We start from the raw sequence: 144,179 nt of genomic DNA, 5'->3' as shown, positions 1-144,179 counted from the left end.
GAGGTGTACTGAGCGGTGTAAGTCATGTGTAAAGTAGTGTAATGAGCGGTGTAAGTCATGTGTAAAGTAGTGTAATGAGCGGTGTAAGTCATGTGTAAAGTAGTGTAATGAGCGGTGTAAGTCATGTGTAAAAAGCCAGGGGGGGGACTCACAGTCTCGGGACATGCCCACCATCAGACACTTCTTGAAGCGGCACTGCTGGCAGCGGTTCCTGTTGATCCGCATGATGGGGCAACTCTCGTCCTTAAGGCACTTCTTATACTGGATGTTCTGCTGGATGCTGCGCCTGAAGAAGCCCTGTGTGTGTCGGCAAAGACAAACAGCGTCACACACACTGCAAAGTGGGAGAAGGGGGAGGGAACGAAGTGCGTGCATGGAGGGTGATACTGATATTTTGAGCCATTATATGAATGGCACCAATTTTATGTTTACACTTCCTGTGACAGTACAGTACTAGTGACCAGGTAAACCAGACGGTGTTTTGAACAGGAAGTCATAACACATCTGGGTCAAGTGGGCGGGGCTACATAAGGTGAATAGTGGGATACTAAAACTGAAACCTAGAATAATGGAATTAATTTACAGTAGGTGGATGGGCAGGAGGTTGAGTAAAACAAGGAGGAGGCTACACTGCCCTATATCCAATTTCACATTAACACAAACTAAAATATACCAGTCTAACCCTGCCCTGTGTGTGTGTGTGTGTGTGTGTGTGTGTGTGTGTGTGTGTGTGTGTGCACGCGTGCGCGCTCTTAGGGGTGCTGTGATTTGTTTGTCACTGAACACTGCTCCCCGCGGTTAACTAGGCCACGCAGCGACATGACGTATGCGGGGGCAGTGGATATAAATACGGGGCGGGTGAACTACTTTTCAGAGAGGCTCCGCTCACAGATGGCTGCGCCGGCGGTGACCCCGTTGGTCTGGCGCCCCCCGGTGTCCCGGCACTCTGCACCGCTCACCCCCTCCCAAGACATGCACACACCTCCGCCTCTCTCACCTTGCAGCCCTCGCAGGCGTGGACGCCGTAGTGGAAGCCGGAGGCCACGTCGCCGCACACTTTGCACAGGAGCACCAGGCCGTTGATCTCTGGAATTGATATTAATACAACAACAAACAAAAAAGAAACAACAAAAAGCAAAGAAGGAAATCAGTCCAGTGAGACCAAAGAAAGCAGGACACTTATGTAAGCTGCGAATTCACACACTACTATAAGGCAGACAACTGCCCGTAGACACAAAAATAATTTTATATCCAGAAAAAGCAGTTTCCTCTCATCTTAAAAACATGTTAAGGGAGTCTTACTTGTGATGCCACATTTGGAGGCGGAGGAGGCGCGTGGTCCGGGGAGGCTCTGGCCCGTTTGGCGGCGGCTCGGCGAGGACCCGTGGGGCGGGGACGACTGGTAGCTGCCGTTGGAGGAGTCGCTGTGGCAGAACTCCGGGCTGGAGGATGAGCTGATGTAGGCTATTACGCCCCCTGGTGCACAAGCAGGGAAGAGCAAGAAGATTATTATGGTGCATAATATTGCATATAACCTTGGCAAGATCCTTGTTTTTGGGGGTGTTTTTTTGGTCCCCATTTTTGCGCGACGCGCTTATTGCTGTGGTGTTTCTGCACTGCACTTCACCTGTCCAACAGAACTGTCACATCTTTCTCCTTGGATTTTCTGTTGATGCATTTTGAGCTCCTCTTTTCTTTGTCTGTCCAGCCATTGGGGACTATCACTGCTCATAACTACCCAGCTCTTCTGCTATTTATTCCAAACAAAGTATGATCATCATCGTCGTCACCAATTACGGAGCAGCATGCTGGGCGGGCGGCTGACATAAATAGGACAGGTGGTTATAGGAAAGCCACAGTTTCCTGCCACAGAGGCTCTCAGCCAGGAAAAGCCGAGGAGACAGGCTGCTGCCACTGAGACGTTTTTTCCCACTATAGGCTGATTTCTTCCTCTCCTGTCCTCAATGGTTAGATAACAACTATTACATAATCATAATGCCAGCTTCACATGGGTGTGTGTTAGGGATGCACCGATCCATATTTTTTCACTTCCGATCCCATTCCGATGCCTGAATTTGGATATCTGCCGATACCGATATTATGCCGATACTAATATTTTTCTTGACTATACAGTAGAAGCAAAGATTTGGCCAATTAAAGATTTTTTTTATATACCTTGCAAAAAGCAGACAAAATTAAGAAAATATACAAGGCAAAGAAGGATACTATTATACATGGGCAAATTACGGCCAGCAAACACATTAATGAGTTTATGGCCTCAATCGCCTGTTCAAGTATTCTTCAATACAGCAATAACAGCATGATGTTCATTTTGTAAATTATGGTCCCATTTCGAGTAAAGTAGACAATAAAAAGACTGTTTTGGGGCGTAATTGACTGGTCGCTGGTCCGTGATTACGCAGCTCGCTGATCACGGACCGATAGCAGGCCACGCCCTTCTCGTACAAATTTACGTCACTTCTCTGGCAAATAAGAAAAATGAAAATGCAAAGGCTGAGGCTGAGGCAAAAAAAACAATGAGTGACGTCACAGTAGATAGGTCCATATATTGATAATGATACGGTCCATGTTCTGACAAATTTTTACCACAATTGACAAACTAATGAGAAAACATTCGGGGGGCATGGTGGTGCAGTGGTAAGCGCTGTCGCCTCACAGCTAGAAGGTCCTGGGTTCGATTCACACCTGGGACGCTGTGACCTCGGAAGGAATGCGTGCCCGTCCGCATGTCCTTGAGTGCCCAAAAGGGGTCGTCAAAAGGGCCTTTCTGTGTAGAGTTTGCATGTTCTCTCCGTGCCCCCTGGGGGTTTCCTTCATATAGGAACCCCACACCAAAACATGCAATATCCTGGTTGCTGATGTGGTGCCTCCTCTGGTCGTTAGGGGGGGGTAGGGGAATAAAATAAAATAAACATTCATTGGAAATGTATCAACATTTTCCTTATTAATAATAGCAGCAGAATTCAGGAAGTGTGGGGGGAAATGTTAGACTCATGGCCCACAGAGGTACACTAAAAACAATACAGAGAAACAATTCAGATTGTGGGTGACTGATGTTCTCTAGTATTTATCATACTTTCAAGTAGGAATGACTTGCTTTCCCATGGGACTTTTTTTTTTATATCTTTTATTTTAGACAAAGAGAATCAGGGAAGCAGTTCAGACAGTATCATTCCAAGACAGTGATACAGAAACTTCTGTAGTCCCAGTACTCCCCTAATATTCAATTTTTTTAACAAGACAACCAGAACAAAACAACAAAAACAACAATCAACACATCCTAAAAGCGAGGGGAAAAAAAAAAAAAAGGTCCTTTCTGTCAAAAAAGATTCTTTCTTTTTCCCCCAGCCCTAAGATCATTTCTAACTGCTTAGATTCATATTGTACAATCACATTCATACAGCAAAGATAATATAATGTCTACAACCAAGTCCATGTTAGTTTATAATAGATTCCTTTTTACAACACTTGATGTCATAAATCACTGATAAACCCAGACAGAAAAAATCAAAGATGCGCAAACATGAGGTTTTCTTTTCAACTGAACTGAAATGAAACAGGGCAGGTCCCATGTGGTCGCCCCAAAGGCCCCAAAATTAACTGTCTCCCTGCATAAGAGCGAGGAGATCGTCTGGCAGGTGATTAGTCAAAGGATTCCATATCCTGTTAAAAATCTTTAGGTCACCCTTGGCCCTAGCACAAAGTCTCTCCATTGATAAAACCTTAAATATTTGTTGGTACCACTGGGTGACTGTAGGGGGCTTGTCCATAATCCAGTTGAAAAGAATACACTTTTTGGCCAAGAAAACAAGCTTTTGGAAGAGCAGTAGATTAGGAGCCATAAGTGGCATGTTCTTATCAGGCAGATTAAGCAGGAACAAACCAGGTGTTTTTTCGATTCTGGTTACAAAGATCAAATTTAATTATTTTGTCACTAATGACCAGAAGTTGCAAATGGTGGGACATTGCCACATACAATGCATGTACTACCAATCTCTGTTTTGCACTTGGTACAAAAAGGGGATCTATCAGGATCAAATTTGTTAAGAATGTGCGGTGTTCTGTGCTGTCTATGTAAGATTTTGTATTGGGTTTCCTTAAATTTATTACAGACAAATGTTTTATGACAAGCAGAAATGCACTCAGCCCAGTCATCTGTTTCATACTTAATCCCCAGATCTCTCTCCCATACTTTCCCATGGGACTTGAACGCGCAATGAATAACTATTTTATTTTTTATTTTCTTTGTAAAAACACGACCCAACGTGGAGCAGGGCAGCAGCAGCCAGCATGATTTTCCGGGAGAAGTGGGTCAGCTCTTGCTGCTGTGAGATGCTCTCACGTGTCTCCGCGGCAAGACCGCACACTGGCTAGCGATGACAAATTATGCAATGCCGACGTCACGGCGCCTCTCTGCCAATCAGCGGCGACGCAAGGGCAGCGTAAACACAGGCGCACATGGCTAGGCTGGCCCTGTCCATGTGAGCATGTGAGACGAGTCGACTGCAGTGCTGCTCCAGCCAACTGTTTCGGTGACAACAACAGCCCCAGGCTCCTAACCCAGTTAAAAAAAAAAACCTCGCTACGTTTGTATATCCTATACAATGCAGAATATAAAACAAATGCAGCTAAATAATTCAATGACAAGTCATGATAGTTTAACATCTTTTCACAAAACGTTAAATTGCATTGAATCCAAAGGGCAGGATTGGACTTCATTGCGATTATCCTACAGTAATACATTGCAGCAAGCTATGTGTAAAATTAAATCCGTGTTAAAGCACCCTTACCAGCTTTTGTAGACTCCATTCCTGTGACTGTAGGGGTTTCCTCCTCCTCCGCTGCCTTAGTGCCGAAGCCGTTTTTCTGTTTTACTATCTGTCTCTCTCAAACGGACAAAATGCTGCCTGATGAATCAGACAGACAGTCTTCAGTTAAGGTATCAAGTCGTGTCTCCGCCGAATATTTACCCAAAAAAATGCTGTCTGCTGCGGAGGAGCCTCCAACTGGGCAGATTTTGAATGCAGCTAGAACATAGAAGTATCCGTTGTTGCAGCCAGGTCAAGATATCCCACAATCCCGTGCGCCCGCCCCACTGCGCTGAAAAAAGGGAGATGGGAGGGGCTGGCTTGTACAAAGGAGGCCTATTGTTATTTTTATTTTACCTCAAATCTACCGAGAAATAGACAATTTAGTCACTGAATATCCATTCTCATTCATGGAAAGAGTTCATTTACAAAAACGAAAAAGCCATTTTTAAAATGGATAAACAACACGTCCTGTTTGATAGGTAGGCTACACACACAAAATATTTAGGCTGTGAAAATGATTATGTGAAAACCATTGTGAAAACGCTGTGTGTGTGTGTGTGTGTGTGTGTGTACACATAAATATATAGGCTAATACAAAATTACACATGGAGATATATGTTTTTGCAAATTAATGTAAGATTATAGCCTATAAACACGTAAATTATAGCCTAAACCAGGGGTCTCAAACATAAGGCCCAGGGGCCAGAACTGGCCCGCCCAAGCGTCAAATCCGGCCCACAGGATGACTTCGCAAAGTATGAAAATTGCACAGAGAAAGTCCTTCAATGTGATACAGTTGTGAAGACTAATGCTGCATTCACGTGCTCCTCGGAAGCCCGTACTTACCACTTGTGCAGTGGTAATTACAACATGACAAGCATTCAAGTGCTCTTGGTCGGAAAGAGCAAAAATAATGGATGCCAGAAGTAAGGTTGTTTACTCATGGCTGTTGTTTTCTTACCAAAAGCAAGTAGTGGGTCATTATGGTAGCTACAGTACATCGGCCATAATGTGCAACTACTAAAAATAAATAATAGCTACTATGAACAGAATAACGATATCACTTTTTACAGTCAATTGGTGACACAGACTCCATATATTCATATTCTCAAATACACTACTGCCGCATGCGCTGGGACGCGTCATCAGTGATGTTATCTGGGGTCGTAAGGTGTTTCGGGTCTGTCAACATCATACACCCTCGCCCAGTAGACCCAGCCGAGGCCAATTAAGACCCTGACTCGCGTCCCAGAAGCCGCTCACGGATCAGCCTTCCTACTCTGTCTGCAACGTTGCCCGCGGGAGGGGTAAGCGAGAACGCCCAATCCGCTGCAATAGAGCTAGTGCTACGCCGCAGTATTGGCCCTTCGGTGCATGGAGGATGTAGGCTCTGTGGGTTACTCCCGGCCGTGCTCCTCCTTCGTCTCACCAGACCCTCCCGTGGCAAAGGCAATCCAGAGGCTGAGAGGATGCCTCAAGGACGCCTCAAGAGGGCCTGTGCGCTGCACGTCATTTACCTGCGTCGAGCACCTCGCTCTAGCCTGAAGGACCCCAGGCCGCGCCGATCTTTGCGCAGATTTTCAGGAGACGCTGCATGAAATAGGCCACGCCCATCACGGGGGAAAGCTCTCAGTTCACTTCCACACACCAGCGTCATTTTCCTTGAATTAAACATAGCTAAAAGCTGTTGTGTGGTGGGCTGCGCAGACAACAAATGTAAACAATTGCCAATTAAAGTTTTTTTGTACTCCCGAGCAAAACAAGGAAGCCATTGAGAATTGGCGAGAAGAAAAATGTGGATCTAGTTGTCAGTAAAGTAAGTTGGAGTGTTCATGTTCTGTATATACAATCTTTGTGTGCAACACGCGACCATGCACGCCACATAGGAGAACGTCAGGATTGGGAGGGAAGGTTTCTGTTTTCCCCCGTTTTGGGCGTGGTTTCTGAATGATGATGCGGTCCGCAGTGTCTCTATACTTTCTGATATTGTTGTAGTCCCGAAACCTCACGTAACGCCACAACTGGGAAACTTGGGTATCATCTAAATTTCCCAAATTCCCACTCGTAAATATGACATTTGAGGGCCGCTATATGTGCTCGCAACTCATAAATACGGTAAAAATGAATATATACGAGGAGCACATGAATGCAGCATAAATGGTGCCAGGCAGTCTCTGTTTGTTTGTCTGTCCCACTGTGATTGTCCCACTGTGATGTCAGAAATCCCACTGTGATATCATCAAAATCCCACTGTGACATCATCAGTGATGTCATAAATCCCACTGTGACATCATCAGTGATGTCATAAATCTGACATCCTCAGTGATGCTGGTCTCATTGGCCACACAGCAGCCGATCTGCGGGCAAGGCCGCGCAGCGGGCGAGTTGCGAATGCGAGCTGCAGGGCCAGCTCGGCGAGCTGTAGGACGGGCGAGGCCGTGTAGCAGGCGAGCCTAGGAATCGAGCGCGCCCTAGTATCCCTAGTATCTGAAAAGTAAACAGTTTTGCAGTCATTCATTTAGTTTGAAAGTTATTGAGAGTTGAATTGAGTTAAGTTGTGGATCAGTGATTGTGCATGAATGACACCACTGACATCAGTGAATGACATTTAATTTTTCTTGAAATAGACCCTAATTTGGCATAAGATATTGATACCGTATATTAATACTGTGACATTATTCAATTTTGTGCAAGGGCAGGCATGTGTGTTCCACCTACGTACATGTGGATTAATACTCATGTTCAGTAACTTGACTCAGACTCATCATTGGTGACTTGTACTTGGACTCGGACTTGAACACTGGGGACTTGAGACTCGACTTGAACTCGAGATAGTGACTTAACTACAACACTGCCTATACCAAACTTAACCAGTTCACAGATTTCAGAAAAACCAGCAGACTGCTTTTCGTTCTCGAAAATGGTGGTCACTTCCTCCAGTAGAACAGCGAGATGCCTGCTTTCAGTGCAGCTGAGCTAGATGTCGAAATAACGCTTATTGAATTGAAAGGTAGTGGAGGAAAAAGGTGCAAAAGCCTGTAGACGACTACTAGTTTTGCAGTGCCTGTGTTTCAAGCAACCACGTGAGCCACTTCCATCCTCCCTAGCTCTACACTGGTCTGGTGTCAATGTAACCCACTGACATACTTTCATCAGGCAATGTGAACAAAGACAATTTACACCCATTCCATAAAGAATGTAACAGAAACGTATGGGCCTGTGGGTGTCAGCTGTATGATAAGGTATGGCACTTTCCAGACTTTGGTCTGAGTGGGTCCAGCAGATATGTTGTAGTTTTTGTCATTGTAATGGAAAGCAAATAATAAGACAAAACTGACCAAAATGTATTTCAATCAATCAAGCAATCAATCAATCAATCAATCAATCAATCAATCAATCAATCAATTTTATATTTATATAGCACCAAATCATAACAAGAGTTATATCAAGAGGCTCTACAAATAGAGCAGGTAGCCTATAAGACCAGGCTCTTTATTTTAGACCCAACAATTGAAACCATTCTCATGTGCAGGCACTGGCAATCTTACTGCACTGGCAAGGTCATGTGGCAAGACATATCTGGATTTATATTAATATTTTGAAGATGAGATTGCTATAATACAATGGAATCAGGGTCAAATATGTTGTTGTATTCTTTCCTAAAAATATGTTTGCAAGAGGAAATGGGAATAATGCAGCACTAAAAAGCAATAGCAAAGTCAGCTGATGACATACTGACATTTTCATACTGAATATATTGGTATTGCCAAATTCCCCACAAATCTAATTGAACTTTATGTGTTCCTTTATTCAGTATGAATTTAAATCAGTGTTTCTTGTTATAGTTTGATGTTTTTAACTGAATTTAAATTACGTCTATTGTAGCGTCACCAGTTGTGTTCCAGAAACCGTGTTCTAAATCAAGCTCTATCACCACCTAGCAGTAATCTGCAGGAAATCGTGACACCCCAGCCTGGAGACACTTTTGTCTGTGACCTAATTTAGAAGCACAAAACAAGATAGATTCCAAAGGTAAAGGAAATAGTGGAGCAGAAAACAACTACATGCCATTCGATACTCCCTCCTCATGTATCAAATGATGATAGCTGCTATTTTCAGCAAGTAATTCCAGACGTTCATAATGACTGAGAATGGGGCAAAAGCCTGAATGCAAGTGGTGAATAGATAAGGGGTTAGGTTAGGTGACGTCAGAGAATACTCACACCTGGTCAGTCGCACCGTGTGTGCTACTGAACACAGGAAATGTTGTCAAATAAAATGTCACTTAAACTCCTTAAAAGTTGACATTACTGAGCCAAATAATATGTCACTTAAACTCCTTAAAAGTTGACATTACTGAGCCAAATAAAATGTCACTTAAACTCCTTAAAAGTTGACATTACTGAGCCAAATAAAATGTCACTTAAACTCCTTAAAAGTTGACATTACTGAGCCAAATAAAATGTCACTTAAACTCCTTAAAAGTTGACATTACTGAGCCAAATAAAATGTCACTTACTCCTTAAAAGTTGACATTACTGAGCCAAATAAAATGTCACTTAAACTCCTTAAAAGTTGACATTACTGAGCCAAATAATATGTCACTTAAACTCCTTAAAAGTTGACATTACTGAGCCAAATAAAATGTCACTTAAACTCCTTAAAAGTTGACATTACTGAGCCAAATAAAATGTCACTTAAACTCCTTAAAAGTTGACATTACTGAGCCAAATAAAATGTCACTTAAACTCCTTAAAAGTTGACATTACTGAGCCAAATAAAATGTCACTTAAACTCCTTAAAAGTTGACATTACTGAGCCAAATAAAATGTCACTTACTCCTTAAAAGTTGACATTACTGAGCCAAATAATATGTCACTTACTCCTTAAAAGTTGACATTACTGAGCCAAATAAAATGTCACTAAACTCCTTAAAAGTTGACATTACTGAGGCAATTGGTATCCAGTTGTTACTGTTTAAATACAGCCAACTCACGGCAGTTCGTTTTGGCAGTCACAAAACTGTAATAATAGCATTTGCATACTTGAGCTTGAATATGTTCTGAAGACAAGGAGTGTAATATTGATCAATTCTACAATAAATATGATTACAGGCCAAACTGTGTGATACCCATCATATCAGAGATGGATGACACTGACTGGGCCATAATATGGTTATTTTCAATAAAAGACCAATGTCACCATGAGACATCAGCAAAATCTGTAATGGAAGAACAGTGATTGGATGATCAGTCACTCATAGGTGCTTAACAAATAGAGCAAGCAGAAGACCAGGCTCTTTATATTTTAGACCCAACAATTGAAACAATTCTCACACACACTGGCTATTTTACTGCACAGGTCATTTATGGCAATTGAAACCATTTCCCAACAGAGCATGCCCATAGTGATGGTGGCAAGGAAAGACCCCTTTAACGGGGGAGAAGCCTTGCTTGAGCAGACCTGGCTCTTGGTGGGCAGTCTGTCATGAGCGGTTGGGTTGAGAGAGAATTTGTCTCTTGCGAGATAACATGACTATCTGGCCATGGACAGTATTGAAGTAGGATACATGCCTTGCCACTGCCAGGCAAGTGGGTCGGGTGCTAAAGCAGAGCAGATGTCTGCCATCCTCTCCCATCTGATAGCACACTTGGCAAACATCCTACTGGGTTAAAATGACATGGAAAAGCTCCACTCCTACTCTGTCACAAAGCGGCAGGGTCAAGAGTCCCAGGGCAACTCTCCGTCCTGGCTCCTATTTCCTTGGCTACCACCCTGAAACCTTTCAGGAGCGAGCAGTCCCACGCTGTGCTAGCCCCTTCTCCCTTTTCCTTTTGGGGGTGGGGGAGTTAGTGGTGCAGGTCAAGGGTGACTGCTGCCCCCGGACTAATGTGTGCAGAGACAATAGAGCTCTATGGGGGTAATGTGAGTAAGTGCTATAAATGACCGCTGCAGTTCAGCCCTTCCATGTTCTCAGTCACCTCACGTGGTGGATGGACCCTTTCCTTTAGGGAAACACTTCATTTAAGAATTCACATTTGTTATTTGACCTTACAGACTGACCTGGCAGAACATCTTCTCTCTTTAGAATGCACACAAATACAACACCCTCCCATTGCAGCAGTGATGTCTCATTTGTTTGCAGTAATTATAGCCTACTAATATTTCAAAATGTATTGCAATGATTTATCGATGTCAAAATGCTTCACATAGCACCTTTAAACGTGATGCACAGGACAGTTTCAACACTACATGTATGGAAGAACAGTATGGAAAAAACACACGTAGACGAGAGGTTTTCAAAGTGGGAGGCGGGCCTCCACAGGGAAGGCCAAATAGTTTCAGGGGAGGCTCAGTGAATGGCAGTGAAAAAATGTGACATTAGTTATCAAAAGGAGATCACAAACAATAGCCTAAATGTGTGTGTGATTTGGTTAAAGAGATAGTTCAGTAGTTTGGGGGATTTTTACTGTTTTTCCCACTTTATCAGGGTCACAAACAGACCTTCAGACCATTGACTTATAGTCTGAAGCTATCTTGTCTCAATTGTTGAGGTCAAATAATTGTTAGGTGCAAATAACAATCCTGATCCTGGGCCCTTCTTGAACTAACATCTTAAAAAAATAAAAAATAAAAAAATACTAATGCTACAAACATGTTACTTATTCCTTCTCAAACTACTTCCTACATGGTGCTAGTCTATCAAAATATCTTAGCTTTTATTGATTGTGTTGCATAGTGGTTTTCTGTACTGTTGACAAATTGTGATATATATGTCGCTTTGGACAAAAGCGTCTGCTAAATGACGTAATGTAATGTAAATGTAATGATCCAGGAATCTAGCGAAACTATGGTAAGAAAGTAAACTGGAGCGGCTTTGTAGCTATGTTTTGTATGTATTCACAGAATTGACATGAAACAATGTACAACAAAGTGCATACTGCATAGTGCCTTTTTAACACACACTGAATGCAACTTGTGCACGACTCCACGTCTGAAGACATCACTGATGACATCAGTCACTGATCATGTCATCAGTGACATCATCACTGAACTATAGCCTTGTGTGTGTAGTTCACTGATGATGTCATCACAGTGGGACAGACAGAGAAAGACAGAGCTCCCATTTACATGCTGATAAATAAATAAATATAGATAGATGTGAAATGTCTCATTTTCTGAGGTTTGCTTTCCTTTTGCAGGTCTAACCCAATTCTAATCTCACTTGTTTGATTTATGAGCTAGTCAATTTGGGAAGTCATTCCGTCCATCACAGGCCTACTTCTAAATGTTGACCCCCAGTAAAAGGATCTTGAATGCCTGTACACATAGAACCTCCTGTGGTACCAGTTCACTGAGCCAACACCAGCCCAGCCCCCCCCCCCCCCCCCCCGTGACACAAATACAAGTCTGAAATTCTTCAGACCCAAACACTTCTTACGTTACACCTTTCCCAGACTGAACATGACCGCTTCCCAAATGACTAGGATAACCTAGAAATGGACACCACTGGTCTCACACCATAAGGATCACTAATGGGCATTGTCACTTGGCAGTGGCTCGTAGCAGTTACACCAAATGACAAACACAAAGGCTCTTCAAAGTGCTTGCTGTTTGTCCAAATGTCATATTTGTTAATAACCCAAATTACTTCAGTGTTGATGTGTAATTTATCAATATAAACAGGTGGTCTATGGGAAGCACTTAAACTCAAGTGAACATTTTGAGATCACACACATTACCTATGCATGAACGTCCTGGATTCACTTCTAGCGTCACTTGATCCAGGTTCCTCCCACACCTTCTTAAAGATCCAATTCAAGGACTTTCCAGTCACATTCAATTCCCACAAATGCAAGGAAGGACCCAACATGAAACGCAGCTCAAGGTTCATTACGGTTACACCGAGAACTTTTATGAAGCAGGTTTAACAGAAGCTCAATTGAAGAGGCTTGAATGTGTGAACACTTCTCAACAGTGAACTACAATTTCTATGCTTGCACAATATAGCCTATATTAATTCACTGAGACACAACTTGATACACATTGCTACACTGTCACAACATGCCATATAACGATTCATTAAAGTAGTGCATCAGTATACTAAAACATGACTGCTCAAATGTAAAATATTTGCCTTCAAAAACCAATATTGGTGGAACGCATAACAAATTCTGTTCAGACTGCTCGCAATTTGTGTCATGTCTAGTGCTGTTACCGTAGTAATAGTAATGACTGAATATGACAGATGACAGACAAGAGGTTGCCACCATAAAATGACTTTTATTTGTTTAAATGTACAAACAAGTGTGACGCCCCCTAGCGGTAGCGGTGCAGCTGCAGGGTGTTGCGTCGCCTCCAGGCAGCACGGCGGGAGCCTCCGGTGGTCAGGTGGAACTTGTGGCCCTTGCCCAGCCCACGGCTCTTCTTTCCTGCAGACGTCAGGCCACGCATCTCTCTGTGCTTGTGCACAGCCTTTGTGATCCATTGGGTGTCTGGGTTGCGTCTGATGGCCTTGTGGAAGATGTCGACCAGAATCACCTCGAAGAACTTGAAGGTGGAGTCCTCGCCCACCCAGTAAGAGTTCAGCACCCGCAGGCCTCCGCAGTGACGGCCAGCACGCTCCTAAAAAGAAAGCAAAAAGCAAAGTTCAGCCTCGGCATACAGGTACATTATCAGGGTATAGACGGTTTTATCTTGACAATAAAAAAAATCTAAATTGAACCTCAGCTCACTTCCTGTTGCAGTGTTTGCTATGGACAGGAAAATGGGAAAAAAGCAAAGCAGAGGAGGACTGACAATTCTGTGAAAACAGTCTATAGTCCATAGCAAACACTGCAACAGGAAGTGAGCTGGGGTTCAATTTAGAATGTTTTTGTTGTCGAGATAAAACCGTCTATATGCAGCAATCCTGAGGTTAAATTCAAGACTTTTTCAAGACCCTTCCAATAAATTTCAAGACCCCATCGCCACTTCGAGCTGTGACCGATTACATCAGCGACACACCTTTAACTAACACTTACTATACATTTTGATTTTGAGATTGCAAAACTAAACGATGTTAGTTTGTCATAACTTCTATGCACTGTATCAATACAACAGAATTCAGATAGGCCGGGAAGGAATCAAGCTCAAGAGAATAAATTGAGTGACTAACCCAAAGGCAAGGTTTATTTAAACTTAAAAAAATATATAAAGTATATTTATAACAATAACATGCTTGCTCACTCACTCACACATGCACACAACAGTGTTTCCCTGAGGATCAATCTAGTGCACTCTGAGAGCTACCCCCAGGTATTTTCACATGATCAAATCTGGCCAACATTCAAAAAGGTTTGGACACCTTGGCCATATACAGTCTCATATCACAATATTGATATAAAATCGATATATTGCCCACCCGTAATATTAAGTGCCAGAATCAACCTCCCAATGATGCAATTTGCAGAAAAACATTAGATTTAATTGATTATCAATCACTGCTTTCAACGTCTTTCTGATATAAATGTTTTATTTTTACAACCTGATCACCCTATTAACACATTGACTGCCAGCCGTTTTTTTTTTTGCTGTAGGTAGCTTTTGCCAAGCCGTTTTTTTGAGGATTCTGGCCCATTTTACAAGAGCCGAGGATTCTTTTCTGCTTGGAGTTTGTCAACACAAAGTTCACAAAAGTACTAATAGAATGTGTGCTTTCTCTGTCTAAAAGAGTTAGTTTGTAGAGTTAGTAGTTACCGTAAATTCCGGACTATAAGCCTAAGCTTTTTCCCCGTTTTTTGGCCCTGCGGCTTATATAACGGTGCGGCTTATCTATGGATTTTTTCAGAAAAAAAAATAAAAAAAAAATACAAATAAAATCTCTCTTTTTTAGCACTCTTTCTAACTATAAATCCACTTCTGTTTTAATTTCCTCTCTTGCCCTCTTTTCACCACACCGCGGACACTGTGTGCACTGTAAAAATAAACAAAGGTGGTGTTGTGTTATGTTGTTTTGTTGAAATGTTACGGTAATACGGTAAATGGGAGCTTCCTCAAACAGCCATCTCTTTCCCGACAATCCCCTCTGTGCGTGACCCCTTACATATGGTAATTACGGTAAGCAAACGGCCACTCGGCCAACAACTCCCTCCCCCGACTACCAGGAGAAAATCACAAACTTCGGCGAATTCACACAAAGGAAGATCAAGGAATATTCCATCGAACCGGAGCAGATCATAAATATGGATGAAGTGCCTTTGACGTTCGACCTGCCACTCACTCGGACTGTTAACAAGAAAGGTGAATCGTCGATCACATTGAGAACCACTGGGCACGAGAGAACGAATTTCACTTGTGTTCTGGCCTGCTCTGCATCTGGAGTAAAGCTGCCGCCAATGGTGATTTTTAAGCGGATTACGATGCCGAAAGAGAAAATTCCCAGTGGGATATGCCTCAGAGTCAACAAGAAAGGGTGGATGATGGAAAGTGTCATGAAGGAGTGGCTGGCTGAGTGCTACGTCAAGCGCCCTGGAGGATTCTTTCACCAAAAAAAAGCTTTGCTCGTTCTCGACAGCATGAGGGCTCATATAACAGATTCCGTGAAAGCAGCCATCAAGACCACAAACTCCATTCGGGTTCCGAAAGGCTGGACTGCTGCGTGATGATGACGCCGGCACAGCTGGGCGCCTTCAGAGGCTGTTCAATTCCGACACCGACAGTGACGAAGAGGAGTTCCTTGGTTTTGAGAGTGACAGCGAAGGAGAGAGGAGAGTGGTTGACGAAGCCACCCTGAACCTGTTCGTTTCCGACACTGAAGTTGAGGACTTTGCTGGTTTCAGTACGGAGGAAGAAGAGGAAGACGAGGATTAGTGACTTGACTTTGACTCTGACTCTGTTTTTGACGCTGCACCTTCACCTAAAAGATGAAGACAAGGATTACGGTACCTGGTTTGATTGTTGACAGCACCTTTTGTTGAAATGTTAATAAATGGGAGCTTCCCCAAACAGCCATCTCTTTCCCGACATTCCTCTCTGTGCACGAACCCTTACATATGGTAATTAAACATCAAAACACCCGCGGCTTATAGTCCGGTGCGGCTTATATATGTAAAAAACAGTCAATTTTGCTGGTGCGGCTTATATACCGGTGCGCCTTATAGTCCGGAATTTACGGTATGTAGATATTAGCCGTTGAGTACAGCATGGTTTTAGCGTCTGAGAGTGAAAGCTGAGATAATCGCAGTTTTGTGAAATTCAATCAAACAGGCAGAACAGTCACTTTAACCATTTATTTTTGGCATCAGTGAGAGATCAGACATCCAAACAATATAGTTCCGAACGCCCTCTCCTTCAACTCCTCCCTCCGTAGGCGTGTCTAGTGGCTTTCAGCCTGCGTTTGTCACAAGCGAGTGTTCTGCTGCTGCAGCGAGTTTGAGCAGCCTCCCTCCCTGGCAGCGAGTTTGAGCAGCCTCCCTCCCTGGCAGCGAGTGTGGATAGGTCTCACTCGTCTCTTGGGTTTGAGAGCCCCGATGAAGCCCCGTGCGACTCTAGGCTTTATGCTGCCCACCCAAACCATTTCTGGAACCCCCCACCGCAGCAGCGCGAAAGCGTCCCCGCCTACAGTATGAGAATGAGGCTCGTTCGTTTCTGACTGTAAAATCGCCAAGCCATTTCCTTGAGAATGGAGGAAGCAGCCGCGGGAGGCGGCTGCTTTTGGTTGACTTCTCTCTGTCGGGAGAGGACCGTCGCCACCTAGCTGGTCGGTAAAATAGATTATACACATTCAATACTTCCAATATCTCCATAGGAGACGCGGGGGGCATTGATCCACGTAGCACCGTCAAAAAAAAAAAATCGACGTATTAATACGTCAGTGGCAGTCAACGTGTTAAATAAACAGCGTCATGACTCAATAATGCTACTTGGCAGAGGGTCGCTCGTACTGAACACGTCCTCGTCAAACTGACGGTGAAAAATGTTTGCCGTCACAAAATAAAAATCATTTGACGACTTATTTGAGGGAGTGTAATTATGTTATCGATCCCATTTGCTACCTGTTGCTCTTTGAAGTCGCGATGTTTGTGGCGTTTGGTCAGCGCCCTTCGCTAGTTCGCCTCCGCACTTTTAAACATTGTTTACAGACGGGCTATGTAGTGTCCATCCCTATCAGCAACGTAACGTAAGCAAAATAACGCCATATTTCGCTCTCTAGACCGGACAAGCCCGCATGCGCTCACAGCAGCCATGTTTGTTGTGTTGAAGCAAGCACTGAATGAGTGAAGGAGGGGGGGGGGGGGGGGACGCCCACGACACACCCACATGGACACACTGTCACATGCATGTAACGTTACATTATTTATATTAAAAGCACGCAAATTATTTTTAACTCAGCGTAAATGAACGTCATTAAAACACATCTATTCACATCGAAAAAATAACACATTTCAAGGGTCTTGATTTTCCCTAAATTGAATTCCCAACTTTCAAGACTTTTCAAGACCCCGCGGATACCCTGAGTATACAATTGAACAATTCCTATCTGGGGTGGGCACTGTCAAAAGTGCAATGAATAAAACAATCAATCAATCAACCTATCAACTCTGAAAAACATTGTAGACCAGAGCAACATGTTCTCAAATGCCAACTAACAAGGCTCAGTTTTAAAGCCGCATTACAAACTTTGTAAGTTGGTGCCTCCAACTGGTAGCGAGAGGTAACTGCAAGAAACATTTGAACTTCAGTAGCCGGAAAAAAAGACATCTTATGTCCAGCTTTCTCTGGACAGAGCCATCGATCGCTCAGTAATGTTTATGAGAAACAGATTTCACTCAAACTTCAATGTTCCATTTCTGTGAGCCGCCTTAACCATACAGCAAAATCTCCTTTGGATAAACAGCGCAAATATACAGTATCCAAAAGGCTCATGTTTGATGACTTGGGACTTCCGTTATGTTTTTCAAGGGCACTTGTACAGACCATTAATGTTTCTGTGCGATTTCATTTCAGCTACATTGTTGGGATTGTTTGGAAGAGAAAACACCAAATTGGTGAGTAAACAAGTAAAAGTTGAATGGTTTTTAGGGCTGTCACTTTTTCCAAAAATGTAATTGAGACGCAATTCGTTCAATTATATTCGAACCCAGGACCTTCTAGCTGTGAGGCGACAGCGCTACCACTGCGTCCACCGTTCAATTATATTCTAAGTTAATTGACCGCCCCCACGATTAATTTCGAATTTACGAAGTCGCTGCTATACTGTTTAGCTGCGTTGCTGCAATACTGTTTAGCTGTGTCGCTGCAATGCACTTAATTTGCAACTGAGAACAGCTGAGCTCTGCATGAGATGCTGACACTAGTGGGCTTGAATACTAGAGCACAGAGGCAGGCGTCTGAATCTGTAGGCTATCACTACCAATATTGAAAGGTGCAAGACAAATAACATTAACATTACAGATCCTCTTCAGCCGGAAGCAGAACTCACCATTGAAAATAAAATATATATAAAAAACATTACAGAGCCTGACCCACAACATGTGTATTGAGTTCAACTAGCTGGCAGAAAGTGGACAGAATTACTGACAGTTAACATAAGATGTGGGCGGGGCTGTTTTTGAACCTCAACCTAACATTAAGGAGTGATACAGACAGCAGCCCATGTAATGGAGCGACTTCATGGAAACAAGCGAGTTGAATTCCCAGTTGAAGACTTGTAAAGTTACTCACATTGGGTTGAAAACAGGAAAGAATGTGTCGTTTCTTCTTTCCCTTAATATTTTCACTACACAACCGACTCCTGCTCCAATTGCTTCTACTGCTTATCTGAACTGGACATAAGGTGCGCTTGTTTAACGCAACCCGCGCAACCCCAGTGTGTCGCGGTTGAGTGGAGTTAATTCGAACAGGTAATAGCTTGAATGTTATTCCTCCTCTGCCTGTCTTGAATAGTGGAAATGCAACAAGGAGATGATGTATATTCGAGAGATAACTTTTGTGGGGACAAATAAATTGTCAGATACGACTTGTAAAATCGCCTTTTCCAGCGTTTAACCTTACTGCGACCATTTATTGCCAGCCGACATTTTGGTACATCGCAAACGGCTCACAGGTATCATCCACAGCTGCTACCCTGTTCATGCACGCCATGATCCTTTCCCATATTTCATACTGTTTCACTAGCTGGTCTCAAGCCAACTCTACAACTTTGAAACCAATTGAGTCTCTTTTTAAAAAAGCACTTAAAATATTGGATAGAAAGCCCAACAGCTACCACCACTGCAACATTGTAAAGAAATTTAATCTTTTTAATTTTGATAGTTTTAAACATTTTTCAGATGCCTGTCTACTTTTTAAAATCTTACACGAACTTGCTCCTCCCCCACTCTCTGAGTTCATAACTCAAGGACAGAGCAACGGCAGAGCAACAAGGGCGGCATCCAGAGGAGACTGTGTCGTCCCATTTAGACGGTCCACGTTTGGACAATCAGTCTTCTCTGTCAGAGCCGCCCACTATTGGAACAGTCTCCCCACTGATATTAGAGAGAGCTCCAATATTTCCATTTTTAAATACAGATTGAAGGGGTGGCTCAAATCAAACCAAATCTGCACACACATTTAACAATTTAATCTTATATACACATACTAACTCACACTCGCTTTTCTTAGTTTTCAATTTTTACTTGCATTGTTTTATTGTATTTGTTTTAATTGTTGTGTTAATTGTTTCCATGTACTGTCCTGTTAGTCTTGTTTGGTATTGTAATGTGACATTATGGGTTGTTATGTTTTTACGGAGTGTCTGTCTTGTGCTGTCTTGCAATGTTGTATGTTTTAGCTCATCCTATACTGCTTTGTTTACTTTTTATATGAACCCTTGACCCTAGTTCTTTTACCATCATGCTCAGGGACTACAGATGAAAATTAGCTCTCTTGCTAACTCTGGTATATTTACATGGATGTGCAAACTGACATGTTGATTAATGTACACTGTCCCTGGTAAATAAATGCTTAAATAAAATAAAATAAACTATTTGGCACATCGCAACCCCACCTTTTTACCTAATTGATCAAATCTGTTATGCTTTTCGCACCTCTGTCGCCTTAAAAGACATGACAATCAAGGTTGTTGGGAAAGCAGCTATTATGACCGAACTGCTATTCACCAAGGTAGAAATAGAAAGATCACGTCATTGATTTAATTCAGTGGTTTTTAATGCTGGTCCTCAGAATCCGGAGTCCTGCTGGTCTACTCAGAGACTGAGTTACACCTGGGATGCCAGGTCAATTTAACTAGCTGGTAGTATAGAAAACCACCAGTACTCTGGGTCCTGACGACCACGATCGAGAACCACCAGATAGTGGTGGCCGACTGGTCTGCAGCTTTATTTCACCGTAGTGAAGTCCAAGTGGATATGCCTCAAATGACTTGTAAAACCAGGAGATTAGAGAGAAAAACACTAGAGTAAATTAATTTGACTATTTGCATCTGCCCTAAAACAAATCCATCATTGATCCATCTCTACATTGAACAGGTAACACATGGACAGATCAGTTTCAGCAACATTGTAGCATTTAGAATTTTACACAATCTTTTAGAAGAGATCAGAAGGGGCACAAACTCCAACAAATTGTTGATTTGCGCAACAGGCACTGGCCAATAGGGGTGTGGGGAATCGATACATAGTAGCATAGTATTTGCAATATTTTGTGTGGCAATATATCGTATCGCACAAATGCTAAGTTTCGTGATATTTTATTATACAAATTGTCAGGTCCCATTTTGCTGCAATAAAAATGACTGAAGTGAGATGAACAGACTGGAAGCTTTATTTCATTAGATAAAACAGATTTTGACAATTTTTTCCTTTGGGGACATAATTTGCTGTTGAAAAAAGGTAATAAATAACAATATATCGCAATACTCAATATAACGCAACACTAGCATATCGCAATACTATCTGTGACTTAAGTATCATGATAATATATTGTGGGGCATCTGGTGATTCCCACCCCTACTGCCCAAGTCCCACCAATTGAAACCAAGTCAACCTAGCAGAGATCCAACAAGTGTCTTCTGGCCTGCAACAGTGAAGGTGAACGTACCTCAGCGGTGGACTGCAGACTGCGGGCAAACTTGATCTGGTTGACACCGTGGTGCACTGGCTTGCCATAGGTAGCACCCTTGGGCACGGGGCGTTTACGGCCTCCACGGCGCACACGGATACGGTAGATGACGTAGCCTGTGATCAAACACAAATGCCAAGTTAAGTCAAGGATTGTATACTAGTGTTCAACTGATGTGGGTATTCCAAAACTGTTGATGCTGACATTTCTGGATTGAAATTGCAAAAAACGTTCTAGTATTCAGTGTTTCCAAATATTGAGTTCTTTTCAGGGTGGAAATCCAGATTGAAACCGTATTTCAACCATCATGGAACGCAAGCTCTCCACTGAAACCCAGTGTAACAACATAAATGCATACTTGTGGAGTGATGAAGAATGTGGCATTAGAATCTGTTCATGTTAGTATTAATCCATTACAGGCAATTGATTGTGTGGCAATAGTGAATATGTAATAAAACAAACAATGGCATTGGCATTGGCCATTTTCCGATTTCTCATAAAATGCCAATACCAGCCCCAAAACATAACCACCATCTTTATCTTAACCGTATTGTGCCATGCACATCTGTAACGGTGGCCAGCAGGTAGCGCTGTGCAGTGAGTAAACATCTCTCCGAGACCTCAAGCGATAGATGCTAGAGCCCATGAGGCGTCCGTCTCGCCGGTGAAGCTCCCCGTCAGGTGAAAAGTAGCGGCTGGCAACTGCGCATGCGTCAGAGGAAGCATGGTGCTAGTCTCGGCTCTCCCCAGATCGGCTGAGGGTGGAGCAGCAGGGGGGGAAATTGGCCAAGTACAATTGGGGAAAAAAAAGAAAAAAAAAAGAAAACAATGCAGGCAAGGGGCATGGTAGTGCAGTGGCAGCGCGGTCGCCTCACATCAAGAAGGTCCTGGGTTCGATTCCCACCCGGGAAGCTGTGGTGCAGGGGGCATGGTCCCCTTAAGTCCCCAGTCCTATGATGCCCAGGTAGGTTATCTCGTAAAAGGGCCTGTGCGGAGTTTGCATGTTCTTCCCGTGCTCCCCTGGGGTTTCCTCCCCACAGATGAACCCCCAATAAGAAGATGGTCCTCGGCCGCTGTCGCAGTGTTGCTGCCCACCGGGGAAAAAGCGTGTCTTGTCTGGGTCAAAATGAGCAGAGATATATTTCACCGGCCACCGTCGGCATGTGTCTGTGTGTGGCTGGCTGGCCACCCGCATGCGTGTTGACAAGTGTAGTGTGACAAAGACAGGTTTGTCCATCCCGGTTGTTCTGTTCTAAACAACATTTAGACAGTCAGAAATAATTGTAGTCGAGGCCCCACTTCCCCCCCACAACACTCACCCTGCTTGGCCTTGTAGCCCAGTCTCCGAGCCTTGTCGGGTCTGGTGGGCCTCGGAGCGCGGTGGAGGTTGGACAACTGGCGGTACTGCCAGCAACGGACACGGAGCAGGAAGCGCATCACGTCGGACTGCTTCTTGCGCCATAACTCCTGCATCCACTTATATGCTCCCATCTTGACTTATCTGAGGAAAAGGACAAACATCCAGCATAGCTTGTAAGCCACCATATCTTGGATACACAGCTTTAAAATGTCAAGCACCAAGATGTACCTTTCCAGACCTTTAACAGAGCATGTCAGCTCTGCAGGTTAAACTACTGGCCGCATGCAGCTATCATTCACTGCGAAATTTGGAAGCGCATTGAGATAACTCTTGTTATGATTTGGTCCTATATAAATAAAATGTTGATTGAAGTCTTGTTATGGCAGCCAACTGCTTGGATAGTAATTAGTGGCAGTGTTTTTCAATCATGTGCCACCTGACCCAAGAGTCTACAGGTATTTCCAACATGACAGCAACTGATTTGATGCATTTACTCCACCTCTGAAGGAGTGCTATTATTTTTGACATAATCTGCACATTCTCGCAATGGCACATGAACGAGAACCTGCATAAGCAGTGACTCCTCACTTGTTTGGAAGTAACGGAAATAGGAAATAGGAGCGAACGGTAGTAGGTATGCTAGCGTTAGCTTAGCTTCATTAGCCGAGTCGCCCGTACACTAGCCTAGCGAGCGACATGCATTAACGCAGAAATACCATAGACAAAATTGTATGCAAAGGAGCAAAATGTCAATTATCTGATAATGAGTGTTGCAAATTCCGAGACGTTTACACGTTGACTCGTGTCCTGACCAGCAGCATCAATGGCTACCGGACCGACAACCCCTCAGCACCCGTTAAATTGGAGCTTTAATCACCATTTCAAACACTAGAAATCAAAAAATAATTGCAGCGTATCAACCGTCACTATGTCCCTAAACATCGTATTGGCTCTCACAGACAGATGAAGGCGCATTACAACAGATTTTTATGGATTGTGATTTGTACAAAAGCATAGAAAAACTTGCTTACATGATGGCGTACCAGCCGGAAAGAGAGAGAAAATTACCCAGCATGCCTTATGGAAACGGCAGTGACGCATTTCGTGTGGCGTGCGCACATGGGAAATGTAGTTCGTTTCCCGCGGGTTGGTTAAAGTTATGGTTATGGAGCGGTAGATAGATGGGCACCATAGATTCCTGTAATTCCTGGGAATTCCTGTAAACAATTCCAGTAATAGAGTTACAGACAGAATGGTTATGGAGGGGTAGATAGATGGGCACCAGATAAATTCCCTTTCATTTTTCATACATTTTAGCTTTGATACAAATAATTTACAAGTCGCGCGCAACACACGCACACGCACACGCACACGCACACGCACACGCACACGCACACGCACACACACACACACACACACACACACACACACACACACACACACACACACACACACACACACACACACACACACACACACCTATGATCCTGTGAACATATAGGTCTACTGTAGGCCTACATAATATATTATTTCATATAGGCTATGTATCTAAAATGGACACTTTACACCACACTTATTGTAGTTGTTAATGAACATTTTTGTAAATGTTTAAATGTACCCATGCATGGCCTTGTTTGTTTGAACTTGTGCATACCCTTTTCTGTATGTGAGTACTTTGAGAATAATGCAAACTGGAGTCAAATTCCTTGTATGTACATACTTGGCCAATAAAGCTGATTCTGATGGCAGAAAGAATTCCAGTTCTGGTTCCAAGTCAAATTATATAACACGAACAACACAACCCTCTGCTGCCATCAAGTGATTATAAGTATGGACTTTTATTTTCATTGAGTATTATGAGAATTCAGATCAAGTAAACTCAACAAACTGTATTTTACAAATGTCAAATAGGCCAAAATGTGGTGAATGGTATTTGTGCATTAGGCATTGAAATACAATTTTAAACAACTGAAAGAACCTATTGCTTCAGCAGACACTTTGCAACCAGTTTTTGAAACTCTGAAGTATTATATTGTTTAATTGAAAATTATTTCACTGTTCTATTCTCATGTTGAGGCAGATCATTGAAATTAATTTGAGCACACACAGCAGATAAGATAAGATGAGATAAGACTAGAAGACTGAAATCCACGGGCCATGAGAATGTGTACTAGGACATATCTTTCACACCATGCATACTGCACGCAGTCTTCTGAGTCGGACTAGTGTGATGGTTTTTGACTGTTGTATTATTTGTTTATTTTTGCTTTTTTTTGTTTTTGTTGTTTGTTTCTTGTATTAGGATATTTTTTCCTTGCAATCCTTTGTTGTTTATTTGATGGCAAGTAAGGACAATGTCCAAAATGTCTGATCATGATGATCTTCTTATTTTAATTGTAAGAAAAGGGGGGGCTTTATATAAGCGTTTGCTTCTGCCCCAAACCTTTGGTTATGACCTAAGTGTATGCTTGGTGGTGGTGGTGGTGACCAATAAATTTTTTCATTCATTCATTCATTCATTCATTCATTCATTCATTCATTCATTCATTCATTCATTCATTCATTCATGTGGCCAAAAAGATAATGTGTGTATGTGTGAATTTGGGTGACATTTTAGTCAGAGCTTTTTTGGGCATATACAGATTTCTACACCTAAATAGAGTTTTATATATTTGGCCCCAGGTGTGGTAAACTGGTGTTGCTGGGTAAACTGGTGTTGCTGAAAGGAACTAAGGCAGTCTGTGAGAGAGAGCGATGAGAAACACATCAGAGGAGAGGCCCACTGACCACACGGCAAGCCAGAAGGGACAAAATATCCCACCTGAATGGGTATTACCTCTTTACACATGTCAGTTAGAGCAGCCTCTTTACACACTTCAGTTAGAGCAGCTACAGTAGACTCCTCTCACCATATTATCTCTTTACACACTTCAGTTAGAGCAGCTACAGTAGACTCATCTCTCCATATTATCTCTTTACACACTTCAGTTAGAGAGCAGCTACAGTAGACTCATCTCTCCATATGATCTCTTTACACACTTCAGTTAGAGAGCAGCTACAGTAGACTCCTCTCCCCATATTATCTCTTTACACACTTCAGTTAGAGAGCAGTTACAATAGACTGCTCTCCCCATATTACCTCTATACACACTTCAGTTAGAGAGCAGTTACAATAGACTCCTCTCCCCATATTACGTCTTTACACATGTCAGTTAGAGCAGCTACAGTAGACTCCTCTCCCCATATTATCTCTTTACACACTTCAGTTAGAGAGCAGCTACGGTATTATCCTCTCACCATATTACCTTGTTAGAGCAGCTACAATAGACTGCTCTCCCCATATTACCTCTATACACACTTCAGTTATAGCAGCTACAGTAGACTCCTCTCCCCATATTACCTCTATACACACTTCAGTTATAGCAGCTACAGTAGACTCCTCTCCCCACATTACCTCTATACACACTTCAGTTAGAGCAGCAACAGTTTTACTACATTTTGCATTAACAGAAAGGTTGAAATTTTATGAAAAGCTGGTTACAATAATCACTAAAGGTCTTTTATACATTCTCATCCCTTTTTAGATGTAATACCATAGTTACAGCTTGTCAGTGAACGTATAGGAACAGGCTGACAGCAGAGAGGTGAGATGTTTCTGTCCACTGGTTTGGTCACACGTTCAGTGATGCCATTCAGGTATTTTGCCAATCCCCACTCTCCATGTCTGTCAGTCAATCATTTATAGGATCTGTGTGTACGCCGTACGGTAACACCTGTAGGGAGGCATTTCCCAAATGTTGACTGTTATTTCCTTGGATCAGTATGTCACTGCTGTGTATTTCTTTGGAGCAGCCTCTATGAGCCAGTTTACCAGTCAGGTTAAATACATTACATTTGAACAAGAACACTTCTCTCACTTCAGGGACTGAACAAACACTCAGGTAGTGAAGGAGGAACAAGATGCTTATTCTGCTGAGCTACTGTGCTTCTGAGTTGACACAAGCCTGAACTCAGCATCTTATTTCAAGGGTTCACACACCATTGACAACAATAACACAGGGTCAAACTAGCGAACGTACAGTACGTAACCTACATTCATCAGCTTAGAATTGTTTTTGTTGCACAATGTGAACATGACCAGCATCTGGCTTGAACCCTCCTGGTACACCATATAGCCCCCACCATTATTTCACTGACCTATACACAGGGTTCCCACACATTTCAAAATTCAATACTTTTCCAGACTCAAATTTCCAGACTCCATGGTCATTTTCCACCTGTCACTGAGGGACTGACTGATGAAGTTCCACCATTGGCCGGCCGACGGCCATTGCTCTTCTCATATCTGCCCAATGCAAATTCAGAAATAATAAAGATTGGGATGGGCAATATATCGAGATTATATCGATATCGTTCATGATATGAGACTAGATGTCTTATATTTTGGATATTGTAATTTCGTGATATGGCATAAGTGTTGTCTTTTTCTGGTTTTAAAGGCTGTATTACAGTAAAGTGATGTAATGTGAACTTACCAGACTGTTCTAGCTGTTATTTAATTTGCCTTTACCCATTTAGTCATTATATCCACATTACTGATGTAAAAAAAAACTGTAAATAATTAGTCAAAGCACCAATAGTCAGGGAAGGAAACCTTGTCTTTGCATTTTATTTTGATCACAGTCTTGTTTTAATAAAAGTGCTCATGACATCTCACATGTGGCTTTGACTTAAAATTGATCATTTAGCCCACTTTGTGGAAGATACAGATATATATCATGTATATATACACATATATATATATATATATCATGTATCACCATTCAGCCTACAAATATGAGATATGATTTTTGGTCCATATCACCCAGACCTATTCAAATGTATTTTGAATGCCTGCTGTGGAAATTGTGTTTATTGCATAACAACATAACTTATTTCAAAATAAATAATTCACAGCTGGAATTCTTGGAATGTCAATAGGCATTTTTCCTATATAATTTTTTCAACTGCAATCTGTCTGAGTGCAAGCTGCATGATCATAATTATTTCCCCATAAGGGTCCTGAGCTGCTGTGCCATTACCCACACATGACCTCTAGAGAGCGCAATTGGGCAGACAATGAAAGCGCTACATCCACTAAATGCCAAAGGACTCTACGAATAGGACTGACATGTGAAATGAGCCGGTGGACTTTAAGCCAAAGACAAAAATGTAGCAAAGTGCTAGAAAAGAATTGGAAACTCATGTTGCATCACATCATGTCTGCTGCTGCTGCTTTAAGAAACCCAGTGTATGAAATGTCGGAGTTCATAAATAGGCTTTAACAGTAAAAACAGCCCAAATCTTTTCCACAATATCAGCAAATCCATTTCATGGGTTTCACCAAATCAAAGCCTGTCCTACCGGAGCAATGTGTGAAAAGGAAATGAGAAGATGACTTTGGAACAAATCGACAAGTGGCCAATCAGAAGACAATTGGGCTAGTTTCATGTTCATCTGGTCCTCAAGATCTTATGATTGTCTGTTTAGTGGATGTTGAGTTATTTTGTCTTCCACCAAGGACCACAATGCTATAACTAACAGTTTCCATGTTGTGTACTTCTCCATTTCCCCAAAATCAAGTCAAATATGGCGCAGTGTTCTTCATAACCATGTCAAAGTGGCAGCTTTAGACATGATGAATATGACGATTTTAATATCAGGGCTTACGGAGGCATTCGTCTTTATGCACTCATTTACCAACACCTCTAAACATGACTTCCTCCACCCTGCTGATTTGTGTTAAGCAAAGATCATGAATGAAATTCACATTTGTTGGGAGAAAAAACTGTTCAGAGAATGAGAACTCAGCTTATCTGTATGGAGCATGCAGCTCACATTTCCCTACTAATAATGTAAATATGTGTGTAAATATCAGCATGTATGATCCAGGGACAAGGAGAGGCATGCAACATTGGGGTGAGATGTCAGTCAATGCACAGATGGAAAACATGCCTGTGCATTTGATCAAAAGCATCCTCAACAGACCTGTGTATGGTGTTATGCCTAGCTATGCATGTGTAAATATCAACACTCTCAGCAAAAGACATATCAAATTGTCACAGCAGTGCGAGTTGAATGAGAAAATTCACGTCTTTTTATTTATTTATTTTTTATTTACCATTGCCTTGACCCAAAAAGCGCCTTGTATCATGCATGAGGAGGGGAATGAATAAATCCACAGCAAACGTCTTACGAAGATTTAATGTACATTTATTCTTAACACGTGGAACATATAGTATAAAGATTTCATACTGAATAAATGATATTCATTAAGCCAAAAAAGGAAGAAAAAAAAAGAGGAATTTACATCAAGTTTTTAGCTACATCGTCTGAAATACAAATATGCAGAATCCGCATCACTGGAAAAAAACAAAACAAAAAAAAAATCAAAAAAAATCAAATGGTTTCTTCATCAAGGTCTAGTTGTCATTTCTGAAGGAGCTCAAATGGAACCGCAGACACGATTTTTGTTATATTCTCTACACCCGGACCGGAGACGATCTGAAAGTCAAAACTGTGGAGAGGGGAGGGGAAGTTGCGTTGGGACAGCAGCGAAACACCCCTGGGGTAGCGCGATACGAGCAGGGTGAGGTGCCGAAAAATAACAGAGAGGGGATGGGCGGGTGGGGTCAAGTAATTACATGGCGTACTTGATGCAGGGGGCAATCTGATCTGGTAATTCATCAAAGATTAAAAATGGTGAAGAGCAACAGAAGGTGAGAAAGAGAGAGAGAGAGAGAGAAGTGTAATGTACAACATCATATATACACTGCAGCTTGGACTGCATCTAGAGTTGAGGACCAGTCCTAAAAGAGGTGACTTTTTTCATATAAGGGTCAAGTCATACAATCAAGGGACAAAGAGAAGAGGTCGGGGTGTTGTAGGTTCACGATACTTTGGGGGGAAAGCCGTTTTCTCTCTCGACATTAACTAAAATTGTTTTTAAAAACTACAGTTTGCTGCCAAGCCAGCGTATCTCAGTGTGAAACAGTATTATTACAGTATGTTTACAGTTTTTAAGGTGTACAGTACAGAAAAAAGTCCTACAATCTACTGCACAGGCCTCCCATGACAGATGTCTGTTCACAGCCAATAATGTGGTTCCTGTGGGGCTGAGTATATAGTATCCAAGTTACAGCAATTATACCACACCAGAGTCCATGAGTCTATTTAGCCTCCAAACATGAACCAGAATATTGTTTTGTCCGTGCCCTCTGCCACCTGCCGACCCCCCAAGGGAGAAAGCGGGCACATATCACCCAAACTCACTGTAAACGAGACAGCAACTTTGGTTACAGTTTTCTGTTTTTATTTTTTCTGAAGATTTTTCTTTTCATTAAAAAACAAGTCATTTTTCCCGCAGGGCAGCACACTCTCTCCTATGCCTGGGTCCCAATCTGCTCTTCTTGCCAGTATCTTTCTCGTCCCAATTTTTTTTTTAATCCACAGCTACTTCATGATATTCCTTCCTTTAGTGAGAAGCAGGGGGGTAGAAAGACAGTGGAATCCGAGGTGATTTTGCATAAATTAAAAAAAAAGGACAGTCAGTTTTGCTCTTAGTTCTCTTCACTCACACGCAACAGACACACAAAAAACAAAAAAAGGGGGAGGGGGAACGGAAAGAGGTGGAGCTGAAACCCCCCACAGCTGTCATGACTGGCCAATCAGAAACAGTACGTCACAGATCACATTGGACACCAGAGAGTTCATAAGTGGGGACACCGAGATGTCCAGTAACCGCGACTCGTACAAAGTGAACTCTGAGTGGTTTTCCTCCACCTTGGCCAGGGCGTGGAGGGCCCGCGCCGCCCGCCGCATCATGTCCACACTGGTGGGCTCAAAGTGGGCGGCGCCCTGCATGTGCAGCAGGGAGCTCTGGCTCTGCTGATACTGCGTGGCCGCTAAGCTGTCTTCCAGGAAGCCCAGCAGGTTCCCTACACTGCCTTTCTGCACCGCTATGGCCCGCGCTGCCAGGCTGTCGCCCTGGGCCAAGTTGGCCAGTAAGACAACCGACATTTCCCGGCAGACGGCCACCTTACGCTCGCCGACCAGGCGCACCAGCGAGCCGTAGAGCTTCTCCAGGCGGCTGAACGGCGGCGTTGCCAGAATGAGGTCGACGTTGTTGTCCTGGATGCTGAGCTTGCTGAGGGTCTCGAGGACCAGTCTCTGGGGGGAAAGTGAGCTGTGGGGCCCCAGCGTTGGGAAGGGGTCCAGGGCCTCTGCCGAGGGGCAGACGGCCCAATGGAGCAGCCCATCCAGCAGCGGTAGGCATATACTCTCCGGGTAGATAGAAAGGTCCAGCTGGCCTGAGATGTTCGCCAGAGTGACCAGGCAGTTCTCCCTTAACACCTCCAGGCAGTCCCACCACCACTCGTCCCTCTCACAGCTCACGCCCTCGTCCTCCTCTTCCTCCTTCTCGTAGGTGACCGGCGCCTGTTTGCGTTCGGGGTGCCTGTGGTGCAGCAGCACCAGGCGGCCCAGCAGCAGCAGGAGGCCTGGGTGTTTGGACATCTCCTGGTCGTTGCCGGGGATGAAGGAGAGGCTGCGCACGATGTTGGAGACGCAGATGCAGCGGCGAGCCAGCGAGTCCTGCCAGTCCGACAGCGTGCTGAGCGGCGTCTCGTCCTTGCTGTGGGGCTCATCCTCCAGGATCTTGATGTTGCGTCGGCTCTGCTGCTCCGGGTTGATGCTGAACAGGTACTTGCCGTTCTCCTTCTGCTCCTCGGCGCCGCCGCGGACCACTTCCTCCGTGACCGACCCCGGGCGGGCAGACAGCACGTCGTCAATGGTGGCGGTGACCGGAGCGCTAACAGGAAGAAGAGGAGGAGGAGGGGTCTTCTCCGCGGGAGACTTCTGAGGTTCAGAAGACTGGGGCTGTTGCGCCGGAGGCTTATTTTCCCCATTGGCCTTGGTGTTCTCTGTGTTTTCCGTCACCGTCTGAAGCACTTGGACCTTGTTGTGGCTCGCGGTGGCTGCTGCCGTTCGTTTCCGCAGCTTGAGAAGGTCCAGCCGACTCTCGAAGTGGGTCTGGATGTGTTCGGTAGTGTCACCGCCGCCAATACTCCAGTGTATCAGGCCGCTGTCGAAGGTCTGCCGCCGCCTGCGGTTGGAGGCGCGGTTCGCCAGGAAGGGATTTTTCTTCCGCACCACCTTGATGGGGAGTTTATCAAACTTGCTGGCCTGCTTGGGCTTCTCCACGGGGACGCCGGGGTCCTGGTCTGACCCCGAGGCGGAGGCGCTGGCTTCCTTGGAGGAGGACTCCCCTTCCCTCTCCTCGTCCTCCTCCTCTGAAGTCTTCTCTGTCTGGGAGCTCTCCTCCTCCTGCTTCACCTGGACGAGCGTGGAGGGCTCCGGGTCAGCCTTCTCCTCATCTTCTTCCTCCTCATCCTCTTCCTCTTCGTCCGTGTCCATGTCCTCTATCTCGCCGGTTGGGATTTCGTCGTCAGAGCTGTCCTCGGCGGCGTTGGGGTCTATGAGGGTGCGCTGGCCGGGGTCTCCCACTTCGTACTCCTTCAGGATGCCAAAGATCTCGATGAGGCAACGTCTGAAGTATTCCACCACCAATTCCAGAAATCCAGGCAGCTGAGAAACCATAAAAAAGGGTCATTACCAAAACGATCCCATAAATAAATCAACATGCACGAGGCTTCTTGGATTAGTCACTATATTAATGCTTTACATGTATTTTTAATGGGTGTGGGTTTATGGAACTTACCTGGCAAAGGTTAAAGGTAGAAATGCTGTTGTCGTCATACAGTAGAATGTTAATGGTGTCCAAGGCCCAAGTGCTTTCAGCTAGTAGGCCTGACTTTAGCGACATCATCACTCTCCAAGCCTCAGGAGTGCCTGTGAAAAGACGCACATAGAATGAACATGGATGACTAAGCTTCTTTATCATGATCAGTTATTTCATTTGTAAACAATTAGTGGCGCACAAATGGCATCTTCTTCTTCATCTGATTTGGCATCGATCCAAATAATTGTACTTTGAACCACAAACAACGCTGTCGGATATCAGATTGTAAAACCTTTCCGGCAGGAGGAAAAATGTCTCATGGCATGTGAAAACGCAGATATTTGTCAAGTTCATAAACACAGCATCTACTGTTTAGAAAAGGAACCTCGGCTATACAGTCAAAATGTCATTATTTTATTAGGCTTAACCTATGACAGTCTTCTGTTAACATATTGTGAATAAGCTTTTTTTTTGGGTCTTTCAATATCTTTTTCTTTATCTTCATCCTCTAGCTTATGTTGTGTAGCCTATTAGTAGCACTATGATCAATATTCATATCATCTGATCTACTTTAAGTACTTAGTATGTACCAATGTCTTTCATGGTGAGCCGCTTGCGGGGCTTCAGGTGGGGTTGGCTGGCCTCCACAGAGCCAGGTGGGAAGGCCATGTCCCGCCTGATCAGGGGTGGCTGCACAGGGGCCTGGCCGATGTGTGAGGCGGGCACCGGGGGTCCGGCTTTCTGCATCTTGATGCCCGGTGGCATGTAGGGGGACTTGCTGGGCGACGTCCTGCTCTCCATGGGCCGGGGCATGGGTGCCGGGCTCGACACCTGGGGAATGTGGTTCTGGGTGGTCTGGTAGTTGGACGGCAGGGGTCTGGACATAGGCGGTCCAGAGCCTCCGGGCCCATACGGGGGCTGCCGCTGGTTGACGTGTCCGGGCCACTGACCCTCGTGGTTCATGCGCTGGTCTGCCGGCATTATCTCCTCGGAGCGGTTCATGCCGTGGTAACCGGGGCCCTGGCCTGGAACAGGAGGTCCCTGTCGGTTGGGATAGTTGGGGTAGCCCATCTCATTACGGCCCTGCCACATGGGGCCCTGGGGGCCGTCGGGACCTGAAGGCATGGGGCTTCCCATCATCTGGGGAGGCATTGGGGACTGGGAGTTGGGCCCTCCAGACGACGGTCCTCGCTCCCGGCCGAAGGGAAAGGGGAACTGGTTCTGTGGACCCGGTGGTCTGCGGTCCCCTCCAGGGTAGGCGTTGTACTGGTTGTACATGTCTTGTTGGCCCTGAGGCCCTGAGGGCTGGGGTCCTGGCTGCTGCTGACCACTGTAGGCGACGTTGTACATTTCTCCCTCATGACGCTTGGCAGGAGGGCCATAGCCTCCATCCACAGGCCGCTTGTAGTTCTGTCAGCAGACGATACAATATTATCAATAACAATAGCTTACCTTATAATAATTATAGGAATTCAAAGCATGAACCTGTTAATCATATAGCAGGCACAGATAGTAATATTTATGAAATGTATCTTAAATCAATGGAACATTTACAAGGGCAATCAAGCTGCAGGTGGGAACACAGCGAGCAACGAACAAAATGTTCTTACCGGTTGTTGCTGTGGATACATTCCTGGCTGCTGATTTGGGTATGGGCCACCAGGGGGAGCTCCTTGGCCAGGGTACTGATTAGGATAGGTCTCATGCCTGCAAACCACAACAAAAAAGATTTCAGATTCCTTTTCTTTTTCCTATTTCAACAAGGCAAATGTTGATAACCCTCTCACTTAATATTGCAATATACATTAAAACCATCGTCTGTTTCCTTCGGTCATAATAAGAGCCAATCATAGCCTTGTGTGGTCTAAGGTGAACAGTACTGACCGCTGCTGCTGTGGAGGGCGGCTGGGCGAATACATCCCTGTGTCGGCTCCAGAAGGCATCAGGTTGGGCTGAGGAGTTCCTGGTCCCATGCTGCCTTCAGGGCCCATGCCTGGCTCTTGTCTGCAAACACAACAAACAATACTCATCAGTTGACGTTGTTACAGACAAATGTGTCTCGGATGTTAATCACAACTTGCCTCTATGATTCAAACTAAATGCTCAAATCGGTATCCTAATTGGTAAAGAACACGGGATCCAGGGACTAGAGATGAAAACCTGTTTCCAAGGGCACTACCACCACAAAAGTACAGCCACAGTACCGTTGCGGCAATCGTTAGATTTACTTCTACTTGCACCAGTAAGAGTCCAAAAAGATATCAAATGAAAGCTGAGAATCCACAGATTCCAATATTAGTCGGATCACTCGACGACCAAAACTCATGGAACTAGCAGCCAAAGAAAAACACCTACTGCTGCTACTGTGGTGGCAATAGCGCCCCTGGAAACAGGCAACATCTGTAGCCGTCTTGGCTAATTCTGGCATATTTCTTTGACTGTGCATTGTCCCTGTTAAATAAACCAAACCAAACCAAACAGCGTGAGGTGGAGGGCTTACCTGCGGTCGTATCCCGGTCCATATGGGTATTGTTGCCTCTGGCCCATCTGCATGTTGCCCATAGGGCCGGGTGGGCCTCGGTTATACTGTTCTCCCATCCCACTGTTAGGACCTGGACCTGGGCTCATGAACTGCTCTCCAGCTGAGAAACAACATGGACACCATATTGTTAGATTCAGCTCAAACTGCATTTTCATGGATGAGCTGGCGGGTGGATAGGACCCTCACCTTTCCTCATGCCACCGAAGGGGTCCTTGTTGGGCTCGTAGGGGCCCATCCGGCCCATCATCTCCGGCCCGCCCATCCCAGGCTGGTAGCCCTGAGAGTTGGGAGTCATGGCGTTCCTTCTGGAAAACGCCGGATCTCCGCCGTCGGCAAAGGGATCCTGCAGATTCACGCTACTCCTAGACGAGGGCAGGAGGCTCATTAGTAAAATATATGCATAGCTTTTGTTCCATATTCTCATCTTTTTCTCATTTGCTTTACATTCGGGGTCCTTTCACAGTCTCAATTTCTAAATTCTAGAATATTTACAGACCCTCATTTCTTGATTTCAAGAGATTAGACTTCAATATGATTTGCTGACAAGTTGTTTTGCCCTTACTAAAGAAGCTGTATCACTCTGTAGATGAAGATTATTCTTCACATCAAGATATATCAAAATATGTGAGTAGATAGGGGTCTTAAAGCACATAAAATGTGTAGTATATCATATATCAAGACAGTATAATTTTTTCCATACCTTTCCAAAACTGAGCATGGATATCTTGGATATTACCAAATTAGTTTTACATAATATTTCAAGACTTACCAGACCTGTGTGGGAACACTGTAGATTACATTTGATATTGGTCATTTTGAATTTTCTATATCAATGTTTCAAATCTTCGGTATATTTTCATATTGTGCAATGTGCTATATTTACCTACCTTCCATTGGCTTTCAGTCTCTCATAAAGTTCTGCTGCTGTTATTTTGCAAACCACAATAAAAGGTTTTGAGTTTTGCTATCTTCTTGATTACGTTCTATTTTTTGTATTCTATTATTTGTCGCTGCAATTCCCCACGGGGGATCGTTTGAGTTTGATGTTATCACCATCATTAGGTCACCATTACAAGAAACCCGAGCGTGCAGGAAGTGAGGCTGTGGCGCCCGACTCGTACCTGACGCTGGGCATCGGGGGCATCTGGGTGTGCGGGGTGGACGCCGGGGTCGGGGGCTTCAGGTCTCCCCCCTCTGCCATGGAACTACTGGTGGACTGGGGGGTCTGGGGGCCTTGGAGAGATCCGGAGCCCGCTGTGGAACAAGAGCACACACAGACACACATCTGAGTACAGCAACCAAGACAGGGAAAGCAAGGACCAAATCCGCCAGCTTGTAATATTCAAAGATTTCCAAGAATTCAAAGAATCCAGCGCCTGAGGATAGGATCCAAGGAAAGGGGGGGGGGGGGTTGATAGTTGATATGGAGCGGATAGCCTTGTGGTTGGATAGGCTGAGCGCTGCTGGGGGGGGGGCTCTCTGGAACACATGCAGCTTTTTTTTGGCAATCCTAAATCCCATTAAGAAATTCCTGAGGGCTGCGCGGAGGAGCGCCGTTTGTGTCAGAGCTGACTGGCTTTTGAACACGGTGCAGCCCAGCGAGAGTGTTGAATCCTTCAGCTCATCACAGCATGCCAACAGCCCCCCACACGTCACCCCCCACCCACCGGCTCTCGGAGTCACCAGGAAACAATGATCTAAGAACCCTGACTCTGACAGATTACATACCGCCTTGGCCTATAGAGAGAGGGGAGGGAGAGGAGAGAGAGCGAGAGCTGTACATGTGACTGAGTGATGGCTTGTGTTGTGAAGTGTGTGTGTGCGCGAGCGGCATCTCATCCTTAACCTCAGCTCAGGACTTCTCACTATTAGCACGCCAGTCTGATGACTCACAGGTTCCCATTCATTAAACTGGCGCACACGCATGCACACACACACACAGACACACACACACAGGGGTCACTGGCAGGTCACATTTATTCACATTTCCTCACATCACACACCCTCTCTCTCACACACTAACCAACTCGCCACCAAACCCCCCTCCCCCCGGGCAGGGATTTCCCACTACAACAGATGAAGAGAGGAAGGGGGGGGGGTGGGGGGATGGATTTTGTGAGGGCGGGGAAAAAATAGCATGTTGAAGAGAGGGAGAGCGAGACAGAAAGCGTGTGATTTTTACACACATACACAGACACAAGCTTCCCCCCATTCATCATTTCTGGCTCGACACTAGTCTCCAGGGAGTGTTGCCTTGCCTCAGTAGCCCAAGGCCAGGCACCAGGCTCTGACGGCCAGGCACCAGGCTCTGACGGCCAGGCACCAGGCAGCCAGGACCAGGCTCTGACGGCCAGGCACCAGGCAGGCAGGCAGGACCAGGCTCTGACAGCCAGGCACCAGGCAGGACCAGGCTCTGACGGCCAGGCACCAGACAGGCAGGACCAGGCTCTGACGGCCGGGGCATCGCTCTCGCCAGATCACCCCCCCCTCCCCCCCCCCTGCACTCACTCTTCCTTCATGCTAGAGGGCTGATGCCAGCTGACAAGCTCCCTGATGTCTCCTGTAGCCCCCCCTCACTTATGCTGACTCAGTGCCCCGTGTCTGACAGCCTGGGTCTCGCCCAACCAAAGCAGCACGTGGCTGGTCCTGGCAGCTCTGGATATGACTGAGAGGAATTCCTCCAAAACAAACAGCTTCCAGGCAACAACGCAGTCCCAAGTATACACCCACCCTCCCTCCCTCCCTCCCTCCCTCCCTCCCTCCCTCCCTCTATCCATCCGCCCCTCACCTCTGCTATGACACACTGCCAGTTTACACACACACTGCGCGGACAGTGTTTCATAGAGTTTTTGCCCGTGAACCTAGAAGAAAACATTGTAAGTTCATTCAGAGGATTGTCATGCTGGGGGCGTCGGCAGTCTGCGCCTGAAGACCAATGTGGAGTCGAGGAAGGACGAGTCGATCGGCGCGTCCTGTGCAAATGCCAGGGAGTATTCCCCCGGAGACGCGCTCGTGAAACTGTCCAGAGGACGCGCCGCACTTCGGTGACTTACTGCTACGCCGCCGTCGTTTAACAGCTCCTCTGCCACAAGCCAAAACAGCCATGATTTATAGGGGATGGCAGCCCGTACAGGAGATGACAAACGATGGTGTAAGATCGCCTTTTAACATCGCAATTAATAGGATATAATAAAATACACTCGTTTCTAGGCAGATGATGTGAGGCAAGGAGAGCGAGGAGGATGTGATGAATTGCACAGAAACCGCACTACACCCAAGGGACAGAAGGAAAAATGAAATAAACTTTCACTCATTCGATTTGAGTGTAATTCGATGTGTAACTCAGTTTTGGACAGGAGGGGGTGGGGTGGGGGTGATGTGATGTGAGGAGAGGCAGGAGGACTCCGGCGCTCACCTGGGCTGGGAGGCTGGACCTTGGGCTGGGTCTTTTTGGTGTCCGTGTTGAAAAAGTCCGGGGGCGGGTCCTCGCCACGCTCAATCTTGCACTCGAAGGCGTACAAACACTGGATGTACTGTTTCTTCAGCGAACTGGCTGCGCTGCTCGACGTGCCCACGTTCAGGTTGGTGGCCAGCTCCCTCCACTTCTTGTTCTTATTCACCTGGTGGGCGGAAACAAGGAGGAGGAGGCTCACAAAGCCGCACACAGCAAACCTCACAACAATCGCAACGGTATCTGTTCTGATCTGAAGTAACACAGAACAGCAGCCAGCGGGCGAGTCGTGCACAAGCACAAACAAAATCGGACGCAATCCGGCCATACCTGGGTAAGGCCGCCGATCTCTTTGACAGACACGTAGAGTCTGAAGAGGTCGAGGGGCTTGCGGCCCACGGCGGGCAGGTTGTTCATGCCCATGGCTTTCTCCTCGGTGAAGGCCAGGAATCGGTCCACCCACATCTTCCTCTCGGGCTCGGGGCCGAGCTCATACAGGCGCGTGATCTTCTCGTTGGTGATGGTGGAAGAGCTCGACTTCTGCAGGGAGGGAGAGAGGACATTTTGAGATGGGATCGGACAATACCGGACTGATGCAAGACTGAAATTTGATCCTATGGATTTTGAACTAAAAAGATAGAAAATGTCGATATACGTACTTTTACCTTCTTGGGGGGATCAGGCTTAGGAGTCCCCTCCACCTTGTTGTTCATCTTCTGGGCAGGGCTCATTTTGTCCATGCCAAACTCCGGACTGGGAGCCATTCCTGGGCCTTAAGAGGTGATAAGAGGAGGGTATCAAATAGAAAACACATTACCAATCTATAAAACTATTTTATGGACAAAAAGGTCTAAATCCACAGCGGTAGCATAACAGACTGAGCAGGACTGGAATGTGGCGGTCACTCACCGGGGGTGTTGTTGGCCATGTTGCCTCCCATAGGGTACGGCCCGGGCCCAGGCCCAGGGCCTGCCTGGTTCATCATACCCTGCATGCTGTTCATGGCCGGGCCGTACGGAGAGCCTGCTCCCATCATGCCTTGGGACATGTTAGGGTAGCCGGGTGGCCTAGAGAAGGGAGGGGTAGTTTAATAACTCTTGATACCACTAGCCGACAGACACGGTGCATTATGTCACAGCATGTCATGAAATGACATGAAATGAACAGAACATTTAAGAGTCTTGGGTCCTTTTCATGCATTCCTGTTCTTTGATGTCTTTATATTGTTATACAAAGCTCTGCTCTCCCTTGTCATGCGTTTACTGAGTTGAGCTTATTCTGAAGGAATCGTTTGACTACCTATGGTTCCAGCGTTTGCCAAGGCCACCTGAGTGTTTCTCTGTAGGCTGAGATGGCTTCCTGACGGGGGAAGGATGTGACTCACTGATCTCAGAGGCCATATCCGTCTATCTCTCTCGCTCCATTTTTCTCTCTCTGTCTCTCTTATTGGTAGATGTTCCGGTCTACTCCCATCTACTCTGCGGCTTGTTCAGGCACCAACATACACCACAGCCTGGCTTGCCCGTGGGAGCAACCAATCATTTTTCAGGGTCACACACTCATACAAGCACATATAAGTGTGCACACGCACACACACACACACACACGCACACGTTTTTCCACTTGATGAAAAGAGAAGTCGCCAGACTCAAGAGTCTTAATGCTAGTCTCCATACAACAGTGCTGGTGAATGACCCTCGATAGTCAACTGCTCCCTGGTGTCTCACCGAGACACTGCAGCAGCCAGCAGCTGCAGCCAACCCACCTGTTGTGTATGGAGTTGGAGGGTCCGTGGTGCATGGGGGGGCCACCTTCCTTCCTGTTCATGCCTGGGGGAGGACACATCCCGGACGCCACCTGAGGCGGCATGCCGGCCATGTTGGGGCCCATCCCGGGACCGTAGGGCCGAGCGCCCATCTGCCCCGGGCCCATTCTGTTGGGAGGCATGGCTCCGTATGGAGCCCCGCCGGCCTGGCCGGGGATGGGGTTCATGGAGCCGGCCATGCCGGGACCTCCGGGGTAGTTGGCGTTGGGCATCCCGCTGTAGCCGGGCTGTCTGGGGTAACCTGGAAGGGTCGGAGATAGAGAAACGTTTAGACTGGTATGTTTGGTACACCGGGCTGCATCACACCAGCCTACTGTGGGCCTCCAGGATCAGGGAGTCTTTATTGATCAAATGTGCTTCAGTCTAAAACAGAGAAATGTTTGGAGGAACATCTAGTCATTTCTGCCTGACTCAGACAAGAGTTTCAGCAGTCCAGCTCTAAATGTATCTCAGTGCTGCCTGTTCTGACAAGCAGCCTGATGACGCAGGCTTTATCTGGCCCTCGCTGTTGGCTGATATGACTAATAGCACAACTTCTTCAAAGCCCACAGAAACCATCTGAGCCTTCAAAGTGAAGTCGTACAATTTCATGAATGTACATAGTGAGAAGAAGCTTCAAAGCCTCTCTGAATCTAGAGTACCTAAGAACATCTGTGATGGTTACAGGACGACAACTGTAAACTCGTTCAAAAGCTATTTTTAGCAGATCAATCAAACCAGCGTGCTGTGAAGGAGCCCGGCGCTCCGCTCTACAATCCCCTGTGTTCTAAAGCAGCGCAGAGGGCCGGTTATACCACCGCCACCCGCCCCCCCCCCGGCAGCAGAGGGCCCGTTATACCACCGCCACATATCACCGCCACCCGCCCCCCCCCCGGCAGCACTCACCTTGTGGGCCATACTGGGCCCCCTGAGGCCCGGCGTAGTTTCCCATGGAGTTGTTCTGAGGATACGGCCCCATCCCAGCATGCATCTGGCCTCCCGAAGACTGGCGTGGAGATAAGGCGGAGCCAGGTTGACCAGGGGACCCGTAAGGAGGCATCTGAGGGTTACGCATGTACACTGGAGAGCCGGGGAGGATTGCATGGGCGGAGGGGACGGGAGGGGACGGGAGGAGAGAACGTCATGAATCATTAGACGCACACTTCTTCATTTATCAAACACCTCATGCGCATCACTTCTCTAAAATCCTCTGCACTTGCTTAACAGAAAGGACTAAAATCGCGCAATATAGACAGTTTCACCGGAATTCTGTTGCTAGGGAACAGTTTGGAACTTAGCTTATTTCCTGTCAGTTATTGTATTAGCAGACACCGCAGCAGGAAGTAGGCTAAGGCTCATTTAGAATGTTTATGTTGTCAAGCTGAAACGGCCTATAAGAGAGAAGAACCTAGCTCTTTACTCCCTCACAAAAACACAGCAGTATCCGTGTCTTAGGTTACCCTCATCTGACCTGGCAAGTTGACTAAGGACAGTCTTGTTAGACTTTAAGAGGAGTGAGAGTGAGGATGACACAGCGACATGGTATGCACCTTAACGACTGCTGCTCCACCAGGACGCCCCAACACAGTCTTGTTTAAAGCCACAGCCTGGGGGAGTGTTAGCAGGGGAGGGATGCATGCAAACAAACAAGAAGACAGAAACACACCCCTGCACTGTTGTCCACTGAGTGACCGCACTGGAGCAGATGAGGAGCTAAGCACTGAGCTCAACAGTGATTTGCCCACGTCTCGTTCACAAACCCCTGAAGCTACGTGCCTCTGTGTGTGTGTGTGTGTGTGTGTGTGTCTGTGTGTGTGTGTGTGTGTGTCTGTGTGTCTGTGTGTGTGTGTGTGTGTGTGCGTGCGTGCTCACCTCTGTCCTGGCCCATGGCTGACTGGTTCATGGAAGAGTGTATGATGCCGTCTGACTGGACGCTGGGCGGCCGGGGGGGCATCTGATTGCCTGCAGGACATGGGTAACAGCATGACTCAGAAACTTGATTTAGAGCCTTTATGAGTCACATTTCCTCTGGACATACGGTGCCTACATCCACAGGGGACAACTAACAACATCCAACCAGCGCACATTCTGCACATTCTGCTTTCTTTACATTCCAATCCTTATATACCGGTATTGCACATACAGTCGTATATTCACAGTCAGAAATTGGCAATCAGCAAACATCAAATGCTAGTGTTTGGTGGATAAATAAGAGTCACCTGCTACACTGGCTGGCAATCGCTTGCCTGTTCTCAAACTTTGTCCCTGCTGGCCACCGTAAACTCAATCTGACTGTGAGCCAATCAAATCAAAGCCAAAAGCAATGGCTCTGTATCAGACAGACTCCTGAGTGGCTGCTTGTTACAATGGTCTGCACAAAGTGACTCCGCTGCCAGGATGGTTTAACCTGACGCTGCCAGATGGATGGAGATCCCATGATCTCGTGCGAAATCGAGCTGCCTTGCAAGGTTGCGGGTGGTTAACTGAAACTTAACATCATTCCTATGCGGTGAGTCACTTAATGATTAATTACAAATCCAATCCATTGTATAAGTGAACAACCATGTTTTAAAATAAGATTATGCTTTTATTATTATTATTATTATTATTATAACACCTGATTCTATACACAAAACCACACTGAAAGCGGGTTGGGTGACGTTTTTGTCTATGAAAAATGGATTGGATTGGCTGGCAAATATTAGTCGTAGGAGGTAGAGTTTTAGTTTACCACCCATTGGCAAGTTAATTTTGGACACTGTATGTTGATATTTCACAATATTTCGACATGCTATCATACATATTCCGCATGCATTATTTTCTTTGTCAGTAAGTTCTGCTGCTGTTATTTTGCATACCCTTATGTTTTTTTATCCTCCTTTGCTATTTTCTTGTTTATATTCCATTTTTCTTTGCTGTAAAGTTTCATCTCGTGATCATACCGAATGATGTAAGTAACCAACGTTTTGTCTTTGGAAAGTCATCTTTGCTTTTCCTCTGTAAGACTGCATCTGACTCTCGGGTTGCTTCATGAATAAATTTAAGACCACCAGTGCCTGTGTCCCCTGGGCACCTGCAGGTTTTAAAACGCTACATTTAAGAGTCACAAAGACCTTTTCCGTTCTACCTGCTTAAATGCTCCTTGAATTTAAGACCAATTTAAAAAACAAAATAACAAAACAACCCTGGCAAAGCAGCCTAATTCTGATTCAACCTACATAATGAAAGTTGTGAAATTATGAATGGGAAGAATGAGAAAAGGGACAAAGGAAATTAATTGTTAAGGGACATGAAGTACAATTGTGCTTAGTAAAGCAGGTAAGATACACATTGCACTACTCACCCTGTTCGGTATTAATCTAAGAGTGCACATGCAGCACAAAGCAACCAGTTATTACACAGGGGACAAAGCCGACATCTCAAATTATATTTGAACACTTTTACAGAGCCTAAACGTAGCCATTTTCACACCGCGGATACCCTGCTCGTCAGTTCTCCATCTTTACCTGGCACAGCAGCTGGCGATAGGGGGCCGCTGCGGGAGGGGGTGACGCTAGCGGGGGAACCCACGGGGGACGGCGAGGGTCCCCCGCGTATGCCCGGCAGGTGGGGCGAGGTGTGGGGCGAGAAGGGCGACTGGGCGGGGTTGCTCTGCTCGCCCTGGCTGCTGGACACCCCCGAGGTGCTGACGCCTGGGCTCAGCGCGCCCTCCGTACCCGTCGGCAGGTCGTCGATGGAGCCCGACAGGTCCTGGGACAGGAGGAGGAAAGATGGGTTAATGATACGGTTAACGGAGTGGATGAGACATGTGGTTCACGAGTCAATACGACGCCCGATACGATGTAACAAATGACAGGTTCAATGACAACCAAGTCTGACTGTGCAGAATGTTTATGTCACAGATCTTTCTAGTGATGGCACTGGCTCGCTACAATGTAAACAATTAAAAAAAAATCTGTTACAAAATGCAAATAATATAATTTCAGTGGAGTTCATGAAATTGTGATGAACAAGTTGTGTCATTTGAGACTTCTACATGCAGCTAATGTCCCAAATTATTTTTACCACGTGCGCAGCCAGTCAGGCATTCAGTCAGGAATGGATAACGGTGATGTCATCAGTGATGATGTCATCAGTGATGTCATCAGTCCCAAACTTGGGCTGTTGAAAGAATGTAGTTTCCTCAAATCGGCTTGAACGGTGATGTCGTCATCAGTGATGTCAACAGTCATGATGTCATCAGTGCTAAACTTGGGCTGTTGAAAGATGCCTCGAATGGGCTTGACTTGCATGAGGTCGCCTGGTTGTTGCTACATGACGCACGTGGTCCTGGGCCGAAGCTGCCCTTGTTCTGTTCCCTGATACATACGGTCAGATTTTTGTTTGACAATATATTCCATTTTGATATATTCCTAAGTCATTCCTCCTTATGAATAAGAAGAAGAACTGAAGCGGCAACATTTGATGAAATTTCCTCTGCATAAATTCACATTTCTTGCCTTTCCGACAGGCAATTTTATTCACTTCTACTCAGCCGGCGGAAACGCGCTCAATTCTTAACTCTTAATTCTTAACCTTAATTCGCTTTAATGATTCACAGCAACAAAAGCTTTGAGATGTTATCAACCCCCTGTGAGCGTTTCAGGAAGATGGGATTACAAGGGAGGAACAGGGAAGTTGGGGAGAAAACTGATACACCATGTCAAAGTGTGTGTGTGTGTGTGTGTGTGTGTGTGTGTGTGTGTGTGTGTGTGTGTGTGTGTGTGTGTGTGTGTGTGTGTGTGTGTGTGTGAGAGCGGGCTTGAAAGACAGGCGTTCTTTGGCGGGTAATGTAAAACATGAACGAGCTGGAAAAGAAAGAGGCTGTACGTGGAGGAGTGCGGGCATCATAACCAGGCTTTTCTGGACATGAAGGCGTTTGTGTCTGGGCAGGAAGTGAAGTGTGTTATGTCAAAGTTAAAGTCCAAACAGGCGTTACAGCGACCTCGGCCTTCATCGGGGGGTGTCTGTGTCATTCTCCTCATGCAGGAGTGCCAGCCTCACCATTCACATGGACTGCAATATTCAGATATTAAACCCTATATATTTTTTTTTTATTCTTTTTTTTTTTTTTTTATATAGGACAGTAGGCAGACAGGAAATGTGGGGAGAGAGAGAGAGAGGGGATCACATGCGGCAAGGGACCGCAGGTCGGATTGGAACCCGGGTCGGCTGCCTTCGTGGTATGCGTGCTACCAGGTGAGCTACCAGGACGCACCGATATTAACCCTATTAAGACAAGATTCTGAATGAGACACTGCCATGATTACCATAACCAGAATCACGCCATAATCGTGAGCAATAATCAAATTAAAACATGTGGAGTATTATCTTAGTCCCATCATTGAAGTGCATTGTAGACATGTAAACTCCTTAATCGCACTATGAGGTCCTATCAGAGTTTTCACAGCATTCAAACCGCTTGGCGACGCATACTCTCGCTCCCAGCGAGTGTTGCACAACTTGTTTACAGAAGAAAAGATGATGGCTGGTTAAAAGAAAAAAGTCCCGACATCTTGTCCCTAACACGGAGGAACCGTAGGGACGCCATGTGGGCGTGCATCTTCAGTCATCAATGGGACTATGCTCTAGTAGTCTGTAACATGTCAACGGGAATATGAATGAAATATTCTATAAGCAACTCATGTAAACACCTTCATCAGAATATTGTCTTATTTAGAATAAGGTCAATAGTCTTGACTATTGCCGTTTAAACATAGTCACACTCTCGGCTACAGCGGCTTTCACAGTACCGCTTCCGTAATACTGTGTGATCTCTCTTGGCGAGGAGGGCTCCGCCCGTGTGGGTTGCGGTGAGAAATGTGTGTGTGTGTGTGTGTGTGTGTGTGTAGTGTGTGTGTAGTGTGTGTGTGTGTGTGTGTGTAGTGTGTCTGTCATTAGAAACAAGTCTTCTGTGGAGGCAGTTGAAATGATTGGTGATGGGCACACAGTAGCCGGTGCCATGTGGTGTTGTTATTGAGCCTCGCTGGCCGCGACACACAGACAGGCAGGAGGGCGGGCGGGGAGGTAGGAAGGCGATGATTGCATGTGGGAAGGTGGATGTTTACACACCGGCCGGGCCACTCACTCACGTGGATCCCATGTGCTGCTCAGAAATGCAAGCTCATCTGCCAGTCACATCGCAGGAGGAGGAGGAGGGAAAAATGGGAGGGAGGAGGAGGAGAAGGGGAAAAAAAAAAACACTCATTGGAAGGTGGCCAACTATTCCCATAGAAATCTCACACTCGCAGGCTGGCTGCAGCCCCGAAGCCGGCGGTTTTGCACTTGAAACGGCGCCCGTTGCTATTTTTGGGATGTGACCTGATGGAGGAACCCCAGAGGGAGCGACAGGAGGAGAACGCTGATTCAGACGCCGACGCCCCCCCCCCCCCCCCCCACACACACACCTCCCCCCATCCGCCCCCGCCCTGCTCCCTCTGCCCTCCCCCCTCTCTCTCTCTCTCTCTGACTGCACAGAGCCCAGCCTGTCTGACCCGCACAGGAGATGTGGCAGCTACAGAACCCATGTGCTGTGTGAGCACGCGGAACCAGCCCGAGGAGAAGCATGGGGGTGGGGGGTGTGTGTGTGTATGGGCCTTACACACGCACTCTTTGGGTGCCTATTACCAAAATTAATGCTCAGAAATGTGAAGAAGCCAGTTGGCGGCTGGGGAGACGGGGCGGCGCTGATCAAACGGCATTCCTCTGCTTAAGAGACCGTGGCGGGATCCTTCTCCAGCGGGCATCAGCTGACCTCCACCCCCCCCGCCTCCATTCAGACATCACAAGACCCCAGTCATCTGACGCGGGGCTCGACCGCCACGGCAGGCCTCCACCCACACACACACACACACACACACACACAGCTGCCCCCCAGACCCTACCCCCTCCACCCCCACACCACTGTCCCAGACCGCAGGGCCAAAGGTCGGGGGGTCGATCCCTGGAGTTACGCCGGGGAGTCTCCCCTCAGCAGGAGGTCAGCGAGGTGACGGCCGCACAAGATACACACACACACACACGTCCATATGTGTGCGGGCCCGAGACGCTCAAAACAAGGTGGGATTCATGTGATATAAAGCAGCAGTTCTCAAAGTGGGGTTGGGGGGGGGGGGGGGGGGGGGGGGTTCCTTGAGGGGGGTTCTGAGCAGAATGAAGGACCTAGAAATGATTACGGTTCTCCAGAATCTAAGAATCTATAGGTTTCCCTCTGACCGCTATTTTCTGCCCAACAGTGTAGAAACTACACTACAGTGACCGAATTCAACACTAAATCAACAATGAAAATCTAAATCAACAACAAAAATCTATCGGGATTCCCTGGGACTAAATCTGGTCAGACGGGAGGGAGTATGTGGTCCAAATGCACGTAAGCGATCCATGAAATCATGCCCAAAAAAATTACCCAAGAATAAAAAACAAAACAAAAGATATTGCAAAATGTGCAAAAACATGTTTAATAAGCATCCGCATCCACGCTCCGCCACACGCCATGTATGCAGGGCGAGCTCTTTAACATTCTGTAAATATCTGACAACTGACAGCTCTGATCCCTCAGCCCGGATAGGCAGAAGCGGTGTGTGTGTACGTTCACACACACACACACACACACACACATGAGCACACACACACATGCGCACACACACGCGAGCTGCTGCCTACTCCCACTCTGCAGTCATTGATTTTCCCCGGCTCGATACTGCACAGCACCAGCCTCTTCGGTTCTGCTGACTGCACAAGCCGGACAGCGAGAGCAGAGAGGGAGGGCTGGAGGAGAGAGGAGGGCTGGAGGAGAGAGGAGGGCTGGAGGAGAGAGGGAGGGCTGGAGGAGAGAGGAGGGCTGGAGGAGAGAGGAGGGCTGGAGGAGAGAGGAGAGAGGAGGGCTGGAGGAGAGAGGAGGGCTGGAGGAGAGAGGGAGGGCTGGAGGAGAGAGGAGGGCTGGAGGAGAGAGGAGGGCTGGAGGAGAGAGGGAGGGATGGAGGAGAGAGGAGGGCTGGAGGAGAGAGGAGAGGAGGGCTGGAGGAGCGAGGAGGGCTGGAGGAGAGAGGAGGGCTGGAGGAGCGAGGAGGGCTGGAGGAGAGAGGGAGGGCTGGAGGAGAGAGGAGGGCTGGAGGAGAGAGGAGGGCTGGAGGAGAGAGGGAGGGCTGGAGGAGAGAGGAGAGAGGAGGGCTGGAGGAGCGAGGAGGGCTGGAGGAGAGAGGGAGGGCTGGAGGAGAGAGGGAGGGCTGGAGGAGAGAGGAGGGCTGGAGGAGAGAGGAGAGAGGAGGGCTGGAGGAGAGAGGAGAGAGGAGGGCTGGAGGAGAGAGGGAGGGCTGGAGGAGAGGGGAGGGCTAGAGGAGAGAGGAGGGCTAGAGGAGAGAGGGAGGATTGGAGGAGAGGAGGGCTGGAGGAGAGAGGAGGGGCGGAGGAGAGAGGAGAGAGGAGGGCTGGAGGAGAGAGGAGAGAGGAGGGCTGGAGGAGAGAGGAGAGAGGAGGGCTGGAGGAGAGAGGAGGGCTGGAGGAGAGAGGAGAGAGGAGGGCTGGAGGAGAGAGGAGAGAGGAGGGCTGGAGGAGAGAGGAGGGCTAGAGGAGAGAGGAGGGCTAGAGGAGAGAGGAGGGCTAGAGGAGAGAGGAGAGAGGAGGGCTGGAGGAGAGAGGAGAGAGGAGGGCTGGAGGAGAGAGGAGAGAGGAGGGCTGGAGGAGAGAGGAGGGCTAGAGGAGAGAGGAGGGCTAGAGGAGAGAGGGAGGGCTGGAGGAGAGAGGGAAGGCTGGAGGAGAGGGGAGGGCTAGAGGAGAGAGGAGGGCTAGAGGAGAGAGGAGAGAGGAGGGCTGGAGGAGAGAGGAGAGAGGAGGGCTGGAGGAGAGAGGAGGGCTAGAGGAGAGAGGGAGGACTGGAGGAGAGGAGGGCTGGAGGAGAGAGGAGGGGCGGAGGAGAGAGGAGAGAGGAGGGCTGGAGGAGAGAGGAGAGAGGAGGGCTGGAGGAGAGAGGAGGGGTGGGGGTTTAAATACTGAAGCTGCTGTGGCGCTGCTATTCAATGCACTAAGCACTTATTACAGAAGGCAAATGATAGAGGGGACGCGGATCAGAGGAAAGAGAGGGGGTTGCTGAGGGACGTTGGTGTGGCTAAGTTGGAGTGTGTGTGTGTGTGGGGAGAGGTGGGCGGGAGTGTACGAGCGAGCAGCATGCTAGATGGGTGGAGAGGTTGTAGCACTTATTGTCTTAATAAGGAATATAACGGTTGGTACTCCTGTCCCCACGCGAGAGAGGAAGGGGGAAAGCCGGGCGAGCCATGTTGTGGAGAGATGGAGAGAGAGAGAGAGAGAGGGAGAGAGTGCTGCAGCTCTTTTCTGTGGAGCTCCAAGCTTCCCCTCCACGGCAGCCATTTTGTGTTTGCCAGCACTGCCTAACATGGAACTTCAGAGCTGAGAACTGCAACTCAAAAGCAGTGTTTCTGAGGGTCGAGTGAGAAGAAAAAGACAAATAAGCATAAGCAACACATGCGGCCGAATACGAATCGCAAAATGAAGTCAAATAAAGAAATACTTGTGATGTGCAATTACTGTGTGTGTGTGTGTGTGTGTCTGTGAATGTAGAAAATGACAGCAGTCTTGATTGTTCCCACGATTCCCATATTCCTGCACTGCTCTTCTGAGTGTGGCGATGCTGCTCGTCTCTCTGAGTCATCTCCTCTCCTCTCAGCCGCTCTAATGTATTCCATTTGCAGATTACTTCACTGAATCAATCAAGCCCGACCAGAGCCATTAGTCTGCCAAGCCACGCCCCCCTGCTTCTGCCAAGCCACGCCCCCCTGCTTCCCTTTTCCCCCCCGTCCTGAGAAACAGAAAGTGGAAGCGAAGGCAGCGTATCGGCCCTGAGATAATGAAACCTATCTGGAATGTGTGACCCTGGCCAGTAGTGTAACTAGATCTGCTGCTGGTGGTGGTGGTGAAGGGGGGAGGGAGGGGGCGGGGGGGGTACAGAGTTCATCCCTCAGTCACACACTCTTCCTGACCCACACACATGCACATACACACACACACACACACACACACACACACACACACACACACACACACACACACACACACACACACACACACACACTCACACTCTCTCTCTCTCTGTCATTCTCAGCCTCAGGCTCCCTCGCTCGCCCACTGCTTGGCTGGCAGGCTTCCTGTTCTCAGGCCTCCACATGCTAAACACAATATACAAAAAAAAAAAAAAGATGAGGGGAAAAAAGAAAAAGAAGAAAAAAATGCTCTCTCACTCCAGAAACGCGTAGTGGAGCACATGCTCGCACGCCCCTCTGTGGAAAGGGAAAGAGCTGATTCTCAACATGGGGGCCGGGGGGACCACCAGGGGTCGTTGAGGAAAGGGTCCCCCAGCAAAGTGATAAGTGTTCAATTAATTTCATTGAGAAGAAGTGAACACAACTGCAGCATGTATGTAGAAGTATGACTGTTTTGATCATAGTTTCACCGTCATCTCTCTACCTACAATACAGACACGTCGTGGAAATTCTCGACAAAATCCAATCATAAAAATATCCTCATATTTGGCCCCGAGAGAGAAAATCTCCTCAAATGGGGGTCCGTGGCCCTAAAGTGGACTAAATCAGGGGTTTCGTGATATGAAAAAGGTTGAGTGTCACTGTGCTGGAGGAAGAGAGAGAGAGAGAGAGAGAGAGAGAGAGAGAGATAGAGAGAGAGAGGGAGAGAGAGAGAGAGAGAGAGAGAGAGTCAGGAGGGAGAATGGGGAGATTAGGGAGGAAAGAAAGCTGGCTGTATCTCCGGGGCTGCCATGGTTACCGTGATCCACGTGGGCTGACACATTAGAGCTGATGACGACACCCCCCACCCCCCTCCCCTCCCCTCCGTCACCACTATCTCTCTCTCTCTCTCTGTCTGTCTCTAGGTCTCTCTCCCTCTCCTCCCCCCCCCCGGCCTGCCTGTGTGCCTGGCAGGGTCACGGTGCAGTCAGCTACTACAAAAGAAGAGGCCCGTCATTGTCACAGGAAGCGCAGACACACCAAAGCCGTGATCCGCCACCACTTTAATTACACACGCAGGCTCCAGGCCTTCACACTGAGGAGGCCTGGGAGACACACACACACACACGCCACACACACACACACACACACACACACACGCCAAACACACACACACACACACACACACACACACACACACACACACCCCGAACACACATGCTGGACAAATACAGACAGCAAAAACCTTGAAGTGCTGTGTCCTCTGTCCCCGGTGTTTGTGTTTACCACCTGGCTGAGGCGCGGCACATTTTACCTCTCGTTTGGGGGCAAAGTGGGCTTTTTGATATTCAAACGGGGTCATGGGAAAAGTCGTCTCGTCCCTTTTACGCTTAAGATCAAGTGCATTTTCTGCACACGTTTTCAAGATGGCTTCTGTCGTTTCCTCCTCGCAGCTCATCCTCTGAGGGCGCCATCTTGACCCGGCCGGTAACCCGGGAGCACATGACCTCCTGGCCGCCATCAGAGCCGCCGTCAGATCTCAGGTGAAAGAACATTTTGGGCCGCCCGGGTTCCAATCCGTCAAGCGCATCATCATGGCAGCGTCTCCCATCACTCAGGGCTGCAGTACCACAGGATGACAGCAGGGATGTCCGCCGTTAGCTGGACAGGGAGGTGTAGCAGGCCATAGGGCTGTTGCTGACGCCCTGGTCAGAGGTCCACGCAGCGTCCAGGGCCCGGGCTGGGCTTCTGGGTCTGTGCAGAAGGCCTGGAGAGAGGCAGGCTCCAGAGCCAGCTCCAGGTTTGCAGGGCTGAGCTCAACCATAAGGGGGCACTCCCATCCCACTATGGAAGAAGAAGTGGAGAAAGGAGAAGCATGGCAGGCCCCTGCCTCATCCAGCAGCAGCAGCCATTACAGGGCTTCACACACACACACACACAGCACAGGACTGAGGAGAAACTCTCTATACACTGCTGTAGCACCCCATAGGTGCACTGTGCATCTCCCACCCAGTCCACGCCGCGCTACAGACGCCAGGTGGCTCAGAACGCGCTCGGTGGTTGAAATGAACGCACGGGCGTTGTTGTTGTTGTTGTTATTCCACCTGAGCGAGACGAAGGTAAACTCGGCACATAGGATCAGATCCGACGACAGCGTTGCATTAAGGGCAAAACGCCCCGAGCTTGGGAGCACCCTGGTGGGGTTGGGTATCTTGTCTGAAGTGTCGCTGCTATAGAAACCATGTGTGCTCCCTCAACAGGCTAGCTCCCTCCTCGCCAGCCCCCGCTCCCCAGAGACCGCCATTACACTGTTACTTTATCACCGCCGGCCACATGGGACGGCTAATAACACGGACAAGAGTAGCAGAAGGAAAGAGTGAAGCAGCAGAATTAGAAATTGCTAAGGGGGAAAAAATACACTACGTTTTCCCACTGAGCAGGTCTTAACATTCCGGCTTAATACAGGGCTGCTGTTGAGAAAACATTAAGGCCAACTATGAAGCCTCATCAATAAATAGGTATTCCTTTTATAAACATTCCCCATATGCCTAATTGAGCCTCTCAGTAGGGATGAAAAAAAAGTGCACACACACACACACACACACACACACACACTGCAGCAGCCTGTGTGTAGCTAATACAGAGTAGATGGAGGGAGGTGGTGGTGAGGTCTGATTGCTGTGAATAATGGGGCGATGGTGTGTGTGTGGGGGGGCCTTTTGTAGCGATCACAATAGTAGCGGGGAGTCCCAGGGCAGCGCACAGATGCCCAAGTGAGGCAGGCAGCTGCCCAGCCCGAGGTGAGGGGTGCTGGGATACGGAGGACCGAGGGGGCTGGGTGGAGGGGGCGCTGGGTGGGGAGGCTCCAGACCCCTACAGCCAGTCTGCCTGCTTTCCAGAGCAGCAACGCCCCTCCCCTACTGACACACACACACACACACACACACACACACAGCAAAGCCCTATCTAGAGGGCGCTGCCAAAGCAACTGACACCACCACTCAATTAACTGGGGAGATGTGGAAAAAAACAGAATATTATAAAGGTTATTTGATAGAGAGGGAGTTAATTTCATTGCGAGGCTGGTTTCTTCCACCCAGGCTCAGCAGTGAGAGCAGGGGAAAGCAGAGGACAGACAGTGCTGCAGTCAGCCTCAGTCTTTGTGCTGCAAAACTAGCTCAGCCCAGCAGAAATGGAGGCAGAGGGGAGGGGCAGGGGAGTGAGTGTGTGTGTGTGTGTGTGCGCGCGAGTGTGCGAGAGCGAGTGTGAGCGAGTGTGAGCGGAGCGCAGAGAGCGCAGAGAAGGGAGAGGGAGTGTGCATGCGCCTGTGTGCTCACAAGAGCAAAACAGGGCTCGGGTGTGTGCAGCCCTAAAAACAATTCACCGGAGCAAACGCAAAACAACACACGTTGTCAGCAGACTGAATTCTCTCAAGTACAATAATTAAAAATCACATAAGAGGGAAAAAAGGGGGAGACAGAGAGGGAGCGGGGGAGAGAGACAGAAGGGAGAGAGGACAAGAGTGGGGAGGGTGGGTGAGAGCAAGAGCGAGGCGCCCTGGAATCTGAATAAGACACGTCCACACAGGAAGCAAGGGCCCCAGAATAGCAACAGGAAACTGGCCCCGGACTCTGAATACTGCAGCGACAGAGCCTCGCAAAACAAGGCTGAGCTGCACAGCGTTACGAAAGCTGATTTACTGAGAGGAGAGAGAGAGAGAGAACGAGGGAGGGAGGGAACACGAGGAGGAGGAGGAGGAGGGGGGGAGGAGGGCGCGCGCAGGCGAGGGAAAGAGAAAACGAGAATTTAGATAGAAAGAGGAAGGAGAGAGAGAGAGAGGCAGAGAGAGTCAAACCAAAAAAGAACTCGAGAGAGAGAGAGAGGAGGAGAGAAAAGCAGCGAAAAAAGACAGTATAATATTGAGAAGAGAGCGAGAAAACGAGAGAAGGCATAGGAGGGGGGTTGGGCTGGGTAGGAGAGAAAAAGTGGGCCGGCCTTGTCAGGCTGATTGCTCCAGAGCTATGTCGCAAAAACAAGCTTAGCTGCAGCAGAGAGAGAGCGGTGCTGGGCTGGGCAGGGGAGAGGGATTGGTGGACTCTGTCTTGGTGGAGCCTGGAAGATCCCTTGGCACCACATCAGGAGTCTTGGCCCATAAAGGTCATAGGGGAGGCGGGGTGGGAGGGGTTGGGGTCTGTCGGGGGACATGTGGGTGGTCCCTGGGCTTTGCAGGCACACTGTTAAAGACTGAATACGTTCAAGGGTGGGGCCATGACAGTCAGTGATGTATTGGTAAATAACGCTGGTGGGTAACCTTCCACCTCCAGTCGGTGATCAACATGAGGAAAACTACTTCCGATACGCGCAAGAACTCTCTGCTATTTGCAGAAAGGCAGAACTTATGCTTTCGTTGCCCATCTTCATAGCACTTGTATCATTTCAAAACTACTTGCCAATTAATATGAATTAAGGTCATGACAATTGACACTGCCAATCAAAAGTTGAGCACACCTAATTGAATGTACTGTTTTTCATCGTCTTAAAGCCGTTTTGATCTAAAGGCTGCAGTTAAAATCTGCTTTTTATGCAACTATATAAATAGTGAAGTTGATCCTATGTATGCATTTATTTAACGCCTTTCCATCAAGGCAAATGGCAGCTACTTGCAAGAAGCTAAAATATAAGATACTTTTCATTTGTTTCACACTTTTTTGGTCACTGCATAATTCTATTTGTGTTATTTTCATAGTTTTGATGTGTACTATTATTCTAAAACGTGACAAATAGTAAAAATCAAGGAAGAATGCATGTCAAAAACATTTGAGGTGGGTTTACCCTCCACACACTACATGCAATTCTAAACGCACATCCACAACACACAGCAAGTGGACAATGTGAACTTGTGGCTCCTGTACACTCTGAAGCTCCTCCAGGAGAGGCACCTGTTCTGTTGGGTGGGGAGGGAGGGAGGGAGGGGAGGGAGGAAGAGAGGGAGGGAGGGAGGGAGGAAGAGAGGGAGGGAGGGAGGGAGGGAGGGAGGGGAGGAAGAGAGGGAGGAAGAGAGGGAGGTAGAGAGGGAAGAAGAGAGGGAGGGAGGGGAGGGGAGGAAGAGAGGGAGGAAGGGAGGGGAGGGAGGAAGAGAGGGAGGGAGGGAGGGGAGGAAGAGAGGGAGGGAGGAAGAGAGGGAAGAAGAGAGGGAGGAAGAGAGGGAGGGAGGAAGAGAGGGAGGAAGAGAGGGAGGGAGGGGAGGGGACAGAGAGGGCAGCGGGACGGAAAAACAAACGAGGAGCTGGAGCGAGCGAGTGTGACCAACATGTGACCTTCCCCTCAAGTCCACGGCACATTCAGACACATCAGAGAGAGGAGAGATGGAGGGGGGCGAGGGCGTATGGAATCAAAACCAGTGGGCAGGCCTGAGTGGGATTAGCCTCACAGTGGAGAAAGGGGGTACAAAAGACCTGGGAGAGGGGCAAGGAGGAGATTAAAAAAAGGGGAGGGGGGGGGAAGGTGGCGGTGGGTCTACTAGTCATTCTTATTTCCCACGGGGTGACCCAGAGAGGAAGTGTCACTTCCGGGAGAATAGGAAAGCCTCTGACAGTGACAATACACACTCGGGAGCCCCCCTCCTGTTCTGCTGGAGCCACCAGCTAAATGACAACCATGTGGACCTCCTGACATTAGCTCCCTCCCAGCTTAGCGCTCCTCGCGGGTCCGATAAGAATGCACATGAAGAAGAAAAAAGATGGCTATTTTGCCTTTTATTTCTCGCTCGAGGCTAAAATCAATGTCGGCTCTCTCGTTTTTTTTTGTGTTTTTTTTTTTGGGCAGTAGCGCTGTGTAGGTGAGCGATGGCGTGCTGTCAGTGTGTGTGGTGTGGAGCTTGGTGGAGGAGGAAGAGGATGGCGGCTGGCTGGCGTCATTAGCGATGCCAGCGATGCCAGCGTGCCCCTTTCTCATACTACAAGTGGTTGGAAACTAAAGTGAGATGGACGCATGCCGCATTTTAATTCCACGTCCAGGATTAGCACACAGCACTGACTATGTTCATTTGTCAGAGTTTGGCTCGGTGTTTTTTAATAAGCAGCTCCTGGGAAGAATTTTTCCAAAATATGTGCCTCTGCCTCCGTGTTATTCAGCCCAAAAAATAAATTAATAGCATTGAAAATTAATTCGCTCGTTAACACAAGCGCAAGGCATTTTGCCTAGTGGGCTACTTGTTACTGATAACAATCAACAGCGCAAGTGACACATTTGAGACAGAAAAGGGAAAAGCGTATTAAAAATGCCTTCCATCTCTCTCCTTAGTTCTTATTCCATTTCTTTCCCTCACACTGGCATGACTGTTCTCTTCTCACAAGAATATGTAGAGATTGCTAACACCTTGTCCTTTGTACTCCTCGTTTTTTGGTTGCTTGTAGTGTTGGTGAATTTCAGCTCACTCTATTGCTGCACTCATTGTAAATCGCTCTGGATGAGGAGGACATCGACTAACTGCCTCAAATGTAAAAAAATAATGATTCCAGTGAAGACCACAACAGTTACAGGGAACAGACAGCGTGCGGAGCACTTATCAGTTAAAGCATGTGTGTGTGTGTGTGTGTGTGTGTGTGTGTGTGTCCTGGAGCCTGGGCGAAAACAAACCAGGAACCAGCTCAACCTGCTCAGCTAGTTCCACTCTCGCTGGCTGTTTTTTCACCCCCGCCTCCCTCCTCTGATCCACAGCCCTGTTCTAACTGACTGTTGCTTTCCTACCTGCTCCTTCCAGCAGGCGCCTAAGCCTCCTGTACTGCTCCTCTGTATTCCCACGTCAACGGCGAGCTAACAGACGCTGGGTTTTTTAGCACCTGGCTCAAACAGACCCATCTGTGCCACGGATGAGGTGATGTCTGGCTGGCTCTCTGCAAACGCTACTAAAGTAGCTAAATGGCACTTAGCCTCAACAGCTATCGGGTTGGGATTCAAACCAGTTCCGTGGCAGATTAAAACAAATGCGTCTGTTAGGTCTGTACAAATCACTACCTACCGCTGCATACAAAGCTAACACCTCTTTAGCATCGACTCAAGACCTCTGCCTCTAGATCTGATGCTCCGTTAACCAAACTCCATGCATGTATGTGTACTTTCATTTGGAAAACCCACTTCATTAATACCATAATGCAGGTTGAATTCTGGCCACAGACTAGCCTGCCTAATAACTCGAGGTGAATGGATACTAGTTTTTCAGAATCGATACAAGTACTTGTACTTGTATTGATTCTGAAAAACGACTCAATTTCCTTGTCACAACCACCTAGCATTGCCCTATTATGAAACAATTACAGGAGTAAGTGCATCAATTTATTCATTTGATTCAGATTATGCACTTAGAATTGCATCACATTCTGCTTTCAGATGAAAAATAAATGATAACTGGGCATGAATTATACCATGGCCCAACAGCCAGTGCCGTGGACGTACTGCCCCTTCTACCCACACGGTGTGTCATCATGGCAAAAATGTGGTCCAGGAGACACCTATTGTAGTGGGAACTACCACAGAAGCTGTTTTTGAGTACTTTACCAGGTGTTCATACTGTGGGTGGACAGATTTGATTAGCGTGATTATTTTGTTGAGGAAAAATGACTGAATAAAGGATTTTAATAATAACCTTTGGTTTTGGCCACTGTGCCCTACATTTTGGCCACAGTGGCCAAACAATTTGCATTTATGAAAGGCCAGAGTGGCCTTGCCCTAAAAATGGCTTAATTCCAGGCCTGTGGTAATATAATTGAGAAAATACGCTACCTAACATACGGAGTCGTGATGATATAGTTGTTTCTTTGTTTTTTTTTTTTTTACTCTCTGGTCAGTTTATGGATCAACTCAAAAACATCTTATTGAGAATAAGTGAACACACCAGGGTTTAGGCCTAATGTGATAGAACAGCATTGAACCTGCACAGCCAAGTCTCCCCTTCTAACTTCACACACAGAGCAGCACTTCAGCAGTTTCCCTCCAGCCGGAAAAAGTTTTATATTGCACCAAAGCGCTTGTCATTCAAGTATGGATATCATGACAGCTGCATCTGCCAATCTGAGTGGCAGCGCTCGGGAACGTGGATCAATGTCAATCCCGCTGCTACAGATATTATTGGTGGGCCTCTGGCTACATCCACATTAACACGGTTTCGGCATTTTAAAAAGGAAAGCGATCTCTGTCCACACAAGCGCTTCAGCTGCAGCCCAGAAAAAAAGAATCTACGTCCATATTAATGCGCCTGAAACGACACGTATCACATGACCCTTCACATACGCTGGACATGCGGGTGCCGGTGTCAACAGGAAGCAGATTGCCCAAGGGCAACCGGGTAGTGTAGCGGTAGATTCCCTGCCTACCAACACGAGGGTCGCAGGTTCGTATCCACGTGTCACCTCCGGCTTGGTCGGGCGTCTATACAGGCACGACTGTCTGTGACTGGGGGTGGGAAGCCGGATTGGGGGTATGTGTCCCGGTCGCTGCACTAGCGCCTCCTCTGGTCGGTCGGGGCGCCTGGGCGGGATGGAAGGGAACTGGTGGGAATAGCGTGAACCTTCCACGTGCTACGGCCTACCGGTGAAGCTTGCCCTGTCAGGTGAAAAGAAGCGGCTGGCAACTGCGCATGTGTCGGAGGAAGCATGGTGCTAGTCTCGGCTCTCCCCAGATCGGCAGAGGGTGGAGCAGCGACCGGGGCAGCCAATAGGGCAGCATGAGGATAAATTGGCCAAGTATAATTGTGGAGAAAATGGGGGAAATCCGAAGGGGGAAAAAACACACAAAAAAGGAAGCAGATTGCCCAACCACTCAGTTGAATGTAAGCTAAATGGCTAAATCTCAGTCCGAGCTTGTTTTAAGTCAGTCTTTTTCTTGTCTTTCTCGTTTATCTTTATGGAATATATTGATGCCGAATAGAAAAGACTACTGTCTTACATATGACAACTTTTATCTTGTGTTTCTAGATTTATGTGTTTGTTTTACAGACACGTAAGGAATTGTTAATACATCATAATTCTTAAAGGGAGTTTGGCGCACACAGCACAGGCAGCTTCAGTTTAATTCAGACTTCTAATGTGTATATATATATATTTTTTTATCACATTTTTATTGTTTTAAAATTTTCAACATAATAAAGAAAAACACAAATAAACAGTAACACACACATCTACAAAACAAATCTCTACATTCACATACACAGATTCACTCAGAACATATCCCCCCTCCCCACCCACCCACCCACCCACAAACCCACAGAAATAACAGCTCACAGTACTACTGTATATGGGTCCTTCAACATGTGCAGAACTCAACTATCACACGACCCATTTTGAACGGATCATATCGACACAGGCAGCATCAACAAGCGAGCAGTCCCCACCACAAAGCACAGGAGAGACAAACGCATCTTAGCTATCATGGCGACTTAACTAATGTATATATTTTCTAACATTTGATCACCACTGCAGAAACACGAGGTAACTGCTAAGTATGATATGGTTGTGTTGACTTTGACAGCTGTTAGTTATTGGTTTGATTACTGAGGATTCATAATGGTTTAATAATGTGTTTGTAATAACAGTAAATTAATGGTTGCCCTTTGTGTGTGTGTGTGTGTGTGTGTGTGTGTGTGTGTGTGTGTGTGTGCGTGTGTGTGTGTTTTTAACTACTTTCCTCGAAACATGATGTGTTTAGCATTAGGTAAACTTGATCGTTTTCCAAAGAAGTCCGTTTCCGTCCATCGACACTATCACGCAACCGCTGAGTTTTAGAACTGATACAGGCAGTAGGGTTGTGCGATGTCATCAAAATACCCATCGTGATTGTTTTACAGTGAAACGTCGTTTTGGACGATGGCATCGTCATTGACGGGTGGGGGTGGGGGTTGGGGGAATAATTAATTATTTATTAAGTCGCTGCTTTGCTGTAATGCCATTTGGCTAGCCGCTGCAATGCGTTCACGTTAACAACAGGACAGCTGAGCCTGAGCTCTACATGATACCAGCGGGCTTGAATTAGTCCATGGGCCAAGGCAAAAATCGGTACCACCTGAGGTGACCGCACGATTTTGTTATTTTTGTCTTCCTACATGTCTCTAGTTTATATTTTGGTATGATAACCCTGCCGATTTGGTAGCTTAAGGATAGTTATCACTCTGTAAACAAACCTACCCCCATATAAATGACAAAACCCTGATTTCTGTGTATTAGTCCAGATGATATGTGAAAATGATGTTCCCTTTTTCGTAAAAGCATGAAACTTGGTACGCTTATAGTTTGGGGCCCTGTACAGTTTCAGAAATTGAGCCATCGCAAAAATGCCTTGTGGCGGCCATTTTAATTCTGCCATAAGCAAATTATGTAGTTTGCATCATATCTCCTGAACCACACATGATAACACAGAAAAGGAGATGTATATCCCAACGTTTTCATGGTCAAGGATTACAATGATACCATATAGAACATCATAAACTGTTAAAGTGACTAATCAATGGTGAATTTGATGACGTTGTGAGAAGGAAATGACAGTATCTGATAACCGATGCTATAACTTCAAAGCCATGAACATTCTCTGGCTAAGATGTTTTGATGAGTGATTTGACTTATTATAGACCTTTTGTTAAAATCGAGCCCAGGTCCCTCCTAAAGATCCTGGGATTTTCCTTGCCAGATGGCCAAATCCAAGATGGCCACTAGCGCCATGTTAAAAAATTGACTTTTGACCCAGAGTACATAGAATAATGTATGAAGACACTTTTCGGTGTAAGTCAACCACGAGGAATCCGATTCTGACATCAGTTTGACATTATGGCATAGTTTTGACCCAGAATTCCAAGATGGCTGCCATCCAGTATTGTGGAAATGTAACTTTTGAATGGGAAGGTATACTGTGCGTTTGGGGTTTACCACAAGGAAGGAGATTAACAATGGTGGATGTTTTGGGAGTCATTTCAGAATTATGTTCACTGAAAAGATGTTAATGTCAACACCCATTTTACCTTGGTACTGCTGTACCAACTACCCCCAGGATTTCTTGCATTAAAATATTTAATGAATGTAGATAACTAAAATAAGCTATTTTCATTAGCTGTAGCTATAGATTCTGAATCATCAGATTCCGCTCATCATCTTTAGCCAAGTATGCTGTGTCATACCGGTCGATCACACAGATGATATGTCAACATCACCATGGCGGGCAAGGATGATGGATGACACCTTGTGGACATAGTCCGACCACTTGTATGGGGTGCCATCTTGTGTCTGCCGATCCAATTGCTGATGGATTTGCCATCCTCTCTAGATCATGCCCATGTCAACGAGAGTCATGTAGGGTTAATGCAGCCCTACAGATTGGAGATAGAGCTTCTAGATGCGCTTGCTCTTCTGCGTCTTCCTGTATGTGATGTTGGAGTTGAATAAGGCCACACATTCATCAAAAACACAATGTTCCAGCAACTCGTGGAGGTTTACAAGTTGACCACAACCAGGTCAATCACTGCCTTGGAGCGCTCCACTCCATCTCAGCAGCTCCTACCTTGAGTTCCTCCCCGGGTAGTCTCGCATGCCAGACTCCCTCCCTACAATGGCAGAGTCTGGCTGCTAATACCTCCACCCTGGTATAGGGGAAAAAGACTCCGTTCACCTTTACAACTATCCACCAAAAGTATCAAGCAGGCCTGCTTTATTGCACAATCCAGATCCAACCGTTTTCAGCATGTACTGTAGCAACGAGCTAGCATTGTGATGCTGTTGTTTCACAGTGGCACAGGCATTTGAGATAGACAGATTCGACACGGAGGGAGTGGAAACGAAATCCATAAATGGTCGCCACCAGTCATTCAGAGCGGGTTGGAGCATGCATGCAGGGAGGAGGGTGGAAGATGATTGTGATGCTGCAGACGCAAAGTGCAGCTGTGTGTAAATTCAGCTGGAGCAGGACCCTGGCCATTCACACCAGACGCACTGCTTTGCTCCGCGCCGGTGACAACTTGTACTGACTTCCTATCAGGTCACACAACCACTCGCGGGTCTCACATAAAAATAGATCAGACGCTGAAACAATCTCTGCATGGGGCGAGCCGGCCGCATCACGGCTGGTCTGACTGAACGGTCTAATGTGCTAACAAGTGCGCCAAAATGAAACTGGCTGCGCTTCCAGATGCTTCGTCACTTCAGCGTCTGTTGTGTTTGCACCTTTTTGCATCCATTTTGAGCCATGCATGAGTTCAACTCCTTCCCGTTTGACCTGGCCTCCCCAACCCTCCGCACCCTACAGTCTGCCTGCCTCTGATGAACTCATTGCAGACTTAAAATCAGCCCATGCTGCAGGAGAGGAGAAGTTGACCAGATTCTTGCAAGTCCTGGGGGCCCTATCTTCGCAAAAGCGGTACGCCGCGCGCAATGCAAATTGGGGGCGTGCACAAGCGCATGTCTGTTCTAATTTTATTGGACATAGGCATGCCACAATCAGGCGTTTCTGCGCAGAATACGGGGCTGCACCTCTTACGCGCTAAAAGAAAGCACCTCTTACCGCTGCGCTTGAGCGCACCATAATCTCTATGCTGTGCAGCGCAGCACAGAGTAAAATTCCTTTTGGATATGTCATTACACACGGACGTGCCACGCCAGGACATCAAATTCTGCTGCTAAAATTGGATATTAGCAGATAATTCAGTGAGGCAATCAACTATAACTCACTGAGAAACTTTTATCAGATCACAAAGAGGGAAATTATTGAGAAAATTGAGAAAACTTGTTGGACAATGGACATAGGCTATTCACCTTCACCTATCCCATAGTCTTGCTGGCCAGCCTCCCCTCCCACGCAGGTCTCCATAGTGGGATTGCGATGGGCGGCGCTTAGCGGCAGTGCCCTTGGAAAATAGTTTCCAACAATCCAACTTGCCCTTTTCAGCGTGTAGCAACAAGCTAGCGTGTAGGTTTCTGCCGTTGGCTTGCTAGCTAGTTAGCGTTGTTGTTTTCACTGAGGCGGCAGGGCACTATTTACAGCGACATACAGGGAGGAGGGAGCGGAAGCTGCTCTGATTGACATGGTCGGAGCCAATGACAGAGTTTGTAATAAGCCGGGAGCAGACATCCGGCAGCCACTGAAACAGTCGCTCCAATGGGGAGCAGCTGTAGAGCAGGGGAGGGCTTCTCCCAGTTGCCTGTTTCCGTGGTGCCAGACTCCTCTCCCGGTAGGGAGGGGAGGCTGGCCAGCGAGACTAACATAATTATGAAATTACCCTCAAAACACAATAATTGTCATTACTAAACCATGTTTGGTAGGCATGAATTTGCAATTAAAATAGCTATAATTCAACATTGTTAATCTCCGTCCTTACTCTAAAAATGGTAAACCCCAAACACCACATACGTATATGTTGCCATTCAAAAGTTAAGTTTTCACGCTACTGGATGGCAGCCATCTTGGAATTCTGGGTCAAAATTATGTCAGAATGTTAAACTGATGTCAGAATCAGATTCTTTGTGGTTGACTTACACCGAAAAGTGTCTTCATACATTATTCTAGGTGCTCTGGTTCAAAAGTAAATTTTTCAAGATTGTACCAGTGGCCATCTTGGATTTGGCCGTCTGGCAGAAAGTCGCAGGATGTTTGGGAGGGGCCTGGGGGCTATTTTAACAAAAGGCCCATAGAAGTAACCCTAACCCAAATTACTCATCAAAAAATGTTAGCCAGAGAGTGGTCATGGAATTGAGGTTATAGCGTCAGTTATCAGAAACTGTGATTTCCTTCTCACGTCATTAAATTCACCATTGATTAGTTACTTTAACAGTTTATGATGTTCTATATGGTATCATTGTAATCCTTGACCATGAAAGCATAGGGATAGACATCACCTTTTCTGTGTTATCATGTGTGGTTCAAGAGATATGATGCAAACTACATAATTCACTTATGGCGGAATTAAAATGGCCACCACGAAGCATTTTTGTGATGGCTTAATTTCTGAAGATTTACGGGGCCCCAAACTATATGCGTACAAAGTTTCATGCTTTTATGAAAAAGTGAACATGATTTTCACATATCATCTGGACTAATACACAGAAATCAGGGTTTTGTCATTTACATGGAGAAGGTTTTTTACAGAGTGATAACTATCAATAAGCTACCAGATTGGCAGGGTTATCATACCAAAATATAAACTAGAGACATGTAGGAAGACAAAAATACAAAAATTGCGCGGTCCCCTTAGGTGGTACCGATTTCACCATTGGCCCATGGACTAATTGCATTGTATCCTTCTCAAAACACCACTGAATTCACCAAAACACCACTGAATTCACCATTAACTATTCATGTGAACAGTTTATGATGTTGTATAGGGTGTCATTGTAATCCCTGACCATGAAAACATAGGGGTAGACATCACATTTTCTGTGTTCTCATGTGTGGTTCAGAGATATGATGAAATCAGGGTTTTGTCGTTTTTTGGGGGTAGGTTTGTTTACAGAGTGATAACTATCCTTAAGCTACCAAATCGGAAGGGTTATCATACCAAAATATAAACTAGAGACATGTAGGAAGACAAAAATAACAAAATCGTGCGGTCACCTCAGGTGGTACCGATATGTCAAAATTTCAGCCTTGGCCCATGGACTAAATAGGCTATTAGCCTCTGCTCTGTGCTACAGCACAGAGCCAGGCGACTGAAGTGGGCAGTGGCTGTCACTACTAGCAATTTGAACGGCGCAAAACAAATAACGTTAACGTTACAGATCCTCACCAACAACGTGTGTGTGTTGAATTTAACTAGCTGGCAGAAAACTGACTGAATTACTGGCTGATATAACGTTAGATTCGCGTGGGCTTTTGAACCTAATGTAATGAGAGAGAGTTTAGGAGAAATGGCTAGAGAAACGCAGCTGCTGTATCTATGGAGCGACTCCAACTTTCACTTTGGAAACAGGCGAGTTAAATTCACAGTTGAAGACGTGTACTCACTTTGGGTTGAAAACAGGAAAGAACGTAAACTTTCTTCTTTGTCTTAAAAAGTTTTCACAACAACACAGCCGACTTCTCACGCGCGGACGACGCCCCGGCGACATTAAACAAGCGCACCCAGTTCAGAGAAGCAGTGGAGCGGAGGAGGGGGAGGCTTCCCTGAACTGAACTGGGTGCACTTGTTTAATGCCGCCGGCGCGTCCCCCGCGCATCACAGTAAGTGGACTTGGCCTCTTTTATTATTAAAACGGCACAATTTTAATTGGAACAGATAATTAATTACGATGATCCGATGTAGAAGGCTCAGAGGTCGATGGGGGGTCGGCCCATCACGATGGTCGATGCCATCGTCCATCGTGCCAACCCTATTCAGCAGCATATCGGTTCTGATCCAGTTTCGGGGGTCGGAAATGTCGGCGCAGTGTGGAAAAAGCGCCGCCAAGCGTAAATTCAGCTCGAGCAGGAGGCTGGCCGTTCACACCAGACGCGCTTTGCTTTGCTGCGGGCCGGTCCCAACTTTTACCGACTTCCTGCCCGGCTTGACACAAACGCTCACGGCTCGCGCAAAAAAACTGACCAGACGGCAAAACTGGTGTTGCAAGGTGCGCAGGAAAGACTTCCAGGCGCTTTGCGGCTATTGACAGCGCTTCAGCATCTGGTGTGTTTGCAGCGTTAGTGTGGACGCAGCCTCCACTTCCAACACCTGTAGGAGCCAACTTCTAATGATGACCTCAGCAGCACAAGAGTCACCGGGTTATAACTCTGCGCTGGTGTCTCCTGGGGTGTGTGTGTGTGTGTGTGTGTGTGTGTGTGTATGTGTGTGTGTGTGGTGGTGAGAAAACATTTACAGTTGGCACGTCTAATCTGCATACAGTGTCATGTGCGCTCCACGGGGGAGCAGAGGGAAGAAGGAGAGGAGGAGGAGAAGGAGGGGGGGGGGGGGGGGGGAGAGAGAGCTCATCCAGATCGTCTCCAGATTAATGGCCCTCGCGGCCAATCGCACGGCGCCAACAAGGAATCCCCGAGAAGAGGGAAAAAATAAAAAAATAAATAAAAATAGCCCGGCATGCCCTCCCTCCTCGGCCAATCGGTGAGAGTATAAATAAATAAGAAAAATAAATAAAAGAGGAGGGAAACACATCCTGAGGGCATCCCCTACTGACGGCTCTGCCTCTCAGCCCTCCCTCCCTCTCAGCGTCTCCCACTCGTGCGCATCACTCACACTATTTGAAGTCATTTGCTTGCACACACACACACCCCCCCCCCCCCCCCCGAACCACCCCCAGTCCTCTAACTCCTCTCTCTCTCTCTCTCTCTCTCTCTTTCATTCTCTCTCATTAATGATCTCATTTCTCACTCTCCTTCCCCGAGGCCTGGAATGAGGTTAGCTCCACAGCCTGACCTATAAACACTGCCATGGAAACGGCAACATGTTCCAGCAAGACACCTTTTTAACAGGAAGGATGCGGAGGGAAGGCGAGGGAGAAGGTAGGGGGGGGGGGGGCTTCTTTATCGTTGCCAGAGGACTCTCAAGAGGGGACATTTATTCCTCTGTTGCCAATCCAATTCCTGACAGACCCGCCCCCCCCCTCCCCACTGCCTGTTACAGAAGGTAATGAAAGGAGGTAAATATGGGACTTTTGGAGCCACGGTGCGATCATCACATGGCTACAACACACCTGGATCATGCTGCATGAGCTGTATGGACACATTTGATTGACATTTGATGTTTTTTGGGGGAGAGCTGTAAAAAGATGGCCCCAATAACTAATCGTTTGGATTGGAAGAAGGCTGGAAGTACGGTGGTTAACTCGCTCTGTGTTTGGTAGTCCTACAATTTTCAAATGTTTCATTTTGCGGTGAAGTATTCCTTTAATGTCTCGACTGGAATGGAGAACTTGTGGTCAGAAGGCAAGGAGGAAAACGAACGCCGTTGTCCACCGGGTTATAGTGGCAGGTTCATCGAAAAAATTCAGCTGACAACATCACTGTTTTACCAGACAAATATATTTTTAGAATACAATAACCACTATCAAAAAAAAACCCACCAGCATTTGACCTGTGATAATCAAATATGGTGGTGGTAATTACTCTTCACAACAAATATCACAATACATGAAATGACAGTGGCTCTAGAACTATGTAAAATATGTAGCAGAGTGCACTTTCGGACTGAACGCTTTTGTTTCTCTCTTAAAGCAGCTACGAAGAACGGTCATTTTGTGTTGATTGTAGCGGCCCCTGTGGACAAAAGCGGTATGGTTCGCCCGGAACACTATGGCTCCTCCCCGCTGTCTCCACCTGGGCTGTCTTGAGCCACAGCAGGCCGTGCTTGGGCCTCTCTAAGTCAGCGAGCCTCCCCCGGCTGTTTTATTTACTGCATAAGGTTGACGTCACTGCTTCACACGGACGTGTACACGTGACGGACGCAGTGCCCAGTCAGCGCACAGGCATTTAGAACAACTACACAGAAATCGCCCATCTCCTCGCTGATGTAGGTAAGATGTGAGGCATCAGTATTAAATTTAGAATGTTTCATAACCAGTCAAAAGTTCCTCGTAGCTGCTTTAACCTTAACTTGCTGTGAAGACCTGGAAATGATCAAATTAATTTTCACCTAATTTGCAGAAATGCCAGGGCTGCAAAGGAACCCCAGAGGGTAATGTGCGATTCATGCATATCATAGCACTTATCATCTGTGTTGCACTGCTGCTACACTGGTCTCGACTGACTGCATTACAGCACTGCGTTCAGTCTGCAGACTGACTGCATTACAGCACTGCGTTCAGTCTGCAGACTGACTGCATTACAGCACTGCGTTCAGTCTGCATTACAGCACTGCGTTCAGTCTGCATTACAGCACTGCGTTCAGTCTGCATTACAGCACTGCGTTCAGTCTGCATTACAGCACTGCGTTCAGTCTGCATTACAGCACTGCGTTCAGTCTGCATTACAGCACTGCGTTCAGTCTGCATTACAGCACTGCGTTCAGTCTGCAACGGCTGCGGGTGAATTTCAGCTCGGAAAAGTTATTCCTGCGCCCTGGGATAGTTTGTTGTCTTTAGCATAGTTTCACCGCTCTCTCCCACAGCTCGACACAGGAGAGAAGGGTTCATTCTACCTGTTGAATGGATTATATTGTCCTGATGTACAGTGAAATAGAAAAGGCAGAAGTGCGATGGCACGTAGGAGGATTTTCTGAGGTAGGTGCACATTTCCTGATGCAATACTATATAATAAAGCACATCTGGGTGTCAAAGTTGAGACAAACATATGGGTCTACGTGTGAGGGAGTCTCCCATTCATCACCGGAGAGAAAGCTAAGAGCATTCATTCAATACTCTCTTTATTTTCTGGTGTCTGACTCTTGGCTGTGAGAGTGTGATGCCAGTCCCCAAACACTGGACTGCCCTTAGAATAAAGGCTGGGAAAGCAACACTAACCCACAGCCAAATGCACAGAAACTTTGGCTGTAGTGTGAACGTTAAGATTCTCTACTCTTGCAGGCTTTTTTTGGCAGGTAACCAACCATTGTCTGGAGGTTATAAAATTCGAATTAGCAGGTCAAATGGAGAAAGTGGTGGGTGACCTTTGGAAAAATGAGCCATGGTAGCCAGTGGACTAAAAACATTCCCTCCCCGGCACGAGACGAGTAAGCATGAGTGAGCTGTTAAATGAAAAGGAGGTGGAGGCTCACCGGCAGACTGGATGGCCGGCCCTGCATGCTGTCCTCTTGGCTGCTCTTGTTGGAAGCCATGGGCTGGTTGGAAGGAGGAGCGCTGGACTGGGAGCTAAAGGAATCCTGGGAGAGCTCCTGATCATAGGAGGAGGAGGGAGATTAAACAATGGTTGACTATTCATGTGAAAAATGCCAAGATCAAGGTTCTGATTATAGCTGGATTTTGGTTACTTCCAAAAAAAATCATCTATTCGGCTCTTAGCAGCAATGCAGTTTCTCACCAACTGGGTATGGACTATACCAATTCAACCACTGATAGTATACATACAGTAGATAGAGAGGTAGGTGTGTGTGTGTGTGTGTGTGTGTGTGTGTGTGTGTGTGTGTGTGTGTGTGTGTGTGTGTGGGGGGGGTGTTATTACCTGCGGAGGAGGTGGAAACCTCTGATATGGTGACTGTTGCTGTTGCAGAGGGGGTGTTTGAGAGTAAGGTGATGGCTGGCCCTGCTGGCCATGACCTGGAGGCTGCTGAGCCTGAGGAGGGGGACCTCCTGGTTGCTGTTGTTGTTGTTGCTGCTGTTGTTGTTGCTGCTGTTCTCGTTGTTGTTGCTGTTGTTGTTGTTCTCGTTGTTGTTGTTGTTGTTGTTGTTGTTGCTGCTGTTGCTGCTGCTGTTCTCGTTCTCGTTGTTGTTGTTGTTGTTGTTGTTGCTGCTGCTGCGAGGGCCCTTGCTGCTGCTGCGGCTGTGGTGGCTGTTGCTGCGGTGGCTGCCCTGGCCCTGTGGGTTGTGGGTAGCCAGGCTGGCCCTGGGGGCCTTGCTGGCTCTGTGGACTGGGACCCCGCTGCTGCTGCTGCTGCTGGGGAGAGATGTAGGGCGGCTGAACTGGCTGGGGTTGTGGGGACTGGCTATAGGGAGGCTGACCTTGAGGGGGACCGTGGGGGCTTGGGGATTGCGAGTAAGGGGCCCCCGGCTGCCCGTGTTGGCCAGGAGGCTGCGAAGGGTGGCCCTGCTGGGGGTAGGGAGCTCCGGAGCCCCCCTGGGGCTGGCCGGAGTACGGCGGCTGCTGCTGCTGCTGCTGCGGCTGGCCGGGGTGAGGCGGGGGGCCGTGCTGACCGTAGTAGCCCTGGCTCTGCTGGCCGTAGCCACCGGGCCCCTGCTGTCCATAGGCGGTCATCTAGACATGGAGGTCGGAGCAGCAGTTAGTATCAAAAGCGTGCATAAAAAAGTGGAAGGCCACTCACTATAAGAACTCAGATACTGTATGTAACCCAGGACAATTGAATCAGTAGCTGTGAACATGAACAGCAGACTTCCATAGCTCAAAAGAAGAGAAGTAAGATTTGACTGTAGGTGTGCTGTCTGGAGCTGCTCTGTGGATGATTATGATTAGAGCTTTTAGACCAGAATGACCAATCTGAACCAAAAATAAGCCCGTATCCCCAGTCACCCTCTCTGATATTTTTAGACTCCATTCTCAGCGGAGTTCTCCTCAGAACATCTCTTCATCTTATTCACAGATTAAAAGGGCAAGACAACGCTTCTCTCTCATCTCTGGCGATAAAGTGAGAGAGCAGCGAGCGTTTATTGCCACAAAACCGATCTGTCCATTTGCATAGGAAAAACATCCGAGTGTCGCGCGTCAGTGGTGTATAGCCCTTTTAAAAAATCACAGCCACCAAAAATCAAAGTCGAGCGTTGAATCCATCCCCGTGAACTTTCAGCGCGAGGCTTTTCATATTCCGCCCGATCCTGCACGCAAAAGCCTATGAATGAATACAGCGTTTTTTTTTCTCCGTTTCATTACCCTCAAGGAGCATGAAAGGAGAAGGCGCCGTGACCTTGTTGGGAAGCACAGCAATAAGAAAAAGAAGAGGGGGGGGGGGGGGGGACGACAAAAGACACATGTGTTGTTGTGGTGGTGGTGGGGGGGGGGGGGGGGCACTTCACTACTCAAGGATTCAAAGAAAATAAGACATGGTGCTGAATTGCCACACATTAAAACAACATGAAGTGGCCGTATTGTATCAGTGTGACAAAGGGAGGGAAGCCGCTTGCTTCTCTGCGGGGCACTTATGGAGTCCACAGTCAGACACCAGGCAGGCCGCGATGAGATAATCACAGCGCACAATGGGCACGAGACCACAGACGGCGGGCCTGGAAGAAAAGGGCTTCACTCTACAGGATTCCCTGCGTGCAACACTGCTCTGTAAAGATGGACCGCCTCGCCAAGGCAGTTCAAGCAGGGTCTGATTCCTAGCTGTGAGTTAAAGAGCAAGCTAGTAACCTGCTGATGGTGATAAAAGATATATGCTGCGTTCACACTGTGGCGGTAATATGGTGGATTTAAAAAAAAAAAAAAGTTGTTGTTGTTTTCAGTCGGTGAATGTGCTTACCGCGCCTGAAAAGACAACGTGAATTTTCCCCAAATTTTGCCTCCTAGCATGGCAGTGAAGACAAACAGGATGCTGAAAAATCCAGCTAAATGAATGGTGCAAACCATGTGTTTCTCCACCTGCTCTTCGTTCGTATCTCTTCTACCATGGGAGTGAATAGTGACTGAATGAGTAAGAGCTCTCTTCTTCTGTCCGTTTCGGCGTCCGGGAGAAAAGCGCGCCAGATTTAGTTTTGGCTGGGTAACTCCAATTCCCTTTGTGGTTTCCTTCTCATTTACAGGGGGATTAATGTAATACTTTATGCAAAATATATCCTATCAGACATTCTGAAGTAAACTCAAGTATTGAAAATGAACATTGACAAGATGCTAATTAAAGATTTTTCTGCACTAATTGGCATGGAATGGTTGGACCTTTTGTTTATTGAAATCGCCATGGCAACCACAAGCCAGTTTTTGTTACAGTTGACTGGCATCCCACCGTGCTGACCTACATGGCCCTTTCTTTTAGGTGACAGGGTGAATGCAGCAATAGAGAGGTTGTGCAATGTTGGAATCTCCAGGCAGGGAAGCGATGGAAGTCCTACTGACCTGCTGTCCATACTGCATGCCGCCCATAGTGCCGGGGGTGCGGCCCTGCATCGCCATGGGATACCTCTGGGGGCCTGGTGGTCCGTAGGCCTGCCCTGGGTACGAGCCTGCCTGCTGGGGCCCGGGCCCTGGGGGAGGCCCTTGCTGCTGCTGGGAGTAGGGGTTGGCGGCTACGTACGGCTGGCCACGCATCTTCCCTATCCCTACCTGGTCCATTGGGCTGGGAGGCTGGAGGGGAGACAGAGAGGAGTTAGGAACCATCGACATCTCGACGACGGCTTCACCATAGAGCGACTTGCGTAGCTCAACCCTGAAAGCACCCAAAGCATGGCTTTCTCAACTACACTCACGTGACGCTAACGAAAAATGTACTTAATTTTCAGTTCATCCACGAACTTCAGTCTTTTACATCTTCATGCCGGCAAGTTTCATCGTAAGCCTCCGTGTTCAGCTCTCTGGAAGACGACCCGTGTTACTACTACACCACTACTAAAGATGAACCGGAATTATGAGCGTCTTCACGTGCAGTGTCTCTTGTGCGAGCATCATCTTAACACAGTCAGACTCAGAGTATAATCAAACAAATATAGAACAAAAATCCGGAGGGGGGGGGGGCGACGACACTGGATTTACTTTCCCACTAGAAAGGGAAAAAATTGGCCATGAATGAATGAATGAGCCCACTATATCCGCCAGGAGCGTTTCCCTGCCCAGGAGATCATTGTGCCAGTGGGTGGATACTGTTACGCCGGAGACGTCGGGGAGGGTTTCTATGAAAATAAGCTCAAGGAAGTGGAAGTGTCTGCGGTGGCTGGAGCAGGGCCCACCCCTCAGCTGGAGCTGCGTCAGGGTGCTGGTGTGTGTGTGTGTGTGTGGGGAGGGGGAGGGGGGGGGGGGCTGACCTTGGCCCAGCCTGGACTCTCGGGGAGATCCACATGGCCCGGGCAGGCCGTGTCACTCTGCCAGACAGCCTCTCTGGCTGCAGACGCGGGGAGGAAAGCCGAGAGGAGAGGAGGAAGAGGGGGGGGGGGGACAGGTTCATAATGAGGTAGCCTTGGCTGTCAACAGCTGGAGCCAAGGTCATAAAGACACGGTCACTGAGTGTGTCTATGTGTGGGCGTGTGAGCGCACACGCAAGAGGTGAGCTTGGTGGATTCCCCCCAAGAACAACACTATATATATATATATATATATATACAGTATATATATACAGTATATATATATATATATACATATATATGGCATGAACCATGAGCGACTGCCCCGTCACACAGCACAGTGATGGGTATCCGTCTAGGTGGCGTGGTGGTCCGGTGCCATCCGCTCGTCACAGCGCTGGCAGTCGTCCCGTGGAGCCATGTGAAAGCGCAAAGCGAGCCACAATAGCGGGTTTGAAAGTAGCAACACCTCCTGGCCTGCTGACCCCGGGCAGCAGACACAAAGCTTTCATTGCTTCCCACGGTTATTAATCTGTGTGTGTGCGCATGTTTTTTTTTTCCTCCCCCAAAAAACCTCTCTTCCTTGGTTAAGGGAGACAACCACCGGGGCTATTTATAGCCAGCGAGACGGAGAGGGCAGTCTGCCGAAAATGTAACAGGTCCCAGCTGCACTGCTGTTTGAACCTGGGCCAACCCTTGCTCTTCCTGGGCTTTAATAAAGCAGCAGGCTTTGGCACTCCATGAATGACAGCGCTGCAATGAGAGAGGAGGGGTGGGGGGGGAGGGTGAGGGACACCACAGCAGGAGGGTGTGTGTGTGTGTAGTGGGGGGGGGGGGGGGGGTCTGGCTCCACAGGCTTTCAGGGCGGTCAACCGACATGATCCAAGATAACACATTCCGCTCCAGGTTTTCCCTCTAGCCTCCCCCAGGCCACACTCTCCTGAGCTCCTCCAGGTTCATGGACAGTATTTGTGTTGTGTTGTGTTGTGTGTGTGTGTGTGTAAGTGTGTGTGTGGGGGGGGTGTTACTATATTCCCTGGGGTCATTACGGACTGCACCGCAGGGGGAAGAGGTAACAGGCCCCAGTAGGCACTCTCCTGTGACCTCTAATGCACTTTTAACCCCCGGTCTGCATGAGCGAGACGATACCTCCGCCTGGCTGCCCCACCACCCCACCCCCCTCTCTCTGCCCCGTCACGTCACGATAGGTTTCCCAAAACACACACACAGGCTGTGCTCAGCCTGGAAAGTAAGTCAAGGCCACTCTATTTGTCCGATAATGGCGAGCGGGGGGGAAAAACTCACAAACATAAAGTGGAACAGTTTGAGTTGAGCGGAGGATCCTTCCAGTGAGGTAAAGTGGATGGAAATATCCTATAGCTCTTTCCTAATGAGCTGGTTAAGCAGTTAGATGGAGCCTCCTGTGTCATCCATAAAGTGTGCCACGGAGGCCTGAATCACCCACTTACGTCCTCCAATCCACATGAAAAATGACTATTCTGCTAACAAACTACAAAACAGCCACGCAAAAAAAGTAGAATCTATTTCTCATTAAGACAAAATCTCCCGGCGATGACTGGCCATAAAACAACCGAGGTTTTTTCTCTCTCTCCACCCACCGGCTTTGGTCAATATATTTGCCGGCAGTGAAAACTTTTCTATACCTGCTATAATGTGCCTCCCATACATTAAGAGGGCTGAGATGGCTTAGGCCCACCTCAGCAGAGAGAGAGACAGAAGCCGCTTTCACACCGGCCTTGAAAGCCGTAAAATGGGATCCGCGCCTCCGATGTGAAAGTTCTGAAAGCGGGTTGGTGGGTAATTGTTGTACGCCTTTCATTCCGCCAGTGGACCTAGTCACAGCGCCGGGTTACCCTGCAACCCGCCTCCACCTGAAAGCGTAGGAGCGGCAAGCCGGAACGGTGCGAATGGCCAGCTCATTCATAAAAGAAAATACAGGGGAAAGCACCTCATGCAGCAAGAACGGCATAAGTGAAAGTAAAAAAAATGCGGCCAGGAGGAATGCTCCGTGCCTAGTAAGTAGGTTAGGCTTTATGCTCAAACGATGTTGACATTAGTAGGTAAAATTAACGGATATAATAATAAGCTTCAGAGGACTATAGCCGTCTGTGGCGAGTTGGTCCGAGGATATTCCCTCTGGAAACCAGCTCCAGAACTGCAATCTGTCTAGCTAGCCAGTTGTGCATTCCCTTACAAAAACTACTAACGTTAGTCATGTGCATTTATAGCCTATACTATTCTCCCGAGGACGAGTAATGTTATGCAGACTGCAGCTGTTTGATATGCAGGCGTCGTCTTTCAGAACGGACGCTAATTAGGCTACTTCATGGGAATAATTTGCTTTACAAAAAACTGGAACCAAAAGATAAGAATTAGCCTTGTACCTAATAGGATACATGATGGTGCATCTGTGATCCATAAAGTCGATCAGATGAATATTGAAAGCCTTGTTACCATGCTGCATGTGGACAACACTTTCGTGTTTTATCGCTGATCTTTAACGACCGCAGCTGCACGTCGTACATCGGCGATGTTTGGTAGTTGAATGAATTCATTCATCATACAGTAGCCTAGGCTACACTAACCTATGAAAATATTCATTTGGGCTAGGAGGAGCTGGGTGGAAATGCCTCCGCTCGCCTTTCAATCCGGGAGCGGTGGCTGTCACCTGAAAGCACACGCCAGGACGGGAATGTGGCGGTGCTGCTTGGCTGTGTGTGAAAGCAATTTCTGTGGCGAGGCTGCCGGTTTTGCGGGCCTTTTGAACTGCAGTTTTGCGCGATCTGTGTGTGAAAGTGGCTAGAGAGAGAGGGGGGGGGGGGGGGGGGGGGAGGGCTGACTGGAAGGTACAGCTTGACTACAATCAGGATTATCACCTCCCCGTGCCACGTGGAGAATCAGTGTTGACATTCTCAAAATAACCACTCCTCTCTCTTTCTCTGGCAGGATTAAGGCCAGAAGCGGCATTCTAAAGATACCAAATATTGTCAACCTGCCAGGTGATCAGATAGCAGAGACAACTGTGCATACAAGGCTTAGAGCAATTGTGTGTGTTTTTTTCTTTAACAGCAAATACTGATATTTCTAGATTGAAGCTGCTAATAAGCTGATATCATTATATTATATTTTCATGGCCCAAACAAATCAACTACATTCCAAGATTTCAGTGTTTCCCTGCAAGATGTATTCTTGTCAGCACTGGCGTAAGGGTCGGCGGTGCAGTGCACCGGGGCCCAGAGCTGTCAAGGGCCCGTGAAGAGCGAGTCTCGCTTTGGGGAGACGTAACGTACTTACGCTTTCTGCTGCAGTCCAACTCCAAATAAACTTCCATGCTGTATTATGCAGTCAGCACTTGCCTTCATGTAGCTTATTAGGCTAACAAATGCTATAGCTTTAAGTTTAGTTTACTGGATTCAGTGGATTGGCGTAATCATATGGGAAAATACGAACGCGTTCTCTTTCCAACGTGTCTTCAGTGGAGTCTCCTGTGAGGTTCTGGTGACATCATTGACCATATATGGAGTTGGAGCAAGAGAGGAGGAATATCCCTTCACGTAGCCCTGTTGTTTACCCTTCGGGGCTCCTGACGCACAATAGACGGCTAACAATCTGCCTAAGGAAAAAAATAATGAGTGAGTCCATATTTTCTATAACTATAATTGTTAGGTAGGGCCCAGAGCAAATATTTGCACCGGGGCCCATGGCAATGACGTTACGCCACTGCTTGTCAGTGTGGAAAATCCTCTGAAGCAGTATTTAGACTCAAGAGCATGGTGGGACATTAAAACTCTTCATTAAAAGCCAGACTAATGACAATCCTTTAAGGTGGGCTAGCAGCTCCTTAACTTTTGTTGAAGGTTTTACAGACTGACACAGATGAAGCTGTTAAGGAAAACACTTCCACGTCACCACACTGGAATGATGTGAGCAGCCTCCATCAAAATGGATGTGGACCACCTTCACTGATTTTCAATAGAAGACCCATATCAGCTCCATATTATTGGTCTAACTCTGGCAGGGGCCACGCTCAGCAAAAGCTTCCAAATCCACGTGGCCCACAGCCAATCAGGAATCTCCAAAATCATGTGGCCCCCAGCCAATCAGGAATCAAAACCACGTGGTCCTCCACAGCCAATCAGGAATCTCCAAAACCACATGGTCCACAGCCAATCAGGAATCTCTGGGAATCCCTGAATGTTAAGCGACCTCAATAGGTCTTCTTTTTTACTCCTCGAGCTCATTCGATTAAAAGCAGATTTATGCTTATGAGAAATCGCCAGCGCCGACTGAGCCGAGGGGTGCGCCGTAGCTGGCCGACCTATCGCCGCAGCTCGGCGGAGGGGACGTGCAGCTCCTCGAAAATGCGACTCCGCGGCGTCGACGCGGACATGACGTGACCAGCACGAGCCACGCACATATCCACTGACATACTTGTTGTGAGAGGGGAAGACGGGGAAGACCGACAATGTTTACAATACAATACAATACAAAAGTACAGGGAGTGCCACTCGAGGAAATGCCATTTCCTCATTTAACAGTGCTTGTCCCTCATCTAGCAAAGCCTTCTGCAGGCGCACCGGAATGAGTTTTGAAATGGAGGGACAATAAAATACACAAAATATTCCCCAAAACATCCCCACCCCTCCCTCAGTCAAAAACGTCAATTTCACCGACATGATTGCAAGTTCTTGGTAAACAACACGATAGCGTCATATGTAATGGACATGAGTGTACCACAAGCCAATAGTGTTGCACGGTCTACCGGTTCCTACCGTCTACCGCGGTGCCTGAACGTCACGGTGCCTACTATACCAACTGCTTTAAATGACGCTACTATCGTGAGACACGTTACTACCGTGAGACACTATACTACCGTGGAATGACGGTGCCAGCAGCAGCAATGCTTTACCTCAAAACAAATTAATTGGTTTCTGGCTGCATTCATAATAATAGAAGTTAGGTATAGCTGTGCCAAGGCCTGCCAGGAAGTTGGGCTGGGGTGCCTTCAGAGTAAAAGCATAAATTGTGTCACTTATGAGAGAAAAGTTTTTTTTTTAGCTGTGCAGTGCAACAAATGATTAGAGAAGTATAACAGTATAAAAGTACAATAGTATAAACACAGCACACACTGTCCAGACTTAAATCCATCTATCTATCTGTGTTATTGTAAAATATCTGCTTATATGTGTGTGTGTGTGTGTGTGTGTGTGTGTGTGTGTGTGTCTGTGTGTGAAATATACAGATTTCTCCGTGGTATCGTGATACTACCCGGTATCGTGATACTTTGACTGGTATAGTATCGCAGGGTAAAATCTTGGTATGGTGACAACAACACTACAAGCCACCTAGTGTTTCGGAGGTGTACCGCAGCCAAAGCGACGTGTTACGTTCGAGTATGTACAGTCTCGCTGTCGCCGCTAGTCGGTCGGGCAAGGCTCCAAGTCAAGGCGGCGCGGAACCCCTGTCAGCGGCTTAAGTGAACACATCTGTGGGCTAAAGAGTGGAAGCTAGCTGTGGTCAGTCCACTGCTCGGGTCTCCATTGATTTGTTTATAAACACTTTACTCACATTGCTAATGCTAATGTTGCTCACATCCCTCACAAACCATTACATTTCCTCCAAGGGCTGAGGTGTGTGTGTGTGTGTGTGTGTGTGTGCGTGCGTGCGTGTGTGTGTGTGTGTGTGTGTTGACCACACAAATCAGTCCCTGCTGTATCTTGTATACAGAGGTCACGGTTTGCTACAGAAGGCACTGTTCCTTACCTTTGGGATACAATAAGCGGATCTTCCTAGGATGGGTGACGTCAGGGCCCGAGCAAAGACCTTGGCCGTCTGAATTTATTTTCCCCCACAACGTTTAACACTCTTATCACCGGTCTTGGTATTTTTATCCTAAGCTATAAAACTTAAATGTAGTAATCGATTCAGCGTTAGCCGTGCAACACCTGCATAAAACTGTCGAGGGAGGGGATAAACAAAGCTACACGTAGCCGTTTCTTACTCCGTCTAAATTGAGAATGTGTTATATGGAAAAGAAATGCGTTTGCCAAGGAGAAACATTACACCAACAGAGATTCATTCGGTGATCGCACGTTGGTGACATCCTTAACCGAGGGGCTGAAGTAGCGCTGTACAATTACAGGTTTGGAATCCATTCTTCAAGGTCTAGGAGAGAAACTGATTCGTCTCTGGTGTATCAAAGGAAGAGGGGGATGTGGTGATGGGGGAGATTTAGCCAAATATAGGGCAAGATAGACACAGTGGAAAGATGATAAGGTATGCGACTCTCCTGAGTGCGTCAGTTCATCAGAAATGGCGAGAGAGGGACGTGGGTACAATTGGCTACGATCAGGGGCTCAATTAGTCTTTGCTGGCACGTGGGTCTATATGAATTGGCATCGAAAACGTGTAAGGTGACACATTTCTGTAAACATTTGATATATTATTCATTATTGGGGCCAGTGGCCACCAAAATTATTCTTTATTCCCTTTGTTTTCAAGCCCTGCTTGGCAGCCAAAACATTGTGATTAATTTTGGACACTGCTTATTACAGAAGCCACGGCCCAAGCTGCTTAATAAAAAGACCAACAGTCAGGTATGTTCCCCAACAGAGGAATAATTACAAAGAGTTACAATTAAGGTAAACTGGTGGTCAAATTAAAATTTGTTCATTTCACCATTTTTTAATACGTATTGTATTGTAATACGAAAATTAATCTTTTTGGAAAATCCACGACTCTACAGAATTTGTTGTACTTTGATCTATTCTCCAGAAATCTAATGGAGACGTTTTGGAAAATAAACGGCAGCGTTCTACAGTGTACATGACTGAAGCGGTCTGTATGGATGAGGTTTAGGGAGATTACTTGATGCACACAAACCAACAGGCAGTGTGCTTTTCACACAAGCAGAGAAACTTGTCAATAGCGAGCAGAGCACCACTAGGTCCTAATCTTTGTAACTAACTAATGTACAATGATGTGCGCAATGTTGTTACTGTACAAGATCCCCATGTAAAAATCAATGGACTGCGTAGCATAGTTGAATGATTTGCTTTCAGCTGCCTGTAAAAAATTTAATTTGAGCCAGCTTTTAGCCCCATCACTCTTTGAACATCTTTTCATTTCTCAGCTATTAATGGCAGCCAGGTGAAAAGGCTTCGCGCGACACTCTCTGACTGTTGTTCCAAAAATGACTACGGTCGTTTCCTGCAGCTCAATGACACTAAGCTTTGACTGATATGGGTTTTTAATTAAAGATTGATAGCGATATTTTCAGTTTGAAAATCGCTATGGATATTTTGTGCCTACTAAATTTGAAATACTGGATTATATCTGATCTTTAATAAAAGGTCAATATCATACCATATATAACGTAGGTCTAACCCTAGTCAACACAGCTTCAAAATGAATGGCGTATGTATGGCAACACGGTCCCAGACACCCACGCTGGATGGTGGTTGAACGCACAATGCTGCTGTCTCTCTTTTCCTGCCTAGTCATCTAATCAATTGCTGGAGGAAACTCCTCCCCTGGCCTGTTTTTTTTTCTTCTTCTCTTCCTTTAAAAAAATAAATAAATAACTGCAATTAGCACATGGCTAATCTGCATAGAGGAAAGCCAGAGCACTCTTGGCAGAGGAGGTTGCACTGGGTATATTGTCTCATGACTGGGCCGCTGGCGGAAGGAAGCGTGGTGGTGGGGACTGATGCAGGGTGGGGTGTGTGATATGTAACTCGTATTCAAAACGGTGTGCGCGAGAGAGACAAGGGGACAGGGACAGAGACGCAGAGACAGGGACAGGGGAGAGAGAAACAAGGACAGGAGAGAGAGGAACAGGGACAGGTTGGGGTGTGTGATATGTAACTAGTATTCAAAACGGTGTGTGCGAGAGAGACGTGGGGACAGGGACAGGGGAGAGAGACGCGGGGACAGGGAGAAAGACGCGGGGACAGGGACAGAGACGCGGGGACAGGGAAGAGAGACGCAGAGACAGGGACAGGGGAGAGAGAAACAAGGACAGGAGAGAGAGGAACAGGGACAGGTTGGGGTGTGTGATATGTAACTAGTATTCAAAACGGTGTGTGCGAGAGAGACGTGGGGACAGGGACAGGGGAGAGAGACACAGGGACAGGGCAGAGAGACGCAGGGACAGGGGAGAGAGACGTGGGCACGGGGACAGGGTGGAGAGTGTGTTATATGTAACTAGTATTCAAAACGGTGTGTGCGAGAGAGACGCGGGGACAGGGACAGGGGAGAGAGACGCGGGGACAGGGACAGGGGGAGGGAGGAGGGGGTTGGAGCTGTGCCTGATAGCGGAGATGGAGCCTACTGGGCCGAGGGGAGCAGATGGACTGGGGGGACAGACGATAAACAACTGCTGCTAATTTAATCGGCCACACGGCCACATGGCCTCGGCGAGGCACACACACCATTGTTCTGCAGTAAAGCCCTTCAGCGCGCACGCCGGCGCTCACACACACACGCCGGCCTCATATGGCGGTGGAGTCGCATTCATCACATGTCAAACAGGGGGCAGGTACCATCTAACTTCACTCTTACTTTTGCCATTTACTAACCTTCATCGGGCTGGGCCTGGCCATGGACCCAAAAAGAGGAACATATCTCGCTATTTTTAGGCTGAATAGCGATACACGATATATATATATATATATATATATATATCTGTATTTTCTATGAAGTGGGCAAAATGTTCAGTTGTAAGTCAGAAGCCACATGTGAGATGTCAAGACTACTTGATACCTCAATATCGATATTGGGCCAATATTGTAGAGATGAGTATTGGTGCTTTCACAAAATATGTACAGATTTTTGGTAAATAATCATCGTTAAAGTCTGTGGATATAATTATAAGTGGTGGGTAAAGGCAAATAATAGAACAGAACAGTCTAGTAAGTCCAGAAAATGACATCTCTTTACTGTAATGCAGCCATTAAAACCAGGAAAACACTTATAACATATCACGATTCACGATATTACGATATCCAAAATCTAAGACCATGTCTACAGTACTCTCATATCACAATATATGGATGTAATACCGATATATTGCCCACTGCCCAGGCATGATAAACCTCTGTTTAACTTATCGTGCGCTCTTTGCTTCACATTCACAGTTAACACGCATTCAAACTGGGAGCTGCCCAGTACAGTCAGCCACAGTCTCCTACCAATGAGCAGCTCCACTGCAGCACATAGTAGTTGTGGAGGGGAGGAGAGTGTGTTCCTCATTCCCCTTTTTCACTCACAATTTCCATACGGGAATTCATATAGGGATGCACCGATTGCAAAATTCTGGGACAACAATACCGATGTTTAAAATAACAATTTGGCCGATAGCCGATATATTTTTCATAACTGTGCACCTTTATTAAAGACATTTTCACAAATGTTTGAAACTTTCTTCAATCCCCCTGTGTTGTCATCACAGAGTATGAGTATTCCCCTTCTCCATAAAGAATGACCATCAAAACACGCTGCTTCAAACACGCGGGCCACAGGCAGGCAGCGTGCTTTCAGCACAACCACAGGCAATGAAAACAATCTTGGCAGCCCAAATTTCTTCTCCAAATGGCCTTTTAGGTTCAAACAAAAACAAAAACAAAAACAACATTATTTGTTACCATATTATAATTTAGGTAAAGTGTGGCTAATTGGTTGGAACGAGGAGCCGGGGAAAGATCCATGCAGGTAAGTGCTAAAATAAACAAGAAGCTGGGGGGGGGGGGGGGGGGATTGAAAAGTAATGTTCTCAATTATGCAATTAGTCTGCCTTCCCACCATATCAGCCTTAGAGGTTCCGATATGTAGGTGACCGCTGCATGACTGCAAAGAAGCAAGGAGGGTGTATGAGAGGAGAGGAGGGGGGCTGGCCTGCTGGTGCCATCATCCAGAGGAGAGGAGGGGTATGAGAGGAGAGGAGGGGGGCTGGCCTGCTGGTGCCATCATCCAGAGGAGAGGAGGGGTATGAGAGGAGAGGAGGGGGGCTGGCCTGCTGGTGCCATCATCCAGAGGAGAGGAGGGGTATGAGAGGAGAGGAGGGGGGCTGGCCTGCTGGTGCCATCATCCAGAGGAGAGGAGGGGTATGAGAGGAGAGGAGGGGGGCTGGCCTGCTGGTGCCATCATCCAGACCGAGGAGATGCAACAGCACCCTACTCACCCCAGATGTTCACCCAGCTGTTCCACAGAATTCAAAAGATTTACAGGGAGGAGAGGAAGAGGGCGACTCACACGCACAGATGACAAACTCAGCTTTCGCGTCTCGAGAGAAAGATGAAAACAAAGTATTCTGGGGCTATTTGAGGTTACAGCAAAACAACAACAACAACGACGAGAATTAAAAAAATGGCTACTTTCCACCACTGTGAGGTGAGGGTTGGTGTGAGCAGAGTGAAGGAAAGAAGGAAAAGCCCCCCGTCACTGAAACACTTAAAACAGCTACTGGTGCTGTACATTGCATTTCTGTATCCATGTTGTTATTTGGAGTATTTGTCTTATTGCTCTGGATAACTGGCCAGTGGCCAAACAGACGATGATGTGACGTTATGTTGAGATAGTTCCTGCGCAGCTACAATGGCGTATGATAGCAGAAAATGTTTCAGCCATCTTGTTTTAGCCATCAGATAAATATCAGGTTTTAGCGTCCGCAGCTCCTCAGAATCAAAGAGTATTTCTAGAGCTGCCGTTTTGCACTGATGAGAAATCCATCGAAGAAGAGGCAGAGAGACCAATCCCCTCCGTCCACAGTGGTCTCAATAGACCAGAATGCAATATGCAGATTGAGCAAAAGGCATTGTGGGAAACATAGGAAATCACCAACTGAAGTTGACAGGGCAGGTGGATGCAAAGGTTAATGACAACACTTCCTCACAGAGTAACTCTTTGAATGCATGGCTTTGCTGTCGCTCCGGATCCAAGTTTAGGGGAGCCTGGTGACCAAAGTAAAAAAAATAGGCCAAGACAAAACACCGGCAGTTCAGTGAAAAATATATTTTGTATAGAAAAAAATAGAAAAAACAGTTTTTTCTTCAAAGAACACGCATGAGTGAGGCGGTACTATTGGCATGGCAAACAGCTCACGGGGTACATATGACAAAAAAGGTTGTGAACCACTGCTGTTAAGTGACAACGTCTATGTTGTTTTCAGTGCTGTGTGTTTGTTCCTCTCTCCTCAGTGGAATGCCTCTGGAGAAAACAAAATGTTGTCGATTCCTAGGCTCCCCCGCTGTGCGGCCTCGCCCACACTGCAGGCATACACAGCTCGCCCGCTGCGCGGCCTTGCCCGCAGCTCGGCTGCCACATGGCCTCGCCTGCTCTATTGGCATGCGCAGCGCACAATTGCCCAACTTGGCATCACTGCTTGAGTGACCATCACTGATGATGTCATAGACATTGTGACATCATCAGGGACATCATTACTGACCAAAATCATCACAAATCTCACAATGTGGGACCCAGAATGCAGACAGACAGAAAGACAGTCAGACGCCACTTTGGCAATCTTACGAATGATGATGATGATAACAGATTAAAATGCAACTTTATGAGAGAGCTATCTCAGTCATTCAAAAAGCTATACATAGGGGAGAGTTTCTAGTTGGATGGAAAATCAAAAAAATGAAAATATCAGATGTTTACCATGTGAAGGGTTTTTGCAGGCCCAGGCCTTAATATCTGGTGGGGGGGGTTTGTCCAAAATGTTGCCCTATGAAATCTGTTATAGCTTTTTTAAGTTCTCAATTCGGCGATTCCCTCTGTGATTGTGTTATCACAGAAACTACAGGAGCCTACCTTAATGCTGCCATCAGTCTGTCGCTGGGCCACGCTGTGCCCCCGTGGAGATTTGCCGCCGGGCCTAACAACTTCTATTGGGGAAACCCTGAAATGCTGCCTGCAACTGACTTGAAGACCAATTTAAAAACCAATTTGATGTTGGCACACAGCACACATGAGTGGACAGTTCCCAGTGAATACCCATGCAGCTTTGAAACGCACAATGCTAGCCGGTTCCCAGCAGCCTCCTCCTGGCTGACCCACTGTTCTCCACAGTGACAACAATGTGCTGTGAGGCGGAGCAGAGCAGCTTGCCGTGGCCGTCCGGGCCGCTGCACGACTGGACTGCCAGTGTGATGTTGGGGTCAGAGATACAAGAGACTGAACATCATTCTCTGACTGATGGCTGTCAACATGTCGGGCCAAACGGATTTTTCCAGGTGACAGCCACAGATTCCCGGGACTGAGGCGAGGCAGATGTTTTGACAGGTTGCGAGCAGGGGGTGGGTACAGTGTCTCTAATGCTGTATTCACATCGTGGTGATGTGCACAGTCAACAGAAAACCAGATGTTGTTCAACATTTTCAATAGTAGGACAATGCTAAATTCAACCGGCACTGCCGTTAAGCGTTGCCTAACGCACATACAGATGCAACAAAAGTTGAAGTCACCCAATTTTTACCTTCTACCACTGCGGTGAAGACAAACCAAATGCTGAAAAGTCTGGAAAGTCTCTAGCTTTCTTCTTCTAACGGACCATGTTGGAGTCGGGAAAAACATTTCCGGACGAAGACGACATACTGTCAAATTGTGGTTTGGCCGAGCGAATGGCCTGCCTCCCATGCTTCACTTCTTACTCGTTTACATGGGGTGTCATGTTTAATCATTTCTACAAGATGTAACCCAGTCGACATTCTGAAATGATATGAAATATTGAACAGTCAGAATGTGCGTGGAATGGTTGAACCTCGTTTATTAAAATCCCCTTGGCAAAGAGAAAGCACCTCATCACCACGTCCCACCACCACCACACCACGGCCTTGTTTTAAGTGTAGCGTGAGAGTGGCAGCTTTAGGAACCCCGCTCAGATCACATGAGCACTACACTAGGGCTTAGGAAGAAAGCGTTGTCTGGGATAAGCGACTTGATGCGTAACGGGCCGGCGACTCCTCCGCCGGTGTCGGCGGCCAGTTATGTCACGTTGCCGGGTGCTCGGCTTGCACCGCCGAGAAGGGATGCTTATTCAAGCTGACCACTGGCACCCTGGACGACCCATTAGGAGAAGTGTGTCAGTCACTACCATGCCAAAAATACCCTGGCTACTGAATGAGAGAAGCCACTTAGGGACCTGGCTGGGTCAGCGCCTGCCTCATGGCTACAGTCACAGCTCTGACACCGAGTCACCGACGTCACACACACACACACCTCCAAACACACTTGGTCAGGGGGGGGGAAATGCTTAGTCATAAAATGAATAGTCTACTGAGAATGGTTCATTTAAAATGGAATATTAAGTTCAGTGCTGACCATAGCAAAGCACTGCACTCCTCAGCTTCCAAAGAGACCTTTTTTTGGAATAGAGTTTTGTTTTTAGGTTGTAGTCATGACTGATTCCAGCCTCTAAGTGCTTTGGTCCTTGGTTAAAAAACAAATTGAGTGATGGACTGAATTGGACTGGTAAAACCGTTGGGACTGTTAAGTTGCACTGTCTCCATTGAGAAAACAGTTGCACTCGGGTGCAGCCATGCAAATCTTCAGGTCAACGGGAGGACCTAGCCAACAGTGGTTACTGCTTTTTCAAAAGCCATATCACCACACCTCTATGTATAACAGTATATAACAATGTCCAAGATTAACACCAAGTACCAAATACCAGCTAATTTGTCTTTGGCGAAAAAAATGGTGTCACCTACCATACAGGCCAGAAACCTCTTGAAATAACAGGCTATATATTCTTTAGAGATGCTGCGATCCGATCATGTGATCGGATATCGGCGCGATATCAGCCAAAAAACATGGATCGGATCGGATCGGATTCCAGCGAAAATGACCGATCCAAGGCTCCGATATAAGCACTCCATTCCATGACTCCGCTCCAGGATTTCTATCCAGCATGCAGCAGCAGCAGCAGTAGCAGCACAGAGGCCGCGTTGAGCCTAGGATGGCCAGGGCCAAAACGTCAGACACACCCGTCCTTAACCTATGTGCGATTAGAAATCACGCGTCCGCACCAGTTTGACAGTTTCAAATTATAACAAAACAACCACTATTGCAATTTGCAATACATGTCCCACAAGGTTTCTGAGATTAGGGGAAAGTCTGAGCTGGCGTTACGCTAAACCAAACGTGGGGATGAGGCAGCGGATTTGTTTTGGCGTTAACGTTTGTTGTGATGATGGCTAACGTTAGCTAGCTGGTTAGGCTATCTAGTTGCAGGGCAGCGCTCCACAAGCTTGTTGTGACCAAAACCCCCGCATTTAAAGCATTTCATACTCCCAGAGCTGGCGTAAACCATAGAGAACCTCATGCATTAGCCTACTCAAAATGAAACGTCCAGGGTTTGTATCTCCAAAATCAACTAACGCTAAACGTTACATGCAAGCTAACGTAGCTAGCTGCGGAGCACTCATGATCTATAAGGAAAACGAATGCGCATAGCCTACATAATTGTCAACATCACATACATGTATTTTCTTTAATCTAGACTACAGGCATCATTTTTCAGTCAAAAGTGAAACGACACAGATATGATGGCGTATAGTGAGGCTTTCCATGCCTCACTATAGAACTGGCCCCATGCAAAATTCAGACCGCTTATATGTTGCCGTCATGCCAAGAGTCTAAATGTAATTTTTTATGTTTTATCTGCAGACTAAGCAGCTAGGCTTTCGGTTCTATAAAAGCCATTATTTTTTGTATTGACTATTGAGTGATACACTTTACAAAAAAAAATATTATATCACAATAGTGATGTCAGATTTGCTTAGGTCAGAGCTATGGAATATTAAATCATCCATCTCGCCCAGCCCTAATTTGATTGTTATGTTTTAGTTTTACATCAAATGAATTAGATGAACTAAATCGTTTACATACTATATTACCAAAGCACACACATACATACCTAACCCTAAAAATGTTTGTTGCCTGCTAGCTATCAGACAGCATAGAGAGACTTAAATATGTGCTGTATCGGTATCGGATCGAAATCGGTATCGAATCGGGTATCGAAATTTGATCGGAATCGGATCGGTTTTGAGCTAAAATATCGAAATCGGATCGGAATTGAAAAATCTCGATCGCAGCATCTCTAATATTCTTTGGTCTTTGCCAGGTCTCAAACTTTGTCCCTGCTGCACACCGTACTCTCTCTCTGTCCGCGAACCAATCAAAATCCAAGGAAACAATGGCTCTGTATGAAAAAGGCTGCTGATTGGCTGCCTGTTACATAGAGTGGTAGCGTCACTCTTACCAATTATTAGGAATGTAGAAATTATTATTTGGTAGGTCAAAGTATTTACGGTACTTTGTTTACCAGCCCTTGACAGGTGAGCTGAAAAATACTTCGTAATGAGGTTATAATATGATGAGTAGCTCCAAGTAGAAAAGATTAGAAAAAGATCACTCAGTGATGTTAGTGGTCTTGCAATGTGTACTGGTAACGGTATTGCATTATTTGAGGCCCCCATGCTGTTATTTCTGTTGCGGTCTAGAATCAAAACTGAGGCTGGTATTTAATTCACGATCTGTGTCTTGTTTACTTCCCTGGTTTGGAAAGATTAGTTTAGTCTGCTCAGACTCAGACTTCCTCGCCAAGCCTTGCTCTGGATGCACTCCACAACTTTGGATTTATTGGCCTTAAAAGGAGGCTGGCGCGGTGCCAGACACGTTAGGCAAAACAGAGAGCAATGATTTCACTGGAGGGCACGATCCACAACAACACACGTCATGATTGAGTTCCACATACAAAAGAAAGCCAAGTCCTCGTGTGCCTACGTCCACTTTTTATTTCCACCTCATGTGAACCATCGTCTTTTTTTCCCCCCTCTTTGCAGAGAGCAAAGGTGAGCGCGCTGTGTAAGAGCTGGGATGCAGCATCAGTCTCTACCTTCCACCATCAACAACTGCACCCATTTAAAGGTTAACTGCTTTCCTCCATAAAACACACAGCATACGTCATGTAAATGAAGTCTGTAGCCTCACACAGGCGCAGAGAGGGATATTACTATGCTAATCTGGAGCATTTTAAAAAGGTAAATGTCAAAAGAAATGAATGTACCCTTACAGTGCGGCACACCCCAATACAATAGCCCAAGTTTGACATTTGTCCATGGGGGAACTTGTTTTTACCCCATGTATTTTCAATGTGCAAAACTGTCTGCTTGTGTTATTACAATAACACACACATTCATATTCAACAGCAGGGCAGGAATCAAACTCAAAACATACGTCACTCTACGTATCAGTCTGAACTCCAAGCCGTCGACATGGATTTCAGTGGGTGGGAGTTGACAAACAACTTCTTTGGCCAATCAGTGTCTCCAAATTCAATCCAAATCCACTCGGAAGAACGGCGAAAACGTCCGAGAAACTCTGCTGGTGCATGCTCCTGTTCTTGTTTAAATGTTGTTGTTATTGAGTCTAATTCTGCAATAACTGCACTTATGGCTGTGTCTTCTCTTAACGTTAACACTCGTTCCATTATAGGCAGTGGCTGTGAATTGATACCAGAAATTATTACTCCAGGGGACAAATAGGACACACATCTTTATGTTGGATATATCAAATATGAATATAAAATACAAGAAGCCCTCAAATCCAATATAAAGAGGTGTGTCCTGTCCTATTTGTCCCATGTAGTAATTATTACAAACACAAAACACACAAACACACAAGAAAATTCCATGACTTGCATGATTTGACTAATTCCATGACTTTTCCAGGACTGGAAAACGGGATTTTGAAATTCCATGACGTTTCCAGGTTTTCCATGAACGTGGGAACATGGTGAAAAAAGGTCGCCGTTGCTAAAGAAAGACGGATGGCTGGTGGCACGTAGAGTATGGGCAGGTCAGACAGGCTCCTGAGGCGGCAGGGATAACCCCCAACCCCCCTTACTACCACCAAGTAACTGAGTGGCGCACTTTATACACAAATACACACAGCTGTCAGGGGCAGACGAAGATCATTCACAAAACACCCCCCCCCCCCCCCCCACCCTCCTTCCCCTGGGTATCACTGACACCGTTTCTCCCCCATACACATAGACCATCCAGTCACACACGCGCGCACACACAGACACACACACAGACACGTCACGCACGCACACGCGCACAGCGCCGGGAGGCAGCATGCTGTCCGTGTGGCCTGTGGAGAATCATTACTCAGCAGTGCAGACTAAACGAGCCCAGAGTGAACTTCCTCTCTGAATGCACGGTCCATCTCTCCTCCACGACTCAGCGAGACAGACAGCCTCCACACAGCAGCTGGAATGTATTCCTTATGTTTTGTTTTCACCTGCTCGGAGCATAAGACACGTGGTGTTGGCAGCATCAGGACCGTTCAGAGAGTGTGGGCTCAGTTGCCAATCATAGAACAACAGTGGAATAATCGATTTAAAAAAAAAAGTCAAAATTATCTGATTACAGCTTCTTAAATGTGATATTTACTCCTCTGACAGTAAACTGAATATCTATGGGTTGAGGACAAAACAAGACATTTGAGAACGTCATCTTGGGCTTTGGGAAACACTGATCGTCATTTTTCACCATTTTCTAACATAGACCGTCTTTTGAGTAAATTGAGTAATCAAGACAATAATTAAGGTCAACAATTAGGTCTCCATTAACCCAATGTCTACTGATGTGCTCAAGTTTTCCCTTCTTAATCATTTCAAATCTGACAGAACAGACATTGGATGATGGAACAAATATTTAAATCTCCAGAGCCTGGGACCTGCTGCCACAACAAGATAGATCCCCAGTGTAACATCATCACAGAAATCTGACACACGGCGCATCTCCAGCGCGCTAAACGAGAGGGCAGCGGCCTGTGTAATGCTTTAATTAGTTTTACTTTTGAATCACAACACAGCGCCGGGCAAGAAACTTGCTCTGTTAACTGGGAAATATATTCCATCTTCATCACTTGTGAGAGTTTGTGACACAATAATGCCTTGGTGAAAGTGTTGATTTGTTAAGCTACAGTGCAACCTGCGCTGGGGCTCGCCTCGTTATGTATGGCAGTGGCAGAGCTCGTGTCGTGCATCTATTAGCAACAGTCAATTAAACAACACCCGAGGTTTCTGTTATGTTTTCAAACGGCAAAAATATAAATAAAAAAGTGTCTTCTGATTATGGCTTCATTCAAACTCAATTTGGAAAGAGTCGGCTCTCCGATGGCTTTGTAGCAGTGGGAAACACGTGGCATTATACACCGAAAACAACCCCACTATAATCCACTTGTTTGTGCCAAAGCCACGATGAAATCCCATAAGGGCACTGAGGTGCCCTTGAGCAAGGCCCTGCACCCCAACCGCTCCAGCGGAGCTGCTCAGTGGCCAGCAAGATCAGACTGTGGTTGTACTGTGGTCAGCTTCCAGGTATCAGTGATCAACTGCCACTCAATTAACCCATTCATTAATCTTAGCAGGTGACCCAGGTCAGGTGAATGCTGCCATAAAAATGACCTATATCATCATGAACAGCAATATGCACCAATTAAAAGTGTGCTGCTGTTAATGGGGTTAGGGTTGAAATTGAAGCATTTGACAAAACTCTGCAGAAACACCAGCCATCAGCACTCAGCATGGCTCTTGTGCAGTGGAAATAGGCTGAAGCCTGCGAACTGACGCTCTCTTAGCTGAACTTTGGTCAACTGGCTGCCACATCAGAAACTTCAAACACACAGTCAGACACGTGTGTGTGCTTGCGCGCGCACACACACACACACACACACACACACACACACACAGAAACATACGTTCTCTTACTAAACAGCGTGTACACATCTCACTGCCTTACTGCAACGCGTCCGGCCTGTGCGTCTATTTCAAACAGTTCATGTTTTAATGTTACTGACCTAAAATGATCCTCCGGCACTGGAAATTGCTCTGTTGTTTAGTCTTTCTGTCCCTTTGCCCTGAGTGAGGTCCTGTCCTCCATTGTGCCGTCATCTGTGTTAGTCATCAATATTCAACCGGCGCCACTGTGTCACCAAGACAAACTCCTGTACATTTACTTTCTTTAACTGCAAAATAAAGCCATTCTGATTCTTCCCAATTCAGTCACACTGAGATTTTTAAGCTGCCCTTCGCCACCTCCACAAATATAATTTATACCACTTCAGTATTCTCCGCTACCAAAATGTCCAATTAACACAACTTTCCCAGACACTCCTCCTCCTCCTCCTCCTCCTCCTCCACTTCTTCCCCTAGAGGAAGACTGAGCCAGGGCCCCTTGAGCAAGGAGCTGCTTATTAGCTCATTGAAAAGTGCATCACTCCACATGAAAAAGCTGCATCGCTGGCAATCTAGTGACCAAAGAGTGTCAAGGTGTTGTTAGGCTAGATGCTCTTTTTACTCCAGTGAAAGAGAGGATATGCCGACGGGTGCGAGAGAATATTAACACAAAACAAAAGCTTAGCTCCAAAATACTCTGATCAGGTGACATTTGTTCACTAGTCTTAAACATGTGTAATAGCACTTTAATGGCAAATAGACTTTGTGATAGCTTAATATGGGTGGAAAAAAACAGCAAGTGGATACACTGTGTGTGAAACTTGCATTTGAAATACATCAAATAAATAAGATACTTGGCTTTGGGACAATTGTAAATGCAATGCTGTCACTACTAGCATAGCCTCTCACCTACTATCACTACAGCCATAAATTCAAGAAAAGTGACAGTAGTACATTCATGTTTTCTTAAAAGTATAGATGCTACTGCAAAGACAATAGCCGCTAGGCTGGGCGATAATTCAATATTATCGTTTATCGTCTTTCAGTGGGATCATATCTCACTAATATAATAAGGCCGGTGGTTCTGCACAATTGCTGTGGAGCAGGTGAGCGCGCGAAGCATGCGAGGCATGCTAGAAATGAGCATGCGATATTTCTACTCATGATAATATGAAGATATTTTGCATGTCACACACATTTCTGCAGCCTAAATTGATGATGACAAGCAACTTTGACTAAAAAACACAATAAAAGTCATAAAATGAGGTATGGTAGGAATACTATTCGAATATCTCACCGCCCTATAATTGGAGAGCGGGATGGCAGCATGGCATGGCGCACAACTGCTCAACCGTAGGCCAGTTGAGCAGGCGAGGCCGTGTAGCAGCCGAGCTGCGGGCGAGGCTGCGCAGCAGCCGAGCTGTGTATGCGAGCCCGCGTAGAGGGCGAGGCCGGGCGAGATGCGTCACCCGTGAGACGTCGAGGGAAAACCAACGAGGTACGGGAGAAATGAGCGATGAAGAGGAGGCAGCGAAGGCAGACGAGGCACGGCAGGCTAGAAAGGAGCACGCTCTGTTTCTAGCGTGTTTTGTTTGAAATCACACCTAACATTACCATTTGCTTGAATGAGATAAACATTAATTTGATTATTTTATGTGATTTTGCATACATTAACCATATCGTGATATATTATTGATAAGAGAAAAATCCTTATGATTAGCATGATATTGATTACAACTATAATATCGTCCAGTCCTACTGCCGCTTGTTACTCTCTCCAAGTCCACATCTCAACTATTGAAGTTTTGGGCTTCACTCTGTCCACCACACAACCAAAAAAGGACAGAGATGAGAGCGGTGCAAAGAAAGTATCACTACATCTCGAGACACTTGTTCAATCTTCGTGTTCTTGGGACTCGTCCATATTCACAAGCACTGACAGCTGTGATTCTCAGAGAAGGCGACAGAAAATGCCCCAACATTTCCGAGCTAATTTCTTTAGAGATGAAATGATGGTATAAAAAACTAAATGTATACAATTAAAAACATCTTAAATATGTGTCAATGTCGTTGAAAATATGTCATAAAATGAGAAGGTAAGTCACTACTGTATTATAGATGTGGCCATGTCAGAAGTCTCCATAATAAACGAGGCTGAAAACAGGACACTGATGAGAGAACAGCATCTACTCCCCACTCATTAACTGGGTTTCCATCCAAATGTATCGCATAATTCAAGCGAATTTTGTGAAAATCCGCAAAATAAAATGCAAATTTATGCATGTTTCCATTCAGTTTTGTTTAGCGAGTTTTGGGAGTCGGCAGGTTGAGCAGTCGGTGGCGCTTCTCGTCAGGAGGAGGCGTAACATGCCTGTGTGCCTCTAAGAGATCTCTATCAGCGGAGACCTGCTTTGATTGAGTCATCACCGTCATCGTCATCGTCGTAAAGTCGCCTTCAAAGCATGATGTTAGATTATAACGAACTAGTTGTGTGGCTTAGCCTTCCCAAATATTGAGGGTCGTTTTTTAGAATTTAATACATAGAATTGGGAACGTTACATTCAATTTCATTCAGACTGCCTGGCGCTAATCGCCACCATTTCCCCCCGGAGTAGCATAAAGCGGAAGTGAAGTCACATCTGGTAGTCATCGTTAATTCGCAAAATCTGTTTCCATTGCAAAAGTTCGCATCTTCCTACTGTCGATACGCTGATAAATCCACCCCCTCCAGCGTAAAAACATTTATGCGATATTTCGACCTTTATTCGAATTTCTGGTGTTTCCATTCAAGTTTATATTCGCATTTTGGGTAAATGCGAATATCCAGAGGTGGATGGAAACCCAGTTATTGAGATGTAGCAGATTCACCCCATCTGCCCAAATTAGGGTACTGCTCTCGAGTTTGGTCCCTTCTCAAACTACGGGAAGTGACAGAGCGACTCAGGGTTCCTACACGTTTTTGAGTACAATTCAAACACTTTAAGTACTTTCAGAGCACTGAGAGCAGATGGTCGCCAATGTCGAATCTATCTCCAGTCCACTCCACTGTCTGCTCTGTATCCAGTCCACTCCACTGTCTGCTCTGTATCCAGTCCACTCCACTGTCTGCTCTGTATCCAGTCCACTCCACTGTCTGCTCTGTATCCAGTCCACTCCACTGTCTGCTCTGTATCCAGTCCACTCCACTGTCTGCTCTGTATCCAGTCCACTCCACTGTCTGCTCTGTCTTGTGTGAGACGCCAGGAGACAATAAACATGACCATGGAATCATTTCATTTGAAGTATTGAAAGATTTTTCCTTTACATGAGTGATTGTGTACATGAAATGCCAGATTATGTTGAAAATCAAGCACTTTTAAAAGGGTAATATTGATGGAATGGAAGTCTTCATCAGGGGGCTCAGGGATTTTATTGTTACTTTCTCTTTATTGTGTTTACATGTTTGTCATATACCGTATATGCAGGCACATTGGAAAAACTCAAAATAAAATATTCAAAAAAAGGAAATCAAGCACTTTTCAAGAAGTATATTCAAATTCAAGCATATTCCAGACCCCTGAAAAGTGTTTTGGCAAATTTGGCAAAAAGAACTTGCAACTCTGAACAAACAGACAGACAGACAGCTTTCCAATTATAGTATTAAGATTCCTAACCTTGAAAACATGTCAAATCAAGACTATTTTCCGAAGTGTCAAGACATTGTACGAACCCTGTCGAATACTAATGCCCAATGTCCACCAAGTGCGGTAGGGGTCCGGCATGGAAGCCGTGGGTGTGCCAGCACAGACTCATGCACACGTGAATCAGCACAGCAATGTCTGCCAGCACCGGGTGCTGATGAGTTGCAGTAACGGCACGGAGGCCGTACAGAACACGCACAGAAGGTCTCTGCCGCTTCATTCTTTTTCTGTATCTGATCTATTTTTGCCGGATCCACTTGCGTCAGAATGCACTTTGATTTGCAGGTGATGGATGCAACTCAATCAAGTGCATGCGGTGTACTAACTAGGGATGTCAACAGTCGCTTAACCACCGAGGATAGTTTTGAGCGGTTACGCTAGTCAGTCTATACGCCAATTTGCATACAGTGCGTCAGCAAAGCGTCTCATCATCTCACTCCCAGCCAGTCAGCCCCTCCCTCCACACTCTGAAAGCTGGACGCTCGCACTTTCATTTCGGTCTGCATACAACTCCAGAGACACGTTTTCTTAGCGACTTTTTAGACCCCTCTGGCGACTTTCTCAAAAGAGACTGGCGACGTTTTCTGGCCATGGGATTAGCAATGTCAATGTGATGAATCCGGTTGAATCCCAAAACACACCCATTTTCAGTAGGTAAGCCAAAGACGATAGCTAACGTTAAGTTAGCGTAGATGCTAGACAATATTGTGACTCTAAAACTCCACAACGTTGTTCCGGAAGTGCCCGCAACTGTCATGGCGGCGACTGCTGCCGCTACTTCCGCTCTGGACCAGACAACAAGTTGAACAAAGAGGGAACAGACACAGCAAACAGCGCTGCTGTCTACGTGCTGCAGTGGAAGAAGGAGGGACAGTAGAAATGAGTGATGAGGAGGAGGACGATGAAGAGGCACGGCAGGCTAGAAAGGCCAAACTGCCAGAAAGCAGAACAGTTCTGGAGTTTAAATGTTTAAAGGAAGAATACAACTAATGCCTAACTAACATCTTTTCCATCTGTCCAAATTAGGTTAATGGAGGAGGAAGGGGGGGTAAATGAATGGGGGGGGGGAACAGTGCACAAGCCTAATCAACTTGTTTTCTGTAAACCTGGACACATTTCAGTGCCTGCGTGTTTTAATAAAAAATGTTGACATTTGGCACTAGTGTATCAACAATGTATCGCAAGAGGAAATATCGCGATGTATCAATATTTCGATTAGGACTGGGAATCGCCGCTGATTTTCCGATTCGATACCAATATTTCTGATACAATACCAATTTTGCTTGGATATGAAAGATTCTCAAAGAACTACTGCTGTAAATTGTACAAGGAACCCTCTAACCTGGTGCATTATTAAAAATATTAATGTTCTCATTATGCTAAGAACCAAACCATACGAGTCTAACAGGGTCCATGGGAAAAGGTATTATATTTCAAATGTCGATATTGGGATTTATGAATGCATATCAGTTCCTTCAAATGAATATCGATTTGTATCGTTAAAAACTAATTTGTCCCGTCCCTACTCCTAAACAGCAGATAATGCTGGACTCACCAACGTTAGATCTTTTGGCTCTCTGGTCCCTTTATTATCATAATACAGCATCACAGACCGGCTGGCTTTGTAAAGGTAAACATGAGCGTTCTATGTGCAGTTTACTTGAGCTGCAGGATATCTGAGCAATAGGCTGTTAGTACACACCAAGAGCGATGCAAATATACAGCACAAAATTGCGATGCGAATTTTGACTGTACAGCACAGATGTGTGCACATCGGAAGCTTATTTCTGAAAAATCGACCTTGGTCCGAAAAAATTAACACCGCAATAACGCTCGGCAAAACATCGCCGTTAGTATGCGCGGTTGCATTGACTAATATAGGTTTAAAAAATATAATTTTTTATTTTATTTTCATTTTTATGTTCCCCCCCCCCGCGATTTTCTCCCCACTTGTACGTGGCCACTTTTTCCCCCTGCTGCCCCGGTCACTGCTCCACCCTCTGCCAATCTGGGGAGAGCTGAGACTAGCACCACGCTTCCTCCGAGACATACGTAGTTGCCAGCCGCTTCTTTTCACCTGACAGCGGGCGCTTCACCGGCAGGACGTAGCACGTGGGAGGATCACGCTATTCCCACCAGTTCCCGTCCCCACAAACAGGCGCCCCGACCGACCGACCAGAAGAGGCACTAGTGCAGCGACCAGGACAAATACCCTCAATCCGGCTTCCCACACGCAGACACCAGACAATCGTGCCTGTATGGACGCCCGACCAAGCTGGAGGTAACACGAGGATGCGAACCTGTGCCCCTCGCGTTGGTAGGCAGATAATCTACTGCTACACTACCCGGATGCCAGTTCGAAAAATATTATTTACGTGTGAATTAAATCGCACGGAATAAAAAAAATCACGGTGTGTAAGGACCTTTAAAGTTCACATTTTTCAAAACAGCTCTCGCTGCCATATGGAGCCGCCAGCATACGAACTCGCCTACTGTAGCTTACATTTCCTACAGTTTACCCCGTCATGATGCAGCACAGCAGCGATCAACTGAGTTCCACAGTTGTGTTAGAGACTGATGGTGCCTGTAGAGCTTGTCAGGCCGTGTTGCATGTTGGGACGGGAGGAGCGCCGTGTTTGTTGAATACCTGAAGCGGAGACATTAGTGGACTTCTCGTTATCCATACACATTGCTGACAACCTCTATGCTGAGAACAATGCAACTCTGCAAGCTATATAAGGCGAAGCTGGTCACCGTAAAGTCCAGTCTGTGTCTGAGGCAACAAGCGGTGGTAGCGCGGCGCCTCGAAAGGCAAAAGATTTATTCCTAGAAGATCAAGGGGTAAAAACACAATAAGTCATGGGGTCAAGAGGTAAAACACAAGTGAGCCCTCCTGTAGGGGAAACTGCACCTAAATGTGTTGCCACGTGCGGCGTGACTTGTCATGCTAACACTTTCTCATATTTGATTAGTAGGAAGCAGTGGACACAACACATAAACCCAAACACATCGTTTTCTTTTTTACAATAAGCATATAAACCAATAATGTCTTTTGGTACAAGTCATAGGAAATCAATCAACATCCTCCTCAAACCAAAGTGGCCTCTCAGCCTAAATCACATGGCCTAATAAAATATTTGTTTATCAGGGTACAATATGTATACATTGAGGCATCTTAATCTACCTCATTCTTTTCAGCATCTAAATTTGGTTGTTCTCTGTTTAAGCAAAATTGAGGCCAATAATTTAAGTGTTTGTTGACCAAGACAGTCCACCTATCCTAGTACCTATGAGACATATGACACATTGCTGTAAGGTAAGAACAGACCGTGTCAAACCACTCTGCATGTGGCTGTTATCACTGAAGAGGAGGATGTAGGTTAGCAGTGTTGACATGGTTACACACTCTGCATGCGAAAGTAAATGAGGCTATTGTGTACCTTCTGCCTGGAAAAAAAGAAAAAGGAAAGGAAAAGCTGTGGCTGACACTTGGCTGACACCTTGGCTGCTTGTAAACACAAGTGCAGCCAGTCCGACTGTCTCACGTGGCCCGAGACGTTAGGGCACAGTCACCTCGACACTGATCTGGAACCAGTGGAAAACACCGTTCTACAATGGGGCCACATGACCACACCTACTCCATCTGCTGTACCAGAGTCAGCCTACCGAACGAGCCGTCCACACAGTGCAACAGCCGAACTTCAGGTGCACAGCATGCCAGGGGTCAACTACTAGCAATCATAGATGTGCCTCAACATAAGTAGGCTTAAGGTTAAAACAGACAAACAAACAAACAGACCTACATAATACAGTCATCATGCAAATTACTGCAGTGGGAGGAACAGAACAAAATGTGTTCTCAAAATGTGTTCAATAAATACAACCAATGAGTAGGCTATTACCTATTCCCATGTGAATTGTGTGGTTTCTGTTTTGTTTTTCTATACCGATTACAGAACATGTCTATGGATTCATAAATACAAAAAAATACAAAATTAAACGTCATTTTGAGAGTATATAAATGCATGCATATTAGTCTTCAAAAGATGCACAAATACACGAATGAGCTCTTGATACGGTGGAGGAACACAGAACTGGGCAGAGAGGGGGGTGTTTTTCTGCAGCCTTCCATTAGATGCAATTATAAATGGCCGAGAGCAGAGGGACGGGGGAGCCAATCAGATCTCGGCTCGCATGTCAACCTAAGACCAACTGTCTCCTGGCTCTGACAGCAGCATTTTACCTCCATAATTCAAATCCCAAAGCAAAGGCAATCTGCACTTTGCCAACTCCAACCAGCGGGCCGTGTTTACACGGCGGCACATGGGCGAGAGGCAGGCACCAAAGAGAAAGCTGAGTCGAACCGAGTCACAATGAATGAACCCTCAGACACATTGTATCAAATCGCAGTCGTGATCATCATACTTTGACACAATGTGACTTACTTAGTGGAGCTAACTGTTGCCATTCACTGGCCTCATAGCCACATTTACACCTCACTACAGCGGCTTTTAAGCGACCGAATGGTCCTTTCTTAATGATTATGCAAATGTTATTTCACAGCTATCGGCATTTGCATCTTGTTACTGCTTTGACAGCGTTTGACACGACTTTGATAGCACAGAGAGGAGCACAACCACACACAATAATACCATTTTACCACGGACTCCTACAGAAATAACAGTGGTTACAGCACTTTAACTAGCTTGTGGTTGAGGGATCAGTTAGCCCTGCGAGGAAATATCACCTTATCTCTCCCCACATCCACACACAATTTCTTCTGACAAACTCCTACTCTACTTCACCCCGTTCACGTAGAGATTCACACCAATACCCTCGGCTCGGAAAGTTGTTTCTGCCCGAATATACGGCTTCTTTTTCTGTCTAAACACTATTGCAGGGGGTGGTACTGGGAGAAAGAGAGAGGCAGCCATTTTAGAGCTCTTGCTACATAGACAATGGCTGGTCCATTGCAATATGCAACTCCACAGTGCTTTTTCAGAGCTGTTGAGTGACTCTAACTTAGTCAAAGTAGGTCAGTGCTGTAAGTGAAGTTTACCTGATTTCTGCTTAGAGGTTGTCCAGTGTTTCCTGGGCTCATGGGAGGCGGATGGTGGCTCCTTTGTTGCCAACCCGGATGGCCCCCACCATACTGGCTACTGCCCATATCTGCTGGTCCCTTGCTGGCCCCTTCCTGATTGTTATAGTCTCCTTGGGGGTAATTCTGGTAGCTCCTGGCAGAGCTTGGAGATGTCAGGAGCTGATTTAAAGTTGGCGTGGACGTAGGCTGTTGGTTTCCCATGTTATACCTCTGATTATTGTACGAGGCAGCCATAGCGGTGGTTCCTCCCGCTGGCTGCTGCTTGCCTGGCTGCCCCCCAGCCGCCTGGGGCTGGCTATTACGCGGGGAATTCATGGCCCCGTATCCTTGGCCCTGATAAGAAGTCCTATTCGGGAATGGGCTGTAGTTGTTATAATGGTTGGGGTAGCCGTGTTCGTGTGAATTAGGGGGGTAAGGGTCCATCATGCTGCCTGCCGGCCCCGATGCAGCTGCCATGCCAGGGCTTTGTTGTCCGCCATGTTGATGAAAAGGGGCCCGACTGTAGTGCTGGTTGTAACCGTAAGGAGGTGGAGGAAAGGGGCCCGGGTGGTGGTGTCCCATCCCGGGGTGATTGTTCCCTTCGGGCCCGCCTGTATCATTCTGATTGCTGCTGTTATTATTCACCCTGGGCAGATTCCCGTTGCCGTTCTTCATGTCAGGGTCCCCTCCTCCCCCAGCAGCATCGCTCCCGTCCTGGAGCAGCTCCTTCTGGCCTGGAGATCCGCCACCGTCAGATCCCGCTTCCTTATTTTCATGCTGCTTCTCGCCCGGTACCGACTCCTCCTGTGGGTCCCGATCCGGCTTTTTGAGTTCGGATGGCGGGCTAGTGTTGAGAGTGGCGACGCTACTGGCGACCTGAGCGGCCATGATATCGCTCTCTCTCGCTCCTTCTCTCCCCCACTCTTTCTCTGCCTCTCTCGCTCTCTCAGCACGGCGACTCACTCGCAGTCAAACTCCGAAGAACCATTGAACATAAATACAATTATTTTTATAAGAACGTACCCGTCGTCCCGGTTCATTCCCCCCTTTACCCCTCCGCCCGGGCCGGTATCCGGTAATCCACTGCGACTCCGTTTAAAGTTCAAACTGGGGGGTGAAAGTTTGTGGAAGAAAATATATATAAATACAGACAGAGCCAGGGAATTGAAATTCACCGACACAAGTGGTGTGTGTGTTGGAGGGGGGGGGGCTTCTGTTACAGAACGAGAGCGCGAGCTAGAAACCAACCAAACCAGCACGAGGCTCCGCGAGACACAGCCATCTTACCGACCTGTCGCGAGAGCAGAGAAACCCGGAGCGGATCCAACACTCACTGGAGCCGGACTGCATTGACTACAGCTAATAACAACATTGATTATAGCTAATAGGAACGGTTATTTGGGGTCTATTGACTTGCAAACTAAGCTGCTACATTAAAACGTCTTTGTATTTGAATGGCTCTGTGTGTAGTTAAGCGTTTGGTCGTTCTGAGACTGGAACTGTTTCTTTTAGGAGACTTTAGCTATAATTTTATGGTATGAAAATAGGCTGTACTACAATGTCCCATATGGCTGACATAAGTTCGCTTATTGCATTTCAATTGGACAACACAAACGTTATGCTATATGAAGATAATGTCCAAAATCTGTCTGACATCAGTTTGTCTATCTAATTTCATTTAGAAGACATTTTAGGCTAATGAGCAACACACACTGGGGATGTCATTTTCCAGAATTTGTCTCATGTAAACTTACTACATTTAGAATAGGCTACACTAGAGATAACATGCTTGGGTCAACAATGTGCAAAATCTGTCAGTAAGTTTATGGTAGTTTCAGTTTATTGCACTGTGTAACACTTGTGCTTCGGAAAATAGGCTACAAATAGGGGCCCAACAATGTCCAAAATGTTAGTTTATTTCATTTATTCGGTTTATACACTCAACAATGTCCATAATTTATACACTTAAACCCTCAAAAGACAATAATGTCCATGTTACTTAGGCCTACATCAATTTTATATAAACAAGTGGTCCCTCCACTACATCCATAGAAAGCTATATGTATAACATTGTAGAAATATCATGAAACAATTGGAATAATCTAAGGCTACTCTGCCTTGAAGCCAAGCATAACTATAGGCTATTCTTGGCTATATTCTGATTACAAAAATTGCTTCATGCATGAGCTGTGTGTTCCCCCTTGTTGTGTTCATTTGTGCACTTTATCTTATTAGCTTGTTAAAGGACTGGGACAAAATAGGCTACAATGTCATCTTCTGTTAGAGAGGATCTAATGGGTGGAAGTGACTGCTTCCATGTGTGGACAGCAAATGAGAGGACTAACTGCAGCGCAAGGAAAGTAGAGGGAAAGCATGAAATTACAACCTGTGCATGTCTCTGTGCTGAGTGTGAGTGTGTGTCAGAGAGGGTAGAACAGAGAGGATGGGGGATGGACTGAGCCAGTCAGAGAGCAGGAAGTGAAGACACAAAAAAGAGAAACAGTGGTAGAGGGGAAAATGACAGTGTAGGCCACTGAAATTCAGCATAGAATGTTATCTGTAAAAGTGAAATCACACCCCAACACATATACGAGAGATTTGGAGAAGGCAGTAGTCCTATACAATTAATGGGAACAGACTCTCTCTCTCTCTCTGCCTCTGTCCAATGTCTCTCTCTCTCCCCACCCCCTCTCCTCGTTCTCTGTGCCTGCCTGCCTTGCGCTCTCCTAGCAGCAGCAGCCTTCATAGTGCCTTCATGTGCTGTAGGAAATATAACAATTTCCACTTGAGTTGCACACGAACGACCCCAAACACACTGGTAAAGTTTAACGACTGACTGTAGAAAAGGTTTGGAGATTTTTCTACCATGATTAAGTTGCTAAGATGTGGTGTTTTAGAGATTTTAGATTAATTAACTAAAACACATCAACAGCATAATGTAGGCTAGATATGCAAAAATAATTGTCTAGTGGGGAAAGTGGGCTGTTACTGCAGAAAAAAGCTATAGGACACAGTAGAGAAAAGTATAATATGAATATATGCATATAGAAACATAGGGTCATGTAAACATACACGTTGAGTAGTGATGTTGAGTAGCGATTGAAAGTATAAGATAAGGATTAAAGAGTAAGTGTGTGCAAAATATAAAAATAGGAGCAGTGGAACCTATTGAAACTAAGAAAAAGGAACAAATATGCACAAGATATTACAAGTGATATAAATAAATCACAGTTATCAATATATATGCAACCCATAACAAATGAGAGGAAATGTAATTGTATGGAGAAAATGTGTATATGTATGGGCATAATATGCAAAAAAAAAATGCTTGTATGCATGATAGTTCTGCAGTACATGAGACATGCATTTTCTCCTCTTCAGAGTCGCTCTATGAGTCTATGCTATAAACAGTTGATTGTAAAATAAAACAAATGTCGTCAAAAACAAGAAAAATCTTTGCTACAGTGTCAAGTTGCAAAAAGCACCCGAATGCGACGACATAGCGTATTTCCGAGCGTTTGGAGCGCACCCAAAGGCATCATCACCGCTTGCAAAAGCAGCAGAACTTTGCTATGTGAATGTGGGGGATGGGAAGCAGCAGCAGCAGCACAGCTCTCTCTAGTCTGCACAGCCCTTTCTCGCCACAATGCAGGGCTTTCTGCTCACACTGCTCACTCTGCCCATGGGAAAGATCCCGTTACTTAGTTTTCTTTTAGAAACCAACAAAAAAATACAAAAATAAAATGTCCAAATGTAATTTAAATCTGCCAAGACAGCTTGTGTATGTCTAATAAAGGAGAGTATGCAGGGTGGAGGGGGTCAGCTCAGCTGCTGCCTGCCTATATAGGCTAAGGGAGGTGTGTGTGTGTGTGTGTGTGTGTGTGTGTGTGTGTGTGTGTGTGTGTGTGTGTGTGTTGTGTTAGCAGAAAGCGCAGAGACAAGGCAATGAGAGAGGAGGGGGTAGGGAGCTTCTTTTTCTTTTTAGCATAAACTTGCTGTTTATTATCAAGGGGTGCAGGCTCTCTCCTTCATATTTGTTACCTTTCCCATGTGAAAAAGCACTACTCTGCTCTCTATGCTCATGTTTATATGTATATATATATATATATATATATATATATATGGTATATGGTATTATTATAGAGTGGCATAAAAAATAAAAATTTATTTCCGGCACTCACCTTGAAAAACTTGTTTATTAGACGTAATTAGACGTGGGATTGATTGTGTCTGAGTGGCGCACCGCTGTGGATTTGCAAAGTGACTTAAAAGCAGTAACATCATATAGCATCTTAAATCACTGGGCGAGCAACAACATGACACTAAAGACCTCCTGTGCGAGGAAGAGCGTCACATTTATGTATGCGATTGTTGTTTCACTGGGATGCGGTGTTCTCTAAAATGCTATATTGCTTGTCCAAACAAGCAAAAACACCAAGAATGCACATCTCACAGAATAAACAGTCAGACTGACTGTTCGAAAGGACTTGGAATACAGAGTTGTTTTTTCCTTGCTGTTCTTGGTCTTGGAAAATACACCAGTTGAATCAGAAGCGGCCATCTAAGCTACTGTTAATAATACAAATGCTGTCTTTATGCCGTGTGGGAGCACCCACAAAGAATGACTTGACGGAAAATGTTACAGAGACGCCTTCTCATAAGTCTCTGTCATAGTCTTTTAGACTTCCCACATTTCTTTCTTTCTTTCTGTTTTTAAAAGCTGGATGGTACGGCGGCCAGCTCCAGAGTCATTGAGTCGCTGAGTGAGTGAGTGAGTCACTGAGTGATGAAGTTACACCATTGGTTGGCGGTGGCATGTGGCACACCCATATATGGTGTGAGTTGGCACATGCGCGGTCATCTTCTGCGACCAGAAAGGACAGGACTCAGTTCGCTAGCCAGCCTCAGACAGTGCAGCCTGCCAATGTAGCCCAGCCAGCTAGCTGCATGCTAACAAGCCACGAGAAGAGTCACTTAAACAAATGGGATTAAAATGTGTCAGACGATGGTTTTGTACGCAGGACACAAAGCTACATTCAGCCCCAGCAGCAGACAAAAGTCCTGCTTAGCGCTAGCTGCTAGCCATTAGCATCGCTGCTAGCTATTAGGTACAGACCACTAGCTAAACATATGGTGAAACATGACAGCAAAACATTTGTGGTGCCACCCACCGAGTAGCTTCACCAAAGAGTAGGGAAGAGACAAATCTCTGATGCTTTTTTGACAACAGCACCGCCGCCATTTTGGCCTGAAAACGCCTCCTTATGCCAATGGGACAACAGCGAATCAGAGGCAGAGTACGGCGGGTCTTGCCAAGAAATCTGGTGCTCCCCATGTTGCAATGCAACAACCTATTAGCTTTCAGTTCTTATCAATGTAAATTATTTGGATTTACTGCTGCCTGCTGTAGCAGCGTCAAGCTAGCTAGAGTTAGCTAGGATGAGACAGGAATTAGGGCAGTTTTTCCTTCAGAGTTAACACAGATTGTGTCACTCTTGAGAAAAATTGGAGAATAGCCTAATGCCGCCTTAGGCTATGCAGAGTAACATAAATTAGAGAAGTACAATAGTATAAAAGTATAATATAATACATCACATACTGTCCAGCTACAGTAAATACTAGGTTCCACCTAGTCTTGTTAAAAGTTCACAACATTTCCAGACGAGAATGAAATCAGCGCTTATTTTCAGGTTTTCTTTCAAACACCCTGAAGCCAATGAAGACAGTCTCCACCTGTACTCTGTCACATTGTCTCTCATTTGCTGTGTGTGTGTGTGTGTGTGTGTGTGTGTGTGTGTGTGTTGGGAGGGGTGGTGGGGGTCATGTGACACCCCCCCATCTGTCCCAGGATGATGATTTAAGAGTGTTTACTTTTGTCCTGCCGCCGCCTCCCTGTGAGGATGACCATGATGCATCACCTTCGGCCCGATGCCGCGGCTTCCCCAACAGTCACCAAGGCAGCAGCCTGGACTACAGCCAGCATTATTAAACTGATATCAGGGACTGATTACATGAAGCCATGCTGTAAAGCTACATTCATGTGTAAGGATTAAAGTTCCAAGATGCAAGAGGTTAATTGTTTTAAGTTGAAACCAGGAATTATTAAAGTTATTCATATAATCAAATAAGACATAAAAGCAAAACACTAAAGCTCATGCCATAAATGGTAAACTAACAATTAAACCCAAATGTTCCAGTTATAGACAATATAGCCAAAGTTTATCTCAGCATTTAATTTTCTTAAATTAAATATATGTTTGATCAATTATTCACCTCACCTTTAGACAGTGAAAGTGTCACTCTTGTTGAGCGAGCTAATTGATGACAGATCATTCAGAAGTTTTTTTATTGTTATTATTTATTTATTTATTTATTTGTTTAATCCCTTGGGATACAGTCTGGGAATGGAGCCATACAATCACCAAGACAACCCAATAATGTGGAGTGGAATTTCCTAACAAGAGTGGAGTTGAATTTGGACACACATACACACACACACACACACACGCACACGCACACACACACACACACACACACACAAACACGCACGCACGCACGCATTTACGCACGCACGCGCACACACACACACACACACACACACACAAACACACACACACACACACACACAGATGCGCAATAGCCAAACAAAGTGCATACCTCACAATAACACACACACACACACACACACACACACACACACACACACACAGACGCACAATAGCCAAACAAAGTGCATACCTCACAATAACACACACACACACACACACACACACACGATTTATGGTCATCCAGACTCAAGAGTCTGTAGTCGTACTCGCACCGCATATCGGCGACAATCCTGTGCTGAGCTGTCATGGCCTCTCTCTCACACACACACACACACACACACACACACACACACACACACACACACACACACACACACACACACACAATCAGAACAGTTGGGTTCTGTCCAGATGGTTGCCAGGCAGCAGTTCAACGCATAGTGTGGAGTGTGTAGAGGAAGGAAGTGCCACTTTGCAAAGTCCAATGGGCATCCGGCTCACTCTCAGGCACTCTGCAAGCTATGGGACCTGCCATGCAGGGTTACACCTGACAATGAGGAATGTGCAAAAGCATCCTTACTAATAATCAGCACTTTGCATGCGATGTCTGTACCAATTCTCTCCTTACAGTCAGGGGGTTCGTATACATTCAATCTAAACATAGAGCTGTGAAAAGGTGAAAATGGGCTGGGAGCCCTCAATGCCCCCATACGACAGGCTTTCAAATCTGATAGGACATATTCAGGTTACATGGATCATTTTTTCATATATAATGTATAATCTGAGAAGCCCTCTTCTTTGCTCGCTGGAGTGATAATTTGTTAGGGGGCATTTTCGGGAGCATACTTAAAAAAAATCCCTGATTCCAAATTCTAAGCACTCCATTTCCCACAGTGTGTACAAGTGATGCGGGGGTGGAGGGGAGGGGGGCGGCGGGGGAAAGGACCCCCCAATCGCTACAAAGCCAGGCGAGGTTAAGAGCACTCAGAATGACGGTGTCCACCCCTGCGAGCACAGAGGAGTGTTGGCTCCCTTTCAGCGGGGATGGAGAGAGGCCGTGTGGGGAATGGTCTCTGCAGTAAGGGGACTCATAGTGGGAGATGCTCCACTGTGGGTCACACAGCCCAATATTATGTGAGGCTCTCCTCCGGCTCTGCTGAGAAACACCCCCGTCCCTGAAAATCACACAATGCAGCTTGTCAGCAGTTCGCCGGTGAGGCAGGGCCAAAATACAAGAGGAGAAAAAGACCATACAGTGCCAAGTAAGGGGAAAACCTAACCGGGGCCTTCTCGCCAAATAACGGTACTGTTCTGCTTTAATGCTGGAATCCTGATTGCTTTTTTTTTCCCTTTACATTTTTCAATGTATTTATTCATATAGTTTCTCTAAAAGTTGGGGGAATATGTTTTTTTTGGCCAGCGCAAGCTGGCCCTACATCTGGCTTTGTCCAGTTCAATTTGCGTGCCGATTTGAGTGCCGATTTGAGTGCCGAACGCTTTATCGAGCTGGCCATATGCTAGGTTCCGACCTAGCCTTGTTTCAACTTTGCTCACCCCAACTAGAAACATAGCGCTATGTCATCCTAATGTGCACAAACATGACATGGAAACATTTTTCAGCTTCAAATTATATTAAAAACAAATTTTTAGTTATTGCACACTATTAGTTCTACTTTTTCTTTATAATTGTTTTCTTTTTTATGTTTGGACAGTGGATCGGGCCTTTAAAAGTTGTCTCACATTCAAGATAGAAAGATAGGCTATGAATATGCAAAACTATAATTGAGCCATGCATGTTGACATTAGAAGCCATTGGTGCACAATCAATGGTGGCAGTCGAAAGCACTTTAGTTTGATGTGAGAACCTATCTGTATCTGTATGGACCACAGTCATCATGAACAGCACATTGGGCTGCATGACAGATGGACACAACTGACACGTTGAAGTTTGAGTGATTAGTTACCTGTTACAGAACAGGCCCGGAGCATATATCAATATGAACTAAGAAAGGCAGAGACGATGAATTGGGTGCGAATGAATGGGCCTGGAAAAAAAAGCAGTTCTACTCATCCAGCACAGAAAATAGTTGAGCATTTTACGGGGAAACCTTCTCTCTCTCGATGTCTCCATCCAATATGTGTTCATACAAGCTTTTCTATTGAGGAGACGCCTGGTGTAATTCACTCCAATGCTCCAGAGACCAATCTGCCCATATATTGAACTTGCATGCATTTAATCTTCTTACCAACGGAATCATTTCCTTGTCCCACTCTTTTTTTTGCGTATTGTTTACAGTTGCACCTTTTTTGTTGTGCCGGAACTCTTCCTGCTTTATGGGGGTTGATGTTTGCACTGTTTCAAGCATGAGTGCCTCAACTTACAGAGGGCAACGATGAAGCCAAATTGAAAGGAGGGGTGAAAAAAACAACAACGCCGGGAATACACAGCACAGTTTGATCTAAGATAGGTGACAGAGTGGATGTTGAAGTGGAGAGAGAGAGAGAGAGAGAGAGAGAGAGAGAGAGAGAGAGACATGTGTTTGAAGGAGGATAAAAACAAGACTAGGTCAAACCTAGTAGATACAGCTGTGTTGCCAACTCTTTTCCAAGGAAAGTACCTATTGGCTGCTAAGAAAGTTAGAAGTCACCAAATAGCATCACATGATAGTGTTCATATTAAAGGCACTTTTTGTAAGATTTTCCCCAGTAGATGTCACGCTGGAGCTGTAACATCAAAACGTAAACACAAACAATCTATAAAACACATAGCCACGGCTTCCCATGCCAGCCTAAACGCTCGCATTGCTCTGATATAGCATCTGTTATCTACACTATGCAACCCAAGACACTCGTCTGCCATCGAGACATGCATAGCGAGTCACACAGCCGGCACCGCGCATTGTAAACACAGACCAGGAAATACACAGTCCCAAACCGCGATACAAGCAGAGACTAACCTTATTTTCACAGCCATGGCCGCTTTATTTCCTCAGTCACAGTCACGGCTGGATCCAGTATATGCTGGCAAGCCTCGCTGGGCCACTCTGTCCATTTATAAACACGTAAAAGAGCTAAATCCACAGAAACGAAGCAGGAGCCTTCGGCCCGACGAAGCAATATCTCGCATGCCTCTCTAGATATAAAATAGTCTTTTGTGGACATCTAGTAGTGCTGAATCTTACAAATAGTGCCTTTAATATATAAGGCTGCACTTGTTATGCACGCCGTGGCGTAGCTTGTTTTAAAATTAACTGCTAACTCCGCCCACCCGGGCCAGATTCTGCATACGCCAGGCCAGTAACAATTAGAAAGTGGACCCTATCCTCCTGTCCCTGCTCTCAGCGGAGGCAGGGGGGCTGTGCTGTATGTAACGCTGTGATCATCAGACCTCTCTGTTAGACACAAGTAGAGAAAACCCACATAAACCGTAACAATTGATTGGCAAATGCTTTGGGAATCAACACATTAACTACCCATAGTCAGAAAAAGTCGCCAGATTTGTCGCTATTCGGGGGCATCTCACTCGGCTCAGTGGACTGACTTAATTTCACTCACTCACACGCTCTCTCTCTCGCTCTCCCACTTCTCTCTCTCTCATGTGTTCCAGGCGACCAATGGTATACCTTGATCACTCACTCACTTACGCACTCACTCACTCACTCACTCAGGGACATTCGCATTTGTAGAGCTGGTGTCGCTAGTCGCGGACCAGCTATCAAACAGTCAGAGGCTGTCGGAGAAAGAGATCGGGGGTGGGGGGGTGGGAGGGACTTTGACGGGGGGATCAGCTGTAGGGTGTCCAGGCCGGGGACTTCAGGCACACTTCAAGAATTGACCTCTTGACCTTCTGCATCCATGCTGGGGGTCCTGCACCTCCCACCAGTCAACTGTGAAAACAAAACTTTGTCTTGGCCCTGTGGGGAGGCTGTCAGATAGGTTTCTTTATCCGAAGGCGGAGACTATTCTCCTGGGCAGATTGTTGGCCTGAGGGCCGCAGCGGCAAGGTGAAGGTGGGGGGGCTAGGGTTTCCAATCTCTGCATTGAAATGCTGATGAAAGGCACACATTCAGCCGTGATTTCTCTTTTGCCGTGACGCCGGGTGACACACCTCCAGGCCTGAATACCAAGAAAATAGACCATCAACACAGACCACGTTGCAGCTGCCCCCTTCTCTCCCCTCCCCCTGAGGGGTGGCGAGGGGAGGGGGTGTGTGCGCTGAGATTAATGAACAAAACTACTATAATGTATGACAATAAAGTACAAGCAGGCTGTGCACATGACTCTCCAGTTTCTCTCCATCTGTTGCCAGTGGAGTCGATAAAACATAATCCATGGTTTCCTCTGAATACGATATGAGAGCTTACAATTTGGAACGCATAATTTGGATCATTTAGGATTTGGATCAGGTTCACATTTGAAGAGGGGTATTTGAACCAGAACCTTGAGAGACACTGCTGGGCATAGCTCTTGCCAAATAGGGCATTTATAAAAGGCTGGCACAGGCCCGACAGAGTGAAGGCTGGCAAAGGCATGATGCCCGCATCATAGTGCCAACCAAGGGTTTTGTTTGGCATGTGTCTGCGCAGTGTGGCTCGTCTCCTCCAGACGACGGCCCCCCAACACAACTTAGCGTTAGCTTACAGCCGCGCCGCGCCACAGATCCAGAGCGATTGATTCAAACGCTTTCAGTCAGAGAGGAGAGGTGCAAGAATGACGATCAATAAATCAACATGCACTGATTGTGCTAAATATTACGGGGCATCTTTCTGATATTGAGTTGCAGCACAATCCACATGCCAGTTTGCCTCAAAGCTTCAAAATCCTTCTCTAAAGCGTCTTTCACACATTTCCCCAGTAAATGACTGATAAGCTTTCAGGCACCGCTAACTGATTTTCACTATTCACACATGCAGCGCTACATTCAGGAACAGTTCCGTCTTGCGCCCTTTCACACATGCCATGGCAATGCCGGAATAGATGGGGCAAGTATTTCCAACAAGTGGTAAATGCTGTCGCTTTTTTAGATGGTATATAAACGACTATTCCATTGAAAGTTTCGTGTTTTTTGAGATGCATTGCTAATTGTGTAATAAACATTCTCATTGAGATGAGAAGTGTGCGGTGAATAAAATGTGCTCAATCTTAATCGTTCCATGAAACCCTACTACAGTAAAAACCCTACTAAAATATCAACTTCTCCAGTCAATCTGAACTCGTTTCTGAAATGAGAGCTCAGCTGTGTCAGTGCATTGATTCCCTGCAGTTACTTACTGCTTTCATTCACATCACAGCCGTACCAGCCATTCTCCCTGAGATGTTACCAGGTCTTGAGGTGGGAAATTGGCGGTACAGATTTTCCTGAATATCGATCCCTGCTCCCATTCACACATGACCCCATGCAGGAATATTCCTGAACATGTCAGGGATAGGCTGCATGTGTGAAAGGGGCTCTCTTCCTCTCTCTCTTCCTTGTGATTGGTCGAGATTTATTAAGGGAAATCAATAAGGGATAATAGCTTTCACCCGGACTCCGCTCGTCATCAGCGCACTTCCTGAAAAGAGTAAAGGCGCGCTTGAATGGAAAAACAGGTGAGCAGGTCTACATTAAAACTGCAATATTTCATCAATTATAAAGCCAGTGTGCCTTTCCCATGAACCTGCTTACTGGAATATTTGGCTGAGTGCCTTTCAAAAAAGATTTTGATATTCCCTGTTTGATAGCAGCAGGCGTCCACATACGCAATGAGACTGTTACGATAACACGAATAATACGAGAGAGGGTTCCAGGAACATAGTCAGGGACAACAACAGTGTTTAATTTCAGGCACCAAGGAGAGCATGTTCCTGCCCTGCGCCTCGGAGCAAAATCAAGACAGTGGGAAGAGAGGGGCAAAATATAGCCTGGTAATTTATTCTGCCTCATTTTAACGTGCCAGAAAAGGCCTATTTTAGGAGAAAATGAAAAGAGGGAGGAGATTGGTGAAGACAATGGATTAAAAGGAGACTCTTCCCCCAGCGTGCCTTTATCTGTCACTCAAAAGCAGAAACGTAAACACATATTACAGGGGGACAGGGGGAGGGTGGGGGGTGGGGGGTGGGGGTTTGGGTGGAGGGGGTTTCCATAGCCACAGTTTTTATATCACACTATACGTTGAAATACATGTATCTCTCTATCTATATTTGGCTGCAATTCCCTTTTGCCACATTGTGCATTGCTGTTTTGTTGGAGGAATGACAGTAAGGCTGTGCAGAATGAGAGTATAGCGCTGATAGGGAGGCAACGGGAGGCTTGGTTTGCGGTATTTCCACTGCAAGAGGAGAGAGAGAGAGCGAGGGGAGAGAAAGAGAGAGGGAGAGAGAGAGAGAGGGAGCGAGAGAGAGGGAAAGAGAGAGAGGAAGAGAGAGAGCGAGGGGAGAGAATGAGAGAGAGAGGGAAAGAGAGGGGGAGAGAGAGAGCGAGGGGAGAGAAAGAGAGAGGGAGAGAGAGAGAGAGGGAGCGAGAGAGAGGGAAAGAGAGAGAGGAAGAGAGAGAGCGAGGGGAGAGAACGAGAGAGAGAGAGGGAAAGAGAGGGGGAGAGAGAGAGCGAGGGGAGAGAAAGAGAGAGGGAAAGAGAGAGAGCGAGGGGAGAGAAAGAGAGAGGGAAAGAGAGAGGGAAAGAGACAGGGAAAGAGACAGAGGGAAAGAGAGAGGGAAATAGAGAGAGGGAAAGAGAAGGAGAGAGGGAAAGAGATGGAGAGAGAAGGCCTGGCAGACTAGGGAGAGAGAGAGAGAGAGAAAAAACATACAAGGCCGGTTATGCAGAAACACAGATTTAATGTAAGGCTTGGCTCTGTTATAAGCGGGGGAGAGAGGAAAAAGCTGGTCTGGATTAGCAGGAAGAGGGAGATGAGGAGGAGGTGGATGACGGCGACATTCTCATCCGGCGGCCCAAGGGATGGCTGTTAGCCCGCAGATGGACTACTGCTCAGTGCGGCTTTCAAACGGATTCAGTCCAATCTGAGAAATTGCTGGTGGCCCTGGGCCCACAGGACAGACACACACACACACACACACACTGGCCCTGGGCCCACAGGACAGGATCACCCTGGACCACTCCGAGGAAAGCAGCTCCGGCCCACTCTCTGGGTAAACAGTGCTATAATGCATTGAATTAACAACACAGGCCCTGGGGAAATCAGGTCTCACTGCAATAAATTGACAACCCCCCCCCCCCAATCTCACACACACACACACACACACACACACACACACACACGCACGCCTACACACCACCCACTACCCTTGATTTTTATGGTTTCAAGCTCAATAACACAGTTATTATTAAACCATGTTTATTGGAATCACGTGCAATGTGCATGTCCTTGTCTCAGCCGTAGCTATTAGGTTGTGATTTGAAATGTGATTTTATTTATTTATTTATTTATTTATTGCTTGAGGTGAAATCATTATATTACATGATATTTCATAAACAGTTATTGATTGTAGCTTTGGGCTAGAACTTCAGCGCCGCCTTTGGTTTGCCTGGTTTGAATGTGCTAACAACTATAATATTAGCATTCCGAATACGGTTTTGTGTTTTTTTGAAAAGTCCCAGTTGGTTCGTGTCACTCGTCGATCCTCAAAACGCACCGCCGCTCCTCGCAAAGCGCAGCGCGGCGATCCGAGGGGCGGCCCCGTGCGGCCGAGCGCCTCCCTCGGAGGTCTCTGCTGAGGCAATACATAAAACATCAAGCATGTAAGTAAGCAGAACTGTTCTGGCAACACAATGTGCGGTGTGAAAAGGGGGATACGGGTCGCACCGTGCCACTTTCAAAAGGCGCTGCTGATTCTGTTGGGCCCTGTCTTCTCCGCTGGAGACCAGGTAGGAAGCCCTTAACTGTGGCTTCTCACCCGCCGCTTAATCTTACCCACAATCACATCCAGTGACAGGCGCACAAAGCCGTCCAGCGAGCCCAACAAGGCGCTGCTATTATGTAACCACTGACAGCTGGGCTTTCCAGGGGAGGGGTGGACCCCCGTCCCTGTGGCAGCACTTTGTGTCAGCCAGACGTGACAGTCAAGAAGGGGGCCTGGGTGGAGAAAGGGTATTATCAGAGCAGGCGGTGCCGGCAGAGCCACACAGGCCCATAATAACAAACGCACTACTGCCTCAAGTCAATGGGAGTCCAAATCAAAACAGCACAGCAGCACCGACCTTTCCCTCCAGCTCCTTTATCGGATGCCATGCGAGAAGCCGTATTATCAGCGCGACGCTCGACTGCAAGACCGGTGTCGTCAGCACAAACTAGAGAATAATCTAAGCAGAAACGCGCGTGGTTCCTTATTGGCCGGGGTATCGCAATACAGCCCAACACAAATGATGCTTCTCTATGTAAAAGGATGAGAGGATGGTTGTGTGTGCGATGGGACAAGTCTTTGAAGTGCACCCAACATTGTTCTTGGTCGCGTTTCAAGTACCGAACGCCGCACCTCCCTACAGACGCCTCCCCTCCAATAATAATACAAGTTGGAACGGGGCACATGTATGCGTTTGGAGGCTCCACTCTCCGAAGGGGGTGATTTTCCTCCATTGTCTTCCATAATATGTCATTGCTTTGAAAACGGTGGCACATGACACCGAACACAGAGGCACCCAAATGTTTGATTAAACTGTGCGTCCCCTCCCTTCAGGCTCCACCGGGCCTTTGATGCTCTGAACACACATCGGAGCCAGAAAGGACCCCGGAATAGCAGGGGGATAACCGACAGAAGGCCTGTTGGTTTTGTCGCCCTTTCCAAATAATTCCCTGTTGTTCGAGGGGGGGGGAAAGAACCGCCGGCAGTGGCGGCATTCCAGCAGGGCAGACAGACCAAGAGAGATTGTGCGGGGCGAGGGCTGGCTGCCGTCTAGATACTGTAGATCTTAACGTGGTCACACAGACCTGGCCTTCACACTCAGTTGGTTCGCTGCCTCTGTTTTCCTGATACACGTGTCTGATGTGCCCTGCGACACTTGCTCATGAAGGAAGACCTCCAAATCATCAAATGTCCCTACAAAAAACACAGATCTTAGTCCTGTTTGTACCCCTTGGGTTGATAAAGCAAAATAAAACTTATTATAAATGAGAATAAGACAAAAGTGGGTTGTCTAACCATTATGCAAAGTACAATTTCAATTTCAACAGTAGAACATGCTAAAGTAGAATGTAAGAATGGGAATTAGGGGGGAAATTACAGATTACAGCATTGTGAATGTGAACAACTATAACAGCAATATAATGATATGCAATACAACAAATGGGGTAGGTATGATATAGCTAGAGGCAAAATATGTGAATTTACAGCATGTGCAAATGTGTTATATTAATATGAACAGGTGTGTAGACCTGTTCATATTGAAATGTACTTTCACTTTACAGGTGTACACAATGTGCCTGCAATTTGCCCCTTTCTTAATGCTTTATGCTAACTTTTCCACTGGACTGTCATGGTGGAGCTTCAGTGGTGTAATGAAGGGTAAATTGAGATAGGGGGAGAAAAGAAACCTATCCCAGTCTTTTAAATGGGGCATTTTAATGCAGAGGCTTACCTCAGCTAGGGGCCTCCCCTTGACACATGGGTGTCCCAGTTTACCCACTATCACCAGCACACCACTATCAGCAGCAGCCCCACTCGCTCTGTCTCTGCAGCATGTGTATCTTGTGTGTCTGGCTCTCTCTCACAGTTGAGCCACAGATTTTCCTCAAGTCTAGATAGAGGTCATAGTACAGCAACCGTTCCCTCCCAGCCACTCTGTTCACTAGCACAAGCAAGCACCACGCACACGGGTGAAAACAATCAAATGTGACAGATTTATTAGTCACAGACTGGTACAACCGTTTCATAGGGCGACGTGGAGGATTATTGCACTTTGCCGTTTGGGTTTTCCACTTTAAAAATGAGGTTTTTGCTTCAGATTAGAATCGAAATCCGTCCCGGGTTTTGCGGGAGACCGGAGCTTCAATTTACTGTGTGTGCTTTCAGCGCCGAAGCACTCACTGGCAACCTTAAGGGTTCCTCCGCGGTTCACTTGTGTGTGCGTGTATGTGACTCTTGTTTTACAGAACCCCAACGAGCAAATGTCTGACCGGTACGCCTTGTGAGATCAAATGTGATAGCTCGTTTTGATCGTTGTTTCGCGGGGGTGTGAATTATAACGCGTTTCAACGTCCGCATCTCGGTTTTAATGAAGTTAGGGGCACTATTTTGCCCCGGCTGTCTTGTCTTTCTAACACATACAATACATTCCTGTGTCGTTCCGCGGTGTGATAAGGCCCTGCCTGCCTGCTGTTCCTGTAAACTCCCGCCTTGACTCGATGAGCGAGAGAGAGAGAGGGAGGGAGAGAGACACAGAGAGAGAACAGAGAGAGAGAGAGAGAGAGAGTGGTGAGTGGAAAAGCCCTATTAAACAAGCAGGCCCACAGCACTTGCACTGGAGTTCATAATCTATTATAGCGCACATATCAAGTTTGCTAGCTTTAATGAACATGGTAATCACATCATAAAATAACGATACACATATAGGCTATAAGACTGCAATGTGAATTCAATCAGTGACATCATGGGCTCAACTTAATCCATTGTGCACAACATGAACTCAGTTTCAAATGAGTTGCTGGTAGCCTATGTATACTGATCCCCTACTTATTTCAAATTACCTTATAGATCTAGCTAACTTTACATAGCTTAATGATTAGCCTAGAATAATACACAGAATTAGATACACTAGAATTTAAGCCCCACCATTACAAAGTCAATGTGTCCTTCAACTGAAATTCAAACCAGACTGTAGCTACTTTCCCCCCTACACTCTTTGCTACAGTATTATGCTGATTAAATCCTTTGATTCCTGATCAGACTGATCTCAGTTACTAAACCCTGGATTTAGAAGGTGCTATCTGAAATAGACTCAACGGTAGGCTATTCCTACAGGGAGTTAAGGTGTGGTTCTGAATGGTGAGTTTATAGTGACTTTATTGCGCTTTGTATGCTATATTCTATCTCCTATTGTATTATTATGGTGAGTATTGCTGTGATACTTGTATAGTTATTCTAGGAAGGGGGCTCCTTATTGGCATAGCATCATAACCGCCAATTAATTTTCAGCTAGGTTGTGAGTGGAGTCGAGCTGCTTGAAAGATGACTGATGCTTCCATCGTCGGATTGCGTGCAGAACGAGATTCCACTGCCCCTAAGTGACAGTTTATGGTCTTTGATTTGGTTTGGCCAGAGATTGCCAGGCAACAAAACTACCCCGAGTCCTGAATGAAACAGCCATCTGTTCCGTAGCCCGGTAAAACTGAATTAATTTGACATAGGGCCTAATCCTGGAATTCAGCTGTAGACTGATTTTAGAGTAACACACACAGTGCACGCACAAACATAAAAGTAGGTTACATCAAAGAGTAGTGACCGGTGTGAGTGGTCAGCCCTTTTTACACTGACTGCACCACTTAATCCGAGGGGTGTGTGTGTGTGTGTGGGGGGGGGGGGGGGGGGGGGGGGGCATCTTCACTGAGGACACATAACAGAAAATACACCCTGCAACCACAATGAGATGCGTGGAACTTTGAGATGCTCAAGTGCAGAGACAAAGGCGAGAGGCTATTGTCCGTGACTGTAAAGCAGGTCATAGCATGCTAATCCTCTTGTCTGGGCTGTTACACTGAACGCCGGCCACTCCTCCTTAATCACATAGACTTGGCTATTTAGAGCAAGAGGACCTTCTGCGTGAAATTGAGGCGGGTTGGAAAAAGGTCAGAAAACTCAATGCACGTCCAAAGGGTGAAGTCGTGCTGTGCGCGTGCATTTGAATCCGAGATGAGTGCAGGTGCTTCCAGTCTGGATGCCGGTGACCTTTTCACCTGCAGATTGACCCCCGCCGGCCTTGACCCGCGCCAGGCTCGGGCCGGGGGCAGAGGCCCTCTGCCTCGGACGCCAGCCTTCCCCTTCCAGCCTAGCTCTCCTTCATGCCTGTTAAACCTATAGGGCTTTTTTTGTTTTTTACCCTCCTGATCCAGCCAGCGACACAATGCCCATTGAGAGGGAGAGGTCAGAGGCTCGCCGCCGCGGCCTTTCTGTGCGGAGAGCGGCTTGTGTCCCCCATTCTCCACCCCTCGCCCGAAGACACACTCCTCCGCTCGCCACTAAATCAGCTCCATAAAGGGGGCCACGCGCGACAATGGAAACCGCGGCTAATCACCCCCGACTAACTGTTTTCCACCTTTGCCTTTTCCCTCCCACACGGTTGTGTTGTGGTGTGAACCGGGATGGGTCACACTTACAGACATATTAGTGGCGTAAACCAGCGCCAAGGGACCGGGGCTGACGCCGACGGATCTACTAATACAGCAATGGTGTCACACACACTTCCAGGCTATCTCCGTGTCACAGGCAGGTGAGGCCGCCCGATAACCAGGATATCACCTTCCTTCCGCCATGCGGCCTGGTGCTGTCGGCGCAGGTCAGAGAGGGTAAGAGCAGTAGCCATCCCAGAGTCCAGATGATGATTCACCTGGTGAAGACTGGAATGAACAGACTTGAAGAAGGCGTTGGCCTACCTAACTGTGAGCTGATCGAGACTTTTAACGCGCTTTATTCAAACGGGAGCACCAGCAGAGAGATGCTTGATGTATTTTTGTCTTGTTTCTTTTCTTTGTGCCAGCCTAATTTCATAATAACATCAGTGTTAGTACTAATTGGCGAGGGAGGTCAGGAGGAAGGGGCAGGCGCTATTTTCAGCGTCGCTTTCCTGTGTGTTCTTTTTTAATTTCTCCGTGAAGCAGCCCCGCTTTCTTGAGTTTGGAAAACGCTTTGACAGCAAAAACAAAAAACAAGAGTGTCTATCTGTAAGTGAGAAATGATGATGGTCTATAAAGGAGCAGAACAGAACACGTCCCCTCCTTTCATGCCAGTAATTAAAGCAGCAGTGAGTGGGAGTGTGGGAAACGGCTGTAGCAGAGGGCTGGTTCACTCTGCCACCTAGTGGGGAAACAAGCAAAGTGCAGGAGGAGAGGGACAAAAACCCTGCAAGATGCTTTGTTTTGGGGTTTGTGAATAGGAGTGTGCCTTGATATTAGGGCTGAGTGATTTTGAAAAAAATATGTAATTGCGATTATTTGGACTGATATTGCAATTTCGCCTTTAACAAATATTGTGTCATCTGAGATTTGTAAATTGCAGTAGGCCATATTGTGATTTCGATAAAATTTTGATTCATCGTTCAGCCGTAATTGATATCATCCTCTCTCCAGTGAGGTAAAACACTGTGTATCGTGGCCACTTTGTCAAAAATCAAACCTTATTATTATTTTAACCATAATTGAATGTTACAAAGCTCCCCCTACCCCCAGTTTGAGAAGGTGTATACTGGCAGGCTCTTCTGGTTCTAGTATCATCTCTTCTTATGCCATGAATGACAAAAAAGAGTAGGCTAAATACAAATTTGAATGGGGTGACCCACACCCTCTGAAGTGGAGGATAGATCCTGATCCCACTATAAGTATAGGGCCCAATAAGCGCTTGCAGGAAGCCTCGGCCAGCAGAAGAATGGCGGGGTCAGATTAAGGTTGAGGAGTTTAATTATGAACAAGGAAATTAAATTCTCCAAATCTCTGGCTCATGGGATCAATTTAGCTGAGAGAGAGAGAGTAGGGATGCGCAATATTGGATTAAAAAAATATGATATATACAGTATATCCGATATGCCGATATTTTCCAACTCTTTTGGTCAATTGCTGATGTTGATATACGGTATGCACGTTTTTTCCCCTACCTAATTTTATCAGGTCTCTCCTGTAGTGGAATGAACACATTATTATGCCTATAGCACTCTTATCATGATGGCCCACAGATGCAGACATACCATAAATAGGCTACAATGCTTTTCAAAATACACATTCACTGGGCAAAATAAGAAAACTATCAACTTAGGTTATGTAATATATAGGTATATATATATATATATATATATATATATATATATATATATATATATATATATATATATATATATATATATATATATATATATATATATATATATATTTATATATTTAGGTTATATATATATATATATATATATATATATATATATATATATATATATATATATATATATATATATATATATATATATATATATATATATTTTTATGAAACATTTTCTTTCAAACAACCTGATGTCATCAACCTGAATGGGCTCGAGCTGAGCATTTGTATTGGGGTTAATTAAAGCGTCATTTTATCATACTGATGCTGATATTTCATTTTAACGCCTATATATAGATACTACATAGACATCATATATATATATATATATATATATATATATATATATATATATATATTAGGCGTGTCATGATACACTCAGTTCACGATACGATACGATACACGATATAGGGTTCACGATAACGATACAATACTATATTTTCACAATATTTTTTTGCGATCGATTTGTAAGTTGAGGGGGCATCCTCCACGCTAATTTGAGTAATTTCACCATTTTCATCCTCTGTGTCTGTAACGTCCCTCATCTGTTCAAACAAAGCAATGAAAAGGAGAGCGGGCATGCAATCAGATGCAGATCAGTGCCACCATGTTCAGCTTCTTTTTCTTGCGATATGAGATTTCATCTCAACGATACATATTGTCACGTTTTGATATCGCGATATATTGTGGGACGATATATTGTGACATCCCTAATATATATATATATATATACTGTATATATATGGAGAGAGAGAGAGAGAGAGAGAGAGAGAAAGAGAGAGAGAGACCGCTCTGTCTGTCTGTCTCTCTCTCTCTCTGTACTGCTGAAGCATCTTCTACCACTTCACAATCAGAAGCCTCCAGTGGGATGGGGGTGTGGGGTGAAGGGGTGGTGATGGTGGTAGAAGAAGGCAAGAATGAAGTGCCACTTAGGATATTGCTTGAAGGACTGCTCTGCTTGTTAAAGCTCATTGCTGTGGGCATAAATATACTGTAGCCCGGCCGGGCGTCAGGTGATTTATTGACACGCGCTCCCTCTCCTCCTCCTTCCTGCTAACAAGCCTGTGGACAAATGAATTGTCGAACTGGAGGAAATTTTGTCTTGATTTAAGAGTCGGCTCCCAGTGGCCGTGGGAAATGGTGTGAGGGAAAGGGCTTGGGCGTGCGTGTGTGTGTGTGTGTGTGTGTGTGTGTGTGTGTGTGTGTGTGTAAATGTGTGTAAGTGTGTTTGGATTAGTCAGAATGGGAAAGTGAGAGGCGGTGGTAAACGTGGGATAAGAAAACAGAGACAGAAAAGAAGAAGAAGTTGTTTTTTGTTGCTCACCAGGACACCAGCTGCGCATGCTCGATTTCTAGGGTGGGGACTGTAGAGTTGATGCGCCATGGGCACAGACTAGTTATGGAAATGTTTGTATGAGTACAGGATTACAGCAGCTCCTTATAGACGATGTTGTCTGTTATTCCCTCCTCATCACCTTCAATAAGTACTTTCATGCTGGCTTGCTTTTCCCTGGAGAAGGCTGTGTAGAGCTGGCCATGAGCAAACACTGGCTGAGGTAACTTTAGGTAGATGCCAACTCGGTCATTCTCTTGCCCTTGGCCTTTGTTGAACCCCTCGCTGTCAGGTGAAAAGAAGCGGCTGGCGACTGCACATGTATCGGAGGAAGCATGTGCTAGTCTACGGCTCTCCCCAGATCAGCAGAGGGGGTGCAGCAACGACCGGGACAGCAGGGGGATTGGCCAAGAACAATTGGAGAGAAAATGGGACAGAGAAAAATGACATATACTGTAGGAGACATTTTTTTAGATGAAATATATTTGCATATTCATAGAATCTGGAATAATGAGGGAGAAGGAGTAGATGTAATTTTAAGGATTTTAACAAGATAATTTAACTTTTTTGTGTGAGGGGAAAAGCATAATCAGACACAAACTATTATTCAAAGTACAGCATTGTATATACATCCTAAAACATGGCTTTAGGTGGTCTTTAAAAGCAAACTTCTTAAGGGCTTATTTTGTCCTGGAGTTTTGGGCCCACTCTGCATCCAGTGCAGGAGCGGATGAGGAGAAATGACTGGCGGCTGCTCTTCGTCACCACATGCTTCAGCAGTTGGAAATAATAATAGTATATCTCAGAGGCTGGCGCCACGTGCTCACATGTCATTTCTTTGTCTCTCTCCCTCCCTCCCCCTCTCTCTTTCTCTCTCCCTTCCTCTGTCTCTCTCTCTCTCTCTCTCTCCCTGATCCCCCCTTCATCACAGTGTCACCCCCTATGCTACGGGTCGGAGGGTGACGCGTCAAGACTGATTCACTCTGACAATGAGCTACTCACACTAATTTACTCATTTATGCTAATATGATTGACATTTCATTTCGCCTGCCCGCTCCCCTCCTCTGCCTCTGATAGGGCTGGTGGAGGCAGCCAGTAATCACTGACAGGCCCATTAAAGGGAGATTGCATACAATTATCTCCCTAATTCAGAGGGTTCTTTTAATTTGACAGCATAAAATTGTCAATCTTGGAAGTGTAATCGGCCTCATTCCCATTTGAGCACGGGGACTAAAAATAAATACGTTTCCTTTTCCTGCGGTGTAATGACAAAAGAGATGCATATAGGCGGCGGATGGAAGCGAGAGGAGCCCTCATCCGTTTCAGGCATGTTTTAACTATCATCGCTCCCCTTGTCGTGAAGCTATCTGGCTAATAAGGCTTTCACTTAGCTGGTTTTGCAGTGTATATGGAGCAGCATAAAGTGGTCTTGATAGACTGTGGCATACGATCAGGTGAAACTGTAATGATGCCATGTGGGACACTGCAGCAGCAGTAGGTTGATGATAGATATGTAGATATGTTTGAATGAAAACAAGTGGGATGGAGAATTATAGTATGACGTGAAAATATACCAAATGATGGAATGTATGCAGCGTGGTATAAGTAGGAAAACTATGAAAATATCAACATAAGAGATGCAATATAGCCTACTGTATATACCAATAGGGTACCGCAGGGATGGCGTATATTTTTGTAGGCCGACCCAGAAGTTACTATTGTGCTGGGTTCCCTCTGCTGGGGATTTTTGTATTGGGGATTTTGGTTAGATGCCTGAAATAAGGTCTGTGCATTTATGAACATTTATGAAAATGAGGCCTAGTCCGACTCCACACGTACCTGTTTTTTTTTTACTGAGTTTTTCCTCCTCAGTAAAAAACAACAACAAAACATCCCGTCCACACTAACAGTATGAAGATCTCTCTGTCCACACGAGAACACAAAAACCAACGTAGTTTCAGAATCCCCATACAAAAATCTGATCGACTTCCAGACGAGGGAACCAGGCGAAGCTAACTTCCGGGTTTTGTAAGCAAGATGACACATTGTTCGTTCATACAGTTAATTGTATTGAGCAGCCTACTCTTTTATTGTTTTCTTGAAAGCGGCTCTGGTATTGTCGTTTTAATTACGTGAATTGGTCAAGAGTTCCATCCTGTGATCAATGGCTCTGTGAAGTGGCCTCCTGTCGATTTGAGGAGTTTTGGCCTCGGTCTCTAGGTGGTAAAATATATCCTAAATTAGCCTGTCTCATCAGATAGTTATGTTTCCTTCTGATGTAAACTACTTGATCAGAAGTGAACATAACTAGCCTATCCGGCAGATGTAAAATGTGTACCTTTGGGCATACATCTCACCACCTGCTTTCTCGTCGAATCAACCGTGGACTGCACAGCAACACAGTTCATCTCCCCCCTTGTTGTTCTCAGGGTTTCCTATATATGAAGGAGTGATTGGTCATTTCCTCGTAAGTGCGAGGGGCCCTGAACGCAGCCCCATTCACCAGCCATCAGCCAGCCGGGGAGGAATGAGAGAGTGGATGGGAACGGCAGAGAGGAGTGGACTCTACATGAATGAGAGAGAGACCGAACCCTTGGCATTCAGAGCTCTGAAAATGGCTTTTCAAGCCACACTCTCGGAGAAGCCAATTGGCTGTAATGCGCAGCACGTCTCCCTCTCTCCCGCACTGCGGGCGATTCAATTACCTCCCATGCAAATTGGCCGGGCTTTCATTTAGAGGAGGCAACCCCGGTAACTCATAAGGCATCTCATTGGTAATCTCGCCAATTAGGCCCGCTAATGCGTCTGTTTGTCAGGGTTTGGAGGGAGAAGGCGAAGACTGGCAGAAATGAAAGTGCCCAAACAGAATGAGGTCTAGACATGAATGCAAAACTCGCTTATATAAATCCAGTGGAGCTTGATTTTGTCTCTGAACTCAAGTCAGTCAAAGTCTTCAAAGCAGCTGATGACATCAGCGTCCAAATTGCGTGTTTAGGTGCAGTGGGCCCCACAAAAGACAAGAATAGAACTAAATGTAAACTTACGGTATTTGTAAATTTACTATTGAAGAACACCCCTCTTTTTGTTACAATAAATCAGTGATACTCACACTTGCGGCCCGGGGGCCAGATGATAGGGTCCGCGATAGGGTGCGGACTGGCCCCTGACCACTTTCTAATCCACAATGAAAACTAACGTGAAATAAAGTTTGACTGAGCTCCAGCTAAATTGTCAAATGCCGCAGTCTGCTTGCCACTCAGGCACATGTACTTAACTAACTTAACCTAACTAACTATTTGTGTGCACAAAATTGTCAGACTAAAAATGTATATTAATGTTTGTTTATTACCTGGCCCCTGGCCTCCTATCATTTTACAAAAGTGGCCCCCTGGGAAAACAAGTTGAGTATCCCTGCAATAAATGATTTCAATCTTGAGTCATAACCACCGTGACTACTGTGTCAGGCTATACAACTTCTAGAGAGATTTTACCCCTGGACTTTAAGCTTATTCTTCTTTCCACTGCACTAGCTTCTGAGAAACGTAAGGGGAAAAAAACCAAAGCTACCAAACTTTATATATAGAAAGGATGGCTTAAAAAGCGAAAGAGGGGGAGAGATGGGCTTCAGGGGGCCCCCCTTGCTTGCCTTTGCCTAGGGCCCCCAAATAACTAAGTACGCCCCTGCGTTTAGATAGAGAATTTATTCATTTTCAACCAGTAAGAATGAACAATTATACAACGGCCTAATGTGTTTGCTATTCTCACGAAGCCATTGTCCTGTGAGTGTTCATGTTACGGCTGAGAGTTTATTGTTTATCTAACCCCCTCATGAATAAAACATGCTATAGTCATTTTACCGCACCGTTGCATTATATCAATCATTCACAAATCCTGCTCCTATAATTTGATTCCCGCTGTAATTTCATGACAACAAAGCAGTCCCGGAAAAGTGAAACTGTGGAGACATAGGCATTTTTTCGTCGCCTCTCAATATGATTTGCGTGTTTATTTATCATCAATCTTGTGCGGGTTGTTGGATTTGTGAAGGGGGGGGCGGATTCAGGTTGTACATTGTTTGGGGTTCACATTCACAGCAGATTCAATTATTGCGTCCCCCACATAATGCGCTGTAATATGGGCAGCTGATGCCTGAGAATACATACCCTACAGACGAGAGGGGTAGCTGTATCTCTTCTGGCCACCAGAGGGTGACCATACATTATTTAAAGAGCAGAGAGTGCTGACTTGTGCAGAAATGTTCATAGATAGGCTGAAGCAAATTCCAAAAGAGAAGAATCTGACATTGTGCCGCACCAACAGCATGATATATTATGACCTTTGTTATCTTATTTGGTAATTTCTTTTATTATAGATGCAGCTGAGACTGTGTACACACACACACACACACACACACACACACACACACACACACACACACACACACACACACACACACACACACACACACACACACACACACACACAAGCCAGTATAGCTATAGTAGTGAGGGCATTCATTGACATAATGCCTTAGCTGCTAACCCTAATCTTAATCACAACAAAATCCCTAACCCTAACCTAAACCCCAATTCTAACCTGACCCTTAAAACCAAGACTTAACCTTCAAATAGCCCTTTGAAGGTGTGTGAGAAAGTGAGGACCAGTCAAAATGTCCTCGCTTCCCAGGTATAAAACTCAAATTGGTCCTCAAAGATAGCTGTACACAGACACACCTCCTGCAGATGTAGTGGAGTTGCTGTCCAAGACCTGCACCTCAGCCTCATTTGTACAGATGCTCTCCTCTCTGTACTTCTCTGTGATAAACACCGGGGGGCGGTTTAGACAGGGATCACTGCTAGGATCAATGGAAGTGTCACCAAACCTTGATTTGTCAGCATCTGTGTGGAGTAGTGATGTCACACCCAAATCCAGAGCAGCAGAGGCCTTGTTCACAGTTACAGCGCTTGCTTATCAATATGTATCAGCTGGCTCTTATGACATCATTTTCCTTATGCTGGTGTCATTGTTTATCTACCTGCTGGGAATTCTGACATGCTCCTGCCAGCTTTTTCATTCTCAACACCAAAACAATCAGCCACCATCTTAAATACGTATATGGCATCTCCTCTAAAATTATTGCTTGCATTGAAGTAAAAAAATTATAATATAATCATTCATCATTATGATGAGATAAGATCAAATGGGTAGGCTAATTCCAGCAGCAAATGTATGGGAAAATACTATTAGATCATAAGCACATCAACGGAAGAATACAATAAAGACTAAGTAAAACAAAAACAAAACAAAGCAATAAAATATATGCTGATAGATAGATAGATAGATAGATAGATAGATAGATAGATAGATAGATAGATAGATAGATAGATAGATAGATATAGACAATATAAACCATTTTGGGGATATGTAAACATGCTGCTGACAGTTTCAACACATTAAATAGACTGTATAGAGTGAGAAATATGGGGAAAGAGGCTGGATTACTAACATTAGCTGCTTATTGTTATGTCATGATTGCTTACTTACATATAGATGACTACATTTGAAATGTGTGCTGTATACTGTGCAAAAGTATTAGGCACCCTAGATTTTTTTTTAAATATACCGGTAAATGTGGTCTTACATTTGTTAAGTTAAGTTATCCTTTATTTATCCCCATGGGGATATTCATCCTGTGCATTTGACCCATCCTCTACTAGGAACCTTCCTAGAACTAGGAGCAGTGGGCAGCCGCTGGGCAGCCGCTGGGAAGCCGCTGGGCAGCCGCAGTGCAGCGCCCGGGGACCAACTCCAGTTCTTTTGCCATTGCCTTGGTCAGGGGCACTGACAGGAGTATTAACCCTAACATACGTGTCTTTTGGTGGTTTTTTGTCTTTGTTTTCTGCATTATTCTGTTAGTAGACTGTTCAATTGTTTGATATTTAGAAACTTTTAATTTAATGATTTTTGAAAATAAAATATCTTAGCTTCTTCGTGATTTTTTTTACACGTGCTGAAGTCTTTTGGACAGTACTGTATAAATAATGTTACAGTATGAAATACTTCAATTTAGGGATGCACGCTATTGGATTTTTTTTGTCGATATCTGATATTTTCCAATTCTTTTGGCCGATTGCCGATACCTATATATGTGCACATTTTTCCCCGCCTAATTTCAGAGAACATCAAGTCTCTCCTGTAGTGGAAGTAACACATTATTATGCCTGCTCTTATCGTGATGGCACACTGGTAGATGCAGATATAAATACAATGCTTTTCAAAATGTACATTATTCACTGGGCAAAATAGGAAAACTACTTCAACTTAGGTTATGTAAAACATGCCTTTTTTAGGTAACATTTTCATTCAAACAAAAGTAAACTGTAAGATTCATTCATTCATTCACTCACTCACTCATTCATTCAAGCATTTAGTCAAGCATCAAGCATTTGGGCATAATGAAAGTGTCATTTTATCTGCCTGTCATATCGGAAGAAATGTTTGTTTTCGGGCCGATGCGGATATTTCATTTCAAAGCCTTTATTGGCTGATACCGATCATGTGCCGATATCATCGTGCATCCTACTTAAAAAAGTAACATTTGACATAATGTATTCCTCTAGCAGGATGTAATCAGGACACCCCCCCCCCCCCCCCCCCTGCAAAAAAAAGCATATAAAGTGTTGTGGAATGAGAGCCTGTGGCAGCCATGGGGCACGCTGGATGAGTGTGTGACCCGCGGTGGCTCTGCTGACAGCAGTTAGAAATGATTACAGTGCAATACATCATCCTGGGAGGCCGCTGCCTCCGCTGTCACCTGGGACCAGGCAATCTCCAAAGCAAATAAACAGGGAGGCCTGCTGAGGACCCAACCTCCAGCCCTGTCCCGGCCGCCGTGGCTCCCCCCCGCAACAAAGGAGCAGACGGTGATTCCGACCTGGCTCTTTTGTCAGCGGGCCCGCATGGGGTCCGCATGGGGCCCCCGTGATTAGAACAGTTCAGCTCACTCGAGGGGGCCCGCCGGCCGGCCCTCTCCCCCGTTCCCCCTCAACAGGAGCGCAACCTCCAGCCCTGGGAGATACAGCAGCCACTGCTGGCAGAGGAGGGGAGGCCTGCGGGTCTGTAACGCCCCGCACGCCCGCACACTAGACACTGTTGACATGAGAACAGTTGAGTGCCAACTCTCAATATTGTATCACATCCAGATGAATAAACTTAATCTCCAGTAATGCAGGTGTAAAGAAATAAGGGTTTGACTGATATGGGTTAAAAATTGAACACGTTCATGTAATTTTCTTTAAATAAATACAATTATTCCGGATTTCCACGAGTTTATTTTTAGTCAATTTTAGACCATGGGACACTGACGGTAAAACTCTCCATTGAAACACACATGAAATTCTCTTAGAATTAGCAGTCCTGGCAGGGAAAATATGGATAGATGACTGTCTTTAAAAGAAGAATGAATTTACATAAAACATAATTGAGCAATTAAGATGTGCAAAGAAAATTCTAATTTGCAGGTTTTCCAGACTAGTGTTTCTCAGGGAGGAACCTGTATCACATCAAAGGTGGACGACTTCTGACAATTAATAAAAAAAAACAATATTGACCCCCATATTCCAGTAGACCCATATATGACCTGAACTTAAAGTGGGGGTGTGTGCCACAGATATTCCTCCAGGTGTCCCACAGCGTGAGTGAGTGGGGCAGAGGCAGCATGTGGGAGCTGTTTGCATACGTCCACGGTGCTGCTGATAGGATTACCCAGGTGGGGAGGCTGTGGATCGTTCACTCCGCATAGATGCTCTCTTGTCACCTCGGGAAGTTCAAAGTGAGGCAGAGGAAGAGTGGGGGAAGGAGGGGGGGGGGGGGGGGGGGGGTCGAGGCTGGAGGTGGCTTCCTCTCTGGCCTTGTTGCTTCACTGTGGAATCTTTTGACACGTTTCCATTTCATATTCCACTGCACTTTCTAGATGTGTATTAAAAAAAATCTTATTTTGTAGGTTATTTTGTTATTATGATGGGGCTGTTATTGTGAATAGGACACATATATTTGCATATCGTATATTTGTCCTCATTGTTATTGCATATATATTTAAATTGATATATATATATGTGTGTGTGTGTGTGTGTGTGTGTTTTACATTTATTTCATATCGCATGTATTCCATATTTTTTATATATTATTGTACATATTCTGCATTGATTTTTCCCTCTGCCTCAATAAATTCTACTGTTGTTATTTTCACACTCTCATAACATGATAATCCACACTTTTCCCCATGCTTTTCATTCATTCTTACAATTCTTATACATTTCTTTAAGTAGAATGTGAATGGAAAACAAAACAAAAAGTATATGACTTGAGAAAACATATTGAAACAAACATAATGCAGTATTATGTACAATATGAAAATGTGTGAAATATCGGAAATATATCCAACATGACATAAGTGGGAAATTAAATAAAATACCAATGTGTATGCAATATATATAGCTTTGACAAAGACATAAGAAAATGAAGTAATATACATGAAGTGCATGGGCTGAATGATACTCCAGTTTGTCTCAGTCACTTTTGATACATTTGGTGCTGACTGTACTCTGCCCTGATCTGATCTGTCTAAGGTCAGGTCAAAGGTCAGGAGACTCTCAGGACCCTACATACAGACACATTATGTTGCTCTGACAGGCTTGGTTTGGTCAAAAGATTTTTTTTTTCTATTTTTAGGGTAGGCCTAGTGCGATACTGAAAACGGTATCCTTATACGGTAAGTGAGAGTGATTCATTTAGACTAGTTTCCAACTATTAAAATCGTTTTAAAATTAACAGAAAGGAAAGGCTTAGGGTATGATTTCTACACTTTAAAAAATCAACATAGAAATATCAAATATTAATATTTATGGGCGTATGGCAATTTCCCATCCATGAAAGAGCGGCCAGTTTGCAGATAGAGAGAGGGGGGGGAACGAGTATAGGGAAGGGGGGGTAAAAAAAGAGAAGAGACGCTCCAAGATGAAGGGGCAGCAGAAGAAAAGGGGCAATTACTGATCCTTTCTTATGGAAATGGTAATGAAGTGGGACATGGGGCCCGGGACAATAGAGGGCCACAGGCAGGTTGAGCGTCACCGTGTAAACTGCTTCCTGTTAGGGAGCCATTTAGCCCTGACTTTTACTGACTAACAAGCCATCTCCACGCAACTACAAAGAGGCTGCCCCATCAAAGCTGCAGGCTGCTGCTGTCTGCTGTGTCCAGATAGGCCTTTTTCCCAGGCCGCTCACATCTAACGGGCCTCCAGCTTTAAAACTGCTTTTGGTTTGTCCTTATGATCATCACTGACCAGACACAAGGGAACTCTTATAACAGTATCTGTACTGCAAAGGGATCAATCATTACTATAAACTGCACCCTGACAATTGAGATACTCAAGGGATAATATATCCCATATAAGATACTTATTCTAATCTAGTTTTGTTCTGTATACATACTGTATGTCCCTTCATCACAGTTGGGTCTCAAAGGGTGGGGCGTCCCGGTGGCTCACCTGGTAGAATGTGTACCATTAAGGCTTAGTCCTTCACACAGCGACGCAGGTTTGAATCTGACCTGCAGTCATTTGCTGCATGTCTCTCTCTCTCTCCCTGCTGTCCTGTTGCTGTCTAGCACATACTATCCAAGCAAAAATGCAAAAAAGAGAAGTCTCAAAGTGGTTTAAATGGGCTCGGCCCATAAATACAGCCCGTGGGCCAGGCCGGGCCGGGCTTAGACAGAACGTGCACATGCTCTGGTCGGGCTTTGGGCTTGCTCTAAGCTCTAGTTTTAACCCCCTCCTTGCTCCACACAACTTGGGGAGCGCGCAAACAGAAGGGGGCAGTCTACTGGTACTTGGGGGGTTGAAGTGGAGCTGGGGTTGGGGGGGTCTTCTGTGGTAAAAGCTATGGGTAAAAGCCCTGGATGTGGTGGTGTGTGTGTGTGTGTGTGTGTGTGTGTGTGTGTGTGTGGGGAGGTTGTAGTTGTATCTATTGTCTTTTAATGAGATCCTTTGATGTGGCCCCACTGTTTGCTGTTTGTACACCTGGGCCGCTGTGCCTGCATTCAGATTGGCTGTCTGCTGCTGCGGCATATTCCAGGTAACACTTTTTTTCTCAGTGGAGCTGCTGCTGCCTGGCGTGGGAAGGCAGTAAAACAACAGCAGCCCGGCCCCCTTTGTTTACCCCCCCGCCACACAAGTTTACGGTCTCACCCCCTCATCTCTGTCCTGCTGCCTGGACCCCCAGACTCTGCAGGCAGACGCTGGGCTGGCATCTCCAGGCCCCCCGTTAGCGGCACAGCAGCCTGTCCAGGCTCCAGAGGCAACGATACTTCCTTACAGTACAGGAAACAACCAGAGCCAAAACACATGAGAGAGAGAGAGAGTAATCAGACTAGTTTCCAAAATTCATTAACTTTCCTGCTTCTACAGCACCTAAATTCTAAATTGAGATTCTGTATTATTTTTCTCTCTCTCTTCAATTTTGTGTTTTAAGGCTGTTTCTTTTACTGTGATTGCTGCATTTCCCTTGCCAGGTTGACCCCAGATGTCTAAAACTCTACTATTAGTTATTATCAGGGCGTCATCAGCAAAGGTGATGAACGAGAAAATCCTAATAGCTCGTTGGGCACGCGTGAGGAGGCGACGCCGGTCGAGCTGCAGCTCATTTTAATTGTGCATTTATAGAGAGGGGAAGTGATGCTGGAGGAGAGTCTGTCTGAAGTCACACGTCGCTCCGCTCTGGGTAAATAATGTTCCTGCTGCAGCTATCATTAATCCCTGCTTTTTAACACTTACTGTTTGGCAGTGGAGAGCGGCCCTCGCGCCTTTTGATCCCCCCCACGTACACACACACACACACACACACACACACACACACACACACACACACACACACACACACACACACACACACACACACACACACACACACACACACACACACACTTGCCTATTCAAGCCTCTCACGAGCTCACCCACCATTCAGTTCAGTTCAGTTAATTCACAAATCTGTTAAATCTGTTAAAATACAAGTACAATCATATAAGACGTAATGGAGATAACGGGACACCCTGATAAGCTATCTGAAGCTTGAGAATAGGGGCCCAGACACTAAGCAAATAACATAATAAGTTTACTAACATGTCTAGATTTAACAAAGTGCATGTGTTATACAGTAACATTTACAACCTACAAAATGCCAAAAAATAACCTAAGATTACAAGACATCTACTGTAAGACTAACCAAAGACCCCCCTAAGACTAACCTACTGTAAGACCCTAAAAAGTATGACAAATGGTCCTAAGATATTTATTCCATCAGTCTAAACACTGATGAGATATAGGTATGATACACAAATTGGAAAAAATAAAGACATGACAAGTGGAAAATAACAATTTCATTTTCATAGTAGAGTAATTAGTATTAGTCCCCAGCCATTCAGGTATTCAAGTTTAAACATATTTTAGGAGTAACTGCCACCATGAGCTCTTTCTTAGGCCTTTTGAACCGGAGGTTAGAAAAGAGACCAACAAGCCCAAATGAATGATTGATATCGTTCATATTTGCTAATGTCTTTCACAGCGTCCCAGCACAGCCCAAAGCCCATCCTTCTTCACCTCAAAATATGAGGTAGACCAAAGTGTGATGCTCACTCCACAGGGTCTGGTGCGTGTGTGTGTGTGTGTGTGTGTGTGTGTGTGTGTGTGTGTGTGTGTGAGCGCGTGCGTGCGTGCACACAGCTGGGGGCGGGAGCAAGGAGATTTAACAGTGTTTTCTCACACACCAGTGTCTGCTGACCTCAGCTGCTCATATTTACATCAGGCAACACCGACCTCGGTGGAGAAGTTAAAAAGGAGAAAATAGGAAATGGGCAAAAACAAACCTGCAAAGACGACAATCTGTGCAGGCAGGACATCCAACCCGGTTACCAGAATAAAACATTGGCATTTTACGTGTCTGCAAACCAGGGATAGTAAATTTGAAACAAAACGTTGGTTCATTCGAAAACCTTTCCAACGTTAAAATACAAATAAAACAACTTTGACAACTTTGGTTATGTTTAGGAAAGTAAAACAACTTAGGGTAGGGTTATGGATTGGGTTAGGATTAAATAACAAAAATGTGAAATGTAACTTTAATACGGTTGAAATGTAGAACACCCCCCCGGGTGTGAAAGGCAAGTGTTTACGCCCTCCATCCACCCCGACTACAGCACCCTTTACTGGCTACGGCGCTATTTCAATAGCAGACTCTATAACGTTCATGTACACGTATATGTGACGTCTTTTTGTTTCAGAAATGTCCATGGATTGCAGAAACATAAAATGTCAACATTTTATTCTGGCAACCGGGCTGGGACATCTGCTGCTGTTTCTCTGGACTAGAAAATCATGAATACATGGGAAAAAGGTATGTCTGTATCTAATATAGTGTTGATGATAAACTGCCTGAACCAAAGTAATTTATATGAGGAGCGCTGAAAAACTTTTGAAGAATAATTGAATATCAATTAAGTCATTAGTTATCAAACACTTTATTATCTGATTTTAGGATGTAATTATTTGTTTTCTTATAAATCAATGAATATCAGGTGTTTTGTCCCCCCAAAATGGATGGGTTTGAAATAGAAGCCCTTCATATTACTCATACAGGGGATATTTCCACCAGGTGTTGGTCTTTTGAGTGAAACATGTAAATAAATCAGCTGGGTGCCTTCAGAAAGATAAGGGTCAACCTGGGCTTTGCACCAACAAGGCAGGATCACAGTCATCCATCCCATAATAGCAAGCCAGTCTGATTACGACAGTCGGCAAACAGATCATCGTCAAATCCACTCTGCATTTCCATCAAGAAATAGTAGGTGTCTGTTATTTTAAAAGAGTATCCTAAATCCTAAATCCCCCCAACTTGTCTATTTTCTCTTTATTTAGACAAAGGGGGAGCCAAGAGAGTTATAGATAGTCAGTTAGTTAGTATAGTTATAGTTACATAATGAGGGATTGTAGGGCAACATAAAGCATCATAAAGCTGACATTATAGTGCATACAGCCAGAGATTGACAGCACCACTTAATCTGACCAAGGCAGGGACTTTGGTGAAATATGCAGTAAGTGAAACATTGGCTCATATCTATTATTTGTATAGTCCCCCCCCCCCCCCCCCCCCCAATTTCATGTCATATTTTTATTCATTTCATCCGTTTTAAAGGAATAGTTCACCCCAAAAATAAAAATCCTGTCATCATCTGTTCACCCTCATGGCATTTTAACCACAGGTGAAATCTGTGACAGGGAGGTTGCCAGCACCACTTTGTAGCGGCCTTCTCCAAAACAATAGAAGTCAATGGGAACCAGAGTTCAAAAACAAAAACAGACAAACAATCACACTGTTAATAGAAAGACTACATAATTATTTGTTGCAAATCAATGGGTGTAGGAAATTTTAAAAATATTTTGGGGGCAACTAAAAACTGGGCCATTTACAAAATTTGGGCAACACTTTAAAAAAAGTAATTAATGCATAAAGTCGCTAAAGCGTAGTGTGAACAGCACAATTTGTTTGAGTGTATTCTTTGTCATCTTATTCTGGAAACCAGCTTGCAGGTGCTGAGTGTTGTTGCAGATGGAAATGGAAATTAAATTAACTGAATGAAAATACAGTTAATGAAATCTTGGGGGCAATATTTGCCCCTCGATCAAAAATTTTCATGGGCATTCTGAGATTTCTTGGGGCATTCTTGCCCTTGCCCCTGGACAATTTCCTACACTGAAATCAATCAGCTCAGCCATAGTTAAGATTTACACTAAATGATGGTGTATATATAATGTAGATCTTTTTTAGAAGTCTGAAGAATAGGTTCCCACTGACTTCAGTTGTTTTGGAGACGGCTGCTATGGAGTTGTGATGGCAACATCCCTGTGTGTTATATGGACAATCGACGACAGAATTTTAATAAAAAAAAATACTTAAAAATGGGGTTTTAAAGTTGTTCTCGCAATCCTGGAATTTGAAAAATAGTGTTTTCAACTTAACCAGATAAGACCCTGCTCCCCATGTGTAGTTGCACACATTAACACTTGGCAGCTGGTTGTAGTTTTCATATGATGATAGTGATGTAGCAAACTGTCCTGGCCTCAGTAGTTCTCCCTCTCCAGTCGCGAGTGTCAAAGCCGAGCCTCCTGTCATTAGCATGCCAAAGGTCCCAAGGTCCACTGTAGGGCACCTAGATGAGGGCGGGGGGGGGGGGGGGGGGATGACGGGGGGGTCGGGGGGCAATTACTGTCCCCACTAATTCTTTTTATCCCTTTCAAAGGGACGGGTGATTAGAAGAGGAAAGTTTAGATTTCCTGAACTTGAAGTGGAAACGCAAAAGTGACAGACGAAGCTCAGGGCCCAATCCACATCAGAGCCAGGAGCCGAGTGTGTGTGTGTGTGTGTGTGTGTGTGTGTGTGTGTGTGTGTGTGGAGGGGGTTGTCTTTACTGGTAGGGTTACTATGGGATGCGGGGAAGTGGTGACTGGTGGCTGCTTCTCTTCTCTTCCTATGCAACACCTCTACACACATGCACACAGAGCCGCAATACAGCCATAAAGTCACATTAAAATACAGTACAGCGACCGAGCGCTTAGTCTTCCCATCTCTATTCACAGAGGTCAGAGCCCTGACACCTTCATATTGGATGTAACTATAATGATCATATGACAGAATAGTGTTAGGAATAAGAGGGCTTATTTTTAGCTCAAGGGAAAAGATTAAAAGTCACCCACATATTATACAGTATGTAATACAGTAATATCCATATATAGATCATATTTAGCTTCTGTACACTAGTTAAGAGACACAAGTTAAAACAATGAGAGAATGTAGAAGAATGACTGTTTTGGTCATATTTTCACTGTTATCTCTCTACCAGTGTTTCCCAAACTATGGGCCGTGACCCAATTTGGGTCGTGGACCCGTGGGGGGTGGGGCGTCAACTGGTCGTCATGGCAACTCATTGCCTTATGTACCGTATGAGTTTGGGTCCCAGGGAGACACAAAATGGTTCTTTTGGGTCCCAAGATGAAAAAGTTTGGGAAGCCCTGCTCTACCCACAATACAGATAGTCATGGAATTCTGGACACATTTGCAGATTTGGGTCTGAGATTAAAAGAGAGCTGAGCCAGAAGGCAAAGCTCTCAATCTCTTCATTCCTACCCTCACCTATGCTCATGAAGGATGGGTCATCACCGAAAGAACAAGATCATGGATACAAGCGGCCAAAATGGGTTGTCTTAGGAGGGTGGCTGGCATCTCCCTTAGGGACCAAAGCTCAGTCATCCATGAGGGACTCGGAGTAGAGTCGCTGCTCCTTTGCGTAGAAAGGAGCCAATTGAGGTGGTTCGGGCATCTGGTAAGGAGGATGCCACCTGGTCGCCTCCCTAGGGAGGTGTTCCAGGCACGTCCAGCTGGGAGGAGACCATGGGGCAGACCGAGGGCTAGGTGGACAGATTATATCTCCACGCTGGCCTGGGAACGCCTCATGATCGCCCAGTCAGAGCTGGCTAATGTGGCCAGGGGAAGGGAAGTCTGGGGTCCCCTGCTGGAATGACTACCTCCACGACCCAATCCTGGATAAGCGGTTGAAGATGGACGGATGGATGGGTCTGAGACACAAAATGTCATTAAATGGGGGATCCGGGACCCCAAAGTGGACTAACTTAGAGATCCTTGATTTGAAAAAGGTTGAGATTTACTGTTTTATACCATACCATCCCACTGACTCATCTACAACTTCTACCACGCTGATTAAAATCCATATTTTTTGTTTGTGGAGATTCATTAAATCAGAGCTTGAGTGTTGAGTTACTACTTTGTTTTGTCCAGTAACCAACATAGGACATAAGTCCTAAACAAATGAATTGTCAAGACCTTTGAGTGTGTGTGTTTCTCTCTGTATGTGTGACTGTTTTTTCTTCCCAGGGCTGACTCATCCGCCTCGCTGTGTTTACTTATTTAGGCCAGCGAAGTCCTCTGGAAAATATGCATCGTTATAACTGTCCCTTTGTGAAGCACCAGACCTCTGCAATATTTCTCACCTAGGTGAGTGTGTGCTGATGCCAGAGGAGCATCGGTTAACCCTCACCTCACCGGGCTGCGGCGTGTGTGTGTGTGCGTGTGCATGCGTGCGTGTGTGTGTGTGACTGAAAACAGTGGGAAACCTCCGCTGGGTTTTCAAGCAAACTTCATATTTGGGAGCAGACGTTCGCTCACAAGTCAAACTATAGCTGAAGACGTTGTGTGCTGTTTTTTTTTTGTGCTTTAATCGGTTCACACAAGACCTGGCAACCGCAGCCACACAAACACACAGCTGAGTTCCAGCCGCGGAGAAACTGTTTTGTTACCGCAGCTATACAGACGATTCAGACACGATAGGGATGCACAATGTTATCGACGCGTCATCGTTATCGGCCGATAAAGGCTTTAAAATGAAGCATCGGCATCGGCCCGAAACGAACATTTCTCGATATGACAGACTGATAAAATGACGCTTTAATGATGCCCAAATGCTTGATTTAAATAGCATGAATCTTACTGTTTTGTTTGAAAGAAAAAGTTACTTTTTTAAATATTTTTTTTGGGCATGTTTTACATAACCTTAGTTGAAGTATAGTTTTCATATTTTGCCCAGTGAATGTGTACATTTTGAAAAGCATTGTACATTTATGGCTGCATCTGCCAGTGGGCCATCATAAGAGTAGGCATAATATTAATTCCACTGTACAGGAGAGACTTGATGTTCTCTGAAATTACCTGTAGGGGGGGGGGGGGGGTGCACGCATATATCGGTATTGCATGGCAATCGGCCAAAAGATATAAATATCAGCATATCGGTATATTGTAAAAAAAAAATACAATATTGTGCATCCCTAACTATTACTGTATTAAATCTAAATTTGGAGGGATGATCCAGCTTTGTGTGTGTCTGTGTGTAAGGGGTGGGGGTTTATTCAGAGGGGGGTATGTCCTGTCCTATCCCGTATGTAGCCAGAGTTTAACACAGTCTCTCTCTCTCTCTCTCTCAGGCTCCAAAATAAAATAAAATAAACACAAGGGGGAAAAGGAAGAGGCCGGTGAATGATACGGGATGGAAAGGTGTGAGAGAGCCCCTTTACATTTATGGCCTCTGTAGAAGTGGAGGAAGTGGTTGTAGTAAAGTGGAGTCGCGCTCCAAAGCCCTCACTCAATTCCAAGTACATCACAGACGCTGGAAAAAGAGGCGACGGGAACAAAACACACACACACACACACACACACACACACACACACAGAGGGCTCAGATCGATTAAAAAACAACTTTACACTGGATCAATAGGGTCAATTTAACCACTGAATACTGTAAGGCACGAGAGATGATGGTAGAGAAGTTGCGTTTTATATGGGCTTTACTCTCCGACAGTCAATCACCTCGACATGGACGCCTATGTGTGGTGGTAATGTGGTATATATATATATTCAAGTCTAGTCTAAGAGTCCAAAATGTATATTTTTTAATCATTATAATGAACAGCAACGGCCAAGGAAAATGGACAAAAATGTATTTGGAATCTAAAAACAAACAAACAAAAAATATCAAAGAAGAATTCAGAACCAATGTTCACTCTAAAATGATAGTTTGGTGATCGGATATATCACACTGATCAAAATAATGGCATAGCGTCAGCTACCAGTCCTTGCTCCACTTTCTCTCCAAAAATGGAGTCTATAATTGGAAGGGTTGGAAGTTTGGTGGTAAATGAGACTAGATGCAGGGCCTTTGCCAAATAGAGTTGAGTGAATTGATGCATCTTATTTTAATGGTAGAAATATGCAGAATAGCCAGGTGAAATATGAAATATGTGTGTTGGGAGCGGAGTCACGCAGGCCCAGTACACAAACCCAGGCATCGCTCGTGGGCCTTCCTAATGGCCCATCCCCAGTCAACACAAGGCCTCTCCCATGTGGATTTGGGACAACAAAAGATTAGCATGATTTGCAAATATACAACTGAGTTCAAAGGCGCTCCTCTCTCTCCCCTTCTTTTGTTTCAACACACCACTTCCAATGTAAAGGACATGGGTTGCTTTTCTGAAGCCATAGGCTGTAATACATTTGTCCTATCAAATAACTTCTATAAACATAGCCTATCCTAACACCATCCTTTGACGTTTTCCAGATGTTCTGGAATGTATTCATCTGCAAGAAAACTTTTGAAATAATCTGTTGTGAACCGTTCCTGTTTAAACAACCAACTTCCAACATAGGCCAGAGGAGTCTTTGCAAAAAGCTGAAAAACTTTTGGAAGATCTGTTAACTTGTAGCCTATCAGAGAGAAGTCCAGCATGGTATGGGGGCGGGGTTTGGAGACCCGGTCGAAGGGGGCGTGACTTATGCGCACAAACCCCGCCCCCTAGCCCCATGAGGTCCCTGGGGGCCCTTAAATGATAAGGCCTCGGGGTTTTGAAGCCGGTATTATCTTATTGCGCTGTCAGTGAAGCCAGCACACAAGCGTCTTTTTTGGAAGGGATCTGCTCGCTACTGCTGCTCGGAAATATGAGTTCTTCCAACCCCGACCAGCGCCTGGAGCATCTGCTCAGCGCCGTGGAGAGTGAGTTCCAGAAGGGCAGCGAGAAGGGAGACGCGTCCGAGAGGGATATTAAACTGTCGCTGGACGACGCGGAGCTATGGACCAAGTTCAAAGAGTTGACCAACGAGATGATTGTCACCAAAACGGGAAGGTAGGTTGCACTGGAGGCCGCGCACAGGCCTGCTGCCATGACGCACGTTTTGCGCACTGCTTTTTATTATTTGCAACAGTCTGGGGTTGTGCATCGGTTTGTTAAAATGTTCGCAACTTAAAACATTGCAAAGGGATACGATACCTGGCTGGCTGGCTGGCTCCCAGACGTTGCGCCATTTAGGCATTTAATTGGGTTTACAATAGACGGCAAAAAGGGCAAAATATAAACTAAATCTGCTTACCGGTAAACTGGCAAACCACAGTGCGAACAGGGCAACAACAAACCCTTCTAATTGTTTGTCCTTTCCGTCTCCAGGAGGATGTTTCCAGTGCTGAGGGCCAGCGTCAGCGGGCTGGACCCAAACGCCATGTACTCGGTGCTGCTAGACTTCGTGGCCGCAGACAACAACCGGTGGAAATATGTGAACGGGGAGTGGGTCCCCGGAGGCAAGCCGGAGCCCCAGAGCCCCAGCTGCGTCTACATCCACCCCGACTCCCCCAACTTCGGAGCGCACTGGATGAAAGCGCCCGTCTCCTTCAGCAAGGTCAAACTCTCCAATAAACTCAACGGGGGCGGACAGGTGAGGAGCCGCTCGCACTTCTCGTTTGCAATTTAAATAAGTGTGATTCATAATGCAGGAGTATATCAATAATAGTGGTGATGTGAAATATAGCCTTGCTGACAGTTGATAGCTATTCTTTCAGATAATTTATTGGAATTGGCACTGCAAAGAAATATCCATCTTAAAAAGTATTTTGATTCTGATTTTTTTTTTATATAAATTAATTATACGCTGGTGGGGTGAGAAATTTCCACTTGTTTCCAATGCAGTTTCAACCACAGACAATATTGCAGGAATTTGATAGAAGCAAGTGGCAAAATCTTGAAACAACTTAGGCAGAATAGGACAGTTGAAGTATCATGAAAGTGACAGTTGATCCAAGAGAATACTTTAATTTAAACAAGTTGATTTGTATTGGAATTAAGTGAATTTATCTAACACCATTGCCAAATATTTTCACTTGTTTTAAGAAAACAATAATTCATACCGGATTTAATAACATGTCAAATGGATATTTTGTTCAAAACGTGGCACTATACTTTGCTCATATTCTAATCTATAAAAACATGTATTGTTTTTGGAACGTTATTAGGCTATACATATTGATAAATTAACTAATTAATCTGTCAATTCTCTATAGATCATGCTGAACTCCTTGCACAAATATGAGCCAAGGATACACATCGTGAAGGTGGGAGGGATCCAGAAGATGATCAGCAGCCAATCCTTCCCCGAGACACAGTTCATTGCTGTCACAGCTTACCAGAATGAAGAGGTCAGTTCTACCACACACACACAGCATATCCTCCACTTAAAAGCCCTAATAACACTAATGTTACATTAATGGTTGATCAGTGCTTAATTGCCAAATTCTCGTCTCTCACAGATTACGGCTTTGAAGATTAAACACAATCCCTTCGCTAAAGCTTTCCTGGATGCCAAAGAAAGGTAAGAGGCTAAATCTCAAGCTGTGCTGATATCTTCACATGCCGAGTGATTGCGTTTAGGGCTTAAGCATCTAATGTTGTTAATTGTATCTACTTGCAGGAGCGACCATAAAGATGTCCCTGACCACAGTACAGACAGTCAGCAGTCCGGCTACTCTCAACGTGAGTAATGTTACTGTTTTACTGTTCTGAATGACTTGACAGCCGCTTGCATGTGTCTTTAAATGTTAAGCATTCAAAACAGGCTCCATAGAACAGTGGTTCACAACATGGGGTCTGAGGACCACCAGGGGTCCTTGAGAGAGTTTCAGGGGGACCCCAGCAAATTGAAGAATTGTTCATATTCAGCATTATTTCATTTACATGATTAGAGGATGTAGAAGAATGATTCTGTTCTCCTGCAGATAGTCGTGGAATTCTGGACAAAATCATATCATCTAGCAATAACAATATTCTCTGATTTTAAACAATATACAATCTCATCAAATGGGGGTCCGTGGTTCTAATGTGGATTAAATTATTAATGAATTATTACTTGCACTAAGTCAAATTCTTAGTTTGTAATCGAATTACTTACTGTGGCTATTACAGTGAATCTTGAACTAGGGGTCCCTTACATGAAAAAGTTTTCACTGCCATAGAAGATCGAGAACACCTCTATTGGGTTTGAGTGTGTGGAGGCATACGTTACGGAATGTTATGTTATGGAAAAGAAAGAGTTGAAGAGCTTTTGGGGGCAAATTCAAAACCTGAAGTCCTGCTTTACGTACCGTCGAGAACAATATAATATTCCTCATTTGTATTTGTTTGTTTCCACAGTTGGAGGTTGGTTCCTCCCAGGCCAGAGTCCTATCTGCCCCAGCAACAGCCCTCCTCAGTTCAGTGGGACTGCGGGTCATTCCTCGGGCTCGTACTGCGAGCGATACTCCAGCCTGAGAAGCCACAGAGCAGCCCCCTACCCCAGCCACTACCCCCACCGCACCTCCAGCACAAGTAAAGACCTATACCATGTTGACACATCAAGGTTCACCGTGTTTAAATTGCCCAAGGCAATTTATAGGGAGAATCGTCATTAACGATCGCTGTGTACCTGCTTATTTTCAGACAACTACATGGACAACACTTCAGGCAGCCTGCCTACTCATGACAGCTGGTCCGCTCTTCAGATCCCCAACTCGACGGGCATGGGCACCCTGTCCCACACCACCAACTCCACATCCAACTCCAGGTGAGCCTCAAAAGCAAGGTTCTTGTCTACAGTTAGGGACATTTGAACTCAATTCAAATGAAGTCCACGCAGCATTCTCGCTCCTTTCATCTCGATAGCGGCAAGCAATGTTTCAAGCAAGTGGGCCTTTGTCAGGTGGTGGAGCAAAGAACATTGGATTTTGTAGTTCAGCATCAGTGGCATGGTGGTTTGTGTGCATATTACTAGCCAGCGTAAAAGATGGCGGCCTCCGGGTTTGATGTCGGAACTTTTTCATATCCTTCCTGGATGTCCCACATCGCAAAGCATCCAAACGTCTTCTCTTGTCAGCGTGGACAGTGACATTGCTGGGTACGCATTGCACTGTAGGATGGGCTGGGAGGTCCGAATGCCGTTGATCCAGGAGGTCGTCATCTTGTGCACCCAGTTTTTAGAGCAGATCATAGAATACAGTATATCACGATGTTACAATCTGCCAATCAGTGGGATAACAGAGTGCTGACACCCTTCTTGTCTTTCTCGTCCACAGCCAGTACCCCAGCCTATGGTCGGTAGCTGGAACCACCCTCACGCCCTCGGGCTCGGCCTCGGGCTCCATAGCCGGGGGTTTGACCTCCCAGTTCCTGAGGGGCTCCTCCTACACGGGCCTGACCTCCTCGCTGCCCGTCTCCTCGCCCTCCTCCATGTACGATCCCAGCCTGGCCGAGGTGGGCGTCGGGGAGGCCCAGTTCGAGAGCTCCATCGCCAGGCTGACTGCGTCCTGGGCGCCTGTAGCTCAGAGCTACTGAGAGAGCAGCTTCCA

At 46.0% G+C, this 144,179-nt stretch overlaps 4 protein-coding genes across 5 annotated transcripts in view; 1 reads left to right on the top strand and 3 right to left on the bottom strand.

Annotated features, from left to right (window-relative positions):
* nr1d2b (nuclear receptor subfamily 1, group D, member 2b) overlaps positions 1-5,054 on the bottom strand; it is a 10,149-nt gene extending 5,095 nt beyond the window's left edge. For both annotated transcript variants that reach the window (XM_083646770.1, XM_083646771.1), the window contains exons 1-4: positions 4,812-5,054; positions 1,303-1,476; positions 998-1,086; positions 153-297 (exon numbers count right to left, since the gene is read on the bottom strand). In XM_083646770.1, coding sequence (XP_083502896.1) covers positions 153-297; positions 998-1,086; positions 1,303-1,476; positions 4,812-4,830 — 427 coding nt within the window. In that variant the 5' untranslated portion in view covers positions 4,831-5,054. The remainder of the gene's footprint in view (positions 1-152; positions 298-997; positions 1,087-1,302; positions 1,477-4,811) is intronic.
* Positions 5,055-13,095: 8,041 nt separating this feature from the next.
* rpl15 (ribosomal protein L15) lies at positions 13,096-23,363 on the bottom strand. Its single transcript, XM_083646567.1, has 4 exons — positions 23,325-23,363; positions 22,253-22,434; positions 20,913-21,049; positions 13,096-13,457 (listed from the first exon to the last, which is right to left on the bottom strand). The coding sequence occupies exons 2-4, from the start codon at positions 22,422-22,424 to the stop codon at positions 13,152-13,154; spliced, it is 615 nt and encodes a 204-aa protein (XP_083502693.1). The 5' UTR covers positions 22,425-22,434; positions 23,325-23,363; the 3' UTR covers positions 13,096-13,151.
* A 5,160-nt stretch (positions 23,364-28,523) lies between these two features.
* On the bottom strand, positions 28,524-101,117 carry arid1ab (AT-rich interactive domain 1Ab). Its single transcript, XM_083646786.1, has 20 exons — positions 99,958-101,117; positions 71,512-71,739; positions 68,953-69,702; positions 68,549-68,665; positions 43,375-43,618; positions 41,741-41,830; positions 40,775-40,948; positions 39,830-40,130; positions 38,974-39,131; positions 38,724-38,836; positions 38,395-38,604; positions 38,029-38,233; positions 35,735-35,867; positions 34,800-34,975; positions 34,572-34,713; positions 33,956-34,075; positions 33,682-33,778; positions 32,662-33,481; positions 32,051-32,181; positions 28,524-31,917 (listed from the first exon to the last, which is right to left on the bottom strand). The coding sequence occupies exons 1-20, from the start codon at positions 100,864-100,866 to the stop codon at positions 29,986-29,988; spliced, it is 7,050 nt and encodes a 2,349-aa protein (XP_083502912.1). The 5' UTR covers positions 100,867-101,117; the 3' UTR covers positions 28,524-29,985.
* A 39,353-nt stretch (positions 101,118-140,470) lies between these two features.
* Positions 140,471-144,165, top strand: tbxta (T-box transcription factor Ta; the record flags this gene model as incomplete). Its single annotated transcript, XM_083645648.1, has 8 exons — positions 140,471-140,658; positions 140,977-141,241; positions 141,864-141,998; positions 142,110-142,171; positions 142,271-142,332; positions 142,990-143,163; positions 143,275-143,398; positions 143,907-144,165. Exons 1-8 carry the CDS (start codon positions 140,474-140,476, stop codon positions 144,163-144,165), a joined length of 1,266 nt encoding a protein of 421 aa, XP_083501774.1. The 5' UTR covers positions 140,471-140,473.
* Between the last annotated feature and the right edge of the window lie 14 nt (positions 144,166-144,179).

The sequence above is a fragment of the Poromitra crassiceps genome (assembly GCF_964638095.1).
Source record: "Poromitra crassiceps genome assembly, chromosome: 11".
NCBI lineage: Eukaryota > Metazoa > Chordata > Actinopteri > Beryciformes > Melamphaidae > Poromitra > Poromitra crassiceps.
The sequence above is the reverse complement of the archived record's forward strand: the minus strand, read 5'-3'. Positions and strand labels throughout refer to the sequence as shown.

What these genes read in the sequence shown, in the direction of transcription:
- rpl15 (XM_083646567.1), bottom strand. Translation starts at nt 22,424, where the DNA reads ATGGGAGCATATAAGTGGATGCAGGAGTTATGGCGCAAGAAGCAGTCC. An exon ending in GGGCTACAAGGCCAAGCAGG is followed by an intron (nt 21,050 to 22,252) that starts GTGAGTGTTGTG and finishes GTTTGATCACAG; the next exon opens with GCTACGTCATCTACCGTATC. An exon ending in GTCTGCAGTCCACCGCTGAG is followed by an intron (nt 13,458 to 20,912) that starts GTACGTTCACCT and finishes CTTTCTTTTTAG; the next exon opens with GAGCGTGCTGGCCGTCACTG.
- arid1ab (XM_083646786.1), bottom strand. Translation starts at nt 100,866, where the DNA reads ATGGCCGCTCAGGTCGCCAGTAGCGTCGCCACTCTCAACACTAGCCCG. An exon ending in CTTCGGTGGCATGAGGAAAG is followed by an intron (nt 34,714 to 34,799) that starts GTGAGGGTCCTA and finishes GTTGTTTCTCAG; the next exon opens with CTGGAGAGCAGTTCATGAGC. An exon ending in TGTATCCACAGCAACAACCG is followed by an intron (nt 33,482 to 33,681) that starts GTAAGAACATTT and finishes GTCTGCTGACAG; the next exon opens with AACTACAAGCGGCCTGTGGA.